Below are 105,057 nucleotides of genomic sequence, written 5' to 3' on the forward strand. Positions count from 1 at the left end.
GCACAGTATGTCTATCCAGTTTGTATGCGGCTGCATTGCTTCTTGCCCTCCAAAGACCAGCAGAGGACATGGACCTGTCTATTTCACTTCCGATGAGGAGCAGCTTAGGGAGCTGGGTGTGTTTAGATTTGAGAAAAAAAGGCTTAAAGGGGAATTGAGAGCAATTTTAAATATTTGAAAGGATGTCACATTGAGGAAGGGGAAGGCCTGTTTTCTGCTGCTCTAGAACTAGGATCAGTGAAGTCAAACTGAAAGAAAAGAGATTCCACCTAAACATTACGAAGACCTTCCTGACAGCAAGAACAACACAATTGACAACCTGGAATGTGTCCAGAGGAGGGCGACTAAAATTATCAAGAGTCTGGAGAACAAGCCCTATGAGGAGCAGCTTAAAGAGCTGGGCATGTTTAGCCTGAAGAAGAGAAGGCTGAAAGGAGACATGATAGCCATGTATAAATATGTGAGAGGAAGTCATTGGGAGGAGGGAGCAGGCTTGTTTTCTGCTGCCCTGGAGACTAGGACGCGGAACAATGGCTTCAAACTACAAGAAAGGAGATTGCATCTGAACATTAGGAAGAACTTCCTGACTATGAGAGCCGTTCCGCAGTGGAACTCTCTGCCCCTGACTGTGGTGAAGGCTCCTTCTTTGGAGGCTTTTAAACAGAGGCTGGATGGCCATCTGTCGGGGGTGCTTTGAATGCAGTTTTCCTGCTTCTTGGCAGGGGGTTGGACTGGATGGCCCATGAGGTCTCTTCCAACTCTATCATTCTATGATTCTATGAGCTGTTTGGCAGTGGAATATGCTACCTTGGAGTTTGGTGGCATCTCTTTCTCTTGGGGTTATTAAGCAGAGTCAGGATGGCCATCTGTTGGGAGAGCTCTGATGGTGTTTTTTGCAAGGCAGAAAGAGGTTGGACTAGATGGCCCTTTGGGATTTTTTTCCCAACTCTGTGATTCTATGATTCTATGACCCCAGCCCTGTGACCCTCATGAGCTAAGGAAGTTTGTTATATTGCAAAATTAGAATTCACAAGTAAAGGATGGGGCCTTGTTATGGAGAATTACAGTTTTTGGTCTTCTCCATAAATCTAGCATTTGCAAAGCAGAAGATGGGCACTTTTCAAGAATATGATAGCAACACATTCACAAATAAATAAATAAAATAAATAGCAAAACACTTCTGTAGAGTGTGTCTGGATTCATTCATGCTGACTAATTCATTTGGATATTTGGGGTGCTGATTCAGAAAATTGCATTGGATAGACTACATCAGGTCTAGTTTCTGATACAGAACATATGCCATCCAGTAGTTGTCATCTGCTCGTCCACAGAAAACCATATTTAATAAACCTCGGCTCTATAAGAGGGTTTTGCGATCCCAGTTGCTCTTGTTTCAACAGTTACTGTGATGCCACAGACCATATTTTAGTTCTTGTGGACCACTGGTGGCCCACGGACCACAGGTTGGGAACCACTGATTTAGAGGAACAATACAATGGTTTTGAGAAGCTACCTATGTGAACTTTGAGCTCTTAAACTTTTTTGGTTTCCAATAGCATTTTAACAACTCAAACAACTCAGTAGGAGATTGATCTGAAACATAGAACATGAAAATAAAGGTGTATAAAATGCAATGCTGTTGTAACCTAGCTTTCATACTAATATGAGGTAGTGGTCTATTTATTTATTTTATTTATTGTATCAAGAGCAAACCAAGGGCACAGTTGTAATTTTGTGTTAAAAAACACAAAAGTTTAAAAACTTGGTATTATATTAAATGTTTTCTGACAGTAGTTGGTCACATGGAGTGCCTCTGGTGTTGTTATAAGGAAGTCCTCCATTGTGCAAGTGGCAGGGCTCAGGCTGCATTTTAATAGGTGGTCTGTGGTTTGCTTTTCTCCACACTCGCATGCTGTGGACTCCACTTTGTGGCCCTATTTCTTAAGGTGGGCTCTGCATCTCGTGGTGCCAGAGCGCAGTCTGTTCAGCGCCTTCGAAGTTGCCCAGTCTTCTGTGTTCCCAGGAGGGAGTCTCATTCAGTATCAGCCATGGCTTGAAGTTCCCGGTTTTTGCCTGCCACTTCTGGAGTCTCGCTTGCTGAGGTTTTCTTGCGAGTATCTCTGTAGATCTTAGAAAACTATTCCGACTTAAGGCGTTAGCTTGCTGGCTGATATCCAGATGATGGACAGAAGATGTCACTGCCTTTGGTCCTTTCATTATTAGCTGCTACTTCCCGGCAAATGTTAGGTGGTAGAACACCGGCTAAACAGTACAATTTCTCCAGTGGTGTAGAGTGTAGACACCCTGGTTATGCGGCATGTCTCATTAAGAGCCACCACTGTGGTGGTCTAGGATTCTGGAAGACCACTGCTCAAATCCCATCTTAGCCATGGAACTCCTGAAAGAAAAACTCTGTCAAGAGGCAAGAAAGAGCAAACCATCTCTTAACTAATCTTGCCAAGAAAACCAGACGATCGAGTTGCTATAGGTTAGTCTTGAAGGCAGATAACATTCACTGCTCTTGGTTCATCGTGTTAAATAAGGCAGGCATTTCTACTCCCTGAAACCTCTGTTTTATGGGGGGGGGGGGGGGATTACAAGAAGTTGAATGTTATGTAAACCATGCTTGATTGTTAAATGTAATTACGAGTGAAAGCAGGCAGAGAGCAGCAAGCAGATGGGTCATTCTAAAGCAGTCTCCGGACCTTTGAGAGCTTCTTGCTGTAATGAAGTCAAGTGGCACGTCAAAAAGATCAGCTGTTTCAAGCAGAAAGCCAAAGGCACAGAGGACTTTAAGACCAATTTAGGGACAATTCTGGCAGCATGCTCTGTAGTCTTTACATGCTATTTAAAAACTGCCAGAGAGAAGGGGAATGGGTGGAAGAACTTAAATGTATCAGCAGAGTTATTTCCTCAACAGGAATTTGCAACAAGCATACGTAAAGTGAAAGCGCTTACAATACACATTATGATTAAGTTCCTGAGCTCTGTGAAAAAACAAAGCTTTGGGGAATCCAGAAAGCACATTTGCCTTAATGTGCTATAGGTAAAGGTAAAGGTTTTCCCTGACAATCAGTCCAGTCATGTCCAACTCTGGGGGTTGGTGCTCATCTCCACTTCTAAGCCAAAGAGCTGGCATTGTCCATAGATAACTCCAAGGTCATGTGGCCGGCATGACTACATGGAGCACCATTACCTTCCCCTTGAAGTGGAACCTATAGATCTACTCACAGTTGCATGTTTTTGAACTTCTCCCACTGTTAGACTGGGGCTAACAGTGGGAGCTCACTCTGCTCCTCGGATTCAAACAGCTGACCTTTTGGTCAGCAAGTTCAGCAGCTCAGTGGTTTAACCTGCTGTGCCACCGGGGGCTCCACGAATGACATTTGTTCTTGGACAAAGAAATTTAAAGGCAAGCAAGGCAGCATCTGGACATCTCAGACAAGGATGCTAAAGGGACACCTAAAAACTGCAATACATTGTGCGTTTTAGAAAGAAAATTCCCTCCAGATCAGGGCCTCCAGTGGAACATTTAGGACAAACAAAGCCGTAACGGAAAAAAAATGCTTATGGTTCCGTAGAAAGTGGTAAATTCCACATCAAACAGCACAGAATGCAGTTATTGCCAGATACTTGAAAAAACAGTCCTGTTCTGCTCAATATGTAGCCAGCATCCAGTAGGAAATGAAGCAGTGTGGTAAAAGAAATGCCAAGGCCAGGTATGTCAGTCACAATCTTTATTTCATGTTTTCACAAGAATACTCCTTATTTTTCATCCTTTCACCATCACGGTAATGATTGGGCAGAAAATTCATCAGTAAATAAATACAAAGCAACATGGGACAACTGAAATGCATCAAATGGAGGCAGCTATGAAAGCCAGAACCTGATAATGCAAAAAGCAGTACTCGTATTAGTGTCAGCAACTGAGCACTGTAACAAAGAGGAAGCTAAGGTTACATTTGATCACAGACATTTACTCCCAAGAATCATTGTGGAATTGCACTTTTTATGAAGACGGCAAAGTCCACTGAATGTGCGTACTTGTGTGGGCTCAATGCTTCTTCTGCAGCTCCTTCATTCTGTTCAGCGCACTTCCAGCTTGGAACCATTCGATCTGAGTCTCATTGAAAGTGTGGTTCAACGTAATTGTCTCTTGGCTCCCATTGGGGTGCTTGATGATGCATTTTAGGGGCTAGTGAGCAGACAAGGAAAATAACAGGCTTAGTTTCAGCATCCGTGATAAAATATATGAAACCACAATCATCCCAGTCAAAAAAATGCATCTTATTTAAAAACATATTTTTTGAAAGTAGGCGTTTGATCTGTGTTTTGTTATAATTTAACTTTCATTTGATTTAAATGATTTTTAGCTCAAGGGCTTACAAGAATATGACTCACTCTATTTACTCCCATAAATAATAATAATAATAATAATAATAATAATAATAATAATAATAATACCATCTGCCTGTGATAAAGAACTGGTGGATTCACAAGCCTGAAAAAGTTACAGAAAATGAACATGTTAAACTACTCTGGGACTTCTGAATCCAGACTGCCAGAGTTTTGGAGCCTTAGGGCTGAGAATAGCGGTATACAAATGAAGTAAATAAATAAATATTCCTGACATCACGGTCATGGAAAAAAAACAACAAGTATGGATTCTTGATGTTGCAATCCCAGATGACAGCAGAATTGATGAGAAGCAACTGGAAAAGCTCACACATTATGAGGATTTAAAGATAGATTTGCAAAGACTCTGGCACAAGCCAGTAAGCGTGGTCCCCGAATAATAATATACAAAAGTCAAAGCAAGAGATACTGAAAAATACATCGTCTTGGTTTTTCATACTACAGAACTAAAAAGGCAAGATACAGTTAAAAGCTAGTTTTCGAGAAAGAAGTTATTTTCAAACTACTGTATTCACAAGTAGATACCCTGAAAAACAACAGCCCTTTCCAAATGTGTAACATACAGGAAGTGAAGAAAGGCTATGCAATGAGTCAGCAAGCATTACCTTTCCAGGAGCAAAATCTTTCAGGCCCACGATACTAAGCTTGTCCACTGGGTGAATCTTGTCATAATCAGCCGGATCAGCAAAGGTTAGTGGCAGCAGACCCTGCTTCTTCAAATTTGTTTCTGTTCAGAAAAGTCAGTTTAATTAAAATATCTTAAGACTGCTTTCAAAATGGTATTTGTATCAATCTGTTTCAGCATGAAATGTAAATATAGAAAGAAAAGAAGGAATTTAGCAAAAGAAAATTTTAAACTAAACTGATGTATTTCAGCATGAGCTTTCCTGGCTCCAAGAAAGCTCATGCTAAAACATGTCAGTCTTCAAAGTGCTGTTACATTCAATTTCTCTCCTCTTTCTTTCCTTTTTTATTTTAGGTCATACATTCTAGCTGAAAGGCTCATTGTTATTGGTAAATGTTGCAATAAACTTGCACCCTTCCTTCACAAACACCAACAGATATTCGGTGAAGAAAAATACTGTCATGTAATGTCACTATAATAAAGGAAAGCAAGTCTCTTCATCCTACTGAAAATAAACTGTTCACAAAATTTACCTGTTTCAGCCTTGTACTTATCTACTATTCTACTGCCAATAGGAAGCTGTTACTTTAAAAATACTACTGCATATAGGAGCAGCATTTCAGGAGGAGAGCCAGACAACAAATTAAGGTCTGAACATCTAATATTATAGTTTAAGGAGTTTGCATCAGAATAAGGATTCTTCACACACTTATGGAGCAGAATAAACTACTCCACATCTGCATGCTTGTCCACAATGCCCTGCCTTATGCACAGAGGAAAAATTGTTTAAAGCTACAGACAATGCAGTTGCTGTTGCCCGTTTCTAGTCTAAAAATATTTAGCCACTTGTGCTCCCTATATTTTATCAGTTTTGTGCTTATTTATGCAATGCTTTTGATACAAAAAAAAAAAATAAACACACTTGGGACTATCACTTTAGTGGGAAACATGATGGTGATGACTCCTTTCATTCTATGTTGACAAAAATCTGCAAGATATAGTTAGATGCACTAGTGAGCAGATAACATTCTAACTTCTATATTGCAGGATATGATACAAAATACCCAAGGTATACTATAACTGTTTCAATACATACATTTTAAAAAACCTGATTTTCATTTAAGGGAAATGCATAATATCTCAGGAAGGTACCAATTATAGAGGAAGCAGTGAATCTACATATGTACAAGCCTGCAATGTCCCAGAAGATAAGACATTTGTACAAAAACCCAAACTAAGAACCCTCCCCAACATATTTGACAGTAGCTGCTTGAAAAAAAATTGGATTCTCACCATGAATCCTTGCAAAGCTCTTGACAATGATGGCTCTTCCTCCCAGGTGTCGTGGTTCCAATGCTGCATGCTCCCGACTTGAGCCCTCACCATAGTTTTCATCCCCAACTACAACCCAATTAACACCATGTTTCTGTGGAAACAAAAAACAGGTGCACTCAGATACATTTTTCTTAGGAGTTGCAACTTTTGAATTTTCACCAAGTATTTATAAAAATAGATTATGTTACAAAGTCTTTTGAATAAATAAATGCCTGTATGCTATGAACAATCACTATGGAGAAGCTACCGTCTCAAATGAATAACTATCCCCATATATGATGGTGGTGAGTAGCCAAGAGTTGAACACACTTCCTTAGAGTTCTAGTAGCCAAGAACGTTAGATGAATCCAAAATGATGCTGATGGAGAGTCTGGAAAACACGGAACTGCTGTACACAGAGAAAGACCAATGATCCATTTAGTTTAGGTCTATATATGCCAAGAGAGTACAATCTGTGGCTCTCCAAATGTTGCTGGATTAAGGCATCTGGCAGTAGTGGCTCTATAAGGTTTTCAAAACAAGCACTTGTCCTAGAGATACCAGGGATTGAACATGGGACCTCAAGCATGTGCTTTATCATTGAGGTATGGGCCTCCTGCTATTAGGTGTCAATGTAGAGACCTGCATGCAATGGAATCCTGACGTTGCAAGATTAACTGTGGTGACAGTAATTCAATATGAGATGAGACTAGGATTACTGATGAGAAGGTAGGGTTGAAATAGAAGAAACAAAGACCTTGTAAAAGCTGTGGCCTACCCAGATCTTCCCCCATTTTCAGTGTTTATTTGACAGTTTGACTGTAATTGTGAAGGAAGAGGGACCACCTCAGCATCTAGTGGCTGAAAGCAGAACAGCAGCCTCTTGTAGCTGCTCCCGCTAATACACTATTGTGTATAAGCAATGTAGGAAGCACACAGCTATTTTATGATCCGCAATTAGAGTGGTACAGAAGGGGCTGCTGACAACAACACCACTCTTTCAAGTGTTTACATTTTAGAAAAAAAAATGTAAAGGGAGCAGCAGCATGTGTGAGAAAGTGGACAGAAACCACACACCTTGGTTCCCACGATGCTATTTACAGAAGTCTTTATTTTTTTTTTTACTTGCTTTCTTACTTACTAAATTTATATACCGCTTTTCTCCCTTTGAGGGAATTCGAAGCAGTTTCCAACATAATAAGGCAAAATTAAATGTGAAATACATATATGTGAAAACCAAAACATAATAGCTAGACATTAACATATATCTATAAATTAAAAACCTAACCATATTAAAACATAAAATAACATTTAGATATAAAGCACAAAGATGAAAATATCAATAATACAATAACATTACAAGTTATTACAAGTCTTACCTTGTAATAGCGGGCTGTGTCAGGAACAGGCCCAAACTCCTGGTTTAATGCATTCCTTACTGAGTTGGCCTTGTCATTCTCAATGTTTATGGCACCAATCAGCAAGTTGTTTGAAATGTTGTCCAAATGGCCACGGAATTTGAGCCAGGGACCTGCTGCTGAGATATGGTCAGTTGTGCATTTCCCTTTCACCTGGAACAGAAGGTAACAAGAGGAGCTCAACACAGGTAAGCGCAAAAGGGGCATTCTGACAACTTTAAGCACTTATCACAGGGGCTCCATGAGGGTGGAATTACAGCTTCATTGTGTATAAAAAGCATTGCTCAACTGTTCAATAATCCATTGCACGCCATCTACAGTTTACATTATTTTCCCTCCAATGGAAAGAAGAGCCTAGCTGTTCTGCAGGAGAAGCCGGAAGCCTCTGCTAGACTCTAACCAAGAATGTGATGCTATTGTTCTATTCCACCCTCTCTATTTGGGCTCTTTAAAGATCAGGATGGGTCATTATTGGTATGTATCTCTTGACTTCAATGTTGTAAGGAAGTTATTGAAACTAGGTATATGTATTTGAACTGTTTAACTATTTGGTTGGCAACCGTAGCTGAAAACTAGAGATAACTGGTTGTATCCATTGTGGCGTTGCCATGTAGACCAAGTCAGGCTAGCAGTAGAGTGGAAAGTGGGCGGAGCCTAGCGAGAGAAATCTATCTGCGTTTGAAAAGAAGCAGTCAGTTAGGGTTTGGAACTCGGAGTGAGCAGTTCCAGTTAGGAGGTCGTTTCAGTCAGCCGTCGAAGATAGTAGTTTAGTGGAAGAGCAGTGAGAGGGAATAGCAGTAGGTTTTCCAGCCTAAGAAGGCGGGAGGGAGAAACCTAGATAGTTTCTTTAGTCAGGGAAGGCTAAAGAAAGCTAGTTAAGATCGCTAGGCGGGAGAAGACTAGAGATCAGTAGTTTGATCAAGGACAGATCAAATTAGAAAGCTATTCACCTCAGGAAACATTGCTCAGTAAAGTGCTACATTTCACTAACAGTTGCTATAAGCTGTATCATTTGAAAGAGTGTTACTTAAAGTTCCAGAAGTCATTCAACAACTCGTAACCACACGTTTTGTACAAAATAAACTTGTTCTCTTTTGTTGAAGACTGTTTCATCTCAGTCAATCTGAGTCTGTGAAGCCAAATCTTATCATTGATGACCCATGCACCTCACGATTGGTGGCAGCTACCCTAGTTTACAAATAATTGGCCTCCCCTACAATATATTCTTTCCAATAAGTGAGGCCTGAGTTTAATTCCCTCCTTGATCATATACGCGCTTAGTTACAAATGTCAAGAAGGAATTCACGTATTGTCCCTATTCCCTCTCAACTATCCTCCCAATCGATAACCCTCCCAAAACCTGTGATCTCTGACAACATGCCCTGGCCACAGTGCTTATGAAAAAGTTCAGTGGGTATAGCACTGCATACAGTACTTAGATTCACAGCGATTCTAGAAAAGCTGAAGGGTCTACTTTCAAGATTAGGGATTGACAACTGATATGAACATACTAGCATGCTTCTCTCTTGTGAACCTAAATTATCACATGGGTGGCACAATTGGAATAAGACAGGCTATTAAGGATAAGGATATCAGAGCACACTTAATACTGGATGGCACCAAACCAATGCACCTATCAGGTATTCTGTCAGTCTTTACCTTTATGAGGATGAGCATGTCTTCCAGATCCTTGCCGTCCCATTTATCAAAGGGCTCAAGGAGCTGCAAGCGCTGGCTGGTGGGGCTCACATCCACATGCTGGCTGCTGCCATCCTTGGGGGGGTACTGGTAGGTGTCCTGCCCTGGATCAAATTCCTGCAAGAAAGGAAGAGGAAATAAATGCAAGGAAAAAAACAACACTTCACAAGGAAGTGATGCAAATGACAGAAAAAACAAATTAAACATGTTCATACAAATAATTAAGAAGCACAAGGACCACTCAAGCCCTCAAACATCCCCAACTAGCATTCTCTATGCTCTTTCCTCTTTAGGTGTCTTTTGGATAATGTAATCTTTTTTATTTTAGTTACAACTTCCATGCCCTTATACTGTCTACTAGTCTACTACTATCATGTTCATCTGCCTCACCTCAGATGCGATACCACTGTTTTCTGATAGAATTACAACCTATGTCATATTAAAAATAAGAACGATTTCTTCTTCACACAACTGTATTTAAATGAACATAAATTGATATTACAATTGATTTTAGGCACTTTTTAAAATTCTAGTAGCTTACTGTTTTAGGATGCATGTTTTTGTACAATTATGTTTCATTGGTGTAAGTATGTTTTAAGTATCTGTATTTCTTATTATTTTAATTCTAATTCTTTTTTGATAAGTTCTTTAATGTTCATTTTCTCTTTTTTACTGTTGTGTGTTTTTAAACATGCCATTGAATGTTTGCCTATTTTATATGTATGTAAACCTGCCCTGAGTCCCTATGGGGAGAGAAGAGTCTAGAACTATTATTGTTGTTGTTCTTGTTGTTCTTTCAGTAAGTCACTTTTGTATTATACAACAACAATAACAACAATGTATTTATTACCCATCTCTCTTTGTGGCTCAAGGCATAGTTAAAACAGTGAAGTAGCACAAATCACTATTAAAATACATATAGCAAATACAGAGGTAAAATGCAGTCTAAAATTTACCAATAAAATGCAGGTTAAATTTCACAAATTAGGATTGACTAGGTAGGCCTGCTGGAAGAGATAGGTTATAAGTTGTGTCTTAAATTCTGACAGCTGATTTAGCCGTTGAATCTCTTCTGGGAGGTCATTCCATGGTCTTGGGGCAGTCAATGAAAAGGTCTCTGGGTGACGGCTGCCCGTCAGTTTCTGGCTTGTTAGAATAGATGCTCACCAGAGGACGCCAATGTCCTAAGGGGTGAGTTGTGCAGGAGAAGGCAATCCTGTAGGTAACCCAGACCCAAGCCATGTAGAGCTTTTAAAGGTCAAAATCAACACTTTGTACTTTGCCCAGAAACTAACTGGTAGCTAGTGGAGTGACTTTAATATAGGTGTCATATATTCACTCCTGGATGTTCCTGTAACTAGTCTACCTACCATGTTTTGAACTAATTGAATTTTCTGAACTTGGTACAAAGGTAACACAATTTGAAGCGCGTTGTAAAAAGTCCAATCTTGAGGTTACCAGTGCGTGCACTTCCAACTTTAGGTCCTCCAAATCTAGGAAAGAGTGCAGCTGGCGCATGAGCCGAAGCTGGTAGTAACCACTCCTGACTGTCACATCTATCTGGGCTAATATTTGGAGACACAAATCCTGGAGCACCCCTACGCTGTGAACACAGTCTTGTGGGGGAGTGTGACCCCCATCCAGAACTGGTTGACATACCTTAACCCCCAGGTTACCCTTGATGGCAAGCACCTCTGTCTTGTCTGGATTCAATTTCAATCTGTTTTTGTCATTCAGCCCATTATTTCCTCCAGGCATTCATCTTATTTTCAGTAACCTAACATAATGAGTAGAAAATCTGACAAAAATTAAGATTACCAGTTTGGGTAACTCATCAGCATCAGGTGCATCAAGTTTGAACTTCTTTCCATCTGCTCCTGTCAGATAGTCGACTTCAGGGTTAAATTTCAGGGTGCCAGCAAGAGAGAGAGCTGTTACAATCTAGCAAGGAAAAATATCCATAATAAGTAAAAAGAAAGCCATTTTCCACATTCACCCTCACCACTTCCATCAACTTCTACAAAATTTTAAACGCAATACTATGAACTAGAAGCCTGATTAAAATCTTGCTACAAGTCTGAAAAGGAAATACCTATTAGGGAAACACTACTTTCAATATGAACTGCAATGAATATGTTAAAGAGCAGATATTTTTTGTGGTGAACCCTGAAAACAATTAAGCTGGCCAGCAAGAAACTGTCAGGTTGAGGTTTCTGTGAGAGAAAACAGGATTAAATATCACCTTTTGTAAAACAGTCAAAGAATTCAAGTCATGCAAAGACAAATCATTCTGTCTTGATTTCAGGAGAACTATTTGTACTTGCATTTTAAAAGTACTGTGGACCATTAAATTTTAAAGTCCTAGAGAAAGAAACAAGGGACGCAAGGGAGTTTTGCAAGTGGGGCGTTTCATGTTTCCATTGAGAACTACAGCAGAGCCAGTTCTTTGTGCCCATTTCTCTTCCCCGTCCTCATTCTCCTTTTAGCATCAGTTGGAAATACTATACCTCTGGTGAAGTCACAAAGGCATGGGTTTCTGGGTTGGCATCATTGCGGCCAGTGAAGTTTCTGTTGTAAGAGGTAACAATTGTATTCTTTTCTCCCTTTTTGATATCCTTTCTGCAGAGAAACAAGCATAAGCTGAACCACACGCAAAAATCAACTTCTCAAAAAGGTAAACAAAAGGCTTTGTCATAATCTATGGTAGAGAGTTTTCCAAACAGTGTGTTGTGACTTGTTCATGTGTCAGCTGCAGTTTATGAGTGTGTCACACAAAAGTAACTAAAAACCTTTGAGTGTATGTTGAATAAACAATAAGTCATATATCTAAAAAATATAAACGAAAGGTTTTCAAGAGATACGTTGTGTCCCCATACATTTCATTATTACAATTTATTTTATATGTCCATTTTTTTTCAGGGATTGGCTTAACTTCCAAGTTTGCCAGCAAATATGACTTATTGTTTATTCAAAATACACTCACAGGTTTTTAGTTACTTTTGTGTGACACACTCATAAACTGCAGCTGTCACATGAACATGTCGCAACACACTGTTTGGAAAACTCTGTACTACACTGTTAAAGAGTTGCTATCTCATTTTAAATTCCTGTGATTTGCAGTTCAGGGGGAACCTTAAAAATTCTCAGGCAGAAAAGTCCTGCACTTCTAAACTACAAGCCCCAGAATTCTGCAGGAGGCAGCCACAAAATTTAAAGTGGGATGCACACTCTTTACCCACTCTTTAAGCTCCACTGCAGAGCTTTCCAAACATTTTATGTCGGTGACACACCTTCAGAGACATTTTGCATGTCAGCAATTCAGTTATTTTAAATATATAAATGAAAGGTTTTCATGAGATATGCTGTGTCGCCATACATTTCAGTATTACAATTTATGTTATATGTCCAATTTTATTTCAGGGATTGGCTTAACTTCCAAGTTTGCCAGTAAAACTGAATTACTGACTTGCAAAATGTCTCAGAAGGTGTGTCACCGACATAAAATGTTTATCTGTTAATACTTTTCTATAGCTACATTGGGGCTGGCCTCTAGAAGTTGTAGGATTGCAATTCCTAGCTTTCATCATATTTGACAGTGTTAGCTAAACATTTCTTTGCTATCAGGCATTTGAGGGAGGACGAGGGGAACACTACTTGGGAGGTGTGGGGGGAGCTGGAGAAGATATGTAGTTTTTTTGTAGTTTTTTACTGTATTTTAACTTATATCCATAGATCCCCAATGGCGCAATGGATTAAACCCTTATGCCGGCTGAACTTGCTGACTGACAGGTTGCTGGCTCAAATCCAGGGAGCAGAGTGAGCTCCCATTTATCAGCTCTAGCTCCCCATGCGGAGACATGAAGCCTCCCACAGGATGGTAAAACATCAAACATCCGGGCATCCCCTGGACAACATCCTGCAGACGGCCAATTCACTCACACCAGAAGCAACTTGCAGTTTCTCAAGTCACTCCTCACACGGAAAAAAATACCTAATTATTTCTTAATTTTTAAATTTATTTGGTTTTATCATGTAATTGTAAGCTGCCTTGAGTCCCCATGGGGAGAAAGGAAGGGTAGAAATAAACTTAATAATAAAAAATAGCTAATGAGAGTTGCAAGAAATAACATTTCAAGGGACTGCTTTTGCCCATAAACTCAAAATTCTCCATTTAAAAAGGACCAATTTTTACAGGAAAAAGCGTCATCTATAAGATACAATATTATGTTCCACATATATTCCACCTTACCTGTCCCATTGGCCTATGCAGGGCCCACAAGCATTGGCAAGAACTATTCCACCAACATCACGGAGGGTTTTGGACTAAAGGAGGCAAAGAAGAGAGTTAGCCTATGGAAGACTAGGAAGTGGCCATCCCAACTACTGAATTCTCATCTGCCGACCACCAACCATTGCAATCGTCAGACTACTCACATAGCCATCCCTTTCAATAGTGGCACGGATCTGCTCAGAGCCAGGTGTAATGGTGAACTGAGACTTGCATTTAACCCCATGGGCAAGTGCTTGCTTTGCCACTGCAGCGGAGCGGCCCATGTCTTCATAACTTGAATTGGTGCAGCTGCCAATAAGACCTTTGCACATGGAACCAAGAAGAGAAATCAATATCAGACTCTTCCAAGATTCAGCCCCATCTCTTACATCAGTGGCTCTCAACCTGCGAGTCCCTAGGTGTTTTGGCCTACAACTCCCAAAAATCGCATCCAGTTTACCAGCTGTTAAGATTTCTGGGAGTTGAAGGCCAAAACATCTGGGGACCTACAGGGTGAGAACCACTATCTTACTTAAATGTAATTCAGCAGTACTTCTTTTCCCAGTTTGAAGAGCTATCCGGGGGGGGGGGGGGGGGGTGGATATGGCCAGCTTTCTGCCATAATCACTTAAGTCTGAATGACTCAAACATACTCCCTAATGAAAAGGTGACAGCTTATAGTGAGATGCTGAAAGGCATTATATTGCTCAACATAGTCTAAACCGAGTGTTCCCAAAGTTTTTCAGTCATGGAACTACTCAGAAGACATTTATTTTCTGCAGAAACCTAACTCTATCCTTGATTTGTTTAATCAAAATATCATAGAATCCAACTCCATTTGTCCATGTAAGGAAACACAATTTAAGCCTTCCTGATAATCTTTGTTTAAAAACCTCCAAAGAAGGGGACTTTGCCACATACGAATATCTTCTGGGTCATTTTATGGAAATTCAAATGCTTTCCCAATCTTCTATATAATGTCTCATTTTTTAGTAAAATTTACTTTTGTTATTGTATGAATAATAACTCAATATCCCAAATATCTTTCATCTCAAAAACTGTAGAAGAAAAAATAATCAAAAAGAAATGTGAAATCAGTGTGAAAAATTAACTACACACGAATTATTTTATGTTGTCCTGTTTGCATCGCTGCTGTTTTGTAAGCCGCCACAAGTCCCTCTAGGGCAGTGATTCTCAACCTTTGGTCCTCTAGGTGTTTGGAACTTCAATTTCCAGAAATCCAAGCCAGTTTACAAGCTGTTAGGAATTGTGGGAGCTAAGATCCGAAACACTTGGAGGACCAAAGTTTGAGAACCACTGCTCTAGGGAGATGGGGTGGGATTTTTATTTATTTGTCGTGTCAGGGCAACCAGTCAATGGGGTGGGATATAAAGATATTATTATTATTATTATTATTATTATTATTATTATTATTATTATTATTATGCAACAGTAATGCACACCTTTTCTGGCCAAATTACAAAGCGTGCACTTGCTGCTGTGCATCTGGCAGCAAATACTTGTTTTGCTATCAGGGTTTTGAAAATTGAGGTGCACATTACATTCAATGGCACATTACATTCAAGTAAATACGGATACTCTTGTTGTAAAATGCTGAAATGTATGGTTTAGACTTGCACGACTTGTCATCCTCCAGGTGTTCTGGACTTCAGCTCCCAGAATTCTTTACCACTGGACAAGCTGGCCAGGGCTTCTGAGATTTAGAGTCCCAAACACCTGGAAGGCCACATAATGTACAGGTCTGGTATACACAGTAATGACATACTTGATAACAATAGCTGTAGCACAAATAGCTATTATGGAAACTGTAAATCAAATTGGTCTCATATGGTTTTATTTTAAAATCCATTTGAAATTTGATTATTAAGATTTTTTTGAAGAACCCTTACAACGGTTTTTTGGAGTCCTAGGGTTCCGCAGAACAGTTTGGGAACCACTGGTTTAGACAATAAAACCTTACTACACCACAAAATTTTAGTTCCATCATAGACAAGTGATGAAAGAGAAAAATTCTCATCATGCTTTTCCTCTCTTCGTGCACACCTGGTGTACAGAGTATTCTTCCTAGGAATTGGTAAGATCAAAACAAAATAAGGAACATGAAAGAGGGCTACTTTGGGGGGGAAACACCACATACTAGAGAATTATCAGCAAAAAAAAAAAATACTCACCAACTCTGATATCTACTGGCCAGCCCTTCTTTTCTGCCACAGAGCCAATCTCTTCCACACTGTGCGCCAAATCTGGAGTGAAAGGCCCATTAATAAGGGGTTTCAGCTATAGGGAAAGAGGAAAGGCACACAATGGTTGAGAAGATTCTGAATAACAGTGCTACGTCAGAATGCCACAAAATTTATACAACACCAAGAAAGGCACTTTTTTTAGCAGAATTCAGTACTCTTTCAAAATGCTATACTTAAGCATCTTTGTTACAAATTCAAAAGAAAGGAAGAAACTATGAAAATGAACAAAATCTGGCTACCAGTATTAAAAATATAAAATTATAACAGTAAATAAAGAACAAAACTCAAAGCACAGGGGAACTGCAGACAAGAAACTATCAGGAATAGCTAATCACTTCTCAACAAAGGATTCCCCCAGGCAGGAACAAGCTACACCTAAAAACTGTCAGGCCATCAAATGGTAATTATTATTAATATTTTGTATCAAAAGCATTGCATAAATTAGTATAAAACTGATAAAAATAGAAGGTGTGCAGGCGGCTAAATATCTTTTGACCAAAAACAGGCAACAGCAACGGCATTGTCTGTAGCCTTTAACAATTCCTCCTCTGTACATGAGAAAGGCACAATGAACAAGCATACAGATGCAGAGTTGTCTGTTCTGCTCCACAGTCACACAAGGTATGGGATTCTTTTAGGTAGTGCCATTTTGCCAGGTTGTCTTTTGACCTGCCCACTCCACTTCTGAGCCCATTCAGTGACTTCCAGGTTGCCCGTTCTTGGTTTGCCCCTTGGAGGAAGACCCTCGCGGGGGGGCCATCCAGTTGGGATTTCCTGATTGTTAATCAAGGTGGCCAATTGAAACATTCACACCTAACTCAAACAGACAAGAGTTTTTTCTCCCACCCTGAACTTTCCACAGATATATAAACTCAATTTTCCTAGTTTACAACAGACCTCACAACCTCTAAGGATGCCTGTCATACATGCAGACGAAACGTCAAGAGAGAATGCTTCTAGAACATGGCCATACAACCCGAAAAACCTACAACAACCCAGTGATTCCGGCCATGAAAACTTTCGACAATACATTTATGAAATCATTTCCCAAACATCTAACATTTTTCAAGAGCCTGAAGAGCCTTACTTCATTGAGGTTAATTTCAATTAGCTGATCATAAGGACAGCCAGGATCAGGCTTCAAGTGTTCTTGGAACTCATCTGCCAAGCTAGCAATTTCTGAAATCAGAAAGGAGAGAAAGATGAAACAATAGTTCAAGAGCAGACGTACTAGTAACAATTACCTGTAAAACAAGTAACTTCTTTCCTAGAGCTCTTAAGGATGATGCAACAACTACCTCAAATTTCAAAGTATGCCACATCCAAATCCACTATTTTATGCATAATTTATGATTAGCGATAACCAGGGAAACATCTCAGGCTCATATGCCCCTCTGACTATGCTCTGTGAACAAGGAAAAGTATGAAAGCTTCAGCTATTAATCTAGAACAGGCCAAGTTCACTATTACATAAACTTTCAGATATATGCTTGGCTTGTTCTAACTAGTCAGGTGGCTTAAAGGAGCACCCCTTTAAAATTATATTATGGTTCATCCCATGAAATTTCTTGAGTGTTTCTTTCAAGATTTCAACTCTTCTTTGTTGAAATCAAATCAATTACAATTAAAATAAATGGCAAATAGATGGCAGACTGGAACTATCCCAGTGATTTTCAATATCTTCTCTTAATATTACTCAATATTATCCATGTTCTTAAATATAATATACCAAAGTATATAATCACCTCATTGTCTTGCAAGCCAGATTGTCTAAACAATAGTTTGTTTAAAGCAGCATACAATTAGCAAGGTTTGCCTAAGCAACAACACTTAAACACATAGTTCAAAAACAGAAAAAAAGACCATTTATGAAGACAGCAAAGAACCGAAAGTGACTGCTCTTGTTTTCATTCTTCTTGGGATTCTGTCTACATAGAAAAAACTATAATGAAGCACATCCATCTTTCCTAACAAAACAGAATAGGGACAATTTCTTAGTGTTTTTCATACTGCTTGACACCGTATCAACCTACCAGTTCGCCCAGTCTTGGACAAATACTTCTTCATCCGAGAATTGTAAGGGAAGATGGAAGTGGTAGCACCAATCTCTGCTCCCATGTTGCAGATAGTTGCCATTCCTGGAGTTGAAAGAGATCCATAGCACAAGTGAGGACAGGAAATAGACATTAAAACCTATTTATCAACAACTATAAGGAGATATTTCAGATTCTCATCAGGAATAATAAAATAGTGCATCTTAGAGATAAAAGAGCCACCTAAATGCCTTAAATGCACAGATTCCTGTCTGCTCTTGGAAGCTAAATAGAATCAGTGGATGGAAATGAATATCAGGTGCTATAGGTTGTAATTCAGAAGAAAAACTGGCAAAACCACCATTCCATGCCTTAACATTGGAAAATCTATTTTATTCCCAGTTCATACCTTAAAAGCATCTATTCAATCCCAAGAGCAGAAAAAATTGTCATAACAAATCTGAATAAAGTAATGCTTTAATATGTAGAACCAGACATTAAATCAATGATTAAACTACTACTATTTGCACTGCAATGTTTGAAGGAAAGATGATTTCTCAGAGTACTACTAGCTTTGCCAATAAAATAAGCTATATTTCACTGTTGTCCATCACAGCAAACTTTTTATTTGCAGCGACTGTGTTTTAAAAATGTTATTTTTTTGTAGAAAGCACCATTATTAGGCACACAGCATTACATGTTCCTGGTATTATGCTTTATGTTTGTTTTATGTCTAATATAATAGGTTGTTTAAATTTTATTCTGATTTGCTAAGTTATAATTTGTTTTTATATGCTTTGGAGTTTAAATTTTGTTATTATGTGTCTATTGGTTGTTATGTTCAGGCACTGAATGTTTCCCTTTTTGTGATTGGAATCTGCCTGAGTACCTTCGGGGAGATAGGGCAGAATACAAATCAAGTTTTATTATGATATTATTATTATTGTTGGTGTTGTTGTTTCGGTTTGAAGCAACAGTCCTTGGGCTGTGATTGCTTGAATTTTCAGAAAGGAAAGTCTCAAATTAGCTCACAGGGACCAGATCTTTCTTGACATCCTAGTCCTAACTCTGTTTCTGCAGACAAAACATTCAGGAAAACTGAAGAATTTTTATTCTTTAAAAACATCAACCAAATGAAGAATGTCAACCCTGTCAAAAAACTGAGAACATATCAAGTTTTCTCAAACTATTACAATGGCATCAACCAATCTATTTTTGGTTGGCTCTGATATGGCCCAATTCACCTGCTTCAGTTGTATTTGTATCCTTAAGCAGTATACAAATAATCTTTTCGATTAACACTACTGATCTACTGCATTTGGGTAAAGGTTTTCCACTGACATTAAATCAAGTCATGTCTGTCTCTGGGGGTTGGTGCTCATCTCCATTTCTAAGCCGAAGAGCTGGGATTGTCCTAGACACCTTCAAGGTCAAGTGGCCGGCATGACTGCATGGAGTACCGTTACCTTTCCGCCGGAGTGGTACCTATTGATCTACTCACACTTGCATGTTTTCGAACAGCTAGGTTGGCAGAAGCCGGGGCTAACAGTGGGAGCTCACCCCGCTCCCTTGATTTGAACCGTCGACCTGGTCAGCAAGTTCAGCAGCTCAGCGGTTTAACCTGCTGTGCCACCAGGGACTCACTTTAAGGACATAGTTCTGAAAAACAAGTGCCCTGTTGACCGACTGCATAGGCACAATCGATGGCTTTTCGTTAGCAACCTTTCAGTAAGCAAATTCAGCAGCTCAGTGGTTTAACCCACTGCGCCACCAGAGGATTCCACTGCATTTATGGTTGACTAATTTTGCTCCCAGTAATGACAAATGACTTGCTCTGTTGAGCAGGTGATAGGCTGCCCTGGTTATAACTGTTAGTCAAAGGTTCTCATTCAGGGAATTTAAGCATTCCTTCCTTACCCGTGCAAGAGATGGAGTCTACTCCAGGCCCATGATATTCTATGATGGCTCCTGTACCACCTTTCACAGTAAGAATGCCAGCCACCTTCAGGATTACATCTTTAGGAGAGCTCCAGCCTGACAGCGTGCCAGTCAGTTTTACACCAATTACCTAGGAAACCACCAATAAAACTAAGTTAAGCTACAAGGTTGAGTACCTCAACAAAAACAAGTGAATTAATTTTCTCATGGTGTCCTGTAGTAATGAGTTCTTGGAAATATAGGAAATGAAGAGATTCCTGGAACAAAGTTAAAGGCCAATTAGTTAAGAAGACTCTGATAAGTTTAACAAAATTAAGTGACTGAATGATTCAAGCTGTACAGACAGAGAAGACTGGAGATTCAGAGCCATCCCTTGAAATACAATGAATGAACTCTAGCCTATTGAAATGCTAACAAACTCCAGAAACTTGGAAAATTCTCTTGTTCATATATCCAAGGTTTTGCATGGAGGGAAATGTTTATATTATTCATTGTATTTTCAAAGGCTTTCATGGCCGGAATCACTGGGTTGTTGTAGGTTTTTTCGGGCTATATGGCTATTTTCTAGAGGCATTCTCTCCTGACATTTGGCCTACATCTATGGCAAGCATCCTCAGAGGTAGTTAGGTATATTATTCATTGTCTCACCTTTGGGCATTTCAGTTCCCATGGGATTCCAGCCATAACATCAACAGCATCAGCTCCACCGACTCCAATACAGATTCCACCCAAGCCACCTCCATTAGGAGTATGGGAATCCGTACCAATCAGCATAACACCAGGATATGAGTAATTTTCCAAGATGATCTGAGAAATGAGATGCAATATTTAGGCAAACATCAGTAGGACACTGAGAGATTATATCCCCCAAACTTCAGTTAAAATATCTATCACTAGAAAATATTAAAGTAGGCAGACAGATCAGGCTGGCCCTTCAATGTGGCATGAGCTACATTGATCAGGGAGAAAATAAGGGCAGCCAATGGTAAGGAACATAAAAGGGCTCCTTGCAACAAATGTTCTGATTTTATAACCCATTTTCTTTGTAGATTTTCTGCATTCAAAAAAACAGTTAGTTCATTTAATCATTTGAATAGCTCAGTAGCTTAAGAAATGACCAGTCATTCTAAAGTCAAATCCAGCATGATCAATCCAAGCCCTTTCTAGGAAGATAAGCAAAAACCAACATTATAATAAACAATGTGAGTTCTGGAACAGAAGACCTTATCAATATTTAAAATACAACTAAAAACCTATCTCTACCCAGCCTGTTTTTAACTATGAATTTTAAATTCACATTCTATCTCATTACATTTTAATCTTTGTTTCATGTATTGCAATATGAATATTTTATAGAAATATGTTTTAATGTATTGGCTGTATTGAAGCTGTAAGGAGAGGCAGGAAATAAAAATATTATTATATTATTGCCTAGTATGTAGAGGGTAAAAAACCTCTCAAGCCCTTCCTATCAACAATGGATTTCTGCAGTATGACATGCAAATGACCTTTGTCCACACCCATGTACTTCAGAAGTGTCAACTTACTTTTTTGTTTGAAATTGAGGCTACACTACAGTTTTAAATATTTCACATATAGATACTTGGCAGAAAACTATGCTTCTGGTTACACTTTAACCAGCATAACCTTGAATGAGCTGGAAAATGTGTCCAAAGCAACGTATACTGGTCCCTTTGCAAAACTACATAACAAGGAGAAAGGAGAGTGGCAAGTTGGCTTGATTTGGAAGATGGACAGTCAACTCATCAAGGAAACCACAAGGGGCAGAAAGGTTTTTCAGATGAAGTGGTAGGCACAGCTCAGTGGCAAAGCATATAACTTGCATATGTCAGAAATATTAAACTAGGTATTTTTAATTTTTAAAATGTGAGTCAAGAATGGAAAGAGTTAGTAGGTTGAAGCCTATTAAGAGTCACTGGTCCAAAGCTAGTGTCATCCTGAGGAGTGTGAGGTAAACCTCTGTGAGAGACAAGCCTTGTGTGAGAAAGCTCCAGTGTAACGGCTGCTGTGTGTATAAAGCTACTGTGTGAAGTTCCAGTATAAGTTCGTTGTAAGAGGCTCTGTGAGAGCAAAGCTGCTCAACTGCATGAAGAAGCAGCCCAGCATGGAAGCAAAGAAGGAAGCATACTTTATTTGTTCAATGTACACTGTACTAACTTAAATGGACAGAAAGTAATTGTCTATGATACAAACTAGATTACTGAACTTCTCTTTTTAATTTTTAGGAAGGAAACAATTTACCTGGTGGATGATTCCTGATCCAGGTTTCCAGAAACCTACTCCATACTTGGCACCTGCTGTTGCTAGGAAGTTGTACACTTCTTGATTAATGTCCTGTTTATACACCCAAAAAATAAACACATCTTGATAAAACTTCTACCACAACTATTCTACAAGTAAAACTTATTCTTCAATTCTGTGCTGCTCTTAGAACAAAATCCACCTGTCCACTCCAACTAGTGCAGTCCCTGGAAAATCAACAATTACATAAATATCATTAATCCAAAAGATCTATTCTAGTTAGAACTAACAACTGGATTACGGCCTCTAGTTAAAAATGCCTATTTTTTAAAGATTTAGCCTGAGTGAAGAATGAATCATTAGTCTGACTGGATGATGAATCATTTCAATGTAAAATAAAGATTTTTTTAAAGTACTGAAATATACACTTGAATTCCCTTCAAGTACTCCCTCCAGTATTATAAATTCTATCAGAAGAATATACATACATCCTTAAACATCTTCTTAAACATATGTATAAAATGAGATGCTATGGATGAAAATAAAAAAAAAACTGAATTTGCTATTTTTTTCACTGGAAAATAGCTCTATAGAAATTTCTAGTTCACTAACATGACTATATGGTCAACTTCTGTTGGAAGCTGACCACAGAATTGCATTGGAGGACCTAGAGATTCCTAGAGAAGTCTATTCTCTAGAAATACCCATAATCAACTCCAGAAAAAATGACTATAAAGTTGCACCAGAGAAACTAAAGATTCCTGGAGAGAACATTTAATCAAATCTGTAAATAATCAAACCCTCAAAAAGCAAATCTGCAAATGTGGAGGATCACTTGTACAGTACAAAAGTGGGTATGATACTGAACATCACACATTAATTTAAACCAGCCCATTGATTTGCTTGTAAGCTTCTGGTAAGTAAAATATAAAGAATGACCTTTGCTCTTCTGAGATCTTTCTCACCGCCTAGCTGTGCTTCAATAAGGTGATCACAGTGGATAGTTGAGGGAACAGCGACTTTGGGCAACCCACTGCTGATGAATTGCAGCATGGCCATCTGGGCAGTGGCATCCTGCATTGCCACACGGTCTGGCCGCAGGCGAAGGTATGACTTGCCCCTCTCAATTTCCTGCTTCACAGGGTCATCTAAATGGCCATATACAATCTTCTCTGACAGGGTAAGGGGACGGTCCAGTCTGTTAGGATGGAAACAGAGAGAGAGAGCGCTTTATGTTTTTAGCTTATGCATTTGCTAACTGTGAGAGCTGTTCAGCAGTGGAACTCTCTGCTCCGGAGTGTGGTGGAGGCTTCTTTGGAGGCTTTTAAACAGAGGCTGGATGGCCATCTGTCGGGGGTGCCTTGAGTGCGATTTTCTTAGCAGGGAGTTGGACTGGATGGTCCATGATGTCTCTTCCAAATCTATGATTCTATTATTTTCACCATGTCATATTTTTCAAAAGTAACAGGCTGTACTTTGACTCATAAAGTTCCTTCTGACAGGCCTTCACTTAACACCATCATAGTGTGAAGCTTGTACATCGTAATACAGTTTATGGCAAAATTAAGTCAGCAAAGGAATTTATGATAACTAATTAATCTTAAAATTGTAATAGCTAGCATTGACAAATTTTAGATCTTAATTAAGTAGAAATCCTGCCTAGTTTACTGTAGTTAATACCAATGTAAAGATAGTGTCAGGAGGGAACATTCACATTCAAGATAGGAAGGAAGAATACAGCCCTGTGACCCATTTATGCTTTTCTATTTATTTATTTTTTGTCGTATCAGGAGTGACTTGAGAAACTGCAAGTCTCTTCTGGTGTGAGAGAATTGGCCATCTACAAGGACATTACCCAGGGGACACCCAGATGATTTGATGTTTTATCATCCTTGTGGGAGGCTTCTCTCATGTACCCGCATGAGGAGCTGGAGCTGATAGAGGGAGCTCATCCGTGCTCTCCCTGGATTCGAACCTGCAACCTGTCGGTCTTCAGTCCTGCCGGCACAGGGGTTTAACCTACTGCACCACCGGGGGCTTTTCTAATAATAATCAAGAAATCAGAAACTTCCATCCTCAAAATTACTATTGAGGAGTTAGCTAATACAAATACTTTCATAGTTGGGTTGGTTACAAACATCAGTATTAATTGAAGATACAAATATCCACAGAGAAGGTAATTTGAAGAATCATGTACACTAATTCAAGTCCACTCATGTTCCAATCACCTTTCTGTATCTTTTAGTACTATTGATATAAGTTTGTTTCAGTGTAGCCCACTCAGAATCTACACCTTTCCTAATCTGATTTTCATTTGAACCAGATTAAGCTGGTCCACGATGCTACCACAATCAAATCTGATCTTGCCTGATTAGAGAAGCTAAGCAAGGTCAAGCCTGGTTAGTACTTCAATAAAGTATATCCCACATAATATCAGGGATCTCCAGATAGGGCCAGAAGAGTACTCTGCCTGAAATGCTAGTGAGCTATTTTTAATCTGTCATAGTTGATAATATGGAGCTAGATTCAGGGTAAGAAAATTGGCCCATGGGCAGCATGCAGCTCCCAAGGTGACCCTGGAGACCTTTCGAAAGTTTTCTCTCTTACAATATCCCCAAATTATAGGTCCATTTGATACTCTTTTTTGGATTTCCTGGGCTATTTCAGGCAAAAGAGAGGTGCAGCCAGATTGTTAACTGAGGCAGATGACTGAGATCATACTTCTGTTATTTTTTCAATTATGAGCCACTTTGACCCCCAATTTTAGGAAAAATGTATGATATAAACATAGTAATAATAAAATAATCACAATATACCTGCATTTTACCAGATCCATTATACAAATATAGTTTATTAACACGGCTCTCCTGTTATTTTCTTCTGAAATTTTATTCAATAGACCTTTTAAAATGCAATATACCTGTACAACAACTATAGGTTTTTCATGCCCTGTTCTTACCTTTTCCGGACAATGTTGATGTTTTTCTCAAGTTTTTCATAATTTATGTATTCATTGGACTCAAACTGGCTCATAGCCACCTTGGCCCTCTGGCACAGGACGGCACTGACATGGTATCTCCGAACATTTTTGCCCAAGGCTTGCTGAAGAAGACAAATAAAACAAAAGCACTGTTAACACTCACCATCAACATTTTAAAGAAATGTAGATCCTACAGTAACAAGACAATAAATACTATAACTGTTTGATGCCTAACATACAGAATAGTGGAATTCTTTTCCAAATTCTTGGGAAAGTCCACATTTCAAAGATTACAACAAAAACCTTCAACAAAACAGACTGAAAGCAGGAGGTCAATCAAAATAATTCCTTAAAATTAAAGAAAAATGCCGGTGTATCAAGTAGAAGCATTTTGAACCTAGTTTTCTAATGGTAGGAAATGTTTCCTACAAGGGTTAAAGTGAGAAAACATAAGCAACACTTCTGCTCCTTCTGCTACATAAGTATATTACGCCACAAAACTGGTCGCCTTCAGCCAGAATTCATAGGTTATGCTCTCAGGAAAACCTTTAGCAAATCGAGTCACATTTTTTCAATACAGAGGAATCTCACAGTTGCAGTGACAACCAAATCCTACAATGATCCTCTGGAAGAAAGAGCAGGATTGAAGCAGATATTTTAGGTCAAGTGACATCTGTAAAAAGTTAATGCATTGTAATGGAGGTGCAGGCTCTTCATAGATAAGAAAAAAGAGTAACTCTCCTCCTTCTCAATTGCAATATCACACATAAGTGAGATTAGCAGATTTCTACATAGATAATCACCGTCCACATTTAACAGATCAGGATTATGCTTCAAGCAGAGATTGACACCATTCCCTAATGCTGGTGTTAGAATCTCTGACAAAACTTGCTATTTTCTCATTGCAGGGCTACATTTAATATAGGAACTGAACACCAAAAGTGAATTCCTTAACACATTTACTTGAGAGGAAACCCCATTACTTAAATGACACTCTCTAATGAAGATGCCAAAACTGAAGCCTAAGCTCTTTTTCTGTCCTCACGTGACAGAAGTTCTTGAAAATGTTTTAAGTTTGGAAATGTTTCAGTTTCAAGTCTGATCAACTCATGACCAACCAGCACAAGACTTTGTCTAAGTCTGTTCTGAACACTTCACAACTGGAAAAGGGTCCGAGACAGAGGAAGTAACACAGAGCCAAATAATGAAGCACAATTTCCAGATCTGCCACTGTATGATATCTTACAGATGCTAAATCCATCTCATAATTCTTTCTAGATGCAGGATACAGATGGGCCGCATTCACATATTACTTCAAAGTCATGTTTACAAACACAGCACATCAAAGCACTGTCATTCACAGCTCATTCATGTTAATGTAACTGATATAAACAATGTTGCTAATGACATGAGCCCTACCTGGCTCAGTTATGAGGATAGCAACATGTTTAGGAAGCACCATCATTGTTGGTAATGGGATTCAGCCTCAGCCCCATTTTAATGTCATGATTAAATGGAATGGAATGTCCACAGAGGGTTTTTGTGAAAAGCAGATGCACACTGAGCCTTCAGTGTAACTACAATCTATTACTTTGTTCTTCTCCAATATTCTTCCCTAGTTGTGTATAATTTTCACCCTTCCTTTTAAAATCTTATATACTTAAGATTTAAAGCAGTGGAAGGTAATTGAGAACATACAAAAATGTTATTGTGCATGGAACAACATGCTGATGCAAGTGTTCCAGGTTATCACAGTCCCTATAAAAGGGTTTTAAAAAATAAAAGCACACTAATTATTCCCATGGAAAAAGATCTCACAGCGTCTCATCCTCACAGTCTAGTTTGACTTCAAGCCCTTCAATGTAGTATTAACTCTATTAAACTACAGCCTATGTGCCATGCTTGCCTGGTAACAACAAACTTGTTAACACAATGGGATCTGGTTCCAAATACCCATATTTATCGTTTGGATACAATATGAGGAAATATACTATTTTTTCAGTATTGGTTTTAAAATTCATTAGGTGACTAGAGACAGTATAGAAATATAGGATCACAGTGACTGAGACAAGTTTTAATGAACTGAAACTGGTTAGTTAATACTGCTTGACAACTAATTCAGCAAGTGAGGTAGCACTACCAAGTGATAGACTATTAAGAAGAGGCAACATCAGATGACTTATACATTACTAACAGACTAAAGTTTCATAATATAATAGGAAAGGATGAGAACTGAGAAAGAGAAAGTATTGCTGTAAGAGAAGATCCTGTATCATAGTAAAATTACCCAAATTAATTTAGTTCCACACTTTATCTCAAAATAATATGGTGATTTTAAAAGTGCACACTAATTCTTTGCATGCTATCGGTTTCAATCAGTTTGCCTTTCCCTATTTTTAAATACATACACTCAAGGTTACATTCTCTTAGAATATACACATCAAAGGAAATCCACAAGGGCATCGGAGAGGACATTATGAGATACCATAGCTGTTCCTATTACCTTCTTACTCTTACATTCAAACAGAATCAAGATACTGCAACATGAACATGGGATAGATGTTATGGAGTCAAGTCTGATGTAAAGAAAACATGTAGTGGCATCCAGCCAGGGTCAAGAATGCAGCGAGGCCTGCCCTGAGAAAGAGAGTGATAAATCTGGCCTAGCCTGAGAACCAACTGATAATGGTGGATTGGAGCACCCGGCTGCTTGTAGGGGTTTTTTGTGAACTAAGGAGGTGGGTTTTTTGGAGATATTTAACCAAGGGTGTGAACATTTTGGCTTCAGTAGTGACTTTGCTGTCATGTGGAAATCCAGAATTGAAGACATTCTCATGAGTGATTTAATTACTACAGGGATTCTGAATCTCATCATAGTGAGGTATACATCCTAAATGTTAGATTATCCAAAATTGTTCTTTGCTTTTTAAAAATGGCTAACAGCTTTTAGAGAGTTGCTGTCATTTTGCTGCATTTTCAGGCATTTGGTAGCCATCACCGACTTAGACTTGGTAAAGTTACAACTCTTTTCCAAATCAGAAAAAGGCACAGTATTTATTTATATGATGATTAAAAATTGTTGACCACACAAACGCACAAAATAGCAGTTCCTCACCTTATATATATATAAATAAACAGCTTCTTCCTATTAGAGTTATAGAAGACTATTCATAACCTCTTGAAAACTCTGCTACCAGATGGAAGACATTTGGAAAATACTCTACTGGAAGCCACAATGATTATTTTGATCTGAGCACCAATCTATGGATGTCATAACACTAGATAATGAATCCACTTTAAATCCGGTTGCTGAAACCTGCAGAATTCTGGAGTTTGTAGTTTTGGTAGGGGCCTTTAACAGCCTCACTAAACTACAATCCCTAGAATTCTGCAGGATTTAAAGTCAATTCATTCTCTAGTGTAATTAAGTTCTATGTAGTATCTCATAGCTAACATCTCAACAATTATCATTTTTTTAAAAAATCTATGTTCATTATTAAGTTTGGTAGATGAATAAGAAGTGTTTTCAGATACATTCTTTCAGATAATCGTGCATAACATTAACATTTTATCTTAAAATACTTATTCTGAAGTACAAGTTTTCCACCTACATTACTACACACATAAATGATACAAGGCACCTATATACAATAGCCTCTCCTGTTACAGTGGAATATTCCACTAGGAGTGAGAAAGAAAACAGACCTCTTGAAGAATTCCTTCTTTTACAAAACTACTCTTTTGTGTCTGCTAATAAATAAGCTCCTTTTCACTTGTATGCACAGGTAGGTACATATAGACCCTCTATTAACTGGCACCCTTGGGGATTGGAAGATACTGAATAAATTTAGTTTGTAGTTACTTGAGAATTACTATTAAAATAGGCCTAACTAGTACTACAGGAGCCCCCGGTGACGCAATGGGTTAAAGCACTGAGCTGCTGAGCTTGTTGATCGAAAGGTCGCAGGTTCAATTCCGGGGAGCGGCGTGAACTTCCGCTGTCAGCCCTAGCTTCTGCCAACCTAGCAGTTCGAAAACATGCAAATGTGAGTAGATCAATAGGTACCGCTCTGGCGGGAAGGTAACGGCGCTCCATGCAGTCATGCCGGCCACATGACCTTGGAGGTGTCTACGGACAATGCTGGCTCTTCGGCTTAGAAATGGAGATGAGCACCACACCCCAGAGTCAGACATGACTGGACTTAATGTCAGGGGACTACCTTTACCTACTAACTAGTACTACACCCCACACATCATACAATAAAATCTGTATTGACTTAATATTAATACTGAAATACAGCAATTAAAACCAAGTTAAGACAGACTTATTTTAATATAACAGTTTTACAGTATTTTAACAACTAAATTTGCTGTATTATTTAAAAACATTTTTATTTAAAGCACCACTTTTTCATTGTTTTGCTAGCTGCTTGTGAGTTCTAATTAACTGAGTCTACTGTATGCACAGAAATGCAATTTTAGAGGTGTTTAGATTTCACAGGCCTACCTAATCAATTCTAAACAATTAATTTTATATGCACATGCTCTTTGTATTGTCTTTTAATCTTTGACCTATATATAGTAAAGATAAAGGTTTCCACTGACACTAAGTCTAGTTGTGTCCGACTCTGAGGATGGTGGTGCTCATCTCCATTTCTAAGCTAAAGAACCGGCGTTGTCCGTAGATGCCTCCAAGGTCATGTGGCCAACATGACTGCATGGAGTGCTGTTACCTTCCCGCTAAGACGGTACCTATTGATCTACTCACATTTGCATGTTTTCAAACTGCTGGGTTGGCGGAAGCTGGGCCTAACAGTGGAAGCTTCCTGGATTCAAACCACCAACCTTTTGGTCAGCAAGTTCAGCAGCTCAGCTGTTTAACCCACTGCGCCACCAGAGAGCCCAACCCAATGTGTGTCTATATATAAACACACACACACTATAATTGAAGTTTATTTTAATTATATAGTAACATGCTTTAGCTATGTTGTACCCTGTCTCAATCCATGAGGAGAGATGGGTAACAAATAAATTATTATAATGAGTCTTTCCAAGAAAGAAAAACAGTCTATAAATTATTATTAATATTATTAAGTCATATCTGTACAAAAGATCCCCAATGACACAATGTGTGCTACAAAGCTTAAAAATTAATTTGTAGAAAAATATAATAACTATTTCATCCACTATGTGTAAAAGTCCAGGCTATATACAGTGAAAGAGAAATTCATGCAATACTATATATGTGTGTATTGTCAAAGGCTTTCATGATCGGAATCACTGGATTGTTGTAGGGTTTTTTTGGGCTATATGGCCATGTTCTAGAGGCATTTTCTCCTGACGTTTCGCCTGCATCTATGGCAAGGTCACTACCTCTGAGGATACTTGCCATAGATGCAGGCGAAACGTCAGGAGAAAATGCCTCTAGAACATGGCCATATAGCCCGAAAAACCTACAACAATCCACTATATATGTGTGTTTGCTACAAAATTTAAAAATTAATTTGTAGAAAAATTATAATAACTATTCAATTCACTAAGTGTTAAAGTCCAGTCTATATACAGTGAAAGAGAAATTCGCACAATATTATGTATGAGAGAGTGTATATGTATGTGTGTATAACCATGATGACACAATGTGTGCTACAAATTTTAAAAATTAATTTGTAGAAAAATATGACTATTCCATCCACTATGTGTAACAGCCCAGGCGATATACAGTGAAAGAGAAATTCACACAATACTATATATGTATGAGTATGTATATATATATGTATATGTGTGTGTGTGTGTGTATAATCACGATGACACAATGTGTGCTACAAATTTTAAAAATTAATTTGTAGAAAAATATGACTATTCCATCCACTATGTGTAACAGTCCAGGCTATATACAGTGAAAGACAAATTCACACAATACTATATATGTGTGAGTGTATATGTGTGTGTGTGTGCATAACCACAATGACACAATGTGCTACAAAGTTTAAAAATTAATTTGTAGAAAAATATGACTATTCCATCCACTATGTGTAACAGTCCAGGCTATATACAGTGAAAGACAAATTCACACAATACTATATATGTGTGAGTGTATATGTGTGTGTGTGTGCATAACCACAATGACACAATGTGCTACAAAGTTTAAAAATTAATTTGTAGAAAAAAATATGACTATTCTATCCACTATGTGTAAAAGCCCAGGCTATATACAGTGAAAGAGAAATTCACGCAAAACTATATATGTGCGAGTATGTCTATATATATGTGTGTGTTTAAAAATCAATTTGTAGAAAAATATGACTATCCAGGCTATATACAGTGAAAGAGAAATTCATGCAATACTATATATATGTGAGCGAATGTGTGTATGTGTGTGTGTATACTGAAAGATTATAGGTATAAAAGGTAAAGGTAGTCCCCTGACATTAAGTCCAGTCATGTCTGACTTGAAGTGTGGTGCTCATCTCCATTTCTAAGCCGAAGAACCAGCGTTATCCGTAGACACCTCCAAGGTCATGTGGCCGGCATGACTGCATGGAGCGCCGTTACCTTCCCGCCGGAGCGGTACCTATTGATCTACTCACATTTGCATGTTTTCGAACTGCTGTTGGCAGAAACTAGGGCTGACAGCAAACATTAAATAGTTAGAAGGAGGGAAAAAAATCTGGAAACAATGTAATCTGATGAGGTAAAATGTGATATTTCATTCCAATTTGTCATGACATACCACATGGCAGGCCTCGTCTACTAAACCTCCTAAAGGCACCTCGGTGATACCACTTCATCCCACAGTAAAATAAAGTATTAAAGCAGCGTTAGCTCATGTACAGCTGAGCCTGGGATGTGTGGGTGATAGGCTTTCCAGCACTGCCAGCCATCACTGTGAATAGCGAGGACAAACCCCAATAACCTTGCCCTCACCTTGGCTACAAAGTTGGAGGCAGAGTGTATGAGCCAGGCCCAAAGAGGGCCCGGCACCAAGGCGAGGAGGCAGGCCGCTCATGCCCGCTCTTCCTCCGTCCCTTCTGGGGACATGCACTCCTTGTTTCCATGGAGCCACCACAAGGGCCGCATGAGGGACGCTCTGACCTAGGGCAGAAAAGGGGGAAGCTGGCCTCCCTTATGGAAGGGCGCCCTCGGGACTCAAGCCGCCTCACGGACGCAGCCACCAGGGCTCCGTGTCCGACCCGCAATCAATTGACAACCGGCTTCACGGCCGCTGCGCTCACCTGTAACCGACTGACTAGGACATAGTACGGCGCCATTTTGTTCACTGACAAAGATGAAGTCGCCTAGCGATAACGTCACGCGTCGGGTTTTAAAAGGCAGGCCTCAGAGGCGGAGTCTCCGCAGAGCGCGTCGCCGCCTTGACGCAACTTCCGGGGGCGTGGCTTTCCCAACAGGAAGTCTAGAGTGCAGCAGCAACACACTTCATATTTTTCATTCAGTCTGCGATACCAGTGACGTAAGAGGGGGGAGGGGCTCTGTCAGGTCTTGGCAGAAAGATATAACAACTTCGAATCATTCTATTCTTCCTTGTATTTCAAAATTAAATTGATATTAAGGCTTTGGCTTGGAAAGAGAGTGGAAACAAGTCCTTTACTCCCTACTGCAGATGGTAAAAAAAATCCCGCTTTTTGTGGCGCCGGGCCCTCTATTTGCATCCAGGACCTCGAGTCGCGCGGTTTGAAGACAGCCGGCGCGGCGAGGGAAGGAAGAGGGCAAAATGGCGAAGCACCACCCGGACCTCATCTTCTGCCGCAAGCAGGCCGGAGTAGGTGAGGCAAAGGCCTCCTCTTCCCTGGTTCGGTATTGGAGGGGAAGGGGGCTGCCCTTGGAGCGGGACCTTGAGGCCTAACAGAGCCCTAACATTGAACCATGGCAGTTAAAGAGGTGTCAAGGCATATTTATTTGACAGTGTACATTGCACCCAATTGTTATGTTATTCTACTTGGTGCTTGTGATGTTGGTCTTCCAATAAGGCCAGAGAGACATTGGGTAAGAAATAGTTTCCAGGTATGGGCAAACTTGGGCCCTCCAAGTGTTTTGGACTTCAACTCCCAGCATTCCTGACAGCCTCAGGCCCCTTCATTTTCTCCCTCAGCCGCTTAAGTTTGCCCATGCCTGCATTAAAGGCAGACTTACATAAAAAATGCCTTCCCCTGCTGGTGAAAGGAAGGCATGTCATGTTATGTTTAATGCATAGTAATATTAAAGCTTGGGATATGTTTCCACATGATATGATGGTGACAACAGGCTTATCAGTCTTGAATTCATGAATGGACAACCTGTCATTATCAATATAGAAAAGGAGACGGTTGCGCCTTTGTCGTCCCCGTCCGTCCCCCCCCCCCTTCCAGGGCATCTGGGTTGCTCTTCTGGAAAATGAATTGGTTGGATTTGGATGCACTGTTTGCCTGTTTAAACAGCATCCTGTGGAGAGTAAGTCAAGGCAACTCCTTTTGTGAAATATAGGCTCCATCAACATTGCCATATATTCCAGTTTCTGAAGGCAGATTATCTGCTTTAAACTGGATTATATGAATTTACACTGACCTATAATCCAGTTTAAAGCAGATAATCAACATTCAGAAAGTGGATTATACAGACCCACCGCCAAGAAACTTCACTTGGAGGACCATCATCCTCGAGCTATGAGGGATCGGCTAAGTAAGTCTATGGCACTGTAGATGGGGCCATAGATGTTTCCTGATTGCTTCTTCTTTCCTCAAGATGCCCAGCAGAATCTTTGTGGGGCCATAAAACCCGCTGGAGTGTGCTGAGGAAGTCACACTCTCAGCCCTAGATAATCTTGCAATAGAGCAGTGGTTCTCAACCTGTGGGTCCTCACGTGTTTTGGCCTACAATTCCCAGAAATCCCGGCCAGTTTACCAGCTGTTAGGATTTATGGCAGTTGAAGGCCAAAACACCTGCCAATCCACAGCTTGGGAACCACTGCAATAGAGGCTTAGTCGTTTGTGTCACCTTAAATCAGATCAGTCAAAAACAGTAATCATTCCATACAGTTCTGTCTCCGAAGTAGCATATTTTTCCTAATGCATCTTAGTACAATACAATATATTGTTTGTGTATAAGCTATTGTGAGTACTCTAGGTAGAAAAAAGGCTAATCACAATATTGTACCTGACTCAGATTGTTTAGGTACAGCTATAATGTTTTAGAAGACAATGTGCAAGACAACTTTTGTACATCCTTGGATCTGATCCATTTCATGTACTGGCTCAAATTTCCACCACATGTACACAGACCTTTTCACATGACCTTCTAATTCAGTGCTGTTTTCAAGAAACAGTGGTTATAATATTTGCTCTTGTATTGAGGTGGGAAGGTGTATTTGCTGCAGTGAGAGTCAGCATAGTAGTTTAAGCATTACAGTATGGCTCTGGAGACCAGGGTTCGGATCCCCAATCCCCATTTAGCCATAGAAACCCACTGAGTGGACTTGGGCAACTTACACTCTCAGCCTTAGATAAATGCAAAAGCAAGCTTCCCTTGCCAAGAAAACTTGGGATAGGTTCACCTAAGGTTAACATAAGCCGGGAACGCACACAACAACAAGGTTGCTGTAGTAGTGAGCATTTTTAAACCATCTTCTTGACTGTAAGAGCTCCTAACATAACAGATGCTTACTTTAGACTCCTGCCCTTTCCTTTATGTTCAAAAGTTATCTTATGAGCTTACCTTAATCTGCGTCATTGCTGACCTATGACGTACATGAAACATCAGACGTTGCTATTGTTTGATGGTTTTTTTTAAACAATGATAGTACTTTCTTTGTCCTGGCTTCCAAAAAAGGTATTAAATTTTTAATTTCTGTTGTTTTGAAAATGACGCTCTTTCATATGAGCAAATATAGATTTGGCAGACAGGCAAAAGATAATGCTAGTTTTAATTGTTTGCTTTGGATATAGTACTGTTGACATTTACAATGTATGGCTATGGCTGCAGTCCTAAGCGTGTGTACCTGGAAATAGGTCCACTGTTTCAACCTCATAACAACTTTGAAATCATGCTTAATATTTCATGAGTTTTTCAGCCTGGTTTTTGCTGCATCAAAAGCCATATACTCTACTATAATCTCTCTCCTACACACTGATGAAAATTGGTTATATTAATGTTTGGTCAAACATGAATAAGGGTAAGAAGTAAGTAATGTTTGACATTTGGTCCTGGAATATTGGAAGTTAGGATTTTATTAAATGTCTAAAAGAAATTATTTACTTTTAAACCATTACACTATGTAGCATGATTTTTGTTCCTGGGTCATTTCCTAATTGGTTCTATCATAAAAAAACATGGAAAAAATTTATTAGACTGCAAAAACTTTGTTTTTGCGGTACATCTTGTAGTACATTTTGCTATAATTTTTCAAGGGATATCTCGTAGACTGTCAACCAATTCAACATAGTTTGTGGCAGCCACAAAAATGAAATTTCTGGAGTATAACAACTGATTTCAATGTTAAGTACTGCACAAATAAACAGGAAATAACACTTTCAAACCAGAAACAGATTTTTTTCAAATTTTGTTACATAGTGTTATTGGCCAAGTCTCACTGCATATGAAAAACATATTGCAGGGTTAAAAATATTGTGAGTAATGCTTTAAACACTAATTTTTCAAATGAATGCTAAGTACCATTATTTTTCTCTTCCTTTTGCAGCTATTGGACGATTGTGTGAAAAATGTGAGTATAACTTCTTATATAAACTGCTGTATCTGCATTGCTCCTTATAACTTAAAATATTTAAAGAAAGATAGGTCCTGTTAGATTAATTGTTTTGAAAAGAGGTGAGCTAAATGCTCACCTAACATTATGTTTATGGTTAAAAGTCTCTCTATATTTAAATGTCTGTCTAGAAGTACGATTGAAACACATCATAAGCACGAGAAGTTTCAGTTTTTTGTCTAAATCAGCACACTTTGATAACTAGATGATAAAAGGCTTTTTAAAAAATACATTCAATTTGAATATCCAATTATAACAAAACCGTCCAGTCTGAAAAGAAATTATTTAAATATGGGAGAATAAAATGTATTAAAATACATCTTGATCCTCTATGTCAACTTTCCTTTGTAACACAAAGATAAATTAACAATAGGTTAACTCTCTTGTGCAACTGATAAGAAAAAACTGATAAAACTTAGGCAACAAAATACAGATGGGTTGTAAAACAGATCAAAGTCTATGTCCTGTTGTCATTGTCCCCACAATATCATGTTTTTCAAACATCGTTGAGATCTTCTGAAGTTGTGTATTGCTGGACATACTGCTGTGTCTGAATTTTCCCATCCAAAGGAGCATTTCAGAAATACTGAGGGCTGCAACAGACATAATGTTAAATCCCATTCTAGGACTATAAAACTAATTCTTTAAGAAAGTAAACCAGGAAAGAAACGAGGAAATGAACACGTTCTTTTCATGTAGGTGATAATTTGCAGTATTTTAATAACTTCCATAAACAAGAAGCTCTGTCAGTAGTTTACAGGAAGGGGAATACTAATTTGTATTTTTAAAGCATAAAATAAACTACACCAAATGGTTGTTTCACTCCTTCCACTCCTTACCCCATACCTTTCTTGTTGCGAGGACTGCTTGGAGTCTCTTCCTTGCCCCCAGGAAGGTAAATAGAGAGGGGAACAGAGCACCTTCCTCAACCCCATGCCATTCATAAATAGCCAGGAGCGTCAAACCACTATTCCAGCCCCGAGTGACTGATCTGGCCATTTTCAGCCTATTGTGCAGATCAGTAACTGCCACAGAACAATGGCCCGGGGGGGGGGGGGGGCTGCCTGGAAAAAAATCATAAGAGCCTAGACTCACTCTCTCACAGTCCTGTTGCCCCTTTCTGAGAAGATGGAGAAAATCAAGGAATTAGTTAGGGATCTTTGTTAAGAGTAAAACAGGATAAAATGAATCTGTAGAGAGCAACATTATTTATTATGGAGAAGCAGACCTCCCTCTCTGAATAGTAATTTATGTATTGAAACAAACTGGAATTAGTGTGCATTGATTTGAAGATGTGAATATTTCATATGAAGTCCATACAGCTTCAACAAACTGTTGCTGTTTGAATTGAGTCATCATTTCTTCTAGCTAGCTGTGAAGATCAGCCATTTAACCATATTGTTCATAATAATAAAGAACAATTGGTTCAGAAAGGCAGCCTTTTATGCTCAACAGTATTCATAAAGGAAAAGCTGTTAGATTTTAAAGAGCATTTAAAGTCAAATGAACATACCCAAAACAGAGTATCTGGAATGTGGCCTTCAAACTGAAAAAAAACTATTCAAATTAATGGACACTAAAGAAATCCACCCAATTTAAATACCTAGGGTCACTGGCTTCCATAGATGGCGACACAATGCCAGAGGTACGATCACAAATAAATGCATCCTGGTTGAAATGGCAGCAAACTACTATCATTCTGTGTGACTGAAAAATGCTCCAGCAACTCCAGGCTAAGATCTAAACTACAGCTGTTCGCCAATAGCCTTCTACAAGTTAGAGTGCTGCCCAGCAACAAAGACGCCTGATCAAGCCCCTAACACAATGGAAATGGAAATGTTGAGATGGATACTTGGCTTGGTACTTCTTGACCAGCGGACCTTGGTCTGCAAAGACTAGGAATAAAAGCAATCAGCAAGAAAATACAGGAAGTCTTTTCTTCCTGTGGTGCGACCATATAATGAGAAGAGAACAAACATCAATAGGACAAACATCACTACATCTGGAAATTGCAGGATGATGACCATGTCATCAGCCAAAGAAAAGATGGATGGACACCATCAACAAAGACATGTGTGCTTCCAACCTGAGACCCGAGGATGCCCAAAACAAAGCCCTGTGAAAATGACAGTCACAATGCTGACTCCTCCATTGGGAAAATAGCTTAGAACGAAGACTAAAGTTAGACCTCTTATTATTTATAGTAAAGCATAAAGACCTGTTTTTTCTGCTTATACAAAAGGAATTTATAGCATTTCTGTCTTGGAACAAACATTAGAGGTTCACTTTGCATTAAGAAAGAGAATAAAAATAAACAGAAGAAAAAAACTATCAAACTCAGCTGGCCAAGAAGGCAGTGTCTTTGTTCCTTCAGTTACCTTTCTATGCATATAACTTGTGCACCAGTAAGATGCTTGAGCCTGAAACTGGTGAAATCTTTTGTGTCTATGTGTAATGGACTCTGGACTTGGCAGTAAAGCATCAATTGCCCAAGTCTCTGGCCTTAAAATGGGGCACAAACACAGTGATTTAAAAATATGCTCAATGAAAAGAATATTCAAAAACAGGTCTGTTGGAAGCTATCTGGGACCCAAAGGAATAAATTCAAGATGGCCTTCCATGGCAATCTGGGACTGGGGGCATCGGGGCACAGCATTTACCTAGCTACAGGTGACTTGAAATTTATCCAGTGGAACTGTTTAATAAATGCAAGTTCCCTCGAGTTTCAATCTGTATGTAATATAATGCTGCATATTTATGTTTAGAATACAAGAAATCACAATTGTAAACATATACTTGAAAGCAAATTCCATTAACTTTACATTTGAATCATGTTCTAATGGACTGTATTTTTGAAAAGGGTATCTTGTCTGTATCTTTTCTGAAATTTGTGTACTTCCTTTTCAGGTGATGGCAAGTGTGTTATTTGTGACTCGTATGTGCGGCCCTGCACATTGGTGCGTATATGTGATGAGTGCAACTATGGCTCTTACCAAGGACGCTGTGTAATCTGTGGAGGTCCAGGAGTCTCAGACGCCTATTATTGTAAAGAATGCACTATCCAGGAAAAAGATGTAAGTGGGGTCACCCTTCTAATGTCTTAAACAATTATCACATATCACTAAAGTTTACTGCTGGCTAGTGTGCTGAATGAATCTCTGATTGTCAAAGATATTTGGATCTTGGCATTTGTTGTGTTTGTAGTTTCCCTCTTCAAAAAAGTCAGTATATACACCCCTCTTTTCATAGAACCTTCACATGAGCACACATGGTGCCTGTCCTGTTGATGGAATTCACTTATATATTAGGTTAGCTAGATAATGTAGTGGTTTGTTTTTAAACTGCCTTAGGTTAATACTGCTATTGATAAAATAGCTTATTTAATTGTGCTTTACATCCTTTTGATTATCATGGTGATTTTTTTCAATACCTCTTGTGAACCTCCTTAGGGTTATTTTTATAAAGTTTTGACGGTGATACATAAAAAGGAAAAAAGAGAAGGAATAAAAATGGTAAGGGATATTGGTGAGGTGGGGACTGAGGGGGGAGGGTCAGAATAGGCTTTAGGTTTTGATTGAGAGACAGATAGGATATAAACTAATTATGTATTTTAACAATTGTTGTAATAAACCTTTTATCTAACGTTCTGTACCATGCATACACATACACCACTACGAGATACATTTTGATGACACTCATCTTTGTAATAATCTATGTCAAACTTTCCTGCTTGCTGATAGCTCTCAGTTGCATTTGTGGTTTCTTCTTCCTCTGTACCTGGTCATATCTTGCTTTGGCCAGCACCCTAATAGCTAAGTGGCCATTGCTTGGCTGGTGAGACCTACTCAGGCTCATTCTGCCTGCTCTTGAACACCCACAGAGGAGGGAGCAGCATTGTGCTAGGAAATGAGACTTCTCTTTTCTGGGTTATTGTAAGTTCTCTCCCAGCGTCTCACCCACCTCCATGGCAGGCATCCTCAGAGGTTGTGAGGTTGACCTCACAACCTCTGAGGATGCCTGCCATGGATGTGTGCGAGACATCGGGAGAGAATGCTTCTGGAATATGGCCATACAGCCCAAAAAACCTACAACCCAGTGATTTCAGCCATGAAAGCCTTTGACGATACTTCTTTTTTCCACCTCAATCAGCTAAAATAAGCCTAGGTACACCCTTCCAGTTGATCAGTGATTGGGGAAACACCTTTGTACTTGGCATCTCTGTTGTTGCATACTAAGGAGAAGTAGCCAGGCAGAAGAAATAGGCTCTGCAGGCTGCTGTAAGCATGCTAGTGAAGCCTTAGCTTCCACTAACATGATGTGGCATCAGAGTCCTTAACTCCATCTAGTGGCAATTATGACATAAATCCAAGATACAGTTTGGGCATTGTTCTTTAAAGAATAACAATGGCATTTTGCATCTCTTTTCAAAATTATTCAAACCTGTGTTTGTGGTTGCTGCTGAATAGAGTAACAAATGATACAAAGTGTTTTCTGGGACCAGAACAGAGAAATCTATGGAGAGTCTTTCTGGTTCTCCATGAGCAGTATTACATACAGTAGAGTCAAGAATCAAGATCAGCTATGTGTACCAATAATACTACCTTTCCAACATTACTTTTGAAATAGCAATCTTTTTTAATGAACTCATTTCCCACAGGAAAAAACTATGAGTGATGCTATTATGTTCATCAGCTTGCAGTTTGACCTTTTGGAAAACTCAGCTGTTATAATTTTGTTGTTAGTTTTTGATTTTAAAAGGTCTTATTGTGTGTACTTTTAAATTCTGTTTGAAATGTGATTTTAAGTGCATATTGTTAAGGTATCAAATGACTGCCTGTTTTTAAGCCACCTTGAGTCACCTTCAGGTTCGAGAAAGGCGGGATAGAAATATCATAAATAAATAAATAAATAAATTTGTAAAATATTTTCTGGCTCTTTCAGTGGTTAAGTATGACAATATACAGGTACTGTGCAGAAAACTGAATCAAGAATAACAGTATAAAACCCTTATCGGGATTTGTGAAAAGTGTGTGATTTGTTCCATCAAGTTCTTTGGCTTAGAGTTAAATATCCCTTTACTTCAAAGGACTTACTCTAAACATACTTGAGTCTGGATTTATCATTTCTCTGGGTCTTTCCCAGTGGATTGCCTTTTTACATATCCTCCAGTCTATGCTTGCCTGTTTTGTCTTTTCCTTTTGCAAAAATGCTTCAAAATCTGTAGAGTCCCAAAGCAGAAGATCACACTGTCCAAATAATGCTGTTTATGGAAATGTAGAGGAAAATTTGCATGTCTCTGGTAGAGAAATGGAATTGCAGTGTGATGCTAAGATTGTGCACTTAAAAGTTCAATAGAGTCTTTGTGGAAGCATGCAAAATTAGCTTTAAGATTAGAGTCTTAGTTGCAGACTACTACCTAACTCTTTGCTGAACTTCAAAAGGGAGAATATGTTAGTTATATTTCCAACAAAGCTCTTAAAGTGCCTGTATTTATTACAATGTCAGGCATGTTTTGAAAAGTGCATTTCCTTTATAGAAACATGTTTTAATAAAGATACTCACATACAGCATAAATAACTGTAGGTAAACTATAGCTCTAATTATTTCTAAAACATTATGAAACTAAATATTTTAACATGTAGTATGAAAGTAAATATTTCAATATGCGATATGAAAGTAAATATGTAGCATTTACATTCCACGAAGAAGCAGATCTATAGAGATGTGTATAGAGATGATGAACAGATGCTTTATTCCAGTGTGTATAATGCTTTTGACTTTTATTAACAAGGATGTGCTTTCTTACCTTTTTAATTAGTAGATTTTAATCTTTGGGATGTCAACATAATTGGAATAATTTATGATAGACAGAATTATTATGCTATAGAATATTTCTTTCAAAAGCGTTTACAGTTGTTTTCAGGTTTTTTTAAATACTAGCAGTAATGACTTTCCTTTATCTTTTCTAATTGTTTTATCTTTACAGTGTATTCCCACAAAGGAATTATAAATGTTTAGATTTTTCTGAACTGTGTTAGCATTTTAATTAAAACAGTACTTTAAAAGCTTTGTTTCTCTCCTTTGCTTTGGCCTAAATCCAAATGCTAGTCCCAACTGAACAAAACTCGCTGGATCAATGGGAACTTGTTAAGTCAACACTTAATGTAAGTTCCATTGATTTACTGGCCCTCCTTTAATTAGAACATCTGTGATTTAGGTTTATGTTTATTTCCTCTGTCCCCCCAACCATGTCACACTTTTTTTTCATTTTCATAACTATCTCTAGCCAGCTTTTGTATTACAGTTGGGCAAATGTTAATCAGCCTCCCAGCCAGCCTATGCTGTCATTAGTATGAGAAGTCAATTAGAGTTACCCTTATTATAACATACTCTCTCTCCTGTTGCATTTCAGCGAGATGGCTGTCCTAAAATTGTTAACCTGGGCAGCTCAAAAACAGATCTCTTCTATGAGCGAAAGAAATACGGCTTCAAGAAAAGGTGATTTCCCCCCTCCACTATGGCACACCTGCAGAAGACAAGGAGAGTATCTACAATATTTTTGGATTACAATTTTCCAGGAAAGCAGTTAGCTTTTTTGTTTTGTTTATCAATCTTCACAATTTGTAGAAAAATTATCTAAACTAAATATGGAAATTACTTCAGCAGTAGTTAATGTTACTGAGAGATGTCAGCATTCCCGTTATATCTGCGACAGAAGAAAGTCGTTATGATTTCACCCCTATAATTTGCAATCCATACTGTCTTAAACAAGCATAATTAATTTCTTTTTATTAATGCATTGCATTGAATTTATGACCAATCTTGTATTTTCCCTGAAAAAAATAAGCTGTTCAAATTCTATATCTTTGAGGATTGTGCATCAATAAAGTTGTATAGTGTTTTCTACCATAAGGTATTGTCATCGTTACTCTCCAAACTATTCTTTTTGGCCTTTTGTTAGATCTGTTCAGGAAAACAAAACAAAAAAAGGTATACCTTAATACCTTCCATATTTGAAGTGTAAATGTGTGCTTGGCATTGCCCTGACTTGTGTTTCTTGCCTCATTGCCATATGGTTATGTTGTCAAACCCACAAGTCTTGCCTACTGCTGAGAAAGTCTGGCAGCCACTTGAGACTAACCCAGTTTTGTTTCTTTGTGGTTAATCTCTTAGAACTAGTTCAGCAGCAAGAAAATAACATCTTGTTGCTAGTGCAGACAAAGGCCCATAGGAAGCAGGTCATAAAGGATGGGTGTTGCCAGGCCTAAATTATCCTTTCCATTCCATAAATGGAAATGCTGTGACCTGTAATTACCAATCGCAGATCACATCCAGATGTTGAATACAAGTTGTAGTCTGTGTATAAAAGCAATTTAGGTGAAAGAAAGAGGTGTGGCAATAACATGGACTTATAACTACCAAGGCAGCCTGATGGTAGAAAGCGTTTAGCCATAGAACAGGTTCAGTCAGGGAGGAGGCAACAAGCTTCTTGAGTGCTCCTAATCTGGGCCTCTGCTTTACTTTTCAAAGAAATTCTGAGTTTGGCCTCATTTACTTCCAAAGCGTATTGATTGTGTGTTAAGCAAAACATTGATTCAGGATTGCAGCATAGAAGTGATTAACATGGCTTCTTTACTTGTTCCAAATGTTTATTGTCACATTTTAATTTGCAGCACCCATTGTTATTTTCGCCCTTCCACAACCTTTTATAAATGTTTTTAATGCTAATAATGCTAAGAAGGTGTTACTGAAATGCTGGAGACCAGTATGATCTATGACCTTAGTTTCTGAAGTAAAGTCCAAATCTTAAGACTCAGCACAGACCTTTACCCATGTCTAGTCATGCAGCACATTCAAATGTAGATTGGGATTTTTTTTTCTTTCTGCCACCTTGACACTTATTAAAGGTCAGGCACTACTGGATCTGATTTAAGCCTGCAGAAAAAAAAATCTCTGGTATGGAATGAAAAACGATATGTAGGAGAAGATAAGCTAAATGAGTGATGGGATTAAAAAGATGGAAACCATTTGGGAATATGCTTTCTGTATTTGACCTTGCCTTCTTTTGGTTCATTAGATTCAGAATGGGCCATTGGATGGGGAATGAAACTACATTTCCATGTATATTAACTTGCCATCTTAAATTTGGCTTCTTGTTGGCACCATGTAGTGCTAGACTTTGTAAAGCTTAAAATTCTAGAAATAGATGGCAATAACAAATAAGCTGTTTGTAGAAATTATTGTTTTTAAATTCTGTAATTATTCATTGTAGATTTATTTATTTACTGCATTTTATGCCGCTCTATCTAAAACCCAAAGGGGACTCAACCCGAGTGCTTCCAACCATTTGTATATATCTAGGTGGTGAATAAATTTGCTTTTGCTATCTTCCTGTAATTTCAAATGGGGGTGGGAGCAGAGACATTTGGCAGACTACAGTGCTAGTGGCCTGCCAAATGTGGTGAGTTATGTTCAAGGTGTAAGGTGTGCCGATCTGTTTTGTTGTATGTCCTGAGAAATTAGTATTAATGGACTGGTGTGTGCTACTTTGAACATAACAACCCACTGATGCATATATACCCACAAATGGCACTGATCTTCTATCCTTCTATTTCAGAATGTAAATATTATTTTAGAAGATCTATAGGCCAGTTCAGCCACTAGAGAAAAAGAGTGGTCTTCTTGCACTAAAATATCTCAATCCAAAAATTATATTCCAGCCTTTTTCTTTCTTCGGTGGCTGCTATGGTCATGTTCCTCATGCAAAAATTACTTTCATTTTTAACAATTCTACATAAACTATCTTTAGCGTCTTTTGCAAACTTGAAACAAACTGGTGCTTTAAAATCCAGCTATATTTTAGCATGTCATTGCAATGGATGGACTCTCATCTGGAAGGAGAGGGCTACACATTCACTGGGTTTGGGGGCACAGGGCTCCCAGAAAAGTGAAAAAAAATACAAAATTGCTATTTTTTTTCCTGAAAGTACACCCTTTTAGGAATCTCTAGCTCAGGGTTTCCCAAACTAAGGATCATGGGCTGGATGTGGCTCTGCAAGCTGATTTATCCAGCTCTCACCCTAAACTTTAGATTTAGAGTTGCTCTAAGTCTGAAATGACTTGAAGGCATGCAACAATCCTAATAAACTTCACTATCTCGTCAGCCAAAATACTGGTTTATTGATGTTAAAATTCTTCTCCATGTTAAATGTTGTATTGTTCTTTTATGGTGTTGGGATTGTGTTTTGTTTTTGGCAGTACAAATAAGATATGTGCCATTTGACTTTTGTTTGTGACACTACAAATAAAATATGTGCCGCTCAGAGAGAAGGGCGAGATAGAAATGTATTAAATAAATAAATAAATAAATAGGAATTTGTTCACATTTTTGTTTCAAACTATACTCTGCCCCCCCCCCCCCAACAGTCTCAGGGCCATGAACTGGCCCACTGCTTAAAAAGTTTGAAGACCCCTGCTCTAGGTCCTTCAGCACACCGCTATGGTCAACCTCTGGAAGTTGACCATAGAATACCCTGGAGGACCTAGAGATTCCTAGAAAGAACATTTTAATCAAATCTAGAAAAGTCAAACCCACAATTGTGGATGCCCAAATGTATATCGCACAGAAAATGTCCTGGCACCAACTGAATTCTTGTCAATAAGAATAAGCTAGTAAAAACTATGTTAGTAAGAATGAGATGGCAAGTTTTGATCTCACAAAACTCCAGTGAAGTGTTTTATATTTATCCAAATGAATACATGGGAAGTAATCCTGTATGTGAGAGGAAATACATGGCTCTTGGAAGGATACCAAGCCAAACCCGGCAACCCCAACCATAATCAATTAAGTCTGTTACTATCAGCATGAATCTATCCCTTTGTATGAATGGGGTAGACCTATCCTGGGGTGCCTTTCTTCAGATTAGTTAAATGTAACACTAGATCATGATGCTTTCACTGTAATCTTAAGTGTTTTTCTATTATTTGCCTTCCAAAGTTGAAATGATTCTCAAATAGAGAGATCCGAATACTAAGCAGATCTCTATGTTCATGTAAAAGAAGGGACAATTTGGAAGCTTCAGTTAGTTCTGTTTGATCTTAATTCATAACTGAACTTATCTTTAATAATAACTTACTATTCTTGGATTGAAATTAGACAGGTGACAAATAGAAGATTTGTTAATGTGTATCTGAAATTCTTGTTTTTTGCCATGTACTCATTCTGAATAACTGTCTGACAAAGATCCTGTAACATATTTTGGACAAGAAAAACTGTGTAATGAGATTATCTTTTATCTGTTTTGCATAGGTATTATAGTACTCTGTATACAAAGTGTTCTGTTTTAATTAAGGTAATAATAACTTAGTTCCTCTTGGCTTCTCATCATAACTGCAAGGAACAGCCAGGTGGAAAATGTTGGTTAAAAATGTTACCAGAGAATCAATAATCTATCTTCATAGGACATTTCCTGTAAAGGCCATTGCAATGAGAATGTTTTCAAGAGATGTGATATACTCTTGTATTAATTTCATTAATCTCAGAGGAAAATATTTTGTGAAAAATCTGCTTCTTAGATTATAATCTAAGATATTACCAGATATTGCCTTCAAATTAATCCAATTTATAAAAGCATTGCTACATTCTGCTGCAAGTCTTTGTTCTCCAGTATATGAACACTTGGCTGAATTATACAAGAAGAATTTTTCCACTATTTCTCAGATCAAGAAAAGGAGTCACAATAACTAAGCTAGTAGTAGGTCATGTGAGGAGACATGGAAGGGCCTATTAGTAAGTACTTGAATAATTTAGTCACATGCTTGGTCTAATCATCCTTCTCAGCTTTACATGTGGCCATCCTAACATGGATGTGGACAGATGCTTCTCTAGAACTGAAATCTTTTCATAGGTTTGTCAGGTGCTACACTCTCAAGCATGTTACATCAGGAAGGCAATTGGCTAATCGAGATCTGGATCTACTGGTAAATTTTGTAGCACGTTGGAAGTAGATCAATAGTTCTTGCTCCCAATAATTAAATTAATAATTCACCTGCACATTAGGAAGAACTCAGTATTGGTACGAGCTGTTCAACAGTGAAACTCACCGCCTCAGAATACAATGGAGCCTCTTTCTTTGGAGGCTTTTAAACAGGCTGGATGACCATCTGTTGGGGGTGCTTTGTGCTTTTCCTTCATGGAAGGGGGTTGTGCTGGCCGGCCCGCGTGGTCTCTTCCAACTCTGTTATTCTGTGATTCTAAAGTAATCTTGTACCACAAAGTCTAAATAAATGAATTTGGAAGAGAAATTCAGGAGAAACAGAGACAAAATATAAACTTACATACAAAGAGAAAGACATATACAGAGCTGCCCTTAAAGTTGCAGTAATCTCAAAGACATCATACATTTCTAATGCTTCAGGGGGAGTTGTGCCTCTTCCTGATCCAGTCGAGATACACTTGAGGTGCAGTTGACAACACTCCCATTTCCTTCCTCAAAATATCCAAGCCACTGTAGATCTGCCCTCTATGCCAGAGGCCCACAATGGATAATTGTTTGGGATGAACAAGCCTTCCCCTTTGAAATTGCTTGTGTTGTGTACCATCATGGTTTTTTAATAAATGCTTTTTGGCCAATTGTTTCCTCAGTTAGAAGCCAGGAAAGAACTAATTTCCTCAGGGTGTAAGTGTCAAATGATGTGAAGGCAAAGAATCCTGTGTGATGACCAAGTGCTAATTATGTCCATTATAGTCTGACTAGTCTTTCCTGGTATTAAAACACTGCAACAAAATTAGTGTAACAGAAGGGTGTCTTTATTTTCTATCTCCTAGTTGATTCAATAGGTGTCATCTGACATATTAACTAAGTTTTGAGGAGTGCCTATGTGACCTCATATCTGGCTTCTATTTTCTGCATCTTATATCTTGGAATAATTAAGACAAAAATAGTTTCTACCTGTATATTATTGGCAAATGATATTAACAGAAGGAAAATGTATTTAAATTTTTACTCATATTTTATTTATTTATCATGTCAGGAAGAACCAGACAGTTGTATTACATTTTTAACAAAACAAAACAAACAGATGAAACACAAAGTTTGCAAGCTTGGTAGTTGATTAAATGTCCTTTGACCAGTATCTGGCCACTTGGAGTGCCTCTGGTGTTGCCGCAAGAAGGTCCTCCATTGTGCATGTAGCAGGGCTCAGGTTGCATTGCAGCAGGTGGTCAGTGGTTTACTCATGAGTAAGCCCCATTTTTAATCCTACTTAGAACCAGGGACTAAAATATATCAACATTAATTCCAGCAGCAATTAAGATCTGATTGGTCAGTCTAGTTTCAAATTAGTCTGATTACAGTAAATCAATGGAATACTACATTCATTTTTGACTGAATTTTCTCTAAATGTATTGAAAATATTTGTATTCTGAGTTGCTGTGAGTTTTCCGGGTTTTATGGCCATGTTCCAGAAGCATTCTCTCCTTACGTTTCACCTACATCTATGGCAGGCATCCTCAGAGGTTGTGAGGTCTGTTGGAAACTAGGCAAGTGAAGTTTATATATCTGTGGAATGTCCAGGGTGCGGGAAAGAACTCTTGCCTGTTGGAGACAATTGTGAATGTTGTTTTATGTTTGATTTTATGTCAATATATAATTTTTGTTTGATTATGTTCTTGTTTAATTTATCCTTTTTATAATTTTTGTTAAACGTTTTGTGTGTGTACATATAAGTAAGAAAGAAGAAAAGGGGCAGATATAGTGTAGGAATGGTAGTAGGGTAGACATAAGGGAGGCTAAAAAGGATGTGAGGGGGAAAGGAGGCTTGGGTCTCGAAGGGAAGGAAAGGAAAGTAGAGGTGGTGGTGGGGCGGGGGAGTTGTTGTCTTCCAATCTTCCTCTTCACCGTCAGTTCCTTTTCCAATCACTTATTCTTTCCCTAGTATGCTTCTCCTTTTCTCTTTCTTTGTTAGGACTGTTTTCCCTATAGTTGTCTGCTTAGGTTATATTATTATAATTTTTTTCTGTATTCATATAATCTTTAAATAATTGCCAGTCAGTTGTCTGCTTGGGTTTTCCTGGACTCTTCCAGATTAGTTGTCCATGTCCATAATTTCCATTTAATTTATCGATGTTAGGCTCCAATGTTGTTTGCACAGGTGGTCTTATTTGGGATTATCAAATGAACAAATAAACAACATGTCAGTATTGTTTGTTTTTCCGAGGCATTAAATGTTTGCCTTTTTGTATGTTGAAATCCGCCCTGAGTCCCCTTGGGGAGAGAGGGTGGAAAATAAATAAAGTATTATTATGATCATGACACAAAAACACAGTATGTCACAGCAAACAAGATATATATGCTGGATTTCGTATCCCAAAATCACAAGTCGAACACTTCCCTAGCGTCTAGGACTGTGTGATGTATTATTATTATTATTATTAATAATAATAATAATAATAATAATAATTGGACAGCTTGATTAGCATTGAATTGTCTTATTGAATAGCCTTATTAGCATTGAATAAGCAACATTCACACTTGCCTCAGGCAGACAAGAGTTCTTACTCCCACCCTGGACAATCCACAGATACATAAGCCCCACTTGCCTAGTTTCCAACAGACTTCACAACATCTGATGATGCCTGCCATAAATGTGGGTGAAACGTCAGGAGGGAATGACTCAAAACATGGTTATACAGCCCAGAAAACTCACAGCAACCCAGTGATTCCAGCCATGAAAGCTTTTGACAACACATATTTGTATTCTGTTTTGTCTTTTTGGTTCTCTAATAAGATATGACAGAAGATGAAATGTTGGTATTCTTTTTATCTGTAGTACTTAAGGAGACAAAGAAAACCGCTGGGCTGTAGGTCTGTGGACTTTGGAGTAATTTATACAGTACTTGGGGATTTATTTTCACATGAATATGCCTAAGTAGCAAGAATGCTTGTATTTCTTTAAGCACGTAGCGACGTCTGCGATATTCAGCTTGATAAGGAGAACTGGGACACGAATGCTTCACAGAGACAGCTGGAACATAACATGAGGGGGAAGATATCCCCAAGCCATGCATCAGAGGGAGAAAGTTACTGCAATGTTTGGAGACCATTTGCCCAATGAATAGAGCATGAAGATGCTGGCGATAGTATAAATAAGGAAATGTTGCAGCTGATCAATGGGGCAGCCATGCTCTCTTTCTGGATGCTCCATTATATCCTAGAAAAAGACAATTCAAAAACTATATAGCATGCCTGGGCAAACTTGGGCCCTCTAAGTGCTTTGGACTCCAAGGGGAAAAGGAATGGGCCTGAGGCTGTTAGGAATGGTGGGAGTTGGGAGTCCAAAGCACCTGGAGGGCCCAAGTTTGCCCAGGCACCTGAGGGGGAAAAGGAAGGGGCCTGAGGCTGTTAGGAATGGTGGGAGTTGGAGTCCAAAGCACCTAGAGAGCCCAAGTTTGCCCAGGCGGCTGAGGAGGAAAAGGAAGGGGCCTGAGGCTGTTATGAATGGTGGGAGTTGGAGTCCAAAGCACCTAGAGGTCCCAAGATTGCCCAGGCGGCTGAGTGGGAAAAGGAAGGGGCCTGAGGCTGTTAGGAATGATGGGAGTTGGAGTCCAAAGCACTTGGAGAGCCCAAGTTTGCCCAGGCAGCTGAGGGGAAAGGGGGGAAAAGGGGGACTGAGGCTGTTAGTAGCTCTGTCATAAATAAGGTGTTTCATTTTTCAAACAACACTGCTGCCATCTTTTTTTTCCTAGCTGTCTGAAGAATTCTCTCAACTCTGACTACATTTCCCACCAACGTTTACGCTCGCCCTTGCCCTTCTCTAACACACACACACATTGACACCTCTCCTTTGAGCTGACTGGTTAAAGCAGCGGACCAATCCGGAGGCCCCTCTCGCGCCACCAGCCAATGAGAAGGCTGTTGCTAACCCGCTGCTGTTATTTTTAGACCGAGGCGGCGCTTCTGCCCCTTGCAGGTTTGCCCTCCTCCTCTTGTATCTCCCTGCTTGCGTCCGAAGTGACGTCGGCGGAGGCGAGGCGCAGGCGCAGTGGAGGCGAAGTAGTCCCCTAAAGCCGTGCGCAATGGCAAGCGCAGATTCAAGAGTGGCGAAACCGCACTCCTTGAATACTTAAAATGCCATCTGGCTCCCTGTGCCTTCTGGGGTTTTGTGGAGGGGAGGTGGAGCTGCTTTGCATATCCTCCAGGTTTTGAAGGGTGGAGATAAAACGCACAAAAATAGTATTAAGCTTTCATTCTCATTCAGTGTATATTCTCACAGTATCATAGTTACATTTATTACAAAGCAGAAACTTTGCAATATCAGTGTCCACACAGATCTAATCCTTTGGCCTGACACTGACAGTTAAAGCCAGTTCACACTCAAATACTTCGAATGCTAAAGGCTTAGGGTGTATCCACACAGTAGAATTGATGCAGATTGACAACACTTTAACTGCTATGGGATCCTGGGAGTTGTTTTGCAAGGCCTGAAGCCTGTACCAAAGAGTACAACTCAGTTTATATTGTCATCCTTCCAACAGGACAGTGCAATAGGCCCAGCCAGGATTTAAAGCTGTATCTACACCAGCGTTTCTCAACTTGGGGGTCGGGACCCCTGGGGAGGTCACAAGGGGGTGTCAAAGGGGTCGCTGAGGGGTTGTGTATGGGAAATTTGGCCCAATTGTATCATTGCTGGGGTTCAGAATGCTCTTTGCATGTAGATGAACTATAAATCCCAGCAACTACAACACCCAAATGTCAAGATCTATTTTCCCCCAAACTCCCCCAGTGTGCACATTTGGGCATATTTAGTATCTGTGTCAAGTTTCGTCCAGATCCATCATTGTTTGTGTCCACAGTGCTCTCTGGATGTAGGTGAACTACAACTCCAAAACACATGGTCATTGCCCACCAAGTCCCTTCCAGTCTTTTCTGTTGGTCATGGGAGATCTGTGTGCCAAGTTTGGTTCCATTCCATTGTTGGTGGAGTCCAGAATGTTCTTTGATTTTAGGTTAACTATAAATCCCAGCAACTACAACTCCCAAATGACAAAATCAATCACACCCCACCCCAAGAGTATTCAAATGTGGGCGTATCGGGTATTTGTGCCAAATTTGGTCGAGTGAATTAAAATACATCCTGCATTATCAGATATTTATATTACGATTCATAACAGTAGCAAAATTACAGTTATGAAGTAGCAACGAAAATTATGTTTTGGTTAGGGGTCAGCACAACATGAGGAATTGTGTTTAAGGGGTCACAGCATTAGGAAGGTTGAGAAATACTGGATCTACACTGTAGTAGTAATGCAAGGTGACAGCACCTTAAATGCGGCTGATTACATATGCAGGAAACAAGATGGAACTATCCCCTGGCCCCCTCTCTCTTCACTCTGGCCCAGAGTGGCAGTTGGTGCTGGGGGAGGGGTCCCCAACTGATGACATATGCAGGAGACAAGATGGAACTATCCCCTGGCCCCTTCTCTCTTAACTCTGGCCCAGAGTGGTAGTTGGTGCTGGGGGAAGGGTCCCCAACTGATGACATATGCAGGAGACAAGATGGAACTATCCCCTGGCCCCCTCTCTCTTAACTCTGGCCCAGAATGGCAGTTGGTGCTGGGGGAAGGGTCCCCAACTGATGACATATGCAGGAGACAAGATGGAACTATCCCCTGGCCCCGTCTCTCTTAACTCTGGCCCAGAATGGCAGTTGGTGCTGGGGAAAGGGTCCCCAACTGATGACATATGCCGGAGACACGATGGAACTGTGACCTGCTCCCCTCTCTCTTCACACTGGCCCAGTGCGTCAGTTGGTGCTGGGGGGAGGGGTCCCCAACTGATGACATATGCAAGAGACAAGATGGAACTATCCCCTGCTCCCCTCTCTCTTCACTCTGGCCCAGAGCGACAGTTAGTGCTAGGGGGAGGGGATCCCCAACTGATGACATATGCAAGAGACAAGATGGAACTGTCCCCTGGCCCCGTCTCTCTTCACTCTGGCCCAGAGCGGCAGTTGGTGCTGGGGGAGGGGTCCTCAACTGATGACATATGCCGGAGACAAGATGGAACTGTGCCCTGCTCCCCTCTCTCTTCACTCTGGCCCAGTGCGTCGGTGCTGGGGGGAGGGGTCCCCAACTGACGACATATGCAAGAGACAAGATGGAACTATCCCCTGCTCCCCTCTCTCTTCACTCTGTCCCAGAGCGTCAGTTAGTGCTGGGGGGAAGGGTCCCCAACTGATGACATATGCTGGAGACAAGATGGAACTGTCCCCTGGCCCCTCTCTCTTCACTCTGTCCCAGAGCGTCAGTTAGTGCTGGGGGGAAGGGTCCCCAACTGATGACATATGCCGGAGACAAGATAGAACTGTCCCCTGGCCCCCCTCTCTCTTCACTCTGGCCCAGAGCAGCAGTTGGTGCTGGGGGAGGGGTCCTCAACTGATGACATATGCAAGAGACAAGATGGAACTGTCCCCTGGCCCCCTCTCTCTTCACTCTGGCCCAGAGCAGCGGTTGGTGCTGTGGGGAGGGGTCTCCAGCTGATGACATATACAGGAGACAAGATGGAACTGTCCCCTGCCCCCCTCTCTCTTCACTCTGGCCCAGAGCAGCAGTTGGTGCTGGGGGAGGGGTCCTCAACTGATGACATAGGCAGGAGACAAGATGGAACTGTCCCCTGGCCCCCTCTCTCTTCACTCTGGCCCAGAGCAGCAGTTGGTGCTGTGGGGAGGGGTCTCCAGCTGATGACATAGGCAGGAGACAAGATGGAACTGTCCCCTGCCCCCTCTCTCTTCACTCTGGCCCAGAGCAGCGGTTGGTGCTGTGGGGAGAGGTCTCCAGCTGATGACATAGGCAGGAGACAAGATGGAACTGTCCCCTGCCCCCTCTCTCTTCACTCTGGCCCAGAGCAGCGGTTGGTGCTGTGGGGAGGGGTCTCCAGCTGATGACATAGGCAGGAGACAAGATGGAACTGTCCCCTGCCCCCTCTCTCTTCACTCTGGCCCAGAGCAGCAGTTGGTGCTGTGGGGAGGGGTCTCCAGCTGATGACATATGCAGGAGACAAGATGGAACTGTCCCCTGCCCCCTCTCTCTTCACTCTGGCCCAGAGCAGCGGTTGGTGCTGTGGGGAGGGGTCTCCAGCTGATGACATAGGCAGGAGACAAGATGGAACTGTCCCCTGCCCCCTCTCTCTTCACTCTGGCCCAGAGCAGCAGTTGGTGCTGTGGGGAGGGGTCTCCAGCTGATGACATAGGCAGGAGACAAGATGGAACTGTCCCCTGCCCCCTCTCTCTTCACTCTGGCCCAGAGCAGCGGTTGGTGCTGTGGGGAGGGGTCTCCAGCTGATGACATATACAGGAGACAAGATGGAACTGTCCCCTGCCCCCCTTGCTCTTCACTCTGGCCCAGAGCAGCAGTTGGTGCTGTGGGGAGGGGTCTCCAGCTGATGACATATGCAGGAGACAAGATGGAACTATCCCTTGGCCCCCTCTCTCTTCACTCTGGCCCAGAGCGTCAGTTGGTGCTGGGAGGAGGGGTCCCTAACTGATGACATATGCAGGAGACAAGATGGAACTATCCCTTGGCCTCCTCTCTCTTCACTCTGGCCCAGAGTAGTAGTTGGTGCTGGGGGAGGGGTCCCGAACTGATGACATATGCAGGAGACAAGATGGAACTGTCCCCTGGCCTCTTCGCTCTGGCCCAGAGTAGTAGTTGGTCCTGGAGGAGGGGATCCCCAACTGATGACATAGGCAGCAGACAAGATGGAACTGTCCCCTGCCTCCCCTCTCTCTTCACTCTGGCCCAGATATTCTTAGATATAGGGCTGTGTGGAAGGGCACATAAAGAAGGGAATGGAAGATTTTTAAGCAGAGGCTGGATGGCCATCTGTCGGGAGTGCTTTGATTGGGTAGCAGAACGGAGTTCGACTACATGGTTCTTGGGGGGTCTCTGATTATATGATTCTAAACCAGGCCTGGGCAAATTTGGGCCCTCCAGGTGTTTTGGACTTCAACTCCCAGCATTCCTAACAGCCTCAGGCCCTTTCTTTTTCCCCCTCAGCCGCTTAAGCGGCTGAGGGGGAAAAGGAAGGGGCCTGAGGCTGTTAGGAATGCTGGGAGCTGAAGTCCAAAACACCTGGAGGGCCCAAATTTGCCCAGGCCTGTTCTAAACCCAAGCCTGATAGCCAAGCTGTAGCAAAACAATGCCAAGAGCCCGGTAGTGCAAGGGTTAAAATGAAGCTTGGGAGAAAGTAGATCCGGCCGGCTGCCTCTCTCTCATCCCCTTCCTTGTCCTTTGCAGGCCGCGTCACCCTGGGTGTGGAAGGCGGTATCCTTGCGCAGGGTTGCTAAGGGTGAAACTTTTCATTGACTTTGCTCACTTTGGGCCGGGAGCGGGTGGCTTCAGGTTCCCTGCGGAGGGAGGGAAGGAAGGAAGGGAGGAAGGAAGGAAGGGAGGGAGGGAGAAAGAAAAGGGGGCGCCCCCAGACAACAACAACAAACAGCACCATCATCATCTCACCCCACTTTGGATTTGGCCTCTAGGAGTGGGGGATTAAGTGACCTATACCAGCAACCTATTAAAATCACACAAACAAAACAAAACTTAAAAAAAAACAACAACAACTAACGTCTACCATCTTCGCATCAGCACTTTGTGAAAAAAGAGAAAACTCCCAAGAAACAATCTGGAAAGAGAAAGAAGCCACCAAAAAACCATCTCACCTGGTGCTGTGAAGTAAGTGATGGCTCTTATGGAGGGGTGGGGCAAAAGCAGGACTGTCAATAGTCACAATATTTCAATTTTGTGATTGAAATGCTGTTTATTTTTCCCCAATCTACATCCTATTCATCTTTTTGTTGCTCTTCCTGGATTAAAACCAGTGCCTTTTCAAGCTTCCAGTTCTGATTCTCAGGTTCTCAGAAGGAATTCCTGTGCTCTGTTCTTCCATTTCCTCCTTTTTTCCTGTCTGGCTTCCTCTCAAAATGTTTGGATTGATCTCTGAAGGAGAATCCCAGTTCTCCAAAATGGCTCTTCTTCTCTTAAGAAAAACAACAACACTTTTTTTGTTGTTTCCCCTCTGTTTGTCTTTTTTAATTTCAAGGTGGAAGGAGGTTGAAAGTCATTCGAATGGAAGGATTGGAAAATATATTCAGTTCACCATTTTGTTTCTGCTCATTTTTACTGGAGTCGCCCAGAGGGCTCAACAAAACCTAAATAACCAAATAATTGACTGTAAAACTGAGCCTTGGGGGGCCTTTTGTCTGGAATCTATCAATCAATCTTATCTGTATCTATTTTATCTATCTAAATAGCTATCTTTTATTTGGTTATCTGTCTTGCCTTTTTCTCTTCTATATAGCTCTAGTGTGTTTATTTATCTGTGTTATCTATCTATATAACTATCTTTTATTTACTTATCTATTTTGCCTTATCCTCTTCTATATAGCTCTAATGAATTTATCTATATAGCTATCTTTTATTTATGTCTTGCCTCTTCTATATAGCTCTAACAAGTTTATTTATATAGCTGTCCTTTATTTACTTATCTATCCTGCCTCTTCCTCTTCTATATAGGTCTAACAAGTTTATTTATCTATTTTATCTATATTACGTATCTATCTTTCCTCTTCCTCTTCTATATAGCTCTATATATCTATTTTGTCTATATAGCTATTTTTATTTACTTATCCATCTTGCCTCTTCTGTATAGCTCTAACGAGTTCATTTATCTATTTTATCTATCTATAATAGCTATCTTATTTACTTATCTTTCCTCTTCCTCTTCTATATAGCTCTAACGAATTTATTTATCTATTTTATCTATATAACTATTTTTATTTACTTATCAATCATGTCTTTTCCTCTTCTATATAGCTCTAACGAGTTTATTTATCTATCTGTATAGTTATCTTTTATTTTACTCACCTATCTTGCCTCTTCCTCTTCTGTATACCTCTAACGAGTTTATTTATCTATTTTATCCATCTATATAGCTATCTTGTTTACTTATCTATCTTGCCTCTTCCTCGTCTATATAGCTCTGAGTTTATTTATCTATTTTATCTATCTATATAGCTATCTTTTATTTACTTATCGATCTTGCCTCTTCCTCTTCTATATTGCTCTAACAAGTTTATTTATCTATTTTGTCTATCTATATAGCTATCTTTTATTTACTTACCTATTTTGCCTGTTCCTCTCGCAGTATTGTGTTTGGTTAGGGGGGGAGAAGAACATGGGGGTCCTATCTAGTATCTTTAGTTTTCCTTAGAAGTCTAAAAAAAAAAAATACGACAGATGGGTAGTTGGAATGAAGGAAATAAAAAAAAATCTTTGGATGACAGGAGAAATAAGGAAGGGAGTTTGCTTTGTTTCTTGTAGTTTAATCTGGTTCAGTAGCTCAGCTTTGTCAGAAAAAGATGGTGCCATCCCTCCCCTGTGCTGGAACTTTCTTTCTTCGGCCTTGCAATCGAGCCCAATGAGAGCCTTGTTGGGGTTTCTTATGTTACCTTTAAAACACAGTAATAATAATAACAACAATACCACTAATAATAATAATAATGTGGACTGAAAGAAATGACACCTGCCATGCTTCAAGTGGGGCAGACTTGTTCTGCCCCCTTAGTGATTGAATAACCACTACACTTAAGGCTGCATCTACACAGTAGAATTAATGCGGTTTAACGGCACTTTATCTGCCATGGCTCAATACTATGCAATCCCAGGGTTTGTAGTTTGGTGAGGTACCAGCCATCTTTGACAGAGAAGGGGAGAAACCTTGTAAACTTACAATTCTCAGGATTCCATAGCATTGAGCCATAGCAGTTTAAAGTGGCGTCAGCCTACATTAATTCTACAGTGTGGATAGACCATCAGCATTCCTCGGTGATAGTTATCATTGGATCCAGATTAATTCACCCCAGACTATGCCAGGAGGCGTTAACATTGCAGCTTCCAATACGTCTGTGCAATTAAGGAAGGAAGGGTTATTTTGCTTAAAATATATGTATTTTATTTATCCTCGGCAGATGTGAGAAGATTTTGTTGCCTCTTAAAGCTTCAGCAGATAGAGAGAGAAAATAAAGTGGTACCAAATTGCATTGATTCTCTAATGTAGATATCAGAAGCTGCCTTTATTATATACAGTTCATGTAGATGGTAAATGTGGCCTAGAGAACCCCAGACTGGAGTTTGAGGATGTGGTAAAGGTTTTGGGCCCTAACCTAAGGCTTCGACGGGATAAATACAATAAGGATCCTGTGGCCTACGGAGGGATGGTGGGCAAAGGCCTTCTGGGCATAGACTGAAAGGATATGGAGTTGGTGGGGTGTTGGAAGGAGGCCGGCCTTGGCTGTTTGGCTCTTTAAACCAAGCTTGAATCGCTGGGTTGGGCTTCTTGCAGGTGCCCTTAAAGGTCAGGCCTGAATAACCTTCACTGGGACATATTCTCTATTTTGCTCCCTTGGGTCTTCCACCTACCCCTTCTAGGCCTCTATTGAGGAAAATGGGGGGGGGGTCTTTCTTTTCACCTCTTTTTTATGGGTCTTAAGAAATGTCTCCCTCTTAAAGTTTGAGTTGCTTTCTGAGGCCTTTTCCAGGTTGAAGAGCTTAACCCTGACACCTGTTTTATAGGGCTGCAGCTCTAGGCTGGCTCCTTAGGTCTTGCTTATGGTTAGACATATTTTTATCTTTTTATTACTCTTCTGTTTTTGTCCAACCAGCAACAAAATATGAGTGGGGGGGGGGGGGGAGGCAATAGGTTTCTATGCAAGAGGGGGAGAATTGCTTCCAAGGCAAAAATGTACTACCCAGAAGGGTTTGTAAATATTCATGTTAAACTTCAGTTGACGGTTTCCTCCCTTTAATCCCATTCCCTTCCCTCTCCACAAGCTGGAGAGAGAGAGAGGGAAGGGAGAAATGGAGTTATTTTAGTGATAACCAACCATGCAAAATGAAGGAGAGAGGGGGTGTTGAGCAAGAGAGCGCATGCGCCGTGGAAATTTTTGTTCTGAGCGTCACCGGCCAGGCGCTTGTTGTCTGGGCCAGGTTTGGCGCAAAGCATATTGAGAAGGGTAGTTAAAAGGCAAAGTAGGTCACTCGCCCAGAAAAGCTGCCTTTTGCAAGAGCGCCTGGGCTGGCAGTGTGATGGAGCTCCAGGGTGGGAGGGTGGAGGAGGCAGAAAAAATAGTCCTGGAGATATCATAGAGTCCATCTAGTCCAACCCCTGCCTTGTAGGGAAACACAGTCAAAGCACTCCTGACAGATGGCCTTCTAGTCTAGTTTATAAACCTCCAGAGGAGAGTCCACTGTTTCTCTGGCAGCATATTTAACTGCTGAACTGCTCTTACAGTCAGGAAGTTTTCCTTAATGTTTAGGTAGAATCTCTTTTCCTACCATTTGAGTCCATTGCCCGATGTCTCTAGAACAGCCGAAACAAGCTTACCCCCTCCTCAATGTGACTTTCTTTTCAAAGTCTACATATTTCTACATGGCTTTCGTGTCCTCTCTCAGCCTTCTCTTCTCCAAGTTAAACGTTAAACTCTCTCATAAGGCTTGGCTTCCAGACCTTTGATCATTCTGATCGCCCTTCTCTGGGCACATTCCAGCTTGTCAATATCCTTACTGAATTGTGAGGGCTGGAACTGGACACAGTGTTATTCCAGGTGAGGTCTGACCAAAGCATTGTCCGAGATCGTTACAGAGACATCATTATGAATTGGGGGGGGGGTCACTTTGAAAGCAATCACTTCTCCTGTTCTGCATGCAGGAGGAGGTAGGCCTGCCAGGAAGTTGCCCTGAGCAAGTAATGCCCATGAACGCCAAAGGTTTGGGGCGGAGAAGCAGTGGGTTGTGCAATCTTGATTCCAGAATGTGTCTCCTCCACTCCCTCCTACCTGCTTTGTATTACAGCTGCATTTAAGGCAAAGGTTCACATCACTCTTCTGGAAAGCTTACATAAATTGAACCGCAGGCAACTGTTTTGTGTAATTGCGACCCAGGGTGCATCTACATTGTCAAATTAATGCAGTTTGACACTGCTTTAACTGACATGTTTCAATACTATGGGATCCAGGGGTTTGTAGTTTTACAGGGTCTATTGCCTTCTTTGCCAAAGAGGGCTGGTGTTGCACAATTCCCAAGATTTCATAGCATTGAGCCATGGCAGTTAAAGTGGTGTCACAGTGTATTGATTCTACAGTGTAAATGCACCCCCAGAGAACAAACAGAGAGAACTGGCATTCCTTTGAAGTAATTCGTTGGAAGAAATTATTGCTATTCCCTTGTAACACTGAACAACAAGACTCCCTTCTCTCCAACGCTGTGGTTTTTAGAGGCGTTTGTTTATTTTTAAATACTCTACTAATGCAGCTATCAAGGTCATTGCCTGATTTCCAGATTATAAAGATACTTGGAAGTATTTCTTCCACTTTGGCCAGATCAATTACAGTTTCAGCATACAAAAGAATTTGAGCTTCTCAATATTGTCTCTGTGAAATAGCTTGATGCCAGAAATCATTCTAATTCTCAATCATTAGTGAATGTCGTGAAATCTTATTTCGTATTATGCCCCATGATTTCAAATTTATAATAGACATTATCAGCACTGTGATTTCTTTAACTATTAGAAGTCTAGATATCTGTAGTTTTTGTGTTCTTAGCCTGATAAGAAACATCAAGATTGCTCATGTAAAAAGCATCAAAAGTGGCCATACATAAATTTGTGAGGGGAGGTTATAGGGAGGAGGGAGCAAGCTTGTTTTCTGCTGCCCTGGAGACTAGGACGCGGAACAATGGCTTCAAACTACAAGAAAGGAGATTCCACCTGAACACAAGGAAGAACTTCCTGGCTGTAAGAGCTTTTCAGCAGTGGAACTCTCTGCTCTGGAATGTGATGGAGGCTCCTTCTTTGGAGGCTTTTAAACATAGGCTGAATGGCCATCTGTCAGGGGTACTTTGAATGCGATTTTCTTGCTTCTTGGCAGGGGGTTGGACCTGATGGCCCACGAGGTCTCTTCTAACTCAAGGATTCTATGTTTCTGTGATTCATACTTTGCTCCAATTTTATTGGAAAGGAACTGAGGGCTAAATAAACACACAAGCTATTCTGAATGTATCTTTCTTTTCTCCAGCTGCCAAGATCTCAGGGACTGAAAACCTATAAACCTTTTATACTGCTCTAGGGGGGAAAACCCTCTCCAAAATGGTTCTTCATTCTTCAGTTTGTGATAATTTAGGCCAAAACCCAAATGGTAGTCACCAAATTAGACCGATTCAGTGAACAGCTTATTATTAATTCAACATTTGCACAGTTTTAGTGATTCAGTGGGTCTGGTCTCGTTGGGACCAGCATTTGACTATAAGCTTCATTTAGAAAAAGTCCCTCTTTCATTTGATATGGCTTTAGCTTACACATAATCCTCAGAAATGGCAATTGCTCAGTAATTAGTTCTGAAATAGTTATGAGTTTATGATCTGAAACATTTTATCTATCATGCTTTCCTCAGAATCCTACTGTTGCTTCACACTTGTGTAATTTCCCCTATAGAAGTGGTTGGGCATTTTTGTTTGATGTGGAACATCTGCAAGTGGCTCAACTTTGTAGAAGCGGAGTTGTGCATGTGATGCTGTTGAACATAGAAATGAATGTACATTCAGCTGTGCACTCCTGGTCCATTTGGACCATGTCTCACATATCACAATATGTACCTTTATGCAGAGATTTCCTGATACAGAGATATCAGGCTCTGTATCCCTATAACAGATGCCATAAAATACCACATTTATTATTATGCATACCTTTTATTCTGCTAAACTTGGCACATTCTCATCCTAACTTAACTTACTGAAAGGTGCAGTTTATGGAGCATATAGAGTAGTAAGCTTTTCTGGGGAGATGTGGGTTAATCTTCCCACACGAGTTAAGCATCTTTCAAAGTCAAGAATACATTTTAATAGTTGGTTCTTTAGTTTGAAATCCATTAGAAACTGCCATCGTAAGGAGTTTCTAACCTGAAAACAAGTTAATCTAACCTCTAGTTAACCTTTAAAAAAAACTGCTAAGATTTCTCCAGTGGTAATTTCCATTTTTACTTTAAGAAGTGTATTCAAAGAGTTGTGATAAAAACTTCTCACAGTCCAGTAACTCTTGAAATACAAGCTTTGAGGTCTTGGGCTGCATTGTCAGCAGTCACTCCATGGTCATCAACATAATAGACTGTGTTTAAAGGGAGTTATCTGGAGGTTTCCTGTATTACAGCATGCCATGTTGATGACAGATAAATTAAGCAGAATCCTGTGGCTGCATCCTCATCTATAGCTTAATGTAGGGTTCGGTTTTCATTTTATAATGTGTTTGGGAATACATAAACCCTACTACATCAGGCCAAAGTCCCATATTGTCCAGCTTTTTATTGCCCACAGTGGCCAATAAAATGCAGACGGGAAGCCTTAACTTGATTTACAACAGCATGCCATCTTGGTTCCTAGAGGTAGTACCTGATCAATATTCATTAAGATGCTTATTTTTCATACATTTGCTACTATCTTAAATGGATAGTCGTTGGTGAATTTTATGGTAGCAAACACCATATTTTAATGTGTACTGTATATACTCAAGTATAAGCCGAGTTTTTTGGTTCTTTTTTAGGCGGTCCCCCTTGGCTTATATTCGAGTCAAGGTTATTTATTATGTTACTCTGTTGTTGTTGTTGTTATTACATATATTATTTTACTCTATTATTATTACATTTATTATTTTACTAATTATTATATTATTTACTCTAATATTACATTTATTGTTTTACTCTCTTTATTATTATTGAAAAGATACGTAAGCACATTTACATTGAAGATTAGAATAATGATTTAATCAGAGTTGGACAGTCTTATCTTAAATTATAGTTTTATGTAAATACTCATAAACATATAACCTACTGATTCCTCAATGTAATTTTATTGGTATCTACTTTTGTTTTGAAATTTACCAGTAGCTGCTTCATTTCCCACCCTTGGCTTATACTTGAGTCAATACATCTTCCCGGGGTTTTTTGTGGTAAAATTAGGTACTTCGGCTTATATTCGGGTTGGCTTATACTTGGGTATATATGATATTTTGTTTCCACTACATATGATGATGTCTACTGAGAGGAAGACCAACTAGCTTGATGAATTCTAAGTTTCTCAACAACAGAGAAGCTTAATCTGATTCCAAATACTACTATGTTGATTAAGTTTCAAAAATTAAAGGGAAATAAAGTGTCACAGATATTCAGGTGTGCAAAGCTAAACCTAATGTGTCACCTTTCCTTTTTATTCCTCACACTGTAAATGGCATTTCAAGGGAACCGGTTCTCTCCCCATTTTTCTGGGGAAGTGAGACATTCTTCTTAGAGCCAAATACTACACAAGAAGCTAGAATCAGACTTAGAACCTGTAAAACACATCCTTTAATCTTGTGCGGTTAGTATTTCTGAGTGTGTTGTTTTTGTGTTGTAAACAATCCTAAGTGAGCCGAAGAGTAGCCCGCTTCTGACTAAGCTGTCAATTAAAACCAGATGTTCTACATTTTGGTTGAAGAAGATGATGCACACAACTTTAATTCTAAATATGCTTCAAGTTCTCATCCAATTTTTATGGGACACATTGACCTCCCAGACACCTCCAGCCTACTTCCCACCATCAAAATTGGAATATTTGTAGCCTGATCTTGAATAAGGGAGAACTTCGATGGTTAAAAAACTCTGCCTGTAGGTCATAGCACTTGTTGAGTATGTACTGCCATTGTATCCGCAGGACTGGTATCCATGGCTTCACTTACATTCAAAAGAATATGCATTGATTAAGCCCTCCAGCATGATTCTCATGGCTAGAAGTTGGCCATGAAGTCCTGCTAGAGGATCTACAAATGCTAGATAGATGTTCTTTCTGTGCATTTTCTAGGTCCAGCAAGATTCTGTGCTATGTTTCCGATAGGTCTGTAGAGTTTGCTACCATCCTCAATTTCGCATTTGCACAGTGTGTCCCTTGTGGATATGGAGGTCATACTGTATACTGTTGGTTGCCATAACGTACCGGAATGCACTTCTTGCTTGATAGGTCTGGCTTGAGATTTTGTATGAACATTATTTCCTGTTCCTGTTCCTCTGCAACTGCCCCAAGAAGACATAGCTATGATGTTTTTTAAATTCATTTATCATTTGGACTTTGGAGATGGATGGTGTTATGACAGTGGAGTCAATCACTACTTGAAATACTAAACAGATTCTTACAGTGCTAGTTTCACTTGAAAAATATTGATCCATTGAGTAATACAAAAATGTGCAATTATAGGGAGGAAGATACTTTTCCTGAATTAACATAAGACTTGATTACTATAGGCCATCAGCTCCAAGCTGTAGCCACTTAAGTCAGAATACATTTGTGAATACCAACTAGAATAGACCAACTGATTCAGTAGAGTTTAAATAAATCTCGTTTTAACAAGTTCCCATTGATTTAGTTGGTCAGCTCTTGCTGTGACTGAGAATTACTGGTTTACATCTCTACTGTCATCAATGCATTCACCGAGGAAATAGTAAGCCATGGTTGTAACACACAGATATTTGTTGTTTCTGTAAAACAGAAAACAGTAGTCAATGTCACATTATTAAAACTGACATTGCTCTAATATTGTAGAAATGAATTTCATCATTCTGCATTTAATACAAAGATGTGCAATTATAGGGAGAAGGATGCTTTTCCTGCCATTAGTATATCTGAAAAAAAGAATGTAATTGCTGTTGATAAGTTGATATACTACCTGCAAAAAGAAAAAGAAAAACACACACTAATTCACAATCCAAATGTAAAGTCATTTTATATTGGTACAATATAACTTCAGTTTCTAAATCACAGTTCTATAGTCAAACCTCATAGGAAACATTTTTGTGTGGTTCTGGGTACTGAACCTTAAGAAAAATGCAAGCAACTTGAAATTGGGGCAGAGTAAGGCAGCAAACATGGTCCATCATATGGAAAACAATGTCTATGAGCCAGTATGAAATGAATATGTTTAGCCTTAAGAGGAGATGATAGCACCTCTAGTACTGCCCTTTGGCGTTACCAGAGGACAAGTCAAGACTTGTCCTTTGTTACACCAAAGGCAGGATTAAATATAATGGATTAAAGTTCATCGTAAAGAAAGTATTTCTGATAAGATTTGTTTGACAAAAGAGTTGTTGGGCTCTTCCTTGCTAAATAATCTTTTTGAGATAGTCATTTGATGATGCCATGTTAATAATATGTTTACCTGTCAGAAAGTAAGGAAGTATTCTTGAATATAAACATTTCAACATTGCTAGGTATGGAAGTTAATAATGAAGACGTGATTTCTGGTGCATTGGGATCTTCTTTTCACCTCAGTTTTGAAACCAGACCAGGACACACAAGAGTACTGATGTCGCTAATTGTAATGAGAAAAGTTCTTCTTTCTGTCTAGGTTTTAAGCCTATGGAAAGCAATTTACTTTTTATAAACAAAAGTAGTAATCAAAGCTCTGTTTAAATATAAAAAATAGAATTCTTCAGTGTGTGTTAGAAACAGGTTCATAAAATAAATTGTCTTTGTTCATCATAACGATCCCATTTTAATTATATGCCATTAAGTAAATGGTAATAGTACAGTAGAGTCTCGCTTATCCAACATACCAGGCTGGCAGAACAGTGGATAAGTGAAAGGAAAAGCCTCTTTCTTACATGCCAAATTGCATTATGATTTTACAAATTAAGCACCAAAACATAATGTTTTACAACAAATCGACAGAAAAAGCAGTTCAATACATGGTAATGTTCTATAGTAATTACTGTATTTACCAATTTAACACCAAAACCTTGCAGTATATTGAAACAACCGTGGATCTGGGTGGGAGGTGTACTGCATTGGATAATACAGAATGTTGGATAAGCAAAGGCTGGATAAGCGAGGCTCTATTGTATAACTGTTGTATAATCGTATAACTATTCTGGCCAATATTTCAAATATCTCAAAATATAAAAATTGTAGTCAGTGGCAGTATAGAAAAAAGATACCGTTTTTTCCTCCAAAATGCAGTAATAGCTACTCACATAATTTATGCAAAAAGAAAAAAGGGAGAATTAGAAAAGATCCCTTCAGTGGATGATTAAAATTGAGTCAGTTGATAGAGGTGGATAATCTGTCTTGTATATTACAAGACGAAAGGTCCAGAACAATTGGATACCATTTTTATTGTATTTGAATTTTTTTTTAAAAAAAAAAAGCATTGGATCTTAACAGGTTTTGACAAATAAAATAACCCCTTTTTATATTTCTGTTTTATTTTGGAAAGTTAACAATATAAATGCAGAACATCATATAAAATAAAGCAAATAGTAAAGGAGAGTTTTCTAGTCTATACTAGTTATCCTGGAGTGATAACGGAGAGTTGATTAAATAGAATGTATAAAAGGATAGAGTGCAGCTATCAGAATTGTAAATTTATGCTTTATATATGTTTATCTAATTGCTAACATCAGTATTCAGGATAACTTTGTGTATATATCCACCAGATGAAATCACCTGTAAATAATACGATTAAAAGTGTAAAGAATATATATATATAATTGTGCTACCATAGTACTGAACATCTCATATTTACTTCTTGTCTTCATTTTCTCTTGTCTTTTCCAGAATTTTTTTTGAAGCCAAAATCCGTCTATGTTTGTGTGTCTTGTCTATTTTTAAGATACTGCCCTAACTTGTTTGCTGTGAAGGGAGTATGCATCTGGAGATCAAAGTTGCTCTGAACTTCATCATCTCATACCTGTACAACAAGCTTCCACGGAGGCGGGCCGATCTGTTTGGGGAAGAGCTAGAGCGGCTGCTAAAGAAGAAATATGAAGGCCATTGGTACCCAGAGAAACCCCTGAAGGGTTCCGGATACCGCTGTGTTCACATTGGGGAGACCGTCGACCCAGTTGTGGAGATGGCAGCCAAGCGGAGTGGACTGGCAGTCGAGGATGTGCGGGCCAATGTCCCCGAAGAACTGAGCGTCTGGATCGACCCCTTTGAGGTCTCCTACCAGATTGGTGAGAAAGGGTCTGTCAAAGTCCTTTACCTAGATGACAGCGAGGGCTGCAGTGCAGCTGAGCTAGACAAGGAGATCAAGAGCAGTTTCAATCCTGACGCTCAGGTGTTTGTCCCCATTGGAAGCCAGGACAACTCCTTGTCCAACTCTCCATCCCCGTCTTTTGGCCAGTCACCCAGCCCTACATTTATTCCCCGCTCCGCACAGCCCATTACCTTCACTACTGCCACTTTTGCTGCCACCAAGTTTGGCTCAACTAAAATGAAGAAAGGTGGAGGAGCCGGAGCAAGCACCGGTGGCGCAGGGGTCCCACCGCAGCAGCAACAGCAGCAGCAGCAACGCCTCGCCCGGTCCCCCACCAACGGCCTGCTGAAGCACAAAGGCCTCTCCCTGTCTATGCATTCTCTGAACTTCATCGGGGGCAGTCCGGCCCCGCAGTCTCAGCTCTCCCCCAATGCCAAGGAGTTCGTTTACAACGGCGGATCGCCTGGGGCCAGCAGCCTCTTCTTTGATGGTGTAGCCACTGAGAACCAGGCGGGCGGCCTACCTCCAGCATCCCAGTTCAGTGCCAGCGGTGGCAGCAGCAGCAGCTTTGATATGGCTCAGGTCTTTGGTGGAAGCACTAACAGCCTCTTTCTGGAGAAGACACCCTTCGTGGAAGGACTCAGCTACAATCTGAACGCCATGCAGTATCCCAGCCAGTCGTTCCAGCCAGTGGTTTTGGCCAACTGACCACCTTGAGAGTATTCTGAGGAAATAACTTCCAAAAAAAGAGAAAAAATAATTAGAAATATTTGATATCTTATAAATATAGCTTCTTGGAAAGAGACAAATCCTGATTCGTTGCGTCATGCCAGGGAGCGCTACTGAAGCACTGATTTTTTTTTCTTTTAAAGCTCATATCGTGTGCTCTTTTCTACCACTGTTATGCATTTAATGGCAGAAGTTATCTTCTTGGTTCAGCAGTGGTGGGAATCAGCACCACCTTAAGTTTTCCCATGCTGCTTCATGGAACTAGTTCTCCAATATACTCACTGTAAGGGTGGCCTTCTTGAAGGTACTGTTGTGTCTCTCAAGACCAGATGTTGTGATTATTTCCCCCATTTTGGAATGGCTCAGGGTGGGGAGAGAGACGGATTTAGATGGCTTCTGAATGTGTGAAGTCTCTAGCACTTCAGAGGTGAGGAGAAGTCTTGGAATCAGTTTCTGTCATAGATGATGAATGGCACAGATGGTGGGAAAAAGAAGTTATTACTTATAGCTGTCAGATTTCATACTCCTGTTTGCAGAACAGGAATAGAACAAAGTTCTCAGTTTCTTTTTTGCCTGTGTGAACTGGTAATGGCAGGGTCTTAACAGTTAAAATGCTACTTCCCCGAAAGCCCTTCTCACTCCAGGGAACAACTCCGTAGCCTCTGGAACAGTTCTTTGCCTCGTATTTCCTCTTCTGTGCCCCATCTGCTCCTCTTCTCTAACCTCTTAAGTGTCCAGGGCAAGGTAAACCCTTCGAGAAGCTCAGACCTAATGTCACTTGCTAATGCTGTTGTGTATAAATAGATCTCTAGATGCAAACATTTCTGACTTGTAAGAAGAATTGATCCGTGTTCCTTGTACTCTCCTCAAGGGTAGGAGTGAATGTTGGCTTCCTGCTGTTTTTGTGCCTGAGCAGCCCCCTTTGATCTTCCTCTGGACCAAATGCCTTGGTTTGATGAGGTTCTGAACTTGTCTAGTGATAGCTGAGTGGTTACTAATTCTCATGGAAATGATAACTCCCCTCCTTTTGAATATTGTATAGCACTATTTTTGGCTGGGAAGCGGGAGTTAGAGTGCAGGTTGCTTTCTGGATGGATGGCATGAGGGTTTGCACTTTGAATTTTGTGTGTCTTAGGACAATTGACCAAAAACCTTATGACTTTTCATTTGAAAGGAAGCAAGTATTCTGGTATACAGCAGCAAGCTATGTATTTCGTCCAGCACGGACTTCTTCCATTTCAGGACTTTGCATGGGGGGATTAAGGGGCTTTCTGTAGAATTTCCAAGTGACTTAAGTGATGGACGGAAGACAGAGTTCTCTGATGAATGTAGGTCTCTATTGCTGATTAGTTAGGAAACCTGGTGGTATTCCTTGCATCCCCCCTTTTCAGCAAGAGAGTACAGCCTGGGAAACAGGATAGTAGTGGCCTTCAAGTTGACTGTTTTGCAGATGAGTTGACAAAATCTGCCTTTGGCAGCAGACACTTCCCCATCTATGCCTTGTGAGATGATTGCTAAATGCCAAGAACTACCTAGTTGCGGTAATAAAGGGTTGCAGTTCTTTAGGGCAGAGGACAGATTGCAAGGATCCTGAGAGCTATATGTAGTGCTCAGCCCTGCTTTTTTTTTGGGGGGGGGGGGGGGCACCCCACCAAATTTTCTGCCACTGCCAAAATTGTTGCCATCATAGTGAGTGGCACAAGCATTTAAAGCACCCTTTTTCTGCCCTGCTTTATCACACTGTAGAGATCCCAACAATTTTGCTAGGAAACAGGAAGTGGGGGAGTGTACATTTTGATTCCCAGCAGGGTCGCTGTTCCAAACTACATGAGAAGGTGGTGCTTTTTGTGGTTATGTCGATTCTGATGACAGCAAATTTGGCAGTAGAAAACAACACTTGGTATGCGCGTAGCATCCCCGCTCGAAGAAGCGCTCCACCTGTGTTCTGAGAAGTTACAGTATGAGGCAGTGAAGACAGATAGGAAGGAGCGTTGTGAGTTGTATACTGTCTACCCCGTTCCCATTTTGTGTTCTCGACAATGGGGAGTGGTTGAAATATGTCAAGCCTTGTCACTTCCCCTTCTTTGATAAGGGTCATCTTGGGCAGGGAAGCTGCAACCTGCTCTTCTTGATCCCTCCAGTAACTTGACAGGAGGCTTCCAAGGTCCCACACCTGCCCCCAAAGCGAAACTGAGGATTCCTGCAGGATTGTATATGAGCCTTAACTGCCATAGCCATTTGCCCTCCTGTGAAGGATACCTATCGTTGATGCACTAAACATTGGGGTGTAGCATATGAAGACGATCTCCTGCAAAGGCCACATCATGCGACGGATGTGCAGGAAATCTTCTCAGTGTGCCGCCCCCCAAGCTGAGCCTTTTGTTTGTTTGCCCTTCCCTCCTCTTTGCTGGTCTAAGGAAAAAGGACACTAAAAGGGTCTCAGCACTCTGCCTATACTCTGTAGATGAGGAGAGAAGACACAGTTGGGCAATGACGTGTTGGGTGAATTTGATGGGGCTAAAAGTAGAAAACCCTCACAAGACACGTAGGACCTGTTCGGCAAAGGCGTATGTGGTTTGTCTTCCCTATCTCACCCCCTGCAACATTACCACTGCCACCCGCTTCCCCCTTTGGATTGTACTGTAGACTGACTGCCAAGCTCTAACACTGGATTTGAACCATATCTCCCTCTCTAAGAAGAGTTGCTGGCTTCCTATCCACCTGGTTAAATCTCTTTGGTTACTTAGTCCTGCAGCAGAAAGCTGCTGATGTGGGATTATGTATCCCTCTGAAGCCTAGTACATTAAAGAGAGAGAGGAAACCTCACTAGCACCTGCAATGTGTGATGTTCACCACTTTATCCTGCTAATTTCTTTTTTTGGAAAGAGAGTCTACACACTCAAGGAGGAAAAGGGGAGGGACCAACCTCTTGTTTCCTAAAGGAATACGTACCGTGCTTCAGAAGCATTTCCAGTGCTGGCGACAATGAAACTCACGGCCTCTTTTTTGGTCTTGTTGTCTCAAGAGTTAGACGTTCAGCTTCAATTTTATTTTTAAAACCTGCACTAATTTACCTGGTTTCTTAGGAAGACAAAGAGATTTTTTTTAACTTTTATTTTTATGGGTTTGTGTTAAGTTTTTTTGTTCGTTTATATTGAATAATTTGCTACATTTGTAAAATGTAAGAGGTATATATAATATATGTATATTTCTAACGTAAAAAAAAGAATTGAAATTTTTCTTTTCAAGATTTTTTCTTAGGAGAGAGAGAGAGAAAAAAAATATTTTTTCAGGAAAATTTTAAAAAAGCAGCAGTGAAAGCTCCTTTCTCCCCTCGACTCCCTCCTTCCTGACCCTTTTTGAAGAGTGAATCAACAGTGTGTGATCTTAGGAGATGGATGAACACAAAAAGGACAGAATTATGTATGTTTTTTAATGCAGAGGTCCATGCTGTTCTTGGTTTTTTGGGGGTTAATTTTTTTTTGTTTTTGTTTTACAGGCAGGGGCCATTGAGTCGGGATCCAGAGGGGGGTGGGTTCTTTTCTTTCTTTTCCCTTTTTTCTCTAGAGAAGGAGGAATACAATCAGAGTTTTGTATTCAGAATGTTGTGCAATATTTTGGAACAGGACATTGGTGTGTCTAGAGATTTAGTTAAAAACAACAAAGGTTGATCAAATCTGTACAGTTTCTATTGTTCCAGATTTTTTTAAGTTTGTATTAAAAGCATGATATATAATAGTCTCTTGTACCCGTTGTTTGTGCAAGGGTGTTCCATATGTATACGGGTGGGCAATTGACTTCTGGCATATACTGTTGTGGTCTGCCATCTGCAACATACAGCTTCTCCCTCTCTTCCAGAAACAGGATGGATGAATTGGGAAATAATAATCATCTCTGGAAGGGCTCTTTCAGGACATAAAAGAAAAAATAAAGGTTTACCCTGAAGTCATGTTTGACTTGGGGGAGGGGGTGCTCATCTCCATTTCTAAGCCGAAGAGTCAGCGTTGTCCATAGACACCTCTAAGGTCATGTGGTTGGCATGACTGCATGGAGTGCAGTTACCTTTCCGTCGAAGTGGTACCTATTGATCTAACCACATTTGCATGTTTTCGAACTGCTAGGTTGGCAGAAGCTAGGGCTAACAGTGGGAGCTCACCCCACTCCCTGGATTTGAACCACTGACTTTCTGGTCAGCAAGTTTAGCAGCACAGCAGTTTAACCTGCTGCGCCACCAGGGACTCCCTTTAAGGACATAGTTCTGCAAAACAAGTGCTCTGTTGACCAAATGCTTAGGCACAATCGATGGCCTTTCGTTGGGAGTAATACTCAATCCTGATAGTGACGAATAAGTGCTAACATTGCTGAACTGTTGAGTCAAGACAGCCCCCCTCTCTTTTTACTATTACCTGTACACAGTGTTTAGCAATCAAGTCTTTCGAAATATTTTCCCAACTGTTCCTCTTGAGGCAAAAGATTAAACAAATAGTATTCTGTCTTTAGAGGAGGCGGAGGTCAGATCCCTGTTAGTGATAATGGGGCATAGCATCCCTTCCCCTGGTTCCTTTGCCAAATTAATGTTGCACAGTGAGACAAATTAATGTTGCACTAGCCCCCTGGGCAACAGGCTTCCTCCAATGCAACCACAGCTTGATGGCACCAAGATGCCCACCCACAACCAGTTAATTGCTGAGGGAGCAAGAAAGTGCCTGAGAGCCATTTGGCTCTAATTGGAGAGCCAGGAAAAAGAAAAGCTGCCATTCTCCTGAATCTCCAGAATTAAGTAGTGTGTGTTTTGTGGAAGGGCAACAGTTGCTCAACACTTGCCCTGAGTGCCCAACTAGTCCAGGAACATCAGCCACAAAGTGGTTGTGGAGATGGCTCCTGGAGAAGTCGAGATGCATTGTGAGTTTCAGATTGGAGAATCCAAGTCTAGTAACTTCAGCCCCGCTCTGCAACTAATGCACTTAAGCTTATCCAGAACATACAGTGCTCTGGTATCCTGGCAGAAGTAATAACATGTCCTGACATGTCCCTAGAAACCCTTGGATAGTTTCTCCAAAGGCAAGGTGTGAAGGTTACAGTGGAATCCTCGATCGGAGCCTGACTCATTGGAGAAGAGACTGCCTGGATGGAAGCCACATTGTCAAGACGCAATGCTGGTGTGCCTTGTTTCCTGCTGTTGCCTCATAAGGCAGCAGGAATCGGCACAATGTGTCAGCCGTGAAGGAAGAGGCCAATGGTCATGACGGAAAAGAAGACTGATGTGGCCGTGCTTGGGATGCGGATACTGTGACGTGTATAAGGTCAGAAGCTCAGAATGTAGGGCAACAGCAAACACTATTAGGTGGATTACTTACATTATCATTCAAATGGAAAGTGAAGCAGAAGCTGGCATTACCACCCACAAACGGAAAAGGATGGCTTAGGAGGAAAAGAGGGTTTAAAATTTAAAGCACTGCAAGCACAGAGACTCCGTACGTACACTTTGTGCCTTTTTCTCATGGCCTGAATGCCAGCTGTCTCCATACTTTAAAACCCAGAGGCCTTTCAGTTAAATAGTCAGTGATTTGGTTTACCTTTTTCAATTAAGAGACTTTACATAGGTTGTTGTAATTTTTTTCAGGCTGTATGGCCATGCTTCAGAAGCATTCTCTCCTGATGTTTCGCCTGCATCAATGGTAAGCCTCCTCAGAGGTTGTGAGGTCTGTTGGAAACGAGGGAAATGGGGTTTATATATCTATGAAATGTCCAGGGTGGGAGGAAGAACTCTTGTCTGTTAGAAGCAGGTGTGAATGTTTCAATTGGCTACCTTGATTAGCATTTAATGGTCTAGAAGTTTCAAGGTGTGGCTTCTTACTGCCTGATGAACCAACCTGGACACAGCATATTATTTGAGAACACAGAAATGCTGGACCACTAACAGCTACCATGTCAGGCTACACAGAGAAGCCATTTAAATCCACAAGCGTGTGGAAAATTTCAACATGAAGAAACCACAAAAATGAACAAAATCTGGACACTAATATTTTAAAAAAAAACCCTCAAAAATCATAACAGTAAATAAAGAACGACACTCAAAAAAGAAACCATGGAAATGAACAAAATCTGGACACCAGTATTTTTTAAAAAACCCTCAAAAATCATAATAGTAAATAAAGAATGACTCAAAAGCAGGGGAACTCCAACCAAGAAACAATCGGGGACAGCTAATCAACAAAGAATTCCCCCTGGCAGTAAGAAGCCACACCTCGAAACCGCTAGGCCATTAAATGCTAATCAAGGTGGCCAATTTAAACATTCACACCTGACTCCAACAGACAAGGGTTCTTTCTCCCACCCTGGACATTCCATAGATATATAAACCCCAGGAAGCACCTAGGCTTTGAATCTGCAAGGCTGTGCAATGCTAGCGAATGTTGCTGATTGCAACATTCACACTTGTCTCAAACAGACAAGAGTTATTTCTCCCTCCCTGGACATTCTACAGATATACGAGGGTTGAATGAAAAGTAATGCCTCCACCGTCATTACTTGGATTTGGATGGGAATATTTTAATAAATCAAACACAGAAATAATCCTTAGAATGTGCTCTTTAACTACCACTATTCACTTTTCTGAGTGATACGACGATCGTCCTGAATCCATCTGTCAACCTTTTGCTTGTGAAACTTGGTGGTTGCTGTCACAGGACGTCCAACTCTTTGTTTGTCACGCAAGTCAGATGTTCCCACCTCAACATCTTTAAACTTACTTGCCATCACATCAACACAATCACCATAAACAGCTTGCATTCTCTGATGAATCTCCTTTGGGGTGACACCTGCACATTGCTTAAGTCGCATTGACAGACCGTCTGCAAAGGGTTCCATACTCCGCACTTTAACAACACAACCATTCAATGCTAAGGCTTTCTGCCAAAATGGAACTGTAGAGGAGAGTCTATTGAGCAAGTCAGTACCTGTCGCATACCAGTACTGCCATCTGTTGAGTTATGAAGGTGGATGCATTACTTTTCATTCAACCCCCGTATAAACCTCACTTCCCTAGTTTCCAACAGACCTCACAACTTCTGAGGATGCTTGCTATAGATGCAGGTGAAACATCAGGAGAAAATGCTTCTGGAACATGGCCATACCACCCAAAAAACTTACAACAACCCAATGATTAAGCCATGAAAGCCGTCGACAATACATCAGACTTTACATCTTTACATCTGCCTTTTAGAGGATGGTAGTAAAGACATGTACATTTGAGAGAAGGGTATTCAGAAAAGGGTTTATTATTTTGTTCTTTGGGGGAGTTAAGGAATGCGAAACATAAAAATATTCCTGATTGTAATAGTCAAAATTCTTAATGCTATACTACAAACAAATTAAAAGATTAGGAACTGCAAGAAGGAAAACCACAGTGGACTCAGTTTCTGACTAGCTTTCAATTCATGCTGAAAAGAAGAAACATCCTTGATTTTCTCCTTCAGGAGGAAAAAAAACCCCAACCCATTGGTGTAACTTACAAGACACTCTGCCCTTCAGTCAGATCTACTGATTATGCAGGGATTGAATTTTAAGGTCCAAATCCCAGTTGGCCAACACTTGGCTAAAGCCCAGCCCAAGTAAACTAGGACTTGAAATATTTTGTAACCTGAGCTGGAGCCATCAAGAATACATTTCAATGTTTCTTCATACTGCCCAGAACCTCTGATAAATTAAAATGCCAAGTCTGCTTTGCAATATCACAATTCACTTTCTCAGTTATTGTGGAAGCTGGAATTCTCTTCTGAGCATGCAACAACCTTAAGCACCCCAACTCTTTTTAAAGAGTGCAGCCTCTCACAGCAAGTTCAGATACAGAAAAATAGCTGGAAAGTCACTGGTCTCTTCACTCTGTGACAACCTGGAAATGGCAATTTTGCTGCACGGCTTGCAAGATAGATTTGGAATATATTGTTGAAGGCTTTCGTGGCTGGAATCACTGGGTTGTTGTAGGTTTTTCGGGCTGTATGGCCATGTTCTAGAAGCATTCTCTCCTGATGTTTCGCCTGAATCTATGGCAGGCATCCTCAGAGGTTGTGAGGACATACAGCCCGAAAAACTTATAAAAACCTATGTAAAGTCTGTTAACCTTGTGGTTTTTTCGTGTCAGGAGCGACTTGAGAAACGGCAAGTAGCTTCTGGTGTGAGAGAATTGGCCGTCTGCAAGGAAGTTGCTCAGGGGATTTCCAGATGTTTTTGATGTTTTATCATCCTTGTGGGAGGCTTCTCTCATGTCCCCGTATGGGGAGCTGCAACTGACAGAGGGAGCTCATCCACGCTCTCCCTGGATTCTTACCTGTGACCTGTCGGTCTTCGGTCCTGCCAGCACAATGGTTTAACCCATTGTGCCACCCTTGTGCTGGCAGGACTGCTGACTGACAGGTCAGCGGTTCAAATTCGGGGAGAGCAGGTTGAGCTCTCTCTGTCAGCTCCAACTTTCCCATGCAGGAACATGAGAGAAGCCTCCCACAAGGATAGTAAAACATCAAAACATCCAGGCGTCCCCTGGGCAATGTCCTTGCAGGCAGCCAGTTCTCTCACACCGGAAGCAACTTGCAGTTTCTCAGGTCACTCCTGAGACACACACACACACACACATAAAGAGCTCATCACATTTGATGGCTACACTTACACATCCAGAAATTCAAATAACATCAGACAAGATGTTGAAAGTGGCTCCCGTCAGTTTGCAAAGTTTTACTAGTTTAAGCTGGGTGCTGGAAAACTGAAGTAAGTCTTAGGGGACATAATATAATATAATGTATATACATATAATATGGATAATATGATAATGTAATACCATATAATAATAATGATAATAATAGTAATATAACATAATTATACATTTATATTACTAATAATATTACAGTATAATGGTATAGTACAATATAGTAATATATAATACTAATAGTGTGCTATGGTAATAATATAATATATTGCATTTACATATTACTTGTAAGCCGCTCTGAGTCCCCTTCAGGGTGAGAAGGGCGGCATATAAATGTTGTAAATAAATAACTAAATAAATAGCCTATAAAACTCTCCCAGTTCCTACTTGCTAGGAAGCAGCCTCTGTGATCAACAGGGATTTGTTCCCCTCATGCTCAAGAAGCAGCTGTTTTCACTACCATCCTCCAAATGATCTCCAATGGGGCGGCATGGTCACAGAAGTAACTGCTTTTTCCTATTATCACAGGAGAAGATAGCAATATCAGCCAGCAATAGGGGAATGGACACCTGTTAAGCACGTCAGTTGCTTTCTGGTAAGGTGAAAGGGTTGGATCAAATTCACTACATAATTCTGTAACTGATATTTATTACCTAATAGGATTCAGGCCTTTTTATCTTGCCCCATATGACAAAAGATGGCCTACTTGGATCACTGAGTAGGGTTTTATTTTGTTAATGTCATGTCATTAAAAGCCACATCTTCAAAAGCTATGGGCTAGGTTTGCATAACCATTTAAGATGTACAACTGAAATAATAACATACAGTTTTACACAATATATACTCCATAACCCACATAAAAATTTCAGGACCCAATTTTGAGAACCAACTGAGCTGAGTTGATATAAGTGTCGATATACATGTTTCTGTTGGCTGGATCTAATAATGGGGTTTGGGGCTACGATTCTTGCTATTCTATTTCCCCTTTGGGTGATCCTAAGCCACCTGTTCCTTCCTTGCAATAGCCATTTTAAATAGGACATAACCATAACCATACCGGGCTGAAATAAAGGCATTAAATCTCATTTTGGAAGCTAAGCAAAGGTCAGATGAGAGGCTTCCTTTCAGAGGAAGAAATTGGTAAAACCTCACAACATCAAAACCTCAATCTGAGGATGCCTGCCACAGGTGCAGGTGAAATGTCAAGAGAGAATGCTTCTAGAACATGGCCATACACCCGGAAAACCTACACCAACTGAATTATGTTCAATGACCATGGCCATACAGCCCAAAAAAACCTAGAACAACCCACTGAATTATTTTCGTTGCTACTTCATAACTGTCATTTTACTATTTTTATGAATTGTCATATAAATATCTGATATTTATTTATTTATTTACTATATTTATATGCCACCCTTCTCACCCCGAAGGGGACTCAAGTTATAATTATTTCTTATTTGTGCACTATTTTCTTTGGACTTCAATCTGGTCTTGATCTTCTACAATAAAGACACATTCCGCAGGTATTGCTGATATGCAGAATGTATTTTCATTCACTGGACCAAATTTGGCACAAACACCCAGTACACTCCCAAATTGGAATACTGGTGGAGTTGCGGGGGGGGGGGGGGGATTGATTTTGTCATTTGGGAGTTGTAGTTGCTGGGATTTATAGTTCACCCACGACCAAAGTGCATTCTGAACTCCACCAACAATGGAATCGAACCAAACCCGGCACACAGAATTTCCAGGATCAACAGAAAATACTGGGTTTGGTGGGCATGGACCTTGAGTTTTGGAGTTGTAGTTTACCTACATCCAGAGAGAACTGTGGACTTAAACAATGAGAGATCTGGACCAAACTTGGCACAAATACTCAATATGCCCAAATGTGAACACTGGTGGAGTTTGCGGAAAATAGATCTTAAGATTTGGGAGCTGTAGTTGCTGGGATTTACAGTTCACTTACAATCAAAGAGCATTCTGAACCCCACCAACGCTAGGATTGGGCCAAACTTCCCACACAAAACCCCCATGACCAACGTAAAATACTGTGTTTTCTGATAAGCTTTGGCAACTCGTCTGACACCCTCTCATGACCTCTGCCAGGGGTCTCGACCCCCAGGTTGAGAAACACTGCACTATACCTTCAAGTGCAGATTTGTTGAGGAGGAGTTGAGCTTGCCTGTAAAAATACTGGTAAGTGGGAAAGATTTGGGCTAATGATAAGAGGGAGCATGCAAACCTGGCATGGCACCCGTGTGTACTCTCTTCCCTTTGTCCTGGCTGATTCCCAGGTCAAACAGGGACTGGAACACACTCACTGTGACCCCACCATCTGCACACACTAAAAGAGCTGCCATTTCAAGTCTCCTTCCTTCCCTGTGGCATTTTATTCACCTTTGTGCTTTAAAACAACAAAAAAAGTTTTATCTCCTCTATTTGTTGACCCCTTTAACCTCATACATTTCTGTACTTAATGGCAAGCATTAAATACAACCAATCTTATAAAAACTAACATTTTTCTAAGGGAGAAACAATCCCTGTTCAGGGGAGGCGGATTTTTGTGCTTGCGTTTAAAAGAACGTTGACCCTCTTTTGCCAAGACACCAAGTCCACTTGCAGGGCTCATTGACTCTGAAAAGATCAGCAGATTTGGAAAGCAGGGCAGTCAGTGTGCCCTTTACTGAAATGTCTCCCCTCGCTTCGGCCTTTCAGCAGAAAGAAGACAGAAAGCAGGTGGCAAACTTAATGCGTAATTATGATAGCATTAAGTTAATGTTATCATACAACCTGGGTTTGTTTTTCATCACACCTGTGAAAGTGTGATCCTCCTTTCCTTGGAACGTTTCCTGGGAGAATGTTGTGGCGGAATGAACATCAGGCGTTGTTCATGTCTTCGCCGATCCACACACTGTCTTGCTAGAGAAAAGATATGCCACGTAGATGATCAGTAAAGAATAAGGTGCTTACTCTTTGTTATGCAGAGCAACCTATATACAGCCATGGGAACAGTTGCATTGACTCACACAATGTCCTTTGAGAGAGATTCAAATGGTCCTTAGGTGTCCATATGAAGGATCTTCTTCCAGCAGCCAAGAAGCAAAAATACAAAACTGTCTTGGTGAGCTCCTGCACAGAAAACCTAAACATGTAACTGTTCCCAAAACTCCCAGGCTCAGCTACTTTATGGGCATAGTCCAACCAATCAGCATTGTGCTTTGCATTTTTCAGTTACCACCAACTGATTTTTATATGCTCCAACAAATGTTAGTTTTGGAACTACAAGTCCCAGAATCCCCCAGTGCTTATGCTGGCTGGGAAATTTTCGGAACTGCAGTCCAAAAATGATCCCTTTCTGCCTACCAGACACATGGTCATAATTAATGAATATGTCACTAATACTACATAGTTTTTCACAAGGTCATGATGTGTCTAAGAAAGGAAGTAGGAAATTGACAGCGACTCAATAGAAGCAATTTAAGGTATGTAATGACTGCAATAAAGTATAGTTTGATCCAGTCATTACATTTCTGTACATGGGTCACACATTCCAGAAAAGAGGAATTTAACACCATATTACTGTCTCTTGAACAGATGCATAAGTCATAAAAGTGATTCCGAGTTTTTTTGTTTTGTTTTGTTTTGTTTTTTTTGAGATGGCATTCTTCTTTTACAATACTTCTTTTACAACACTTTTACAAAATGTTTTAGCTAATTTGTCATCTTCAGATCTGGAAAGGAAAGTTATTTGTCTCATTTATGTTGTCACGCTAATGTCATATCCACAAATTATAGCTAGGAGAAGTGGTTGCAACACGATTTACTTCCCACCGCATTTAGCAACATTTACAACATAAAATGGAAAACTGATGGATTGTACAATTTTGCTCAGCACTAGGTCATTTTAAGGGGGAGAGAAGGAAGGGTTACATGTAGTCATCTGCTAATTTATCTACTCTGTGCCTGTCTGTGGACAACATGGAATTACTGATATAGGGACCAATATAGTCGATCCAATGGCTGAATAACTTGAAATATAGGTGCCCAAACACGGTGATTTCAGGGCCAACACCTGAGATGTAGAGACATCTCCTGGTGATGCCACAAGAGATGTTTCCTAATTTCGTTAAGAAGGGAGAAATACATCAAGTGTCAACCTCAGCTGCTCAACCCATGTCATTTGCTTAAAAAACACAAAACAGCTAATAATCCAGAAAGTATGTGATTCCTTTCCATCCCAATTTATTTCTCCAAATTAATTTAAATATTTCAGACTCTGCAATGAACAACAAAAACAACAACAATCACCTCTCTTCTTAACATCTCTGCAAACACTACAAGGGTTGGAAGTTATTGTCTAGTCCAGGCATGGGCACATTTTGCCCCTCCAGGTGTTTTGGACGTCAACTCCTACCATTCCTAACAGCCAATTCTTGATAATCCATGGATTTTGTTTTCCATGGGAAGGTCCTGGATCGAAACCCTTTCTCTGAGCTCCACCTGCTCCTGGTTTTGGATTTCAAACTCTTGTTGACCACAATGGCAACAGGAGCCCTTTCCTCACCTGCATTTTAAAATCACTTGAAAAGTGTTGGAGCATGCAAGGAATCTGTGTGTGTGTGTCAAATGTAAAATAAGATGCCTGAAGCTGATTGGTCAGGCTATGCTCAGGGAGGTAGCTGAGCCTGGGACTTTCGGATACTGTTACATTTTAGTTCAGGCTTGAGCTATGTAGGCGCAGAGAGAAGGAGAGAGAAGGAGAGAGAGACAGAGTTTGGAGTGTGCTCTTGCTTCATGAAGTACTGAAGGAGTTTATCCCCCTGGACAAAGAATCGACCATTTAAATATCACATAAATTGACATTATGTAAGTTGATGCAACTGATAATATTGTACATATGTTGTTCTGAACTACTTGTTGCTGAGAAAGGCGGTATACAAGTATAGTAAATAAATAAATAGTAAATAAATGTATTGTTCCACTGCGTGGCATATTTTCTTTCTCTAGCAAAGCAGTGTGCGGGCTGAATAAACGGGAACTACCCGTAGTTTATTTTACAATACGCCACAAAAGTACCTGCTCTCTTCTGGAAAGAGGCAAGCGCGGACTGAAAAGAGGGCAGTTCCAGCCATCAGTCTATGATGACTCCCACTCTAGGAGGGTCACCCCATCCCCACCTTTAATATATTTTTCAGCACTAATCAATGACACCTTTATTTTCTCGGTTTTCCTATCCTGGCTGGGTTTGATCTGATGCTTTTTAGTGTGACTGCTGGCTTTTTAATCACTCTGCTAGAGTTTCATATTGTTTCACTTTAAAGTAATATTGTATGGCTGCTTTGAGCTACTCTGGGGGGTTTGTTGATCTGAAGGGCAGCAGGAACATGTTTTGAAGAAATAATAAATAAAACACAAGGGGATTTCTGGTTCCAAACATTATTACTCTTTCTAAGCTTTGGTAAAGCCTGGCTCTCATTCTGACAAGCCTTTATGTGCTTACAGAAAAAATTCCCAGCTGAGATCTGCTTGTGCCATTCATCAAGCAAATCCTCCATGTCTCCAGAACTGGAAGAGTGGTAAGAGCGGCTGTAATAAAGAGCTCGTATTTCCTGCTAGTAATTCATACACAGAAAAAGAGTAAATGTCCAGTGTCTTACCAGTCACAGTAAAAGTCTCTCTTTCCTCAGCAGAACTCAAGGACATAAAGCAGGCATGGGCAAACTTCGGTCCTCCAGGTGTTTTGGACTTCAACTCCCACAATTCCTAACAGCCAGTAGGCTGTTAGGAATTGTGGGAGTTGAAGTCCAAAACACTTGGAGGGTCCAAAAATGTAACATCTCTCTGAACTCCAGAGCCCAATTTCAGCTTTTCTCAGGGTTCGGGAGTGCCACAAAGCCCCATTTTTCACCTCCAGTTTGGGTGACACTGTAGCACCCCTGATTGAATTTGGGATGTTTTGAATTGATGCCCTGCTGCTTTGTGATCCTTCTTAGCCAAAATCAGGAGATGAGAAATCCCCACCCCCACCCCCAATTATTTGGGGCTTAGTAATTTTTGTTGGGCTTCATAGAATCCTACTACTAGACCCTCCAAACAGAAGACCAAACCATGAGTTACTGGGAACTACAGCTCCTTAACACAGATACTGCTAGAATATATGTCCGGAGAGAGGTTTGATTTGTTCACATTTTATTTTGTTATTTATTCGTTCAGTCGCTTCTGACTCTTCATGACCTCATGAACCAGCCCACACCAGTGCTCCCTGTTGGCTGTGGCCACCTCCAGCTCCTTCAAGGTCAAGCCCATTGCTTCAAGGATACCATCCATCTTGCCCTTCGTCAACCCCTCTTCCTTTTTCTTTCTATTTTCCCCACCATAATTATCTTCTCCAAGCTTTCCTGTCTTCTCACTATGTGGACAAAATACTTAACCTTTGCCTCTAATATCTTTCCCTCCAGTGAGAAGTCGGGCTTTATTTCCTGGAGTATGGACTGGTGGGATCTTCTTGCAATCCAAGGCACTCAGAATTTTCCTCCAACACCACAGTTCAAAAGCTTCTATAAGATTAGGTATATGCAAAAAGAGAGGAACTGTTCATATGTCACAATCAAAAATAGCCCAGAAAATTATACTGAGGTAACGGTGCTCCATGCAGTCATGCTGCCCACATGACCTTGGAGGTGTCTACAGACAACACCGGCTCTTCAGCTTAGAAATGGAGATGAGCACCACACCCCAGAGTCAGATACGACGGGACTTAATGTCAGGGGAAAACCTTTACCTTTAATATAAATCTATATCTATATCTATATATCAGTATAATTTTCTGGGCTATATATATATGTGTGTGTGTGTGTGTGTGTGTGTGTGTGTGCGTGTTCAGCATCCAACCCCATAGGTTGATCTTACAGATCCTTGCACTCTGGAAGATGACACTGCAGTAGTGAGTATACAAAGGACAAACACCATGTTTATGTTAAAAGCTATTACAACTTGTTGTAGGTGGAAACAGAGACCACACCTTCTCTGTAAACGATAACGAGGACAGAAGAGCCACTTCTTTGTTCCACAGCCAAACATATCAAAAGAATGCAACCAAGGTCCTTCTCAATGATTATAAATCCTCAACATGATTTGGAAGAGAGACTTTGCTTGTGGAAGAGGAACATTTTGTTGATGCTGCAGTTGTGCCATCTCATGGCAGTGGCACTGGAGGCTTGAAAACGAATGCCAGAGGTAGCCTCAGAGGCAGAGTCTCTGAGGTCTTTGTACTTCAGAATCATAAGAGTAGAAAGAGACCTTAAGGGCCATCCAGCTAACCCTCTGTCAGGCATGTAGCGGGGGGGGGGGGGGGGGCTTGAGGGGCTTCAGCCCCCCCCCCCCCCCCGAAATTCTCATGGTGGTTCGTGAAAAGGCCTTACTGGTGCATTATTTAAACTGTTATGTTTATTCATATCATGATCTGATCACCATACTCAATATATCCCATATGCATGGGGGTATTGGGGTAATGATACAAAAGGTTTGCTAGGCTAGACCCTCTTTCACTCAGACTCAGCCCCCCCCCCCCGAAACTCAGCCCCCCTGACCCCCCCCCCGAAAAAAATTCACACCCCCCCCCCGAATCGAAATCCTGGCTACGGGCCTGCCCTCTGTCATGAAGGAAAACACAAAATACCTCCAACAAATGGCATCCAGCCTCTGCTTAAACATCTTCAGAGGAGGAGCCTCTGCCACATTCTGAAGAGGCAGCATATTCCACTGATGAACCGCTCTTACTGTCAATTTAGGTGGAATCTTCTTTCCTGCTATTTGAATCCATTGCTCCATGTCCTAGCAACAGAAAACAAGCTTGCCCCCTCCTAAATGTGGCAACCTTTCAAATATTTAATGTGGCTGTCATGTCCCCTCTCAGCCTTCCTTTCCCCATTTTTTTCCTTGTCAGGAGCAACTTGAGAAACTGCAAGTTGCTTCTGGTGTGAGAGAATTGACCATCTGCAAGGATGTTGCCCAGGGGACGCACTGATGTTTTGATGTTTTACCACCCTTGTGGGAGTCTTCTCTCATGTCCTCGCATGGAGAGCTGGAGCTCATCCACACTCTCCCCCAATTCAAACCTGCGACGACCTGTCAGTCTTCAGTCCTGCCAGCACAAGGGTTTAACCCATCCTCCAAGTTATTTCTGGGACTTTTAGCCAGCTCCCCTTTACCAATCTAACCAGTGTGGACAATAAATGGAAAAAATTGAATTTCAATCAAGTTAAACTCAGAAGAATTTTGGCTTCAGCCAGAGACAACAAGCCTTCCCCTGATAATCTGGGTTCAGCACCAAATCAGATCTTTGAAACAAGTAATAAGTGGCTCTGAGCATGTATAGAATAACCTTCCTTTTCCTAAGCTGGTTAGGTTTGGGACAAAGGTTTTTAGATGAAAGAAACACGGAAGAGGAGGCTCAAACAAGAGATCGGTTTTAGCCCAGGAGGACACATATAGTATATCGGAAATCAATTTATTGTTGTCTGAAGGAATAATGGGTTAGGATTCAACATTGAATGTGGTTGTGTAGGAGAATGGGTAGACAAGGGGGGGTAAGTGTAGGGGGGTGGGATAAAGCCAAAAATGCAGCCAATGGAGTTGGCTCATTACCCCCCAAGCAAGCCAGCTGCCTTAGCGAATGGGGCAGCTGCCTGCATTGCTGAAAACAACCCTGTAAGCACAAGTGAGCGAACAATCTCTCTGTCTGTGCTTCTCCCATTCCCTCTGGAACAACCCTATAAATAGAGTTTTCTATTCTGGCCCTCTTTACGTCAGACGCCTAGCTCCTTAACTCTCTGCTAGTCTCCTGAAGCTCACACTCACAGACACATAAGGGGAGGGAGGGAAAGAGAGAGAGAGAGAGCCATGCTGTATGTGTGGCTATGGCTGCTGCTAGCGGTTTTTGCCATACATTAACCGGTCATTTGCCCTCTACTCCCTCAACCTGATATTTTTAGTTCTATGATCCGAATATCTGAAATACATCCCTGCTTACTGAACCAGATCTCTGTTGTTTTGTCCAAAGAACAGCTCATCGTGTCCCTTCTTTTGGGCATGCTTGGTGAAGTGAGAGGATACGGTTACCATAAAATCAAATATTTATTACGAGATTTGCCTCCTTTCTCTTCTTCTTTTGCTATTATGAGAGATGCAAGATGCGAGTGAATCCTCAGCAAGGGAACATGGACTAGGACTGTGAGCTTGAGTCCCCAGAAGACCAGATGAGGCAGTGAGACCTCCTGAAATGAACACAGAAACAAAACAAATAATTGACCCCATCAGGAATGATAGAACAAAATCACAATTTTTCTCATTTTCCTATGTGTGTGTGTGTGTGCGCGCGCGCGTACACACACATATATATAAGCCAGTATGGTGATTTGAGTGTTGGATTATGTTCAAATACCTGCTCATCCATGGATACCCTTTGGATGACCTTGGGCAAATCATACACTCTCAGCTTCAGGGGAAGGCAATGGCAAACCCCTTCTATATGAAACCTGCCAAATAAGCTCTGTGATAGGTTTGTCTTAGGGCCACCATAAGTAAATTCAAATGGCAAGAAAAGAGTTTCCACCTAAACATTAGGAAGAACTTCCTACGGTAAGAGCTGTTTGACAGTGGAATATGTTGCTGCCTCATAGCATAGTGGAGTCTCCTACTCTGGGTTTTCTAAAGTAGAGGCTGGATGACCATCTGCCAGGGACGCTTTGATGGTTCTTGCACAGCAGGAGGTTGGGTATTATTATTATTATTATTATTATTATTATTATTATTATTATTTGAAATACAACAAGATGAGTCCACAGCAGACATTCTGCTGGTTGTTGTATTGGATCACATGTCAGACACTTCCCAAGTATCTAGGACTGTGCGATGTATCGGCGAATAATGCGTGCAGATCCCAGTAAGGTGGCCTTTTGCAGATGGCAGATGGTAATGTTGTCAGTGCCGATTGTGTTTAAGTGCAGGCCTTTAGGCACTTCACCCAGTGTGCCGATCACCACTGGGACCACCTTACTGGTTTGATTTTGCAGTTTGATTTTTAAATCCTCATATTGTGTCAGCTTTTCCAGTTGTTTCTCTGCAATCCTGCTGTCACCTGGGATTGCAACATCGATGATCCATACTTTTGTTTTTTAACATTATTATTATTATTATTATTATTATTATTATTATTATTGGACTGGGTGGCCCTTGTGGTCTCTTAACAACAACAACAACAACAACAACTTTATTCTTATGTCCCACCACCACCTCCCCGAAGGGACTTGGGGCAGCTTACATGGGAACCAAGCCCAACATAGACAAAATTACAAAGTAAATGCAGTTAAAACATACAGTATAACAAATAAAAAACCTGATTAAAACCAGAAAAATAAAAACATCATTATAATACATCAACAACCAGTAGCCAGAAAAAGTGGGCATGTTCAGACGGAGGAGGCGGCGGGAGATTATAGGACTAGGGATGGGAATAAAGTGCTGGAAGAAGTGCTGGGAAAAAAATAAAACCATCATAAATTAGGGCTGGACAGACCTGATCGGGAGTTAAACTGTAACTATTCAAAGGCACATTGGAACATCCAAGTTTTCAAATCTGTACGGAAGGTGGACAGTGTGGAAGCTAATCTAATCTCCCTGGGGAGAGAGTTTCAGAGCCAGGGGGCCACCACAGAGAAGACCCTCTCTCTCGTCCCCACCAACCGTGCTTGTGACGGAGGTGGGATCAAGAGAAGGGCCTCCCTGGCAGATCTTAGAGCTTGTGCCAGTTCACAGAGGGAGATACGATCACGAAGATAAGCAGAACCCGGACCATTTAGGGCTTTATAGGTAATAAGCTTTCAATTCTATTATTCTATGATTCAATGACTTGAAAATACACAAAAGGAAAAGTGTGTGCATGTGTGTATGTAAAGATAAAGAGACAGGATTTTTTTTTAAAAAATTGAATCCTCCCAAAAGTAAATAGTGCCACCGATCCAATGCACATTTACTTGGGAGTAAGCTGCGCTGACGTGCGGCGAGATGAGAATTGTGCTTGCAGGAGTGCTCCTAGTTCGTGATGATTGAATTACAGTTGATGGGAGAAGTAATTTGCTCTCCCTCTGACTTGTGCCCTCAGGAACTTTGACAGAATTTATGACAGCCTGAATAGAGAGTCCAAATCACAGTAGGAGATAATCTGGCCTGCTCTCACTGGCCCGAGGAAACATCTGTGTTCTTTCGTTATTTCAGCCAAATATAGGAAGGGACCTTGAGCAGCCATTTGTACTTTGGATACTAAAGAAAAATCTGAAGACTTTGTCCAACCTTATCACAGTGGGCTCTTGGTATCTGTCAGGATTTGGTTCCAGGATGCCTCCATGCCCTGTCGATACCCAAATCTATAGGTGCTTAAGTCCCATTATATGCAATGTATTATATACATAATAAAATTGTGTACCTATATAAAAAAGCAAATTCGAGCTTTAAAAAAAATAAACTAGTAAATATAGTTTGCAGTTTGCTTTACGCCTACAGTTATTGTTGCATTGTATTTATTTTCAACCAGTGTGTTTTATGATGTTATGTTGTTGGTTATTGCTTTAGTGTTATTGTTTATGCACTTATTGTATTTTATGTGTTTGCACCTTGAGTGTTTTGTGAGCTCCTTCGAGTCCCTTCAGGAGATGGTGGTGGGGTATAAATAAATAAATAAATAAATAAATAATTATTATTAGATAATTGAATCCACAGATGCAGAAACTGTGGGTACAGAGAACTGACTGTATTGGTTCATCTTTACATAAGTGGCATCAACACAGGGTTTTGTTTTGGTTTAAAATTTGGGTATTCTTGGAGCTAATTTCTCTAAAAAATGTAGAGCTTTGGGATATTTGATAAATCCCAACATCATTGAGTTGGAAGGGATCCCAAGGTTATATTGTCCAAGCTCAACTGGTTTGTGAACCAACAGCTGAAGCAGACTCAGATGTCCATCTATCCCAGACATGGGCAAACAACCCCTCCACTAGCCTCCAATTGTTCATGTTTGCTTATACAGAATGTGCAGTTTACTACAGGGAGGAAGTTATGACAGCTCATACCTGTAGCAACTATGTAAGATCATGCAGTTGCCTGCATACAACAATCTTATTGCCAAATACCAGCAGTCATCACATGAAAGCTTTTGCTGGCTTTTCTAAGACTCAAAGTTTACTGACGGTTGGAGAAGGATATCAAAAGATCATCAGTATCTTTAACAGCTTCAGTAACTGAGATGATTGTACCACTTCAATTCAATAACGCTTTTGATTTCATAGTCACCATCCCATGTTTATCTAATGCAGAAGTGGGAAATATGGGGCTCCCCATGTATTGAATAGGTTCCAACTCCCAGTAGTCTTAGAGAGTCAAAAATGAGAGATGCTGGAAGTTGAAGTTCTAAAACATATAAAATACCACACTTTCTTTCTGTTTTAAACTGAAAGCAACAGGTTCCACTTTGTCCTGCAGTATATGATTTTGGACCTTATGCCACCGGGATGGGGGTGTTATGGGGAATTGTCTTTTTAATGTGGTGTCTCATGTCGCTTCATCTGCAAAGGATCTAGATAACTTACTTACCCTCCATCACACATGTTTTCCTTCCCCCGGTTCTACAGAAATTATCCGTTTGCTTTGACATCACATGGGAGAATGGGGGCTCCTCCCAGTTCTTCCCCCTCATGTTTTTTAAAGTCATGCTTTAACTACATTAGAAAATATTGAAAATAATGTATCCAAACCAAAAAGAACTCCCCTAAGCAATCTGGGATGTACAGAATAAATAAAAGTTTCCTGAAAAGGGAAACTTCCCTATACGGCACTTACTTCAACATTGCTCACATTCGTTAATAAATAATAATAATATAAGAAATCACTGCTCTGTATCCTGTCCTTAGATTAATGGCAATAACTTAGGGATGTATTTGAGGACGGCCCACAGGAAAGCATCACAAAACAGACAGAACATGGAAAAAATAACAATTCCCATCACACTTCTTCAATTTACCCGTTTTAACCCATCTCTATGTGCAGGGAATCATCTTAACTTGTTTCCTAAGGATCTTTAAAATCCTTGTGATTCCAAACACTTCAGAAATGGGCTCAAATGGAGAATCCACTTAACAATCTTCTGTCGTCTGATGGGCTCTATAGGGCTTTGTGTTTTCAGTATGGAGAAACACTGAGGAGTGAAGTCCATAGATCAGAGAACTTAGCCATCTACATCAGTGGTTCTCAACTTGTGGGTCTCCAGGTCTTTTGGCCTACAACTCCCAGAAACCCCAGCCAGTTTACCAGCTGTTAGGATTTCTGGGAGTTGAAAACCAAAGCATTTGGGGACCCACAGATTGAAAACCACTGATCTAGATTTTGCCTCTGTTGCAAACTACTAGTAGCTACTGCAGGTGTTTTGCATCTCCAGGCAGAGAATTGAGCACTTGCCTCCTTTCTTGCACCGTTGAAAGTGGGGTCAATAATGTCTGCATGACAGGAAATCAAAATAAGTGATCAACAGAGGCAATGTTTCCCTATCATACAATCTCAGGGCTAAAAAAACCAAACAAATCTGCATTATAAATCTAATTATTATGATAGAACTACACTTCAAAGAGTAAAAACAAAAGAAATAAAGGAAATGTCAATCTAATTAAAATGCAGTTCACTAGCTGAACATTGATGAGTGCAGCATCCTCCGGGCAAGGAGATGAAGAAGAGGATTTTCTACTGCAATTCTGATCCATATAGTAGTCATTTTGAAAAGTAAGAAAAAAGGTTCTCACGCTAGCTCGCTGGTGCCCATGGCTACAATGCTGTAAAATAATTATGAGCAGCAACAACAATAGTTGCAAGAAACACTATTACCTGCAACATGTTATTTTTAGAGGGATTGACATTTATTGCCAATGATTTAACAGTGGTCTGCAAACACTTAGAAACAAATGCGGTCATCGCTAATAGTCAACATGGATTTATCAAAAACAAGTCATGCCAGACTAATCTGATCTCTTTTTTCGATAGAGTTACAAGCTGGGTAGATGCAGGGAATGCCGTGGATGTAGCGTACCTGAATTTCAGTAAGGTCTTCCAGAAGGTCCCCCATGACCTTCTGGCAAGGAAACTAGTCCAATGTGGGCTAGGCAAAACTACGGTGAGGTGGATCTGTAATTGGTTAAATGGACGAACCCAGAGGGTGCTCACCAATGCTTCCTCTTCATCCTGGGAAGAAGTGACGAGCGGAGTGCCGCAGGGTTCCATCCCGGGCCTGGTCCTGTTCAACATATTTATTAATTACTTAGATGAAGGGCTAGAAGGCATGATCATCAAGTTTAGAGATGACACCAAATTGGGAGGGATAGCCAATACTCCAGAGGACAGGAGCAGGATTCAAAGCGATCTTGACAGATTAGAGAGATGGGCCAAAACTAACAAAATGAAGTTCAACAGTGACAAATGCAAGATACTCCACTTTGGCATGAAAAATGAAATGCAAAGATACAGAATGGGGGATGACACCTTTTAATTATTGCATTGCATTTAAGTGTTTTTGCAATACAAATAAGATATGTGCAGTGTGCATAGGAGTTCATTCATGTTTTTTTCAAATTATAATCCGGCCCTCCAACAGTTTGAGGGTCTGTGACCTGGCTCTCCGTTTAAAAAGTTTGTGGACCCCTGCACTAGGTTGTACAAAGAGAAATGTACTGTTTTGCTAATATGTCTGCAATAGCTACAGTAGTGAGTCGCTCTTTGAGGTCTTTTGTTACGTAATAAATTGGATTTTCAAAAAAAAATCCTAGATCTAAAATGCATTATGAAAGCATCCGTGAACAAGATTTGTACCTCTTTTTAATGCAATAGTGACCAGACTTGAAATAGGTTTACATTAGCAGACATTTGATTGCAACCAATGCAGCTAAAAATCAGGGCAAACGGTTCAAACATTCATGTTTTCAAGCAAGAGGTCACAGAATTAGAGATATATTAAGGAAATCTGAAACACAACCTAAGACTCGTGTCATCTTATTTTAAGAATGTAATTTTAGACAAACATTTTCCAACGTGTTTTATACACACACACACACACACACACATTCATTTAGTTTTCTTTGTATTTCTTCACATTATACAGCCATAATAAACCTAGGGATTCTGGCTCCACAGAACGTACGTATTTACCAAGTAGATTCCTGGCAACGGAAAGCATCAACAGACTTGACTGCTGAGATAAACATTGCTGTTTGGCAGCCAAGATCTTTCAAAACCAGGATATGAATGACAACTGCAACAGCATAGGGCAGGGATTTCTCAAATAATCTGTTAAAGGTGAACCCATGTGGGATGTGTTTCCATTTTGTTCAGACAATTCCACAGTATCTTTCTATGTGTGCTTTCATACTCATGTTGCTTTCTCTTCAATATCATTCCATATTATGGTTGATGCATAACTTGAATTGGGCTGTTCTTGAAACACGGAAAGTGAACAGATGGATGCAGTATTTATTTATTTACTATCTCACCTTTCATTCAGCACAGGACTCAAGGAAGATTATAACTCTAAAACAAAATACAACCATAATTATAGGAAGAGAAAAAAGCATAACCATTGCAAATGCTCTCAAAATGAATCTATGAAGTGATTGAAAACATGGCCAAAATTCTTTTCAGTGCAGATCAGTATGGTACAGTCCACATATTCATGGGAGATATTTTTCTAGATGCATTATGGAAACCGGGTAACAGCAAACACTATTGAAATGAATGACTTCAAGCAGATGCACTGGAGGAGCTTGAGATAACACCTCTCTAGTATTTATAGGTCCTCCAGCATGACTTTATGGTCAATGTTATTTATTTGATGCACTTATTAACCGCCATTCTCAGCCCATACGGGCGACTCATGGCGGTGTACAGTACACATAAAAGACAGTTACAAAAGGCCAGTATCAACAACATATAACTATACAACAATTACAGACTACACAAAAATCCGCTTCGTCTCTTAGTGGAATCATAGCCAGTCTCATATTCCTTGTACCATTCCAGTTCTCATTACCGTATTGTTTGATGCTTAGCACTTAATTAAATGCCCTCTCGAACAGCCAGGTCTTAAGGCTTTTTCGAAAGGACATGAGGGAGGGCGCCTGTCTGATGTCTGCAGGGAGAGTGTTCCACAGCCGGGGGGCCACCACCGAGAAGGCCCTCTCCCTCGTCCCCGCCAGCCGTGCCTGTGATGCAGGCGGGATCGAGAGAAGGGCCTCCCCAGACGATCTCAAGGTCCTCGTGGGCTCGTAGGCCAAGATGCGGTCAGAAAGGTATTTTGGGCCGGAACCGTTTAGGGCTTTGTAGGCCAAAACCAGCACCTTGAATTGGGTCCGGTAGCAAATCGGCAGCCAGTGGAGCTGGGACAAAAGGGCGTTGTGTGCTCCCTGCCACCCGCTCCAGTTAGTAACATGGCTGCCGCACGCTGAACCAGCTGAAGCTTCCGGGCCCTCTTCAAGGGCAGCCCCACGTAGAGAGCGTTGCAGTAATCCAAGCGGGATGTGACAAGAGCGTGTATCACCGTGGCCAAGTCAGACTTCCCGAGATACGGGCGCAGCTGGCGCACGAGCCTAAGCTGTGCAAATGCTCCCCTGGTCACCGCTGAAACCTGTATACCACAGAATTGTGATAGAACATCTAGAAAATGCTTAGAACCAACATCTTTTTCCAGACATAGGCAAGTGAAATGATGGGCATGGGTCCTATGGATCAGAAAAATCAGAAGGAGCTTTTCTAACTTTATATCTGATTTCCAATTGTTTAATGTAGGCCTGTAATGCATCTGAAGGCAGATATAAGAGCCATGATAGGGAAATTGGTTGGTAATTTCTCATTGTGAAGAACTTCATTTACAAGAAGAGAAGTGCCCAAGCTGTCCATTGGCTCAACACACTAAAGAAAGATATGTTGTCTCTTTTTTCAAGAGATGTCCCAATAATTGCTATGCACCCTTGCTGACCACAGTGAAGGCCTCACAAGAGCCATACCTCTTGTGAATTAAGGGTCAAGGCTCATTACTCTTCTTGTCGGTTCAATGACTAGGGGTTGGAACCTGATTTTTATATTATTATTATTATTATTATTATTATTATATTTATACCCTGCTTTATCTCCTCCAAAGGGGACTCAAAACAGCTATTTATGTGTAGGCAACTGGGCTGGAAGACACCTATGTCTCCCTCTCCTTCATGCAGCAGTCCTTTGAAAATCCTGCATAGAAGGCCAGAAACCCTACTGAATGGGATCGATTGTAATGCGTATGGGGAAAAGATTTTCAGCCACACTACTTGGGTGGAAAGACCTTCTGCTGGTTTAGTCCTTCAATTAGCAGAAGACAAATCTTAGGTTCTACCCGATAAGTAGTTTTAAAACACAGATAAAGCATATTGCACAAGGAATTTTTTTTAAAAAAAATAGGAAAAATATAAGAAAACAGTTTTTGATAAATAGGTTCATGTGGTAGCAGACACCTTCCCTTATGGCAATGGTTCTCAACCTGTGGATCCTCAGATGTTTAGGCCTTCAACTCCCAAAAATCCTAACAGCTGGTAAACTGGCTGGGATTTCTGCAAGTTGTAGGCCAAAACATCTGGGGACCCACAGGTTGAGAATCACTGCCTTATGATGAATATCAACTGCCAATAATGTCATCCTTGGGTTGCTGTGAGTTTTCCAGGCTGTATGGCCATGTTCCAGAAGCATTCTCTCTTGATGTTTTGCCCACATCTATGGCAGGCATCCTCAGACGTTGTGAGGTCTGTTGGAAACTGGGCAATCAGGGTTTATATATCTGTGGAATGTCCAGGGTGCGAGAAAGAACTCTTGTCTGCTTTAGGCAAGTGTGAATGTTGCAAATGTCCACCTTGATTAGCACTGAATGTGGTGAAGAGGTTAGTGTGTTGAGCTGGAACTGGGGATATTAATTTCCTAAGGAACCGTTAAACTCATTGGGTCATTTGGGCTATTCAGATTGGAATATTTCAAAATAAAACAGAGAGGAGGAACATTGTGTATGACTTCAGCTCATAGAAGGAAAGGCAGGCTAGATCTGTATTAAATATATAAAAGAGAAGTGCCAAGAGATAAAATGTCCCAAGGGGTGTCACAGTTGCCTGGGCTGTTTCATCAGCCACTGCACTGAGAATTCTGTGCTGAACAGGTGGGATTAGAAGCAACTGCTGAGTGTTGAGTATATGAAGCCTGTCTTGTAGAAACAGCTGCCTTTGATGAGGCCCAAGAGGATGGAAGTAGGGTGATTGTGTGTCCCTTGTGAATATCCTTGCCTTATTGAGCTTATAAATAACATCCTCTCTCCTTGGCTGCTAATTGTTCATTCAGTTGTTTCCAGAAAGTATGAAGTATGTTGTTGAAGGCTTTCATGGCCGGATTCATTGGGTTGCTGTGAGTTTTCTGGGCTCTATGGACATGTTCCAGAAGCTTTCTCTCCTGACAAAGGCCATTCAATGCTAATCAAGGTGGACATTTGCAACATTCACACTTGCCTAAAGCAGACAAGAGTTCTTTCTCGCACCCTGGACATTCCACAGATATATAAACCCTGATTGCCCAGTTTCCAACCGACCTCACAACGTGCCTGTTCCTATCCAACAGGAGAATAAAGTGAGGAGAAGCATGCAGGCCACCCTGAATGCATTGGAAGAAAGGCAGGAGATAACATTCACGAATTCATACAATAAATAAATTTCAGCTTATTGAGAAACTGCTGGGCTTTTAATATTTATTTATTTACCATATTTATATACTGCCCCTCTCAGCCCGAAAGCGAGTCAATGCCCCCAAACAACATAAAATACAGTTAAAAACATTACATATAATATAAACCATATAAAAACAATAAAACACTAAAAGCCATAAAACACAAGTCCTCAGAGTCTCATCACTAAAATCTTTTTTTCGTTGCATCGTCCAATCGTTCCGTGGATCTCAATTAGTCTGTTACATTAGTCTGTTACATTGCATCTGCAATGCCTTCTCAAACAGCCAGGTTTTGACTCTCTTTCAAAATGTCAGGAGGGAGGGGCCAATCTAATATCCCTAGGGAGAGCGTTCCATAGCCGAGGGGCCACCACTAAGATGGCCCTGTCTCTCGTTCCCGCCAATCACATCTGTGAAGGGGGCGGGATCGAGAGCAGAGCTTCTCCAGAAGATTTTAAGTGCCTAGATGGTTCATAGGGAGAGATGCGTTCAGACATGGCTGGAATCACTGGGTTGTTGTAGGTCACTACCTCTGAGGATGCTTGCCATAGATGCAGGCGAAACGTCAGGAGAGAATGCCTCTAGACCATGGTCATAAAGACCGAAAAAACCTACAACAACCCAATTATTGAATTACAGTTTCATCTAATGTATCTCAGAATAGCAGGGCTGCCACCACACAAAAAGAAAGCAATTTATGAAGTGCCCTTCCAAATCTAAGTCTGGATTAGATATGGGAAACAGGAGTATATCACCAAGGACCGTGACATATGTAGGCTTCCAAATTAATAGGTCCACTTAATATGAATAGTACTGCTGTGGATTAAAAATGCTAATGCAGGTCCACATCATTTCCACCCAATTATACCTGCATACGCAATCAGGTCACTGCCTCAGTGCTGAAATTGGATGATTCAAGAAGATTGGCAAAAACAAAGGCACCCACCTCTGTTGATCAGACAGTACTGTAGATTAATTCAGAGGTATGATTTCAGTGGAATGAAGAAGACACTTGCAAGTCTCCCAACTGATCCCAGACACAATTAGCACAATCAAAGCCAATGTTCAACATCTGTCTCCTTGAGTCTGCCATTGCCAGAGCCCCGCTGTTTCTTCTTGTGCAGTTGGAAAGGGTCGGATTTCACAGTCATTGCTCAGACACATGGATGTGAAATGGAAAAAAAAATGAGTCATTGCTGCAAGCCCGGGAGAGTCTAACAGGCTGGAAGCAAAAGCAAGAGGCATAGGTGACCTTAAAAAGAACTGTTTTGGAGGCAAGCAGCAAGAACATGGGCTCTGTATGGGAATGGTATTTATAAGTGAGAGAAAATGTCTAATGAAAGGACAGACTATGCTCAGTCTTGCAGATTTTGAGTTGCAACTCCTATTAGCTCTGAGTAGCACAACCGATTTTGAGGAACATTGTGTTTACAGTTCAACAGCATCTGGAGGGTGTCACTTTGTTCATGCTGAATCTGGTATGTCACACACTGCAAAATCAAGCCTATAAAACAATATGTTCTAGTGAGGTTACTTTTCTGAATTACATCTTGCTGATTTTCTCATGCTACCTAAAATATTCTAGATATCATTCAAAATATAGTTATTCCAAAAGTTGTACCACCCAGTCAGATACTTTACTGCAGAAATTCAGGGGGGTTTTGGCCTAGGAAGCCAGACTACTGGACTCCCCACTGTTTGCTATGGGATATAAACATGTGCAAGTTGTCCAATTTCCCCAAGTGTGACAATGTGTTATTAGTGGTAACCAGCTGTGTCTCCCATTCACCTCCTGACTTTCAGCCTGTCTGTCTTAAAGGCATCTGCCTATGAGATCTAGGGATCCCTGGATTGTACTCATCTGGAGACCCTGGTGGTGCAATGGGTTAAACCCTTGTGCCAGCAGGACTGCTGACTGAAAGGTTAGCGGTTCAAATCTGTCAGTTCCATCTGTCAATTCCAGCTTCTCGTGCAAGGATATGAGAGAAACCTCCCACAGGATGGTAACATATCTGGGTGTCCTTGCAGAGAAGCCTCCCACAGGATGATAACACATCCAGGTGTCCCATGCGCAACGTCCTTGCAGACGGCCAATTTTCTCACACCTGAAGTGACTTGTACTTTCTCAAGTCACTCCTGACACACACACAAAAAAGGTGCCCATGCCCTAAACTCCTTGTCTGGCAGGTTGGAATGACTCTTCCTAGGAGCAAAATGCTTTTCTCCAGATTTTTAGTGACCTCAGCCACTGAAGCTGCTCAGCTGATCTCCTTCAAGTGCTTCTATGGGTCCTTCCACACTGCCTCTTTATCCCAGGATCTGATCCCAGATTATCTCTTTAATCCAGGTTATCTGGCAGTGGGAACCTGGGAACCCAAATATATTCCAGTTTAAAGCAGATAATAGACAAGAATTGTTTTTGAGCAGTTGCACTACCTCATTCGCAGAATTTTGTGCAAAACCACCAGATGATTTAGAAACCACCCATCACTCTGATGGCTTCTAATGTGCTTCCAAGTTTTCAAGAAAGTGGCGCAATGGGTTAAACCTTTTTGCTGCTGAACTGCTGAACTGCTGACCTGAAGGTTGACAGTTTGAATCTGCAGAATGGAGTGAGCTCCCGCTGTTAGCCCTAGCTCCTGCCAACCTAGCAGTTCGGAAACATGCAATTGTGAGTAGATCAATAGGTACCACCTCAGTGGGAAAAGGCAAAAAGATGCTCCATGTAACCAGGCTGGCCACACAACCAGGAGGTGTCTACGGACAACGCATGGTCCTCAGTTTGGAAATAGAAATGAGCACCTTCCCCAGCATCGAAGATGAGCACCGTCTCCAGAGCTAGAAATGAAAGGAGAAGCTTTTGCATTTGTCTGTGTATTTGTGTGTCATTGCATTTCATTGTAACAAGGCATTGAATGTTTGTCTGTGTTTGTGTATATGCTGTAATCCGCTCTGAGTCCCCTTGGGGAGAAGAACAGACTATAAATAAAGTGTTATTATTAAGTTCAAATTATATATATCTATATAAATAAAAATGTAATGTTCATTTGTGAGATTAACATAACTCAAAAATCACTGAACAAATAGACACCAAATTTGGACACAAGACACCTAACAACCCAATGTATGTCCTTCACTCAAAGAAATTGATTTTGTTATTTGGGAGCTGTAGTTGCTGGGATTTATAGTTCATCTACAATCAAAGAGCACTCTGAACTCCACCAATGATGGAGTTGAACCATCGTGGTACACAGGACTCCCAACAGAAAACACTAGAAGGGTTTGGTGGCATTAACCTTAGGTTTGGGAGTTGTAGTTCACCTACATCCAGAGAGCACTGTGGACTCAATCAATGATCGATCTGGACCAAACTTGGCACAAATATTCCATATACCCAAATGTGAATGCAGATGTAGTTTGGGGAAAATAGACGTTGACATTTAGGAGTTGTAGTTATTGGGATATATAGTTCACCTACAATCAAAGAGCATCCTGAACCCCACCAACGATGAAGTTGATCCAAACCTGGTACACAGGACTCTCATGACCAACAGAAAATACTAGAAGGGTTTGGTGGCATTGACCTTAAGTTTGTGAGTTGTAGTTCACCTACATTCATAGAGCACTGTGGACTTAAACAATGATGGATCTGGACCAAACTTGGCATGAATATTCCATATGCCCAAATATGAACACAAATGTAGTTTGGGGGAAATAGACCTTGACATTTGGGAGTTGTAGTTATGGGATTTATAGTTCACCTACAATCAAAGAGCATTCTGAACCCCACCAATGACAGAATTGGGGCAAACTTCCCACACAGAACCCCCATACTTAAGTCCATCCAGTCCAACTCCCTTCTCCAGGGCAAGAAAACATAATCAAAACCATCCTGACAAAAAGACATCCAGCCATAGATATAGATATATATATGATTCACACACAGAAAGATATACTATAATAGATTTGAAAGGGACTCCTAAAGAAGGACTATTATATGTTGCATGTTCCAGAGTGGGCAAATCAGACAATCTCTACATCAACACTGACAAAGAAACAGCAAAAATATTGTTTACCCACAAGCATAAAAAATTCATATACTAGAAACGAACACTTTCTAATTACTTTATTTTCCAGATCACCAGACTGGGCCACAGCAACTCGTGGCAGGGGACAGATAGCATGTGGGTGTGTGTGTGTGTGTGTGTGTAGTGTATGGATTACAAGTAGAAAACAAAATTCAAGTACAAATAATACAGTAACTAACAGAAAGTGTACAGTTACATCTTCTTATCAAATCCATACCCTCCTACCACACACCTGTGAACCCAACTCAATTGCAGCTTTGCAGTCTACTTTTGTCTTCATTTCCAAATATCCAAATGCCAGCCTTCATTTTTTTGTGAACTCTTCATTATTTCCTCCCCAAATACCATTGGTTAGCTTGGCCAAGTTCAAATGAGGTCAGGCTTGAGGTCAGGATATCTGTCTCCCCTAGTATGTATGAGTCTGCCTTGATTCTAAGATCTTCTGAGGAAGATCTCTTGTAGATACCTCCACCCCAAGAAACTAGGCTGATGACTTAATGATGCTATAGGCTTTCTCTGTAGCAGCACCTCAAGTTGTGGATCTCCTCCCTCTCAAATGCGGTCAGGCTGGTTCTCTTCTTGCCAGGTTTCAAGGGAGTCAGCCAAAATGAAATCAAGGAGTTTGATCTTTAAAAACAAGGTTAAAAAACAATTTTTAATCTGTTTAATGGGAATGCTACCTTAAAAAATTAACATATGTTTCAAATCATACTTTCATTTTAGTGCTAAGTGACCCTGTGTTAAATTACAATTGTAGTGTTATATCTAGAGTAGACTACCATGCAAACCTTTGACAGCTCTAGTGGGCAGAAAAGCATCTTTATTTTTAACGAATAGATAATAAGAGGTTTATCCGGAAAGTAAGGTTACAAGATACGTAGCTCTTGCGGGGGAAGTTGGTATCACTGCTGTGTAGCAGAAAGCCAGTGGAAGCGAACGAGCAGTGCCAGTCGTCAGTAGCTCATCGACTGGCGTTGTGGTGAAGGTTAGAGATGAGCGTCCTCATTCCCTTTCCCTTCTGTCTCCTTCATGACAATGCAAGTCTGCACACCACTCATGCAACATAAGAGTTGTTGACTTCATTTGGTTGGGATGTTTAAGCCACCCCACTCACAGCCCCGATCTCACACCCAGTGACTATAATCTGTTCACTAACTTGAAGGAATACCTGGGTGGAAAACACTTGCCGACGAGGAGGAGGTGAAAATCGAAGTCATGAACTGGCTGAAAAAGACAGCAGGAGACTTCTATGACACAGGCATAAAAAACTCAAAATGTACTGAACTGAATGGTGATTAAGTGGAAAAATAATGTAATTCCTATGCTACAATCCATGTAAATTTTATTAAAATATATTCATTCTTTGTATTTTAAAAAAAATCTTGTAACCTTACTTTCCGGATAACCTTTGTAATAACTAAGTCCTTAAGCTTAGGACATTTTTTCCATTTCTGAAATAATGCTGTTTCCCCATCCAAATAATGTACTACCTAACTGCCAGTACAAAGCCTCCACGTAGTCATATATCTACCCACTTCGCCAATTAACCTACTGCTGTTTGCAATTTTTCAAACATTTAGCTTTAGACTGGGAGGACCGTAAAATGAGTATGTGTGCCTCTCTCAGTTTTAACAACAAACAGCCAACACTAACTAATAGTCAGGTACAGGGACTCCAGATGTTGTTGGCCCACAATTCCCAAAAGTTCAATTAACTAGAATGGTTAATAATGAAGGATGATAGAAGAGGCAGGCCAAGAGCTGGACTTTGCCACTCCAGGATCACAACATTGTTTTCTTCAGTACAAAGGTGGCACAACATCCTATTAATAGAGTCTGGGAAAGCTAGTTTTTAGAAGTATTTAGTTGTAGTTGTTACCTCATATTCCCAAAGTAATTGGTCATTACACTTTCAAACATTTCAGAAAGTAGTTATTCCTTCCTGTTTTCAAAAGTTAAGTAAATAAAAGACCTTGTAAGTAGAGATCTAAGTCTGAGTGAGGCCACAAAGCAGGTAAATTAAAAATTAATTTAAAGTTACTCGTATATCACAAAAAGAGTGAAGTTTGTCCTTGTTAATTTACAATCATAATATATAAAGTAGTGGTAATGTCATCAGTAGAGGTGATTTACTATCAACTAGTTAATTTTTTGTAACTATTTCTAAGTTGTGCTCATTTGTCCTTCCAATAACGTTTCCCTCATTTAATATTAAGGCTGCCAAATGGAGCTCAACGGCTGATTGCAAACTGTCCTGAAGCACAACCTCCAAGTAACCTTGTGCTGACTGACAACAGTTCTGCCTCAGGTCCACATTCTGTAGATGTTAATTAATAGGAGCAAACATGAGTCCTGCATGTTAACATTTCCCAAAAGACAACTTCTAAAAGCATAGAGCACTAGCTTTTCCTCCAATGCTTCACCTCTTTAACAACATGCCCTTACAACTGCTTTTCTGTTTCCCAGTTACATAAACCACAGTTGGGAGTTCCTCCCAAGTTTGTACTTTCTTTTAAATTGGCATTAATCAATTCCAGGAAGAATTAAGAACTGGTTCCGTGGAACTTTTAGTAGATAAGGAGACTACGCGGAAGAAGCCTGTTACCTTTTGGGTGCACTCCAGTACTTCAAATGGGGAGCCTCATGGCAGCTTCTGCTCCATTGAGCTTGGAAAGTGATAACAAGCCAGACCAAAACTAACGAGCCGCCTTTTATTTTTCTTCTTACTCTACATGGAATGATATGGTAAATTAAGTGTGTGCCCCAAAGGACTGGATGAGAGAAAACAAAACTCTTGGGCCTATGGCATAAAAGGAAGGCTTCCTCTGTGTGTGAGTGTGTATATATACAAGAGAGGGCTTAAGTAATGCCCATGAGCCATTTTAATGGAAAATACAGAAACATTACTTGTAAAACTGCAAATACAAGAATATCCAGGCTGTACAGCTACTAGTCATAGCCATGTTAGTCTTGAATACTGTATCAGTTTGCAAATTTATTTATTTATTTATTTGCAGTATTTATATTCTGCCCTTCTCACCCCACAGGGGATTCAGGGCGGATCACAATGGGCATATGCATGGCAAACATTCAATGCCATAGACACACAACATATATAGACAGACACACATAGGCTATTTAACTTTCCAGCTTCATGAAGGTATGCTTTAAATTCTGACCACCGGGGGAGCTGTTGCTTCACCGTCCACTTGTGACACAGAGTACTTCCTCATTCTTTTGCATGTGGCTGGAGACTTTTTTATGGTATTGTAAATTAGTTAAATTAACCTCCCTGCATAAGCAGTACCTAAATTTCCTACTTGACAGATGCAATTGTCTTTTGGGCTGCAAAGGTCGACAGCAAGCTAGACAGGTGTTCGGGAGCTTACTGCGACGTGGGCTGGCTTCGAACTCAGTATCTTTTGGTCAGTAGTGATTTTAATGCAGCTGACTCTCAACCAGCTGCACCACAACCTGGTCTTGTAGCACTTTAGAGAGTAACTGCAAGAAAGTTGGCAGCGGAAGCTTCTGTAGACCAAGGACTTTATCACCTGCAAACTTCCACCCCTCTCCCCCATTTCCACAAACTTCTAAAAGAATTCATAGACAAAGCACTGAGTCCATCATATGATGCTGTCAGACATCCAGCTGTCATCCATCACTAAACTGTTTCAGAAGTATGAAGAAACATGGGGGAACTGAAGCCAGGAAGAAATCATGTTCTCACCTCCTGATGTGCCTGGAAATGGGATAAAGTGCTTAAAAACATGTAGGATGGGATCTGTCAGATTGGTCCATGTTGAATTGTTTCAGTGATGTGGAAGAATTGGCTTGGGTCTCATCTAGGAGGGAAGGCAAGTATCCTAAAGTGGTGTCTATCTTAAGTTGGTGCCTTGGGTCTCCTCTAAGCAGATGGTGGAGGTGGGAGGAGGCAATCCTATGTGATGGCGGTAAGTAAATTCTTTATCTTCTTTAAAATCGGAATCCCACACAAAGTAAATGATTCTACACACAAGAAGACGGTTTCCCCTGCTTTCCCCAGCTTCATCTGATAAAGTCCCAAGTCTACTTCCTCAGATGCATTTCGCTCCATGTGTCTATGGACGTAGACTTTGTTTACAGAAGCTCATGCTCCCAACTCTGTTCTCTCTGTTAGTCCTTAAGGTGCTAAAGCAGTGGTTCTCACTTTGTGGGTCCCCAGATGTTTTGGCCTTCAACTCCCAGAATCTTAACAGCTTGTAAACTGGCTGGGATTTCTGGGAGTTGTAGGCCAAAACACTTGGGGATCCACAGGATGAGAACCACTGTGCTAAAGTGTCCTTTGTGTTCAGGTGTGGGACTCCAGTAGCTGTTGCCCTTCTGTTCACTGTGGTCACTGATTTTCAGGAGCCCCCGGTGGCACAATGGGTTAAACCCATGTGCTGATAGGACTGAAGACCAACAGGTCGCAGATTTGAATCTGGGGAGAGTGTGGATGAGCTCCCTCTGTCAGCTCCAGCTCCCCATGAAGGGACACGAGAGAAGCCTCCCATAACGATGGAATAACGTGAAGAATGGGTTAAACCCTTGTGCTGGCAGGACTGAAGACTGACAGGTTGCAGGTTCAAATTGGGGAAGAGCGTCAATGAGCTCCCTCTGTCAGCTCCAGCTCCCCATGCGGGGACATGAGAGAAGCCTCTCATAAGGATAGTAAAACATCAAAACATCCAGGCGTCCCCTGGGCAATATCCTTGCAGACGGCCAATTCTCTCACACCAGAAGCAACTTTCAATTTCTCAAGTAGCTCCTGACATGAAAAGAAAAACAAAAACCTGATTTTCAAATCCAGGAAACAAATTTAAGGGTAGCCATGTCATTCAATAAAATACATCAAAATCCACAAAAGCGTACTACCTTTATTGGTCAATCAAAACAAAACATATCATGCAAGCTTTCAAAGCCTCATCAGGCAAAGATATTAAAATCATTCACTGAATGACTTTTAACATTTTTGCTATGTGAAGCTTCCAAAGTTTGCATGATATATCTTGTGCATTTTGGTTGGCCAATAAAGATATTGCCAGGTTGTGGATTTTGGACCTTTTTGTAATCCTGTTTGTTTACTTGGACTCAACCTAATCTTTGGTCATTTTGCAGTGGCGTATTTTCCCCAAAAGCAATCACTGATGGGGATGCACCACATTTTTACTTCCCCTCCCTCTTCCTTTTTCGTTTTAGTGAGCCAAGCTCCCCACTCGGTCCCAGCACATTCCCAAGGATCTTGCCATCTGATAGAGTGGGAAGAGGGCCTCCTTCCCATTTATTAACGAGGCTGTGTGCTCCCAGGTGTCTGTCACAGCCATCCCCTAAAAGCAGCTTGGCATTTATAGTCTTTGGAAAAAAGCCCAGCTGGAGGAACAGATTGGGAAACACAAGCAGCGTAAATGTCACGTCACTCTTTCCTTTTGCCGAGGCAAAGTGCCTGAGTGTGTCTCCCATTATGTAACTCGCTGTGTAGATGGGGACCAGGAGGCCATGGGGTGGATTACAGGCTGCAACTAGAACAGCAGGCAGAGCAAGCAGCCAAAATCATTTTTATAGTTCATCTTTCTCATTCCCAGTTTCTCCAGCCGCTTGCTTGTGTCCCCCACCCTGCTTCACTCCA

General features: G+C 40.6%; 3 protein-coding genes across 3 annotated transcripts; 2 read left to right on the forward strand and 1 right to left on the reverse strand.

Moving 5' to 3' along the window:
• Window positions 1-3,722: 3,722 nt before the first annotated feature.
• On the reverse strand, window positions 3,723-32,559 carry ACO2 (aconitase 2). Its single transcript, XM_060777130.2, has 18 exons — window positions 32,451-32,559; window positions 25,198-25,340; window positions 23,178-23,436; window positions 22,239-22,331; window positions 20,625-20,783; window positions 19,956-20,106; window positions 18,039-18,143; window positions 17,093-17,184; window positions 15,934-16,039; window positions 13,906-14,063; window positions 13,721-13,794; window positions 11,979-12,090; window positions 11,290-11,412; window positions 9,433-9,588; window positions 7,735-7,926; window positions 6,335-6,467; window positions 5,022-5,143; window positions 3,723-4,195 (listed from the first exon to the last, which is right to left on the reverse strand). Exons 1-18 carry the CDS (start codon window positions 32,484-32,486, stop codon window positions 4,055-4,057), a joined length of 2,355 nt encoding a protein of 784 aa, XP_060633113.1. The 5' UTR covers window positions 32,487-32,559; the 3' UTR covers window positions 3,723-4,054.
• Window positions 32,560-32,872: 313 nt separating this feature from the next.
• Window positions 32,873-42,883, forward strand: PHF5A (PHD finger protein 5A). Its single transcript, XM_060777131.2, has 4 exons — window positions 32,873-32,999; window positions 35,906-35,929; window positions 38,879-39,045; window positions 42,384-42,883. The coding sequence occupies exons 1-4, from the start codon at window positions 32,948-32,950 to the stop codon at window positions 42,471-42,473; spliced, it is 333 nt and encodes a 110-aa protein (XP_060633114.1). The 5' UTR covers window positions 32,873-32,947; the 3' UTR covers window positions 42,474-42,883.
• A 12,399-nt stretch (window positions 42,884-55,282) lies between these two features.
• TOB2 (transducer of ERBB2, 2) lies at window positions 55,283-71,538 on the forward strand. Its single transcript, XM_060777129.2, has 2 exons — window positions 55,283-55,700; window positions 66,651-71,538. Exon 2 carries the CDS (start codon window positions 66,739-66,741, stop codon window positions 67,777-67,779), a length of 1,041 nt encoding a protein of 346 aa, XP_060633112.1. The 5' UTR covers window positions 55,283-55,700; window positions 66,651-66,738; the 3' UTR covers window positions 67,780-71,538.
• The last annotated feature ends 33,519 nt before the right edge of the window (window positions 71,539-105,057 follow it).

This window comes from Anolis sagrei, chromosome 5 (assembly GCF_037176765.1).
Source record: "Anolis sagrei isolate rAnoSag1 chromosome 5, rAnoSag1.mat, whole genome shotgun sequence".
Taxonomy (NCBI): domain Eukaryota; kingdom Metazoa; phylum Chordata; class Lepidosauria; order Squamata; family Dactyloidae; genus Anolis; species Anolis sagrei.

What these genes read in the sequence shown, in the direction of transcription:
- ACO2 (XM_060777130.2), bottom strand. Translation starts at nt 32,486, where the DNA reads ATGGCGCCGTACTATGTCCTAGTCAGTCGGTTACAG. An exon ending in AAGATCTCAGAAGAGCAAAG is followed by an intron (nt 22,332 to 23,177) that starts GTCATTCTTTAT and finishes GTGTATAAACAG; the next exon opens with GACATTAATCAAGAAGTGTA. An exon ending in GCCAGTAGATATCAGAGTTG is followed by an intron (nt 14,064 to 15,933) that starts GTGAGTATTTTT and finishes CCATGTGCAAAG; the next exon opens with GTCTTATTGGCAGCTGCACC.
- TOB2 (XM_060777129.2), top strand. Translation starts at nt 66,739, where the DNA reads ATGCATCTGGAGATCAAAGTTGCTCTGAACTTCATCATCTCATACCTG.
- PHF5A (XM_060777131.2), top strand. Translation starts at nt 32,948, where the DNA reads ATGGCGAAGCACCACCCGGACCTCATCTTCTGCCGCAAGCAGGCCGGA. An exon ending in TGGACGATTGTGTGAAAAAT is followed by an intron (nt 35,930 to 38,878) that starts GTGAGTATAACT and finishes CTTCCTTTTCAG; the next exon opens with GTGATGGCAAGTGTGTTATT. An exon ending in GCACTATCCAGGAAAAAGAT is followed by an intron (nt 39,046 to 42,383) that starts GTAAGTGGGGTC and finishes GTTGCATTTCAG; the next exon opens with CGAGATGGCTGTCCTAAAAT.